The 103,481-nt window shown below is 52.8% G+C and overlaps 7 protein-coding genes across 8 annotated transcripts; 1 reads left to right on the plus strand and 6 right to left on the minus strand.

Annotated features, from left to right (window-relative positions):
* Window positions 1-458: 458 nt before the first annotated feature.
* DMWD (DM1 locus, WD repeat containing) lies at window positions 459-7,371 on the minus strand. 2 transcript variants are annotated; one of them, XM_061139630.1, is made up of 5 exons: window positions 6,915-7,371; window positions 5,492-5,674; window positions 2,217-3,485; window positions 1,371-1,445; window positions 459-1,014 (listed from the first exon to the last, which is right to left on the minus strand). In XM_061139630.1, exons 1-5 carry the CDS (start codon window positions 7,353-7,355, stop codon window positions 967-969), a joined length of 2,016 nt encoding a protein of 671 aa, XP_060995613.1. In that variant the 5' UTR covers window positions 7,356-7,371; the 3' UTR covers window positions 459-966. The 2 variants fall into 2 exon arrangements, with proteins under 2 accessions (XP_060995613.1, XP_060995614.1); XM_061139631.1 differs by lacking the exon at window positions 1,371-1,445.
* Window positions 7,372-9,461: 2,090 nt separating this feature from the next.
* Window positions 9,462-29,443, minus strand: RSPH6A (radial spoke head 6 homolog A). The gene is made up of 6 exons (XM_061140575.1): window positions 28,797-29,443; window positions 21,151-21,385; window positions 15,538-16,302; window positions 13,903-14,047; window positions 13,032-13,149; window positions 9,462-9,699 (listed from the first exon to the last, which is right to left on the minus strand). Exons 1-6 carry the CDS (start codon window positions 29,441-29,443, stop codon window positions 9,462-9,464), a joined length of 2,148 nt encoding a protein of 715 aa, XP_060996558.1.
* Window positions 29,444-29,823: 380 nt separating this feature from the next.
* Window positions 29,824-63,352, minus strand: SYMPK (symplekin scaffold protein). The gene is made up of 27 exons (XM_061139641.1): window positions 63,210-63,352; window positions 59,037-59,160; window positions 58,828-58,893; window positions 57,482-57,535; window positions 57,314-57,387; window positions 55,481-55,607; window positions 54,622-54,871; window positions 53,013-53,183; window positions 51,575-51,814; window positions 49,532-49,686; window positions 47,029-47,179; window positions 45,664-45,868; window positions 44,668-44,818; window positions 43,501-43,736; window positions 42,384-42,465; window positions 42,121-42,234; window positions 40,774-40,921; window positions 39,550-39,710; window positions 37,959-38,067; window positions 37,525-37,625; window positions 36,832-36,922; window positions 35,670-35,771; window positions 32,098-32,285; window positions 31,010-31,186; window positions 30,717-30,812; window positions 30,165-30,497; window positions 29,824-30,009 (listed from the first exon to the last, which is right to left on the minus strand). The coding sequence occupies exons 2-27, from the start codon at window positions 59,139-59,141 to the stop codon at window positions 29,872-29,874; spliced, it is 3,825 nt and encodes a 1,274-aa protein (XP_060995624.1). The 5' UTR covers window positions 59,142-59,160; window positions 63,210-63,352; the 3' UTR covers window positions 29,824-29,871.
* A 159-nt stretch (window positions 63,353-63,511) lies between these two features.
* FOXA3 (forkhead box A3) lies at window positions 63,512-70,792 on the plus strand. Its single transcript, XM_061139642.1, has 2 exons — window positions 63,512-64,328; window positions 69,104-70,792. Exons 1-2 carry the CDS (start codon window positions 64,260-64,262, stop codon window positions 70,094-70,096), a joined length of 1,062 nt encoding a protein of 353 aa, XP_060995625.1. The 5' UTR covers window positions 63,512-64,259; the 3' UTR covers window positions 70,097-70,792.
* Window positions 70,793-78,169: 7,377 nt separating this feature from the next.
* Window positions 78,170-80,631, minus strand: IRF2BP1 (interferon regulatory factor 2 binding protein 1). The gene has a single exon (XM_061139643.1). The coding sequence runs from the start codon at window positions 80,340-80,342 to the stop codon at window positions 78,588-78,590; it is 1,755 nt and encodes a 584-aa protein (XP_060995626.1). The 5' UTR covers window positions 80,343-80,631; the 3' UTR covers window positions 78,170-78,587.
* A 2,075-nt stretch (window positions 80,632-82,706) lies between these two features.
* On the minus strand, window positions 82,707-90,846 carry MYPOP (Myb related transcription factor, partner of profilin). Its single transcript, XM_061139644.1, has 2 exons — window positions 90,309-90,846; window positions 82,707-84,907 (listed from the first exon to the last, which is right to left on the minus strand). The coding sequence occupies exons 1-2, from the start codon at window positions 90,805-90,807 to the stop codon at window positions 84,207-84,209; spliced, it is 1,200 nt and encodes a 399-aa protein (XP_060995627.1). The 5' UTR covers window positions 90,808-90,846; the 3' UTR covers window positions 82,707-84,206.
* Window positions 90,847-98,150: 7,304 nt separating this feature from the next.
* NANOS2 (nanos C2HC-type zinc finger 2) lies at window positions 98,151-98,567 on the minus strand. The gene has a single exon (XM_061135912.1). It carries the CDS (start codon window positions 98,565-98,567, stop codon window positions 98,151-98,153), a length of 417 nt encoding a protein of 138 aa, XP_060991895.1.
* Window positions 98,568-103,481: the final 4,914 nt, after the last annotated feature.

Genomic DNA, 103,481 nt, shown 5'->3' on the forward strand with positions numbered 1-103,481 from the left:
CATGGTCTCTGGTCGGCCCTGGATGCTGGGGCCCTTGGCCGAGCCAGCAAGAGGCCAAGGCTTGTGCTGGCGGCAGGCCACTTAGGGGGAACCTCAGGGGCTCCCTGGGGACCCCTGTCACTTCTGATTTGGACACTTTGAAAAGGAAGCATTAAAAACGCCCACTGAAGACCTTGAAGGGGTCCTGGCGGCTCCCTTCCCTCTGAGAGTTTGGGGGGGCGGTGTGAGGGATCCTCCCCATCTGATGGGCCCTGCCCCCGGCTGGCCAGCAGCTGACTCACCAGCTCTGTGCCCCCAGCACCGCCCTCCTCCAGTCGTCAGTTTTTTCTGCCATCGAAAGGGGGTTTGGGGGAGGCTTGACCTAGCTCTTGCTCTGCATAAAGTGGACTGATTCTAGGACTGTGCTGAAAACACACACACACACTTCCTCCACACCTCCGTGGAAGGGAACAGAGACGTGGTGAAAACAGGGAACTTTAGTATAAATAAGAGGTCCCGGGGGACAGGGAGGGCCCCAAGGGGCTTCCATAATTTAACACTCTTCAAAAGCACAAGGAATAGCAGGGGCAAAGCTGGGGCCAGGGGAGGGGTGGGCCACCCCCTGCCCCGCACACAGGTTGGAGGGGCACACTGCAGAGCTGGGGCTCTTGTGGGGGGCGGTTTCTTCCCCAGGAGTGACCAGTCACATGCTGGGGACAGGGAGGCTAACACTGATGTCTCAGAGGAAGGGGTCATTGTACTTGGCAGTGGGTGGGGACAAGGCGGAGGCCACACAGGCCACTACATCCCCCCAGTGTCTGGGCCAGTCTGAGGGACCATCTACCCCCAAATCTGTGCAGGGCGAAGGACCGGAGCAGTCCATCTGTCATGGTTAGTCTTGTTAATACGTTGATCCGTGAGGTCAGCGGGAAGGGTTACACTAGGAGGCTGGGGGTGTGGTGTGGGGGGACCCCAACATCCACAGCTTCACACCACTGTGCCGCTTGGGGAGTTGCCTGGCTGGGAGGAGATGCCCTGGGGAAGAGGAGAGGGGAGACAGGCAGGGGTTAGAGACCACCTGGGGCTCTCACCAGTCCCATGGGGAGGGAGCCAGCCCGGAGTCCACCAGGCTGCCGCCACCCTGGCCTTGCCCTTGAACCCACCCCAGACGCCCCTAGACAGGCCGCTGCTCTGGGCTCAGGAACTTAAATCTCGGCTAGCTTCCCTGTCCCAGCAAGCGGCACTTTTATACAATAAAGTCCTTGTGTGAGCCTGAGCAGAGAGGATGGGGAAGGGGTAGGTGAGAAGGAGGAGAGGGGGGGAACTGGGGTCCCCTTCTGACTGGGCAGGACCTGATATTCTGGCGGGGAAGGACTTAGGGACAGTCCTACCTCTACCACTGACTTGCTGGGTGACCTGGGCCAACTTCCTTCCCCTGTCTGGGCCTCGGTCTCCTCGTCTGTGAACTAGGGAGATAGAGGGGTCTCTTTCAGGCTCACCAGCTTTCCCAAATCCCAATGCCCCTGCCTCAGAAACTGTGCTTTAAGTTCTAGGGATCCAGGAACCTATGACTCTAAAACTCTTCCAGGGAACCAAGGCACAGCCCTCCCATCTGGCCTCCTGGCCCCTGAACCCAAAGCCCACGGAGACTCCTGAGACCCCAGCTCCCAAGTCATACAGTACCAGGCCTCCACTTCACTTGCTGGGGCCTCTCTGAGCCCCAGGGCCAACCCAGGAAGTGGGCACATCCACCCACCACCCATCTTCATGCGTCCCTGTCCTCATTGATGAGAACAATTAGAAAGAGGCAGTGACTCGCTCAAGGTCACACAGGGAGCTATAGTGCAAGCTGGAACCCGGAGCCTGGATCCCACAGCCCACGCCTCCAGCTGTGGGCTTGCATCCCAGGAGTCTGAGACCCAGGCTGGAAGCCGGCAGCCTTAGAAACATCTCACCATTCCAGTAAGACCTGGCCATGCGGGGCCCACCGGCTGCCCTTCAGACAGCTGGCCCCGGTCTCCACCACTCCCAGAGGCTTCTCCTACCAAACCTGCTCTCTGCTAATGTTACCTGGCAAGCGTTCTAGAAGCCACTGCAAGACCCAGGGAGCCTTTTTCTGGGACAAAATTTCCATGGCTTCCCCGTACTCCAAGGGGCTGGAGGCTGTGTGCTAACAAAGCCCTTTGCCAAGGCCCACCTCTGTCTGGGTCCTGGTGGGCTGGCGAGGGTAAACTCACCGCCTTGCCCGGCCGGGCCCAGGTGCAGATGAGGCCCTCCTGGCAGGCGGTGATGATGCAGTCCTCCAGGAAGAGGAGGACTGTAAGCCGCTCCTGGGCGATCTTCTTGCACACCAGCGGCTCCAGCAGCGGCACCTCATGGATGCGCGGGCAAAGCGCGGTGCCCAGCACCTTGGCGGGGTCCAGTCGGCTTCGAGGGGCGGGACCGCTGGGCTTGTCCCCGCCGCCCCCGCCCCCACTGCCACCCCGGCTGATGTTGCCCAGACTGTGGTAGCGCTTGTGCTCTTTCTCGGCCCCCCGGTCCCGCCGCTCCTGCAGCGTGAGCGTGGCGAAGCGGCCGATGCTGAAGGGCGTGCCGGGCTCTGCCGCCGTGCCCGGGGCGCCCGCCTTGCCGCTGCCTGCGGGGTGCGGGAGGCTGTTGGAGCGGGACAGCGAGCGGGGCAGGGGCCCGGGGCCCGGCTCCCCGCCTCGCGAGCCGCTGGCGGCAGGTGGCGTGGTGCCAGGCGTGCCGGGGAGGGTGCGTGTGCGGGCCAGGGGAGGGTGTGGGTAGAGCACGTCTTCGGTGAGGTCCCACAGGCAGAACTGCGTGTCCTGGCCGGCCGAGCCAAAGCGGTAGGTGATGGAGCCGGCCTTGGGGAGTGGGGAGAGCGGGGCGCCCCCGCCCGAGCCTGTGCTCCCCGCCTCTGGCTCCTCCTCCTCCTCGCCGCTCCGCTCCCCGTCGGCGCCCTCAGCCGCCGCCTCCTCCGCCCTCGTGGTGTAGGGGTCGAAGGCCACAGCGTTGACCCAGGACTTGTGGCCGTGGCCCCGGGCCACCACGCGGCCCTCGGCGAAGGACCACACGGTGACCAGGTCGTCTTCGCCCCCCGTCACGACGTAGCGCCCGTCGGGGCTCCAGCACACGCAGAGCAGGCCCCCAAAGTAGCTCTTCATGAGCCCCCGCAGGAGCATGGAGTCGAAGTGGAAGACGCGCAGGCAGCCATCCTGGCTGACGCAGGCCAGGTGCCGGCCGTCGGGCGAGAAGGCGAACTCGTTGAGGGGCCCCTCGCCCACGGCCCACTTGGCCAGCGGGTTGCGGGGCGCCTTGCTCTTGGCGGCGTAGACGGCGAAGCCCTCGCCCTGTTTCAGGAGGCTGTACTGCGGCGGCGCCGAGGCGCACGGGTGGCCCACGTTGTACAGGTACAGGTGGCCGCTGGCGTGCGACGCCAGGAACAGGCTCTCTGACTCGGGCAGCCACTTCAGATACGTCACCTTGGTCTTGTCGATGAGCCGCTACCAGGGGAGAGAGCGCGGTTGAGAGAAGGCCCACCTCTGCCCCAGCCTGGTTCCCCGCAGGTCATCATCCCCGGCCTGGGTCTCCCGGGAGAGGAGGGACTGGGGCAAAAGGACAGACACCAGATCACGGGAAAGCAGGGGGAGAAGGGCTGTGTGAGGGGTGCTCCGTGGAGTCTCAATGTCCTTTCTTCGGCGGGAGGGCAATCCTGCCTTCCAGAGCACTGTCTTCTGTCTAACCCCTTCTACCATCTTTACCATGTGGTGCTTAAGGCAAGAAATCGATTCACAGACTATTAGCTCCCCTGAGGAAGGGACCTTTGTTTATTTGGTTCATTGTTCTGGCCCCACAGCGCAGAGCTGTGCAGGTAGGAGTCCTAGAAAGTAGTTCCTGGACTCATGAATGACAACCCCATCCTGTCGGCTGAGCATCTCTGCTCCTTTCTGTCCTCGGCACTCTCTTCCACACCTGCAAGAAATCCTGTGGACTGGAGCTTTAAAATTCGCCCAGAAACTGACCTGTTCTCACCTCCCCCCACCGAATCCAACCACCCTGGTCTCAGCCGTCATCAGGCTTGTGATGGCCTAACTGGCCTCCAGGCCATCACCGCCCAGGTCTCTTCTCTACACCATTGCCAGAGAGATGCGATTAAAACCTAAGCCAGCAAACTAGCACTCTCTCCCACCCTGAACACACAGGGCAGCCTTTATCAGGCAGGGCTCCGGAGAAAACCCAGCCTTGAAGTCCTTCGGCATCCACTGTCTGTAACAAATTAACTTCTTTCCCAGGTATCTAAGTAGATTCTCATACTCCATTCTCTGGAGAATTTAGAAATCAATCACATCGTTTCTGTGTTCTATGGCTCAGGTGAACCCCGGTGGCAAGCGTCCATGACCTTCCAGACCCTACATCTTCTGGCCTTTCCGAGTTGTTTCTGAGAACTTCTCCATCACCCTCCCCCTCAGCGCTGCTCTGGCCGCCCAGCCTTTCTGCTCTCCTGCTTTGGGCATCTGTGCTAGCTGTCCCTCTAGGCAGAATGTCCTTCTCCCTAGTAACTTCTCCTGCCTCCTTCAGGTCCTTTATTTCCCTATTACCTTCTAGTGAGACCTTTCCTAACCTCGCCAAGCACTCCCCATTCGCCTTCCCTGCTGGATTTTCGTCCAGGACTTGCTGACAGACAGCACACTTAGGTATTTGATAACTATCTGTCTCTCCCAGAGAGATGAAAGCTCCAAAAAGAGAGGGCCCTCTGTTTTGTTCACTGAGATACAATACTCCTAGTGCTTAGAGCAAAGTCTGGCAATGAACGAGAATGCTCAGTTAATATTTTGTGAATGGATGAGCTAGTCCATTTTAATCCATTCCCTGTTAACTCACTTTCCTCTGCCATTCATGCATTCTGTACATTTGGGACACCCTCTCTGAACACAGGAGAAAGAAACAGAGGACAAGAGTAGTTCTGGACACAGATAAGCTTTTCCGCTGGCATTTCCTCTTATGCCAGGTCCACCCAGGACTGAGCAACCTCCACAGTCCTGTGAGGTAGGGAGAGGAATCCCACTTTTCAGTGGAGGAGAACTGAGGCTAAGGAACAGGCACCTTCCCAAAGCCACAGTGAGTAGATGATGTAGTCCAGAATTTGAAGAGCAAGGGCTCTGGCTTCAAACAAATCCCAACCAGTGACCACCCTCAGTTTTCTAACCTGCAAAATGGGTCTCACAATGCTAACCCATTGGTTGATGAAAACGCCAGGAGTAATGTGTTCAGCATAGAGCTAACACAGCACAGGGCCTGGGCACCAGAGGTGCATCTGTCATCGTTAGCTGTCATCAGAATAACTGCTGTCACCCTCTTCGATGAATCTGTCAGTCCACCCCCCATCTCTCCCTCATCCTGCCCCCACTCAGGCCGACACTGCTCCCCAGGCAGCTGTAGTCTCATGGCAAACAGCGTGAGGGTGGGTGGGACGGGGGAGGAGTTCTAAGCCATGGGGACCCATAATCACCTCCTCATTGAATAGTTTGCTGGTGTCCTTCTTAATGAGATCCAGGTACTGGACTTGACCGGCTGAGAATCCCACCAGCAGGGAGATGGTTTCCGTGGCAGCAGTGAACTGGTTGAAGTCATGGCAGGTGGGCTGCGTGCCCTTATAGATCCGCTTGTCAATTGGCTTGTTGAGGTCAATGGACTTGAGTGGTGGGAGAAAACGAGTTAATGGCTTCTACCACTGAGAGGAAGGAAGAGGGTGTTGAGGTTGGGGGAAAAACCACAAAGAGGAAGCAGGGCTAAAGCCCTGAGGGAAGTGGGTAGGTGGATGGGTAAATGAGGAGTGAAGGGGCAACCACAGACAGGAAGGACGTCTCAAAACACAAACAGAGGAGAACACCAGGCAGGAAGGTTCCCCGACTGCCACCACATGAGACCACTAAGTACCTCCTTCCCCAAGTTGGACCCCCTCCCCGTCCAACTTCAGGGACTCTTGCCTACAGTATCAGTGCAGGGTCCCCATAGTCCCTAAGCTTCTATAGTCCTCCCCCATAATCAGCAACTCCCCTAGGTCTTAGCACCACAATATTCCAAGACCACCAAAACTCAGGATCATCCAATCCCCAGAACACTAAAGCCCAATGTCCCAGGAATCTCTTCACTCTGGAGTTCCTAAATCTCAGAATTCCCATCACACAGTTCAGGAACCCATTAAATCTCACTGTCCTCCCAAACTTTAGGTGCCTTCATCACCTCTGAGCTCTCAGGATCCCCAAAACTTCCGGGGGCCATCACTTACTCCAAGGGTCTCACGTCCTCTGGGACCGACATCACTTTAGAGACACCTGTCATACCTGAGGATATCACCTCCGTATCTCCCATCAGCTCCGAGATTCTCATTTCCTCCAGCACCCTCATTATCTACAGAACCCCATTTTCTCTAGAGTCCCATTCACCTTCGTGATCCCTGTTACCTCTAAGCCCCCATCACTTCTAGAATCCTCCTCACCCCTGGGCTCCCTAAGTCCCCCTGGAAACCCCCAGAATGCAATATCCCTGGGTATCACTTCTGAGCCTGCAATTCCCAACACCTGCAAAATGCCTGCCAGCCAGAACCTTGGAGGACCCCACAACCATCTCGGATTCTCCATCACCTCCAGAAGAGTCACCATCCCAGAAGCCCCACGCATAACCTGGGGATCTCACGTGATCTCAAGGCCTCCCACAACCTCCAGGATGGCCAGCACTCACGGGGCCTCCCATCACCTTTTAGAACCCTGCATCATCTCCAAGAACCCTTTCCCCCTCGGACATCCATCACATCCAGGATGCTTCTCTCCGGGCCCCCTGTCATTCAGGTACCTTTCTGTCACTTGTAAATCACCTCAGGGGTCCCCGTCCTCTCAGCCTGCACCCAGGGCCCCAAGATGCAGGCCGCTCACCCGTTGGCTCCCACGGCGACAGCAGCCCGGGTAGAAATAGAGCTCGCGGCCCAAGTTGAAGCAGACGCGGTCTCCCCCGGCGCCCAGCCCCGCGGGCGTGGCGGGCGGCTCCCCGGCCCCGGCGCCGTCGGGCTCCCCGAGGCGCACGAGGCTCAGGCGCACAGCAGGCAGCGCGGGCCCGGGACCGGGGCCTGCAGGCGGAGGGGACGGAGCGGGGCCCGCGGCGCCGGGGCCCGAGGCAGAGGCAGGGCCGGGCGGGGGCTGCGGCGGCTGGGGCGGCGCCGGGGTCTGGGCGGAAGCCGGACCCGATCTGCGGGCGGCGCCGTCGCCGGGGAGCAGCTTGTAGAAGCCCTCGCGGGTGCGGAACTGCGACTTGATTTCCGCACAATCCCCCATGGCGGCGCCGGGGCCCGAGCCGCCCTCCGCGCCGCCCGCCGCCATCTTGGGCGCCCCCCCACCCCAGCCCCGGACCCCGCCGCTGCCGGACCGCCGCCCGCTGCCAGGCCCCCTGCCGGAAGTCGGGGTCCGCACCGGAAGAGGTGGGGTCGTCGCCCAGGCAATGCCTTTTCGATTGGCAACAGGGTAGGGAGGCGGGACGAGCTCCAGCCGTCGCTCCGGTAACGGTTCTGGGTCTGAAGGCGGAGCTACAAGGTGGGCGAGGCCTTCGTGCCTGCTACCGTCTAGTGGTTGGCTGTGAGGGCGGGGCCCTCAGAGAAAGGGGCGTGGCCATTAAAAGAGCCCTAGTCCTTAGCAACGGCGCCCTGGGAACCGTTTGCCTAGCAACGGGAGTACCCTCAAGTGGAGGCCTCGTCCACAACTTGTCCGTCCCATGACGTAACAGAAATGACTTCAGGTTACCCCAATGTCTCCTGAAGACTCCCAAAATACACCCTCCAGTGTTTTCCACTTATATCTTAAAGTCCCCGACTGACCACAGCATCTCCAACCCTTCCTCCCCACCCTTGATGATCCTGCACATCTCATTGATCTCCAACGTCTCCATAAAACTCCAGTGACTTCATCTGACCCAATAGTGATTAATACTAACAGCAAAAAGACCCTGATGCTGGGAAAGATTGAAGGTAGGAGGAGAAGGGGACGACAGAGGATGAGATGGTTGGATGGCATCACAGACTCAGTGGACATGAGTTTGAGTAAGCCCCGGGAGTTGGTGATGGACAGGGAGACCTGGCCTGCTGCAGTCCATGGAGTCGCAAAGAGTCGGACACGACTGAGCGACTGAACTGAACTGAACAGCTCCACATTTTCCACCAAACTCCTATATATCTCCACAACTCCACTGTCTTCAAGAACCTCACTCACTCCTCCAACGCCCACCAAAATTTGATTGATCCCTGCAATACCCTCGGTATCCCAATAATCCACTAGTAATCCAAAATCTCTTCCTGATCCCAACAGCTCCCTAATAGTCAGTGTCCCTCCCTTCCTGTTCCCATCACAGATCTTGAATGAAACTGACAATCTTACTTCAAATCTCACTCCTCTCCTGTGTCATTTTAGGGGCAGCACTGCCATTCCTTCCAGTCACCAGGGTGCAGATTTCGGTGTTTCCCTAGACTTCTGCCATTTCCCTTCACTCCCTGATTACAGTCCCCAAGTCTTTTGCATACTGTCACCTGAATTCCTCTATTCCAGTCCATTCCTCTTTGCAGACTCGGTCAAAACTCCTCTCCTGCTTGGACTTTCCCTGTATCAGCCCTGTCTCTGCTCTCCCAGATCCATGTCTCACCCCTCTATCTACTCTCCCCTTGGGATATAGAGAGGTCTTTCTAAAGCCCAAATACGATCAGGGCTGGCCCACCCCTGTTCAAATTCCATCCATGGCCTCCCTAGGGCTCTCAGGACAGAGTTCAACCCTGGGTAATCTGTTCCTGCCAACTTCTCTTTCCAGCCTTATCTGTCACCACTGACTCCTCACACCATGTCTCAAAAATGAGGTTTGAGCATCTACCCCAACACATCACACTCTCTCTTGCTCTTGGATCTTTGCACACCCTGTTCCCTCTGCTTGGAGCCTTACCACTCTGTTCTTGACCATTTATGAGCCAGAGCTCAGAAGCTCTGTTAGTCCTCTGGGCTCTCCCATCTGGGTTGTCACTCCCTGAGGAAGGCATCTGTCTCTCCCATAGAGTATCCAGCCCTGGGAGAGTAAATCTGGGGTCACTTGGTCATTGCTGTGTCCCCAGCACAGGGCTGGACTGACCAGGGGTGGCACTTCAAGAGTTGTCTGATGGCCAGATGAATGAATAAATGAACACATGGGAGAGACTATGCCAGGCAATGTCTGGGTTCACAGCAAAGTGCTACAGTCCTGACTCTGAGGTCCTGTCAACAGACATGGTGAACAAATGATTGAGTGACTCACCCAAATGCCCTCGGGAAATTTTATTTAGAGCAGCTGCCTTCCTCTTCTACCCCTGTCCTCCAGGGGCAGAAAGCAAACCTACAGTGAAAAAAAATCAAGCTATAACTCTGTATAAGGGAAAACCTGCTAGCTACCTGCTTGAGGAAGGGGGCTAGGGGGCCTCAGTCATCCTGGTCCTCATCCTCATCTTCCTCTTCGTCTTCTTCCTCTTCTTCTGCAGCCGCCAGGGCCTGCTCCTGGGCAGCCTTCAGGGCCTGCTCCTCCTCCACTGTGGGGTCGCTCATCTCTATCGTGTCCGGGCCGCTGGGGTACTCGTGCTGAATGGGGGCTGGCAGGGATGGGTTGAAGTTCTCAGGACTGTACTTGTGGCCCCAGCCAATGTAGATGTTCTCAAATTTCCTAGAGGGGCGGAGAGATGCTGGCAAGTCCTCCCTAAAAGACCCCAGCCTGGACTTTTGTTAAAGGTGGACCCAGTGTAGGCACAGCATGCCTGCAGAGTTGTGGGCGGTAGAGTGCAATGTGCCCACCAGGTTTCCCTGTTCATTTGTTCTTTCACCGTTTACTGGGCATCTTCCTAACTGCCAGATTGTGTCCAGAGCTGCAATGTCTAACAGCACACATAGCTGGTGAGCACTTGAAATGGGGCTGGTGAGACAGAGGAACTGAATTTCGAATTTTATTTAATTTTCAGATTTTACTTGTGGTTTCTTTGACCTGTTGATTATTCAGGACTATGCTGTTTAGTTCCTACATACTTGTGAATTTCCCAAATTTCCTTTTTTAAAGAGATTTTTTTGTTGCTGTTGTGGACTAATTTTTTTTTTCAAGTCTTGATTTAATTTATTACAATATTGCTGTTTTATGTTTTGTTTTTTTTGTCTTCAAAGCCTGTGGGATCTTAGCTTCCTGAAGGGATCGAACCTGCACCCCCTCCATTGGAAGCTCAGAGTCTTAACCACTGTGCCACCAGGAAACTCCCTCAAATTTCCTTCTTTAACTGATTTCTAATTTTATTCCAGTGTGGTAAGAGAAGATATTTTATATGATTAATCTTTCTAAATTTATCATTTGGTCTATCCTGGGGAATGTTCCGTACGCACTTGAAAAGAATGTGTGTTTTGCTGTTGTTGGATGGTGTGGATTTTATTTAATTTTAATTAATCTAAACTATAAAACCAATACTTCATTTATTGGAAGACATCCAAGTATGTCTGGGACAACCTGGGCACATGAATCTACTTTTTCAATTGTAAATGTTGTGAAATCTGAATACAGGTCAAGTATTTCTGATGAAAATTTAGTACCTAAGGGACTTCCCTGGCAGTCCAGTGGTTAAGACTCTGCATTTCCAATGCAGTGGGGTGTGGGTTCGATCTCTGGTTGGGAAACTAAGATCCCACTGGCCTCGAGGTGTGGGAAAAAAAAATTCAGCACCCGAATTGAGATCTGCAAGTATAATCTTCACTCCAGCTTTTGAAGACTTAGTATGAAAAAATACAAAGTAGCTCATTAACAATTTTTACATTATTGATTTCATGTTGTAATAAGAATATTTAGGATATTTGGAGTTGAATACATTATTAAATGAATTTTGCCTGTCTTTTTATTTCTTGAATGTGGCTACTAGAAAATTTAAATTTTCGACATAAATATGTAGACATAAATATGTGGCTCATATTTTAGATACATTGGCCAGCACTGATCTAGCCGTGGGAGCCTAGCAGTGAACAAATTAGACAAGAATTAGAATTGCTGGCAGAAACCAAAGCAATATTGTAAAGCAATTATCCATCAATTAAAAACAAATCAATGTTTAAAAAAAAGAATTAGAATTGCTGCCGTAGTGCCTACATTCTAGAGGGAGGAGACTAATAATAAACAAGGATGTAATTGGTTGGGTCCCAGCCCCACCAACTCACCTCTCCCCAGACTTTTAATGGGTGAAGCAAAGAGGAATAAGTGGGAGAAAAGGGAAGAGCCTGAGAGACAGGGAGACAGCCAGACAGTTTGCCCTGGTGAGCAGTTTGGATTTGACCTTATTTTCACAGCCTTGCTGTTCCCTCGAGAATCCTTTTCCTCCAGATCTCTTTGTCGGAGGCTTCAAAATCACTGCTTCCTTGGAAACCCCTGACCTCTGCCAGCCCTGGTTCCTGGAGTCCAGGAACCAGCGCCTCACCCAGGAGGCTGCACTTGCTAGGAAGGCAGAGTCCTGGGCTCCAACCCAGACCTAGGGGACCAGAAACTACGCTTTAGCCAGAGCCCCTGGTGAGTCCTATCCACTCCCAGTTTAGGAAGCTCTGGTCTAGAGTGTCCTCCTAGGGAGCTCCCTGGAGGTCCAGTGGTTCGGACACAGTGCTTTCACTGCCAGGACCTGGGTTCAGTCCCTGGTCAGGGAACTAAGATCCTGCAAGTCTCTCAGCCAAAATAAATAAATAAATCTGATTTAAATTGTTAAAAAAATAATAAAAGAAGAAGGGGAATGTCCCCTGGTTACTTCTCTTTCCCTCAAAGATTTCAGATCAAGGCTGCTTCTCCCAGGAATCCTTCCTTGATCCCTAGACATGACAATTGTGAGCTGTCATCTGTCCCTCCACTCTCCCTAGTGGTAGTTCTCTCAGTTTGGAACTGGATATTTGACTGGGGTGGGGACGGGGATGAGGCTCCATGTGCAGTTGGCACCTATGCCTCTCTGCCTGCTCCCAGATTCAGATCTGCTTTTTCAACAAAGTGCTTGGGGCCCAGCATACAGCTGGCAAACAGTGACATTCCAGAGTCTTTTATAAACAGCAAAGTGGGGATAAATGGATGCCTGAATGGGTGGTGGATGGGAGGGTAGATGATGGGTGGTTGGAGTGGAGGATGGGTGGGTGAGAGGAGCTCCTAGTTTGGATCTTATGCTTTGAGAGGAATGTTGGCAAATCAGAGTGTGGCCAGAAGGGCATTGGTAAAAGCAAGCATTTCCCTTCCACGCTTCTGGAAACGAACAAGAAACTGCCAAGAATGTGGATAAATGATGAAGATTACGTGAAATCCCACCTTTCCTTGTGAATCCCAGTAGCGAACCCCGTGCAGGTTCAACATTGAGATGGAAAAGGAAAAGCTATGAAAAGTCGTCGTGCCATCTGGTGGACAGCGCTGGTAAGTGCATGCCCCGTGAGCGGAAAAGCTGCGATGTACCTGGTGAGAGGCGGAGGGACTGTCTGGAGTGTGTAGTGAGGTGGGAGGATATGGAAATGACTTTGGCTTGCAGACCTTTTGGAAACGACCGGTGAAGGGATCCTGGTGGGGAAGATTTCTGCCCATAGAGAGAAGACCCTTCGGATTGGAAGAACTGTCCAGTTAGCTTCCCTAGAGATGAGACTCTGTCCCTCTAAGGGCCACCCCAAAGGGACGTCTGAGTCCTGTCTGGCTCCATGTCTCATAGAGCACGGAACCCTGGGCCAGGGGGGTCAGATATCCAGGTCTGAATCCTGCAGGTGCTGTGTGACCCTGACTCAATTCCTTCCCCTTTCTGAGCCTCCATTCTTTCATCCCAGAGGCTCACACCCTCTTGGTCTGGGATTTTAACCCTAGTGGGACTCCTGGATTCGGAGTGAAGACATCAGGCCATAGGGGCTTCCTGAAGGGAGCCGATCCGATCTTTGCCCACCCTGGTGGGTTGCCCCACCACGCCAGACTCTGATGAAGTTGTAGGAGCGCCCTCTGCTGGGGAAAACTAGGAGAAGACCTACTTGCCACTGGCGTAGGCATAGGCCCCTGGCCAGAGATTGGAGCGCACGACCGCCACTGAATACTGCGGGCTGAGGCTGCAGGACAGGCGGGCGGTCCACGGTGCCATGTGCATGATTTCTGTAGGGGAGCAGAGAGCACCAGGGAGGTCAGAGACTGGGCTGCAGCCCGCCCCTGCAATGCACAGCCCCCCAGAAGGGAAGGCGAGAGAAGGACGGAAGGGAGCAAAGAGGGAGGAATGGCGGAGGGCATGAAGGGAACTGCGGGAACCAACAGCCCTGGCTTCCGTGTTTGAACCCTGGCTCTGACCACTCTTTCTGTGTGGCCTGAGGAAGCCAACCACCTCTCTGAGCCTCAGTCATCACACCCAGGCAATGGAGACACTTATCTCACCTCCTGGGCTGGGTGGCAGTGAGCCCCGAGGGCCCCTGACTCAGGAGCCACTGTGATTCCCCTTCTAGGTTGGCCATCAGTTTGAACCAGGGCTCAGAGGACGGGGTACAGGCTCCAGACTCATCGAAATCTGCGTCACATCCTCACTCTGTCTGCTCACCCACTCTCAGCCTCTCCTCCTTCCTCCCTTCAGGTACCTGAGGTCCCAACCACAAGTCCTCCAACATCCAGCTCAAGTCCTGCCTCCTCTGGGGAGGCCGCCCTAGCTCTTGCTCCCTTTTTCCAAGCCCACGTGGGACTCGAAAGACCATGTGTCACCATCTGGGCTGTTGCCATGTGCCAGACACGGCCCACAAGATGGACATGCTCCTATAACCCCATGGGCTGCCCATTTTAGAGATGAGAGTGTGACAGAGGCTTAGTGAGCCGCTTCCCCTCCCTTTCTCCCAGCCTCCACCGGCCTGTGTGTGGGGCTCTTACCTGCGTCTTCTGAGAGCGGGGTCAGCAGCGGGGGCCCAACCTCCTGCTCCACTTCCTCTATGCCTTCATCTGCCTTCTCTTCCTCCTCCCCCAACTCCTCCTCCTCTTCTGTCTTCTGCAAAGGGTTCACCCAAGTGCAGCGGCCCTGCCGGTGGGGAGGAGGAGATCAGCTGGTAGCCCCAGGGAGCAGGTCAGGCTCTGTTCCCTGGGAGGTGGTGAAGGGCCAGGCAGGACGCTGGGGACCAGTCCTATCCCCAGGGACCCAGGTGTGGGTAAAGGTCAGGGTGAGTTGCACAGGCAGGAGGGCGGGGGAGAATGGGCCGAGAGAGCTGCTGCGATGAGGCGGGAACCCCTCCTCTCTCAGCCTCTGTGGGCTCCATTTAGGCAGCCATCCATCCATTCACTTATTGCATATTTAAGGAGCACCTACTATATACACGCAGTGCTCCTGGTGCTGGAGTTACGTCCTCAAGAAAAAGAGACCCCACATCTCTGCGCTTGTGGAGTTGACATTCAACAGCCCATATGATGCTCTGTTTGCTCATCTGTGAAATGGGGGTGTCATAGGTGCCTCTCTCATTGGATTATTGTTGGGTTGAAGGAAGTACTGAAGACTCAGTAAACGTTTGTTGCATGAATGAATGAATCTAAATGCAGAGCATATAGCAGACCTCGGTTTCAGCAACTGAATGGGAATGGCCATGATAGCAATCTCAAAAGCGGTTATTTGGAGTCCATAATCAATGTTTATCAAATAAATGAATGAATAAAAAAGTTCCTAGCACACAACAGGTGCTTCCTTGAATGGATAAATAACTGTGTGTAAAATTCAGACAAACTAGGCATTCAGTAAATGCAGGTCCACCACCTCTTATCCACACTTTCAAAATCTGAAAAGCTTTGAAAAGCAAAAGTTTTTTTCATGAGTCATTTGGCTGCAATCCTGACCTGACTGATGAGAGGCTGTTCAATGTTGCTGCAGAAATAGTGACACCTTTAAAGATGGGCTGCAAAATAAACAAAAGAAAAAAAAAGAAAAAAAAAAAAAGATGGGCTGCAGCCCCAGCGCCTCCTTGATGTGTCATGTAATATATGGTATGTGTACTGTATCATCTTTTTATTTTTGTGTATTTTTAAAGTACTCTCATTTTTATAAGTACATTTTGCTTTTTTTTGCCATGCCACTCGTCTTGTCAGATCTTAGTTCCCTGACAGAAGACCAAACCCCCGCCCCAAGAAGCCTGGAGTCAGCAAGAATACTGGAATGGGTTGCCATCTCCTCCTCCAGAGGAACTTCCCAACCCAGCTCTCCTGCATTGCAGGCAGATTCTTTACCACTGAGTGACCAGGGAAAGCCCCTCCTAACCACTGGACCACCAGGGAATTCCAATGTCACCATTTTCAAATCTGAAAAATTCGGGATTCCAAGAGGCGTCTGGTCCCAAAGGTTTCTGACTGGGGACTGTCAACCGATATCTGTTGAATGAATGAATGGATGCACGCGTGGAGGACTACTACCGAGCACAGATGCCTCGCTGCCAGCAGGTGCTCGGTATAGCTAGTTCCGGAGCCACACCTGGTTCTACACCCCCCACCCCCGACCCCGGGCCTGGGCCGCTGGAGTCCCGCCCTCACCTGCGGCAGGATGTGCTGCGTGTGGTGCACCCAGTTGGCCATGGAATCCACCAGCTCGAGGACTGGGATGCCCTCAAAATCGGGGTTCTCCTCGTAGGAGTCGCGCCCGGCTCCGCCCTCCTCCTCTTCGTCGCCTTCCTCCTCGCCAAACTGGTAGAAGCCGAGGGGACTGATGTGCGTGGCGGCCGAGATGCGGGCGATCTGGGCCCGCAGGTAGTTGGCCTCGTTGCCCGGGAAGGGCGGGTAGCTGATGACCGGCGCGTCCAGGTAACCCGTGAAGAACTTCCTGATCTTGCGGGCCTGCACGATCTGGATCGGCGTGACGTGGGGCAGCCGCATCCACGGCCGGCCCGGCTCGTTGCAAACGAAATACAGGTACCTGTTGGTGCCGATTCGGCTCTCTTCCTTGGGGATGATGGGCGGCGGCTTCCACGTGGGCTTGGGGATGACGTCCATGACCTTGTCTTCGTCCTCGTCACCCTCCTCCTCGTCGTGCGCCTCCATCACCTCGCCACCCTCTGTCATCTCCTCCAGCTCTTCCTCCTCCGCCTCCTCTTCGCCCTCCCGGAATTCCACCTCGGCCACCAGGTAGCTGCGACTGAGCCCCAGGATCTTGCCCCAGAAGCGGCAGGTGTGGATGGGCTGCTGCTCCACCAGCTGCTTCAGGGCCATGAAGATGCGGAAACTCTCATCGGAGCTCAGGCCCACGCCGGCCTGCTCGAAGTAGAAGGCCTTCTCCATGATGTTGGGCACCGCGGTCTCAGCCTGCAGGGGGGTGGGGTAGGGGGCAGAAGGCAGAGGGAACCAGGTTGAAGCCCTGCTCCCCATGCTGATTCTCCTAGAGTCCAGAGACTTAAACTACTCGGTAACCCAGTTGCTCACGCAACCATTTCTGGCCACTGATGTACGGTTGTGTGTGCCAAGAGACGATGATGCTTAAATAGTACCTGTGTGAGCACTCAGTTGCTTAGTTGTGTCTGACTCTTTTGCAACCCCCATGGACTATAGTCCACCAGGCTCCTCTGTCCATGGGGTTCTCCAGGCAAGAATACTGGAGTGGGGTTAACATTTCCTCCTCCAGGTGATCTTTCCACGCCAGGGATCCAACCTGCATTTCCTGCATTGGCAGGCAGATTCTTTACCACTGAGCCACCTGGGAAGCCCTTAAATTGTATAGTTGATGTCAAAGATTTGGGGACAAACATACTGTGTTTTTTCTTAAACGTGTATAATGCGTTTACATTTTCTTCAAAGCTCCATTTGTGAACTCAGTGTTATTAATAAAAGGAACAAGTACTGCATCTTCTTTCTATGAATGCTAGACTGGTTCCTTATTCACAAATATTAGAAGTCCCTCTCCACAGGGGGATTATTCATTCCCACGCCCACCCCTGCGCATTCAGGATTGGTCATGTCACTTGCTCTGACCACTTGAAATGGGAGTGAAAGGGACACGGGTCACACCCAGGCAGGAGCTGTAAGAACCCATGTGGGGTTTGCTGGCCTTGATTTCCCTGCTCTGCAACTGCGGGGGCCCGAGTCACGGTGGCATCTCCATCACCATTCATCTCAAGTAGCTGATGAGCCGAACCTCCTAGTCCAACCTGGATGGGTAGGTAGCGTGAGTGAGAAATAAACTGTGTGATGTTAAGCCGCTGGGCTTGTTGCACTGTTTGTTATCTCAGCTCGACATGGCACACCCTGACTAATACTCCATAGGAGGAACACCATGATTTTGAAAGTGATTCTGGCAGTTTCCCGCAATCTGAAACACAGGGCAAAAGCTTCTTTGCCTAATTGACATTTATACCAGCAACTCAGTGGGACAGTCAAAACTGAATCCCCAGACTCACTGTGCTGCCGGCAGGGAAGCTAAGTGAATGAGCAAAGGAAACTCTCTTTGGAGTGTGTGCCTGGCCCGTGAGCCAGTGGCCATCACCCTCTTTCTGGGAATGTCTTCCATCTACTTGGCAATGGAGTGGCCTCACCAACCATGATCAAATTATGTCACCCTGCCCTCTGGTCACTGTTGACTGGAGCAAGTGAGGACCAAATGGCAGCTCAGGCTCTCCTTCTCTCCCTCTGCAATTTGTAACTGGGTGGAGAGAAAGTACAGCTGTTGTCCCCCTGCTTAGAAATTACTTCTGTGGGTTGGCTGGGTTTGAACCCAGGTTGGTCTGGCTCCAGAGGCCATATTCTTAGCCTCTACTCTTTAACTCTTCTATTAACTGTGGAAGCTTCCTCTTTCTTTCTCCCAGTTTCCAGGAAGATCCTATCTATGATCTGGGGGAAAAGATTTTCTACTGGCAATTGGATGGAATTTTAAAAAACTAGGAGCACAGGGGAATCTCTGAATGCCAGCTTGGCCTGGGGTCCAGCTACATTCCTGCCCTTGGGTTCGCTGGGTTCAGTCCACTGAATCAGCACCATCCTCAGCCCCCTTCTCCATTGCTTGCTTTCTCCAGGCGGGAGAAGTGGAGAAGCTCCACAGTCACTTTCCCAGCCTCCTTTGCAGCCAGGGATGGCCATGTGACCCAATCTGGCCAATAAGATGCAAGCAGAGATTTTCTGAGGGGCTCCTGATTGACTGATTGATTGACTGGACCATGCTCCCCAGCTTGTGGGATATTAGTTTCCCAACCAGAGACTGAACCAGCACCCTTAACAGTGAAAGGGTCAAGCCCTAACCAATAGACTGCTGGGGAATTCCTTTGCTTCCTGGATTTAAAAAAAAAAGGGAGTCAGTGTGTGGGAGGGAATTTCTTGGTGGTCCAGTGGTTAGGACTCAGCCCTTTCACTGTTGTGGCCTGGGTTCAGTCCCTGGCCAGGGAACGAATATCCCACAAGCCGCATAGCTCAACCAAAAAAAAAAGGGAAGGGGACATACTGAGAAGAGCTCCCCACTCCCCTTTCGGGGCACTGGTGTGGAAATATGATGTCTGAGGCTGTAGTAGTCATTGTTCGAATATAAAGTGATAATCAAGGTACCAAGCGTCAACAAGATGATAGCAGAACAGAAGGGAGGGGGAGCTGGGACTCTCCACGATCTCACAGAAATGCTGCCCCAGCTGTACCCACTCTCAGCACAGTGAAGTAACGAAATGTTTTGCTCGACTGCTTGGGCCAAGTCCCTGCAGCCCAAAGTGACCCTTACTGACTGCCTTGGTCAGAGATAGGGTTTATACGCAGGCTCCTATGATCCTGAAAACTGCTTTCTTGGTTTGGATGGAGTTAAGGGCGAGGGATGAGGGAGAGAGACAGGAGAAGATAGCCCTCAGTATCCCTTTGCTGAGGAGCCACCTTGCCAACTCTAGACTGCTTGCACCTGACTGTTAGGTGTGAGAAAAACTATCTTGCCTAAGCCACTTGTCTTCATTTCTGTGACATCTATTTCCTGTCTTAAAGTGATCTCTGTTGACAAACAAGTACAAGAATAATAACTAAGGTTTCTTTAAAACTATAAACGTAAGACTAGTGAGGAACTTTTCAAAACAGAGGTGTAGCGACGGGGAGCCTTATGCCAACTGTACAGCCAAATCTGCTATGCAGCGATTGTACAGAACAAGCAGGAGAGTCCCAGGACAGAAAACCATCTACAGAGCAAGGCACAAAGCAGGGGCTCCAGAAACAGACTGGAGTCCATACAGGTGTAAATGAATGGCAGGGGTGGCATTTTCAAAGCAGGGGAAAGGACAGTTATTCCATAAATGCTGTTGGGGATCATAAAAGAAACAAATTCTTTCCATTTGAAAGAAATAGAAAAGGAGAGGAATGAGAGCCCCTCACACAGAAAAATAAATACAAAATGCTGAATAACAAATTCGATTTTCTTTCCTAGAACCATGCACAGGCCACAGATACCCGCAATAATTTTGCCCTTTTACAAACCTCATATTAAAAACTCCAGCTCCAAAAGCAAACATCAAAAAAACAGCGACCAAAAAAACCCCGCCTCCAAGTTCTAAGGGGTGGGGCCTCTAGTGACTTGGCTTCGAAGAGGGCGGAGCCTCCCTCAGGATTATATTTCAGGGGTGGGGGCCGGGGTGGAGCCTCCAAAGGCACAGCGTTCTAAGAAGGCGGGGCCATCAGGGACTGGCGATGGATGTGGGTGCGACCTGGAGGAGTCGGGGAGGAAGAGTGCAGGTCTAAGGCGGTGCGGCCTCCTTAGAGACTTCGAGACTGCTGATCTAAAATTTAAAACCATATTCCGTAAAACTGTTCGTGTCTAAGACTTGCCTAAGTCTGAATTCTTTTTTTTTTAAGTTCTACCACGTTATTGCTACCAACCCATCTCCCTCCACCCTCGTGCACACATGCTCAGTCATGTAACCCCACGGACTGCAGCCCGCCAGGCTTCTCTGTCCATGGACTTTTCCAGGCAAGAATACTGGAGTGGGTTGCCATTTCCTTCTCCATAAGTCTGAATTCTTATCTGTCTAATCAGTCTAAGCAGATTCCCATCTGCGCTCTGCTCACCCAAGGGCTCATTCCTTGGTCAGAGTGTCGTTCCCGGTTCTCTCAGCATCTCACCCCATTGTGGCCAGAATCCTAGAATTTCAGAAGCATGAGACGTGAGCACAGACCAACGGCATCTGCAGAGATGACCGAGATGATAGCCCAGGCTTTGGAGGACACAGCCCTGCCTTCTTCGTCCTGTCTTTTCTAGTTTTGAGCCCTCTAAGTCCTTCCTCCATGAATAGGAATAATAAATGGCACTTGCCTTAAGGTTGCTTCAGGGATGAAATGAGCCTACACTCCTAAACCTGGGAGATGTCAGAATTATCGTAAACAGAGAGTTCTCAACAAATGTTTCTTTATCTTTCTTTCTTTTTGGCTGCACCACAGGGCTTGTGGGATCTTAGTTCTCTGACCAGGGAAGGAACTTGTGCCCCCTGCATTGGAAGAGTGGGGTCTTAACCACTGGACCACAAGGGAAGTTCCCCCAAAATGTTTCTTAAACGAGCGAAAGAACATTTCAGCCAAATTTTAAGCCATCATCCAATGCTGTATCCAATGCAGGAAATACCATCCAACGCAGGAGATGCAGGTTCAATCCAAGGGTTGGGAAGATCCCCTGGAGAAGGAAATGGCAACCCACTCCAGTACTCTTGCTGGGAAAATACCATGGACAGAGGGGCCCGGCGGGCTACAGTCCATAGGATCACAAAGAGTCAGAAGTGACTGAGCGACTGAACACAATGCTGGAAAGAAAATCATGGAATTAAATATTCCGAGGATAGTAGAATGTTCATGAGTCGTGGGTGGAGGACTTGCTAGCAGGTCTCAATTTGCAAAAAGGAAAGTGAGTCCAGGGGATAGAAGGCACATTGAGTGTTAAAAAATTCCAGAAGGTAGCGGGTTTCATAGAAAATATACACGAAGCAGTAATTTTGCAGAAAGGAGGAAAGGATGGCAGAAGAAACCAGCCTCTGCCTCCATGTGGTGCTGGAGTCAGGTTTCTACAACTTTTCCTCTGCTTCAAACCCTCTGGTGATGCCCCAGTGGCCTCAGGAGAAAGCCCAAGCCCCTTAGCCTGGCGCTGAAGGCCCTCTGTGACCGGTCCCACCACTATCGCCCTTTCTGCCGCTCGCCCCTCCGCAGCGGCTCACTCACCACCTCCTCCTCCATCTCCTGCTCGCCCTCGCCGCCGCCGCTCCGGCTGAACAGCGCTCTCTGCCTCTCGGCCATCTCGTAGGTGGGCTGCATCTCCGGGTCGTCCCGAAGCGTGTCCAGCTTGGGGTGGAACCATTCCCACTGAGTGGTGCGGTTCAGCGACTCCAGGAGAAACAAGGGGTCCTCCGGCCTCTCGTTCAGGATCTTGGTCAGCAGGTTCACCAGGTGCTCATACCTGCCTCAGGGAGAGGGGAGCAGGAGGTGGGGACGTTGATCCCTCAGCTTGCTGAGCTCGCTGCTGTGTGTCTGGCCCTGTCCCTGGTGCTGGGGACACCGTAGATAAGAGAAAAGGCCCCTGCCCTGATGGACCTGACAGTCTGGTGATAGAGACAGGTAGTAACCAAATGGGCAAAATATACAAACTATACAAAAGTGTGTAGTTATAGGGAGATAAACAAAGCAGGGAATGGGGACTGGAAATGCCAGGGATAGGAGATGGTTTGAGATAGGAGGAGTTTTAAATAGGGAGGCCAGGGAGAGCCTCACCGAGGTGACTTTTAAGCTGAGATCTGACTGATCTTATTCAGTGAGGGGGTGTACTGTGCAAATATTAGAAGGAAGAGTGTTTCAGTTGGAGGCAACAGCATACACATAGGTCCTGAGACATTTCATGAGTCTAACATAATCTTGATACCAGAACTCAGGGAAAGGAGGAGAAAGGGAAAGTCCATGCCAATCTCATTTAGAACTATATGTGCTGAAATCCTAAGCAAATTATTAGCAAGTGGTACCTAGCATTCTTAAAAGGATGTTGTTGTTGCTGTTTAGTTGCTCAGTCCTGTCCAAATCTTTGCAACGCTACGTAAAAACTGTAGGGCTGGAGAAGGAAATGGCAACCCACTCCAGTATTCTTGCCTGGAAAAGTCCATGGACAGAGGCACCTGGCGGGCTGCAGTCCATGGGGTTACATGACTGAGCATGTGTGCAAGCGGGTGGAGGGAGATGGGTTGGTAGCAATAAAGTGGTAGAACTAAAAAAAAAAAGACTGTAGGGCACCAGGTGCCTTTGTCCATGGACTTTTCCAGGCAAGAATACTGTGGGATTATTCAAATAGTTCCAGAAGTCCTAGCTACAGCAATCAGAGAAGAAAAGTAAATAAAAATAATCCACATTGGAAAAGAAGTAAAGCTCTCCCTGTTTGCAGATGACATGATACTGTACATAGAAAACCCTAAAGATAGTATCAGAAAATTACTAGAGCTAATCAGGGACTTCCCTGGTAGTTCAGTGGGTAAGACTCCACGCTCTCAATGCAAGGGGCCCCGGGTTCGATTCCTGGTCAGGGAACTAGATCCCACATGCTAAGACCTGGCCTAGCCTAAACAAATTAAAAGAAAAGAAAAGAAAATTACTAGAGCTAATCAGTGAATTCAGCAAAGTTGCAGGATGCTAAATCAATACACAGAAATCACTTGCATTCCTATATACTAGCAATGAAAAATCAGAAAGAGAAATTAAGGAATCAATCACATTCACCATTGCAACAAAAAGAATTACAGATCTAGGAATAAATTTGCCTAAGGAGACAAAAGAACTGTACACAGAAAATTATAAGACACTTTGGGCTTCCTGGTGACTCAGAGGTTAAAGCGTCTGCCTGCAGTGCGGGAGACCTGGGTTCAATCCCTGGTTTGGGAAGATCCCCTGAAGAAGGAAATGGCAACCCACTCCAGTATTCTTGCCTGGAAAATCCCATGGACAGAGGAGCCTGGTGGGCTACAGTCCAAGGGGTCTCAAAGAGTCAGACATGACTGAGCGACTTCACTTCACTTCACTTCAATAAAGAAAGGCAATGCCAAAGACTGCTCAAACTACCGCACAATTGCACTCTTCTCACATGCTAGTAAAGTAATGCTCAAAATTCTTCAAGCCAGGCTTTAACAATTTGTGAACCGTGAACTTTCAGATGTTCAAGCTGGTTTTAGAAAAGGCAGAGGAACCAGAGATCAAATTGCCAACATCTGTTGGATCATTGAAAAAACAAGAGAGTTCCAGAAAAACATCTATTTTTGCTTTATTGACTATGCCAAAGCCTTTGATTGTATGGATTATCACAAACTGTGGAAAATTCTTCAAGAGATGGGAATACCAGACCACCTGACCTGCCTCTTGAGAAATCTGTATGCAGGTCAGGAAGCAACAGTTAGAACTGGACATGGAACAACAGGCTGGTTCTGAATAGGGAAAGGAGTACATCAAGGCTGTATATTGTCACCCTGCTTATTTAACTTACATGAAGAGTACATCATGAGAAATGCTGGGCTGGATGCAACACAAGCTGGAATCAAGATTGCCGGGAGAAATATCAATAACCTCAGATATGCAGATGATACCACCCTTATGGCAGAAAGCAAAGAAGAACTAAAAAGCCTCTTGATGAAAGTGAAAGAGAAAAATAAAAAAATATTTAAAAAAAAGTGAAAGAGGAGGGTGAAAAAGTTGGCTTAAAACTCAACATTCAGAAAACTAAGATCATGGCATCTTGTCCCATCACTTCATGGCAAATAGATGGAGAAACAGTGGAAACAGTGACAGACTTTATTTTTTTGGGCTCCAAACTCACTGCAGATGGTGACTGCAGCCATGAAATTAAAAGACACTTACTCCTTGGAAGAAAAGTTATGGCCAACCTAGACAGCATATTAAAAAGCAGAGACATTATTTTGCCAACAAAAGTCGGTCTAGTCAAGGCTATGGTTTTTCCAGTAGTCACGTATGGATATGAGAGTTGGACTATAAAGAATGCTGAGCACCGAAGAATTGATGCTTTTAAACTGTGGTGTTGGAGAAGACTCTTGAGAATCCCTTGGACTGCAAGGAGATCCAACCAGTTCATCCTAAAGGAAATCAGTCCTGAATATTAATTGGAAGCACTTATGTTGAAGCTGAAACCCCAATACTTTGGCCACCTGATGCAAAGAACTGACTCATTGGAAAAGACCCTGTTGCTGGGAAAGATTGAAGGTGGGAGGAGAAGGGGAAAACAGAGGATGAGGTGGTTGGATGGCATCACCAATGCAATGGACATGAGTTTGAGTAAACTCTGGGAGTTGGTGATGGACAGGGAGGCCTGTTATGCTGCAGCCCATGGGGTCACAAAGAGTCGGACATGACTGAGCAACTGAACTAAACTGAACTGAATGAAAGAAATCAAAGATATCATAAACAGAGGGACAGATATTCCATGTTCCTGGGTAGGAAGAATCAATATTGTGAAAGTGACTGTACTACCAAATGCAATCTATAGAGTCATTGCAATCCCTATCAAATTACCAAAGGCATTTTTCATAGAACTAGAACAAAAAATTTCACAATTCATATGGAAACACAAAAGATCCTGAATAGCCAAAGCAGTTCTGAGAAAGAAGAATGGAGCTGGAGGAATGAACCTTCCTGACTTCCGATTATACTACAAAGCTACAGTCGTCAAGAGAGTATGGTACTGGCACAAACACAGAAACATAGACCAATCAAATAAGACAGAAAGCCCAGAAATAAACCCATGCACCTACGGGTAACTTATTTTTGACAAAGGAGGCAAGAATATATAATGGGGCAAAGACAGCCTCTTCAATAAATGGTGCTGGGAAAACTGGACAGCTACATGTAAAAGAATGAAATGAGAACACTTCCTAACACCATACACAAAGATAAACTCAAAATGGATTAAAGACCTAAATTTAAGACCAGAAACTATAAAACTCTTAGAGGAAAACATAGGCAGAACACTCGAAGACATAAATCAAAGCAAGATCCTCTAGGACCCACCTCCTAGAGTAATGGAAATAAAAACAAAAGTAAACAAATGGGACCTGATTAAACTTAAAAATTTTTTCACAGCAAAGGAAACTATAAGCAAGGTGAAAAGACAGCCCTCAGAATGGGAGAAAATAATAGCAAATGAAACAACTGACAAGGGATTAATTTCCAAAATATACAAGCAGTTCATACAATTCAATGCCAGAAAAACAAACAACACAATCAAAAAGTGGGGAAAAGACTTAGACATTTCTCCAAAGAAGACATACAGATGGCTAACAAACACATGAAAATATGCTCAACATTGCTCATTATTAGAGAAATGCAAATCAAAACTACAATGAGATATCACCTCATACTGGTCAGAATGGCCATCATCAAAAAGTCTACAAACAATAAATGCTGGAGCAGATGTGGAGAAAAGGGAACACTCTTGCACTGTTGATGTGAAAGTAAATTGATACAGCCACTAAGACGATATGGAGAGTCCTTAAAAAAACTAGGAATAAAACCCCATAAGACCCAGCAATCCCACTCCTATGCATATACCCTTAGGAAACTAAAATTGAAAAAGACACATGTATCCCATTGTTCATTGTTGCACTATTTACAATAGCTAGAACATGGAAGCAACCTAGATTTCTATCAACAGATGAATGGATAAAGAAATTGTGTTACATATACATAATGGAATATTACTCAGCCATTAAAAAGGAATGCATTCGAGTCAGTTCTGATGAGGTGGATGAACCTAGAATCTAGAACCTATAATTCTAGGATGAACCTAGAATTATATAGAGTGAAGTGAGTCAGAAAGAGAATGATAAATATCATATTCTAATGCATATATACAGAATCTAGAAAAATGGTACTGAAGAATTTATTTATAGGACAGCAATGGAGAAACAGACACAGAGAATAGGAGAATAGGCTTATGGACATGGGGGGAGAGGAGGAGAGGGGAGGGTGAGATGTATGGAAAAAGTAACATGGAAAATTACATTACCATATGTAAAATAGATAGCCAACGGGAATTTGCTGTATGGCTCAGAAAACTCAAACAGGTGCTCTGTATCAAACTAAAGGGGTGGGATGGGGCGGGAGACGGGAGGGAGGTTCAAAAGGGAGGGGATATATGTACACCTATGGCTGATTCATCTTGAGGTTTGACAGAAAACAACAAAATTCTGTAAAGCAATTATCTTTCAATAATAAAAAAAAAAAAAGAATACTGTGGATTGCCATTTCCTTCTCCAGGGGATCTTCCCAACCCAGGGATGCAACCTGCATCTCCTACATTGGCAGGCAGATTCTTTACTATTGAGCCATGGAAGCCCCTAAAAGGTGACACACCATGCTTAAATTGGGCTAACAAGAATGCTAGGCTGGACTGATATTAGAAAAATAAGGAAAAAAAATTAATTCATCACATTAACATGTTAAAAGAGATTGTGTGAGATCACCTCAATAGGTGCAGAGAAACTAACATTCAATATCCACTCATGATATTTAAAAACCTAGGATACTAGGAATAGAATATAACATTTATAATCTCATAAAGAGGAGACATGTGTAAGCTGCAGCACACACCAAATGTAATGGTGAAAGACTGAATAATTCCCCCATGAGATTGGAAAGAAGCCTTCTTTTACCACTTCTATAAAATGCACTGGAGAGCCCAGCTAATGAAATATGACATGAAAAAGAAAATGTAAAATTTTAGAAAGGAAGAAGCAAACTATCATGGTTTGCAGATGACATGATTGAGAATGGAGTGTAAAGACCTTGAGCTGAGGGTGTGCCTGGCATGTTGGAGAAATATTGAGGTCATTGTGGCTGGAGCAGAGTGAGGATGAGGGGTTGAGGCAGGAAAGGAGACTGGAGTATTAACAGTATCAGTATGACTTCCATTCAGCTGGATCAGGTACTATGCTGGGCACTTGAGAGCAACTTTGAATTCTCACCACATACACTTGAGAAAAAATTATGATCCTCACTCCCTGGATGAAGAAACTGAAGCTTAGAAAATGTGAGGTCATATTAGCACAGTCAGGATTGAAAACCAAGTTGGCCTAATTTCTGAGCCACCTGGTGGCTCAGACAGTAAAGAGTCTGTCTGCAATGTGGGAGACCGGAGTTCAATCCCTGGGTTGGGAAGATCCCCTGAAGAAGGAAATGGCAACCCACTCCAGTATTCTTGCCTGGAAAATCCCATGGACAGAGGAGCCTGGGGGGCTACAGTCTGTAGAGTCACAAAGAGTCAGACATGATTGAGCAACTCCACTTTTACTTTCACTTGGACTAATTTCAAATCATGTTTGTCTAAGCCTCTTCAGTGTGTAGCCGTTTGGCAGCAGTGCTGGGTGTGGCTGAGAGCCATCATTGACGTGGGAAGGGTACAAAGGAGAGAGAGCTTTTCAATAGGGGACTTGAGGGAGCTCACTGGTAGCCTACTGGTTAGAATTCAGGCTTTCATTGCTATGACCCAGGCTCAGTTCCCAGTCAGGGAACTGATATTCTGCAAGCCATGTGGCATGACCAAAGAAAATAAAAAAGAAAGAGAAAAGACCCATTAAGGGACCTTGAAACTTCCAAGGGCTGGGTGCTATTGGGGAAGAGCTGTGGGTTATTTATTTATTTATTTTGAGGTTAATTTTGACTAGATTCTAGGATCTGAGGTAGGAGCTGACTAGAGATGACATTTGGAGAGGGAGAAGGGGTTGAATTACATAGGACCTTGAAGGCTGTTACGAGAAGCATGAACCTTCTTCTGAAGGCACTGACTGGTGAGCCATGGCAGGCTCTGAGCATGGGAGGAATGGGGGTCAGCTTTGTGCTTGAGCAAGACCTGCTACTTCTCCCAACTCTTTTCTCATTCTCCTGCTTCCTCCCTTGGTTCCAGTTATACCAGCCTCCTTGCTGTTCCTCAAACATAGCAAGCTCCCAAGCCTTTAAGCTCACTGTGTCCTATGTCTGGACAATTTTCCCTCCAGTTTACCCACAAGGTGCTCTCTCTCACCTCTTTCAGGTTCCTGATCAAATGTAACTTCCTCAGAGAGGCCTTCCCTGACCTCATACTATATAACATCCACTCCCATCCCCCTTACTCTGCCCTATTGCTCACCTTAGCTGTTATCATCTTACGTTTATTGTCCATTCTCCCACTAGAGTGTCGGCTTCATGAGGATGTGACGGGGGGCTATGACTGCATATACATGGCCTTGGCAAATCCCTTTCTCAGGCAGGAAATGTTAGTGGATAATAGGGCCTCAGGAGCCAAATCACTTGTGCTGAAATCCTGGATCTACCATACCTAAGCTGTGTTATTTTGGACATGGGACCTAATTTCTCTGTGTCTCAGTTTCCCTCCCTGTGGCTCAGATGGTAAAGAATCCGCCTGAAATGCGGGAGACCTGAGTTCAATCCCTGGGTTGGGAAGATCCCCTGGAGAAGGGAATGGCTAGCTACTCCAATATTCTTGCCTACAGAATTCCATAGACAGAGGAGCCTGGCAGGCTACAATCCATGGGGTCGCAAAGTCTCCGACTGGACTGAGTGACTTTCACTTTTCTTTCAAAATTGGAACAGATGTGCTAAGCTCAGCCATGAGAACCAGCTGTTAACCTGTGAAGTGCTGGCACAGTCTGGTAAGTAAATGCTAACTAATGTGGTTATTTATTCCCTGACTCCCAGTCTGAGTTCCATGCCCCCAGAGTGGTCGCTGGTTCTCAGTGAAGAGCAATCTCTCTAGACGAGGGGGTGGGGCTTGGCTGAGGTGTCTCCCTGCCTGGTCCCTCCCTCGCCCCACTCCCGGGGCCCTCTCTCACAGGCTGAGGTCGCTATTGATGCTGGTCTGCAGCAGGTAGGCCTTGGCATTCTGCACGGCCAGCTCGCGAGGTTCTGGCTCAGGCAACTCCATATTGAAGGACATGAAGCCCAGCTCAGAGGGCGAGAACTGGAGAGTGGGGTCATCCGTCATGTAGGGCCCATGCTCTGTGCCCTGGCTGAAAGGCAGGTCTTCTCTCTGGTACATGGTGAACTGGCCCAGGAGGTCTGCCGGGGGCCCCTGGTAGGCAGACTCCAGTTGCTGAAATAGGTTGCCTTCACCCTGCTGTAGCTGCTGCAGCATTAGGCTGGCGTTTTGGCTGGCCTGGAGGCTGCCCTCGTTCAGGTAAGCTTGGGGCTGCACCTCTGCGGGAAAGCCCGGGTTCACATTAGGGTCCTCGGCTTGGAAAACCAGGTTCTCGTTTGGGGTCAGGCTGGCGCTCTGTGGCCAGCCGCGGAGATTGCTCTGGTTCGACAGCGCCTCCCGACTGCCGCGCAGGATCTGGGGGTCAAGCGGTATCTGCTGCAGCTCCTCGTGGACCAGGGGCGCGACCGAAGGCCTGGTGCGCCGCCGCTCGGAGACCTGCGAGCTCCTACGGCTGGAGGTCGGCTGAGAACGGGGCTCGGGGTCAGGTGGAGGGTCCCCCATAGTTCAAAGGGATCGCAGACTTCCAGGAAGAAGGCTTGCAGATAGGCAGGCCAGACCAGTCGCCCGTGTTGTGTGCACTCAGCAGCCGCTGGGCTAGCGGCGCCGGTTGCTAGGGATGGAGGGGGCGGGCCGTTACCAGGACAGGGCGCGCGGGGATGCACGGCCAAGAAGCTGCTTTCCGCGCAGGCGCAGCCCCGTGCCAGAGGGTCTTGCAGTCTTCCCCGGCGGGTTGGGGGACCTCCTGCGCCCACCAGCTTCTGCACAATCCCATAGCTGACACGGAGGCAGGCACCAGAGACGACACCATACCCCAGACCGGCGATCTTTTTTTCTTTTTTAATTTTTAAAGGCAAAGCACCGTCGGCCAAGCCCCCCCCCCGGCCTCCCTGAGTTCCCACTCCCACTCCCCTGCCCCCCAACAAGCTCCGTCAGCTGTTCCCCTTGGTCTCCGGTTCTCCTGCTTCCTCAGCCGCGGGGCTGGGAGTCTGCACTGTGTCTTCTCCAGCCGCTGTGAGGGGCTGGGGGCTCCGCTCCTCCTTTGAAAGCAATCCACCTGCTGCAGTTTCCTGGTGACAGAAGGGGGGGAGGGGGCAGGTCAAAAACAGCATGGTCGCAACTCCAGTACTTCCCACCCCTCCCTGCCTTGGACATCGGGCACACACACTTAACCCCGGGCCCTGACTTTTCTCATCCTCTGTTGCTCTGGGGCACTCATCCCTACCTTAGGTAGGGGTCCCTCAAGACTAGAGTCCAGCAGTGCAGCCTCAGTCAGCCCCGAGTCATCGTCCATGCTGATGAAGATGGCCGGGGTCTCGCACTCAGGCCCCTCCTCCCGGAAATCAATGGCTTCCTCCGGCTGGACGGGGCCTGGCCGCACGGAGGAAGAGGACGACGACGAGGACGAGGAGGGGGCTCCCAGTCCCCCAGGCTTCAGCTTCTGTTCCTCCTCCAGTTGCCGCTTTAAGGCCTTCTCCTGGGCCAGCCGCAGGCCAATGAGATCTTGAGGGGGTCGGGGGGCCGGAGGTGGTGCCAGGGCCAGAGGCTCTAAGTCATCCTGGGGGTGCGGAGCAACACACAAAACCTCAGGGACAGCTGGGACCCAAGACCCAGGCTGCTCTCAAGGGGATGGTGGGGAAAAGATGGAAACCACCCTGAGGCAGACAGCAGAGAGGGCACAGGGAGTAAGGGGCTGACGTCTCCCCACCCCCAGTTCCAGCCCCTCCCCGCAGAAATGGCTGGTGTGGGTAGGAGGAGGGGCGCGGGGGACCCTCACCTCTTCCAGGGGCCCGGCAGGTGCTTCCTTAGTCTCTGGCTCCTGCTTGCCGCTGGCCTCCAGGATGGCCATGATGGAGTTGGGGATGTGTGCTTGCTGGGGGAAAAGCAGATGGGGGCGCTGTGGAGAGCTCTGACCCGGAGACACCTCCTCCCTTAAGTCCCCCTCAGACCCTTGGTGTCCTTGACTCTCCAGACCCCAGGACCTTCGTGACACTGCCGGGCTGCCCTTGGGCCCACCCCAGTCCCCCAGGGCTGGACCCATGGGGCCACCCACCCCACACCCAGGGGTACCTGGTGGGGGGTGAAGGAGCGAACGTGGGCCAGCAGGGGCTCCCGGAGCTCTGGGCACTTGTCAAAGACGGCCCCCAGCTGCTGGGGTGGGAGCTGCAGGATGACTTGGAAGCTCTGGGGCTTGGTGCGCTGACAGCACTTGATGAAGCCCTCCCACACCTTGGGATACTTCCACACCTGGACCGGGTAGGGAGGGAGCAGTCGTGAGGGGGCCTGCAGGCAGCCGGCCGCAGCAGTTGGGACAAAGACCTCAGGGAAGAAGGCCATGCCTCGCTGCATTCTCACCGCCGCCTCTAGAGGGTGACATTAGCCCTGCTAAACCTACGAGGCCCGGGGAAGTGCGGGACTCGTCCAGGGTCACACAGGTACCAAGGGCAGAACCAACATCTGACCCCCAGATCTGCCTGCATCTGCACTTAACCTCTAAGTCAGATGTTGCAAAGTGTCAACCTGTGGTCTGAATCCAGTCTGAAGGCCTGTGGATAGAGGTTTTTTTAATTTGTTCCATAAAACATTCCTAGCTTCTCTTGAAAAATGAGGTCATTTTTCAGCTCAAGATGCCTCTTGTCCGACTGAGTGCCAAATGATGGGGGGCAAGGGGCAGCCCTGGTGACTCAGATGGTAAAGAACCTGCTTGCAGTGTGGGAGATCCCTGGGTCAGGAAGATCCCTTGGAGAAGGGAATGGCGTCCCGCTTCAGTGTTCTTGCCTGGGAAATCCCATGGACAGAGGGGCCTGGTGGGCTGCAGTCTGTGCAGTTGCAAAGAATTGCACACAACTAAGTGACTACCACCTTGACTCTGGAGGGGCAGCCACACCCCCTGGGATGTGCGCCTCTGTCTGGTCCTACCACCCAACAGCCTCACCTGTCACCTTGCCACCCTACAGCTGTCTGCCGCAGTGACCCCTAGAGGGTTGCACTGTCCCAGCAGTCTGCCAGTCATGGTAAAGCTTGTTCTCTGCACGAGGGCTCCCTTGGGACAGGGGCCAAACCGGCTGGAAAAGCCTGGGGTTCTGCCTCAAGTCTGTTGGCAGCGCGTCCTGCGGCAGCCCCCTGCCTGGGAGACCAGGGTGGCCGGGGCGGGTTACCTGCTTCATGATGAGCCGGGACAGGATGTTCATGACGAAGCCCCCCAGGCGGGGGTACATGGTCAAGGACTGGATGACGGTCCTCATGAGCAACATGGGCAGGGGGCTCTGCTCCATCAGCTGCTGCATCACCACGGCCAGCACCTCCGACGTGTACACGTTCCGCTCCGCAAAGCACAGGTTGGTGGCTGCGAGGAGGCGGAGAGGGGGCCTGTCCCCTTTGCCCACCACCCCTTAAAAAGCCTCAGCCCTGTGATCTGCCCGTGTGAGGGGAGACCCAGCCCCAACTCCCTGAAGCTCCAGGCAAGACAGATTCCCCACCCACCCAGCAGAAGCGGATACTATGATCTGACCCTTGGAAAGCCTGGGAGCTTGGTCTAAGGGAGAGGACACGTCCATCTCCTGGAAGCCCCACTGGGCTGTGGGAAGACGCTGGTCCTCTCTCTTGGAGAATAATGCTCAGAAAGGGTGAGGGGAGAAAGATATGTTGCCTATCCCCAGGGACCCACTGTGGCTTGACTGGGATGGCGTGGCACTTCCACTCCTACTGGAAGGAAGCAGCTGTGACTCCCATAAGTAATCCCTCATGGGACAGGAGCCATGGTCTCCACCAGCAGACTGGTCAAGAGACTACCTGCTCTCAACCCAGTGCACGAGGCTCCCGCTGGTGCTCGGGCGCTACCAGGCCTGGGGGGATGTGGAAGTCACAGTCCACACAGTCACGAGGGAAGGGCAAGAGGAGGAAGTCTGGGCGTACGATGAGCGCCGGGAAGGGCCCGAGGGGGGCTGGTGCAGCACAAGCACCCCGCGAGGGCAGGCCCCTGCGGGACCCCAAATCAGTGAGATCAGTGGTGCTCAGATCCACTGCTACTGGGGAGACTCCGGGAACTGCCTCTGAACCCCTTCTGCCCCAAACACCACTTGCCAGGTGAGTCTGTCAACCAGGAAGTCTTTATTGAGCTAGAAGAGAGGCCCCCCAGTCCTTGAGAGGCTAATGGAGAGCAGAGGTGGGTGCCTATAAAGAATGGGGGCAGGGGTGCTCCTGTAAGGAAGAGAGGGAGGCTGGAGGCATGGCAGGTAGACACGGAGGGAGGAGGCTGGAGGCAGGGTAGGGAGGGCACCTAGGCTGCAGGGAACGCAGAAGGTGAACTGCAAGAGAACCCGCCAGAAAGAGGCTGTTCTTCCTTCTCCTCCTGTCTGGGTAGCTACTGGCTTCTGCCTGCTCTGCCAGAAAGCCTCCAAAATCAGCCTTCTTCCCTCTCCTCCCCTGTAGCTCCACCCCAGCCTCCTCCTGGGCCTCCCACCCACCCTCCATACAGCAGCCTGTGAGGTCTTTCAAAAGCTCAACCTGACCCTAAACCTGCCACAGGCCCTCAAGAGAGCAAGTCTGAACTTGAACTGGGGTCTATAAGAGACCAGCTGTGGGCAGGGCCTACACCATTACAGCCCGACCGCATCCTCCACCACCACCCTCGGCCAGACCCAGATGGGTCCGCTCTGCAGTTCCAGAACCAGGCCATGCTAGCATGGATCATCTCTCCTGCTTCCTCACCCCTGTTCATCCCGCGGTCTCAGCTCAGGTGTCCCCTCCTCCACGGAGCCCTCCCTAACATCCCACCCAAGGGAGAGTCATGGGGCCCCTTTGGGCCCCCTGCCCCAGTCCTGTTCACTCTGGACTGTTAACTGGAGGGGAGGCCTGTGAGCCCTGGGAGGGCAGGGCCAGGACTGTCCCCATCCCTGCTGTGTCCTCAGCAGGGCCCGGCACAGGGCTGAGCAGAGGTGCGCAGTGAGTCTTAATCGCTGGGCCAGCCTGCTGGACAGGTCCAGCTGTAGGAAAGCTCAGCAGAGAGAGAGGGTGGTTTAAGGGGAAGTGAATGCCAGTGGTGAGTGCTTATACTGTCAGCCACTGGGGAGTCCGATGGGGCACAAAACGGGACCTGGAGCTAAGTCAAGCAGGGTCACTGGTGCAGTGGAGAAAAACACAGGGCCTGAGCAGAGAGGCGTGCTCTGGGATGAAGAGCCAGGAGGGAGACCAGCTGAAGGGCTGCCGAGAGCTCAGCAACACAGAGGCTCCGTGTGGGCCTGGGTTTGTATGAAGAAACCACGTGGGGCGTTGCCGACATCTCCAGGGCCTGGTTGCTGGCTGCGCGTGTGACCTGTGGTAAAGCCCCTTTCCCCCCAGGCCCGGTTCCCATGTGTAAGATCAAGGACTAAACCTGTGTCCATGAACGGGTGTCAGTGGCAGGCGGGGCCTGCACGGTTACAGCCTGACCTCCTGTCTTGACCAGACCCCCGCCCCCAAACCACCAGATCTAGCCAGGGTCCACTCTGCAGTTTCAGAGCCAGGCCATGCTGGCACAGTCTGAGTCCCCTCAAACGGTACACGAGGTCATGTGTGGGTACTGTCCTCGGTAATGGGCTTGTAACTTCCAGAGGTCACCTAAGGGGCCAGGGCATGTAAGATGACCACTCCGGAGCCTCAGCTTTGACACACTTCACCGCTTCCACTAGAGGCCTGAGTTCCCGCTCAGCTGTAGCATGTGTTTAGTATTTTCAGAAGCTCCTCTCTTGACCTAAAGATTTCTGAGAGAATCTGCCGAGGAAGACTAGGAAATACGTCACTGAAGCTACTTCAGGTGGGACAAGAAACTAGGTGGCAAGAGAGAAAACCCCCCTCCCGGCTTTTAAAGGAGAGAGGAGGAAGCAAAGGACAGCTGTCTTCTGAGAAGAGCAGGGGACAGTAAGGGCGCCTGCCTCTGGGAAACATGGTTTCTGGGCCAGAAGCCGCGGAGGACATGGAGGGGAGTGCGGAGGGAGGGAAGGGAGCGCCGAGGGAGGGAGTGCTGCCCTGGGACCCAGGAGGCCATCTGCAGGCAGAACCGGGTTTCCAACTCGGGTCCCCCCAACTTTCAATTCTGTTTTGTCCACCACACCACTTAGTTTCTGGGTGGCCCTGAGCAAGTTACTTAACCTCTCTGGAACCTCCACTTCGACTACAAGACGGAAGTCGGCATACTTACCAGGAACAGAGTGGTGTGGCTGGGTGGGCGGGCCTGTGAGGCGCTTAGGAAAGCGCGGCTCAGACCAAGTGCTGGCAAACAGTGACAGCTGCCATTAGGAAACTGCTAACTGTGGTGAGCCGGCCAGGTGGTCACCTACTGCCCGGCCGGGAGGGACGCTCTCCTGGCTCAGCCCTCCCGGTCCAACAACGCCGTCCATGTGCTGCCTGCCCTGCCTCTGACCAGCTTGGCCAAGGGCTCTGTGTTCTTCACTCCTCAGGCCCATGGGGCCGGGGAGGGAGGGTCCCCCACCCTTCCTGGGGACCGCTCTGTGCTGGTGCACAGGGGGTGCATCACTTCTTTAGAATGGGGTGGGGGAGGAAGGAAGGAGAGGACGGATGATGGAAAGGAGTGAGGCTGGGTGTCCGGAGCTCTGAGACGGGGCTGTGGGGGGCACAGTCTCCGTCTTGGCTGATTCCAGAGGGGGCCGACTCCAGCCCAAGGTTCTTCCCCAGGTCTGCAATGGCCAGGCCACTGAAGAGGGGGGTTGGGATGGGGGGCGGTGCGCCTCACCTTTGATGATGGACTTCATGTCACACTTTGCCGAGTCGATGTTGTGTAAGGCGATGAGCAGCTCTCCAGGGTTCAGGGGGGACAGGGCTGAGTTCCCTTCACCTGTAGCAGGGGGAGTGGGGGGAGGAGGAGGAGACAGTATGGAGGCCTGAGAGACAGGTCCACGCCCCCCTAGACTGGGGGAGCAGCAGAGGAAGACAAGGCGCCCTCTGGGATTAGGGGTACAGAGGGCTGGAGCATCGGAAAACATCGGGAGGCACCTGAAGGAGGCGGCAACTGGGAACCATTCCAACCAGAGGCCTGTCAGGCCTTCACTGGGCCCCCCGCCCCCCTGCACTGGGCCCCCACCATCTCTCGTGTGACTCGGCCACTCTCCCCTGTCCTGGCCCAGGCTGTGCACCCACAAGGGCAGGGCGAGGACGAGCTCATCCCAGGTCCCCAGCACAGCAGAGAGGCGCAGGGGCGTCTGCCGGACAGGACAAGAGGGGCCAGGCCACAGACTGGCAAACAGTGCTCGGGCTGAATGCCACCTGGGGCGAGGCTGGGGGAGACGGCACTCTTCTTGTGGGGTGTCGAGGGTCCCAGACGCTCGCGTGTCTGTTTTAAGTCACCAAGTCATGTGCAGAACAGACAGCTTACACCCTCCCTAGCTCCAGCCCCTGGGGTGAAGGCTGAGGAATCTACCCTACACCATCTGGTAGTCTGTCTATGTTGAAAGTTCTTTCTTTTGGACCAAGCCGTGTCCAAACTCGAACAAAATGCCCCTCCCCCACAGCCGGAGGGGTTCAGGCAAGAGCTGAGGAAGGGCAAGGATGTGTTTGACGTCCTGGAAGGGAAGATGCTTACAGAGTCAGCCCTCAGTCCCACAGTTTTGTCCTCAATGTGGATGAAACCATCACCCAAGTACCACGGGAGGGTGGCCCAGAAGCTCTGGGACAGATGTTGAGATGTCGCCAAGTCTGAATGGCAGCCTCAGAGAGCAAGATGAACACCCCCACACCAAAATGTGGTGGCATCCCTCCCCCAGCATTCCACATCTCACCTCCTGGACCCCTTCCTCCTGCCACCTGAGGTGGGGTCTCCTGGGGGATCCGCTGGGGAGGGATAATACAAGGGCCAGGGTTGAGCTGGCCCCTGGTGGGGAGGCGAACACATCACCTACCGTGCTGGGTGCCCAGCAGGCGGTTGAAGACCTCTTTCACCACTATGGGGTTGAGCTTGATGAGCTTTGGCAGGGCCTGGATCACTTCCTTCTACAAGGGTAAGGCAGGGGAGGGCAGGTCAGATACGTCCCCTGCCTGCTCCAGAGAAGCCTCTGCACTGCTTGCCCTGGGGCGGTGAGGGGCAAGCTCTGACCTCACCCAGCCCCCCAGTACCTTCCTCCTCTCCCTCTCTTTGGCCCCTCAAGGTTTAGCTTTCCCAGCTCACTGGGCCTGACCCAGCCCCAGCCTCATCACCCCCCAGGTGAGCCCCTGGGCCAGCTTGATGACTCCTCCTACAAGAGGAGATGGAGGTTCACCTGAGGCCCCACAGCCTGGGAGGAACAAGACCTGGGCAGGGGAAGCACACACTCAAGGGGAGGTGCCCCCTGCCCTGCTCCTGTGGCTCCACTTTGTCCTCAGGATGATCGTGTGTACGGGGTGGGGCGCGCAGTGGTGGATCACTGGGATACTCACTCGACAGGAGGAAGAAACTGAGGCTCAGAGAGGGGTGGGGCTTGCCGAGTAGAGACTGACCCAGACAAGACCCAGCCTGTGCTCACAGCATCTGACGAGGGCGCCCGGGTGCCTCCCTCCTTCCCGCCCCGCCAGGCGTGTCCCCATGGGTGGGGGCATCCAGGCGTGCAGCTCCGTACCTTCTCCAGCCCATTGAGCACTGGGATGAGGAAGCGTACGTCTGGCAGTCGCTTGTGGTAGAGATCCCTGACCCGCTTCACCAGCTCCGGGGATGGGGGCACTGCAGGCGGAGGAATAAGCAGGAGGCTCGGGGGCTGGGGGCGGTGGGGTGAGTGGACACCAAGGGGGAGAAACGAATGGTGGTGGGTGTGTGGCAGGGGTGGGGAGGGGCTGCTCCATTTCAGAGCAGAAATCACTGGTCCCTTGGTTTCTCAAATGCGTTTTAGCAGTGCACTCTTCCGCACAGAGAAATTGAGGCCCAAGGATGGGGAGAGGTTCACAAGAGGGCCAAGCATGAGGACCCAGCAGCTCTGATCCCCAGGTCCTGGGAAGGGAAGTGGGGAGGGCCTGGACAGAGGAGGAGAAGGAAAAAGGATGGGGTCCCGGGAGGCACCTTTGTCCGTGAGGCTGTGCAGACAACGTGTGACCAGCGTCTCTGCCCCCTTGGGACAGTTCTCCACCAGCAGGAGCAGCTCTGGTGAGTTCATGCCCATTCCCCGGATCTACAGGGAGAGAGACGACAGAGACGCGGGGCGGCGTGAGGGGGACGGGGGCCCAGGGGGAGAGCTTGGGGAGGCCCAGGCTCAGCTTGGGGAGGTGTCAGAAACCAGGCAGCTGGGAGGACACTGGGATTCTGGAGGAGGAACTGGCAAGAGAGAGCGGATCTTAAATATTCTCATTGTTAGAAGAAAATTAATAATTCTTTGAGGTGATGGATGTTAATTAAACTTATGGTAATAATCACTTCACAATATACACATGTATCAAATCACTGTTGTAGACCTTAAGCTAAGCTAAGGTTGTATATTGGCTGTATCTCAATAAAGCAGAGGGAGAAAAGAATGGGCGCCAGGCTTCAGAGAAGCGGGGGAAGTCTGGGGAAGGTGGGCAGGGTTGGCAGAAGCGCCCAGGTCTCGCCCGCCCGACCTCACACACACAGGCTCCTGCAGCTCCTTCCTGCCCTCCCGCCAGGCAGGCCAGGCCTGGTCTCTGGGACTCAGCCTGACCTTTGATGCCCAAGCTGTTCTTCAATTCCTTGGTGAAGACATTTCTGGGTTCTGCAGGCACAAGTGACCCCTGCCCACTTCCCCCAGTGACCACCTGGGTGCCAGCTTTGCTGCTGGCTCGGATCAGGGCTCGACCTGTTGCTGCGTCTGCTGCCTCCCCCTAACCCCCCGCGGGCACCGAACACAGGGAGCGGAAGAGGGCCAGGCGTCAAGGGCCCACGCTTTCCTCTGCCCAAATGCAAGCGGAGCCGACAGTCGTTGCCCTCAAGGAGCTCACAGTCCAGTGGGCTCACCGTGACAATGGGGAGAAGAGTCTGCTTCCTCCTCACAACCAGACTATTACCCCCACGTTACAGGTAAGGACCCCCTTGACTCTGGGAGGCAGGTACGTGGGAATTAACCTGCCTCATTTTCTCCTTTGGTTTATGGTCGAAATTCTCAGTAATAAAATGTCAGGGACAGAGATAGAGAAGAGCAGTTTCAAATCTGGTGACAAAAGGGAAGAACAGACATTCTGAATTTCACAGGCCAGCCTGTAACTGAGTTGCTTCTTTTGTGGGTGACCCTGTGGCTCCAGAGAGGAGCAGGAGGGACTCGGGCCACGACAAGTAAAGATTCCTGTCAGCAAGGCAGGGGAGGGACGGCTCATATATGACAACAGGGAGACAGGTATTCATGCGCATGAGGTCACAGAATCGCTCCAACAAGCTTGCTGGTCTGAATTATCTGCTCGGTTTTAACTGAAGGGTGCAAGGTCACGCAGTCAGAAAGGGACAGATGGAATGTGAACCGAGGTCTGTCCGACTGGAAGCTCTTAACTACAGGGCTACCCTGCTGTCTTCTCAGGGGTGGATGGAGGTGGCGGAGTGATGACCCTTAGTCTCAGCACTCAGCAGGGGGAGAACATTCGGGGGCGGGGCTGGAGTCGGGTCAGCCCCGCCCACCGGTGGGCGGAGCCTGGCGGGCCAGGAGCCTCACCGGCTGTTCGATGACCCTCAGCACTGTCCTCTTGATGTCGGCGATGGCCTCCGTGTACACGGCCGCCAGCTCGTGGATCAGCTTGTGGTTCTGAGGTAGGAGAGCCAGGTAGAGGTACAGGCACTGCTTCACCGTCTCCTCGGTCCAGGGTGCGGCCACCTCTAAGGGGGGGGGGGGGGGGGGGGGAGATCAGGCCAGCCCCACTCCCCCCACCCCTGCCCAGCGCCTGGATCCTTTTGGGGGGCTGCAGGCACGGAAGGGAGTGGGAGCTGGGCCTGGAAACAAACTGTCCCAGGGCAGGAAGCCAGTCCTCTGGGAAATGAGGTGCAACCAGACCTGCTCCCCTTCTGGAAGTCTCTGCCCTACATTCCCATCTGGTCTCCTCTGACCACCGACTCAGACAGATCTTCCCAAGAGCACATCTGACCCTGCCCCTCTTCTACTCAGCAGTCTCACCACCATCCGGGGCCCTCAGGGGACGCCTCACCTTGCTCTCCCTGCCAGCTCCTGTTCAGGGCTGCCCGCCTCCGGGGCTGTGTGCTGGGGTCACAGCCTCCTCTGACAGCCCCTCAGGGCCCCCACTTTGGAGCCTGTACATGTGCTGCTCTGTTGCCTAGAACCCTGCACCCAACACTTTTTTTTTTCTTTTTAACCTCGCTGTGTGGCAGGATCTTAGTTCCCCAACCAGGGATCGAACCTGTGCCTCCTGCACTGGGAGCATGGAGTCTTTACTACTAGACCACCAGGGAAGCCCCCAGCTCCTCTTCTGCACCACCTCAGGGTCACAGAGCCAGCACATCTCCTGGGAAGCTGGCCCGGCACCCAGGCTGCGCTGGGGCTCCTGTGCTCCCAGAAGCCCCCTGCTTTCTGCCATGGCTGGAACCTTCCAGGTTAGTGGTCCCTTCCCTGGGGGCCTGGGTCTCCCGGTCTGCAATGCCGGAGGACCCAGAGCTCTGCTAAAGGAATGGTCTGCAAAGAACCTGCCTGGCCCTTCCTGGAGTCCCATCACTGGCTCGCTCTCTTGGTCCTCAGCTTCCAGCCCAGCTGCCCCTGCTTTCAGGATGCTCTGCCTGACCTCTCAGGCTGGGCCAGGAGCCCCTTCTGGGTTCCCGCAGGCTCCTGCTTTCACCGAGGCTTGCTTGTTCCGGTTCTTACTGTCTGGCTGTCTCCCTCAGTGGGCTGTCTCCCCTAGTTCACAACACCTCTGGAGAACCTGAGCCAAACCTGTGTCCTTGTCGGCTCCAAAGAGCACCGACGGCGGGTTGGGGTGGACCAAGAGCTGTAGGTAGTTGAGGGCAAACTTCTCCACATACTCTCGCAGCTGCTCCTTCTCGTACATGCGCTTGATGAACAGCAAGGCCTGGGAACGCACCTGAGGAGCGGGGGTGGAGGGGAGGACGGCTGCCCTGAACTTGGTGGCATCGGTGTGAAAACAAGCTGAGGTCTGAGAAAGGTCCGGCAGGGCTGAGCTACCATGCCCAAGCCTGGTCACCTGCTTGGGAGAGAGGCTTCCTGGCCCAACTCAAGGCCCTGTACCACCCCACCGTCTACCTGCCCCGTCCCATCTCTTATCGTTCATTCATCTTGCTTGCTATACTCCAACTGGAAGGAGCTTTCCTCAGTTCCTCAAAAAAGTGAAGTCGCTCAGTCGTGTCCGACTCTTTGCGACCCTGTGGGCTATAGCCTACCAGGCTTCTCCGTCCATGGGATCTTCCAGGCAAGAGTACTGGAGTGGGTTTCCATTTCCTCCTCCAAGGGATTGTCCCGACCCAGAGATTGAACTCAGGTCTCCCTCATTGCAGGCAGACACTTTACTGTCTGAGCCATCAGGGAAGCCCTCACTTTTTTTCAAGTGACCGCATTCTCCCCAGCTCTGAGACTCGGCACAAAAACTTCCCACTGCTGGCATGCCTGTCACTGGCCAGATCCTGTTTCACTCAGACATCCCCTGCTGGCAGCCACGTGAACAGGGCCAGGTCTTGGGCACTGCTTTGTCCCTAGCGGCACCACAGGGCCAAGCCAGCAGGGAGGGTTTGCTGAGTGAATGGCCCTGAGATGTCAGAAAGGAGCTGGTGGCAGGCGGGAGCAGGGATGGACCGAGGGCCTCTCAATCACATGCTGACCCTCCGTGCAGGGCACACCCGTCCCCTCAGTGCAGCTCTTGGCTCACACGACCCCTCCTCCAGAAGTCTTCCTTAGACCGCTTCCCTTCCCTGGCTGCACACTCGACTCCACTCCAGGCACTGAACAGGCTGTGTGGTCACAATGGCTCCCCTCCTGGTCAGTGCCCCGCCAGGTCCCAGCACAGCACCAGGCCTTAAGAGGGGGTGCACCAACATGGGCGGAGTAAGAGCGAAATGGACTGCTATTCCTGGGGAGGGGGGTGTGTCTATGTGTACATGCTAAGCAGCCTTGTGCCATCAAGAATGGAAAAGCTGCCACCACCAAGTTATCACAAGAAGGGCAGCAGGCCCAGAAACCTTCAGGGGCATGTGGAAAAGAGGGGACTGGTGACTCGGGACAGAGGAAGGGCTGAGAGTAGCCCAGCACAGAGCAGGGGTGGGGGGTCACCTTGTCCTTCTCGTGGGAGCTGAGGTCTAGCAGGACATGCAGGTACTGGAACTGACGGGACGGGCGCTTGAAGATAAGGTCTCGGAGAGTGGACATGCCCAGGTAGGTGCGACTCTGCGGCAGGAAGGAGGGGAGCTGGAGCTCAGGGCACCGAGGTGTGCCTCGGGGGTGTCTCTCTTGCCTAGTCAGATCAGGTCCCTCACAGAGCCCCCCAGCCCACCCCAGGCTGCAACGAGCATGGCCCCGCCCACGCCCATCCTCACCTCGTCCTCACAGTACTTTCGGATCACCTCCAGGGCGCTCTCAGTGATCAGCGGCGCCTCCAGCACAACCTTGGTGAAGATCCTGCCAGAGGGGGAGGGACGGGGTAGAGCTGCAGAGGAGAGGCCCCCGGGCTTCCTCCTCCTGCCGACTGCAGCTTAGAGGTGGCAGGACCGCTCACAGAGCGCTCGCTCAACCCCCTGCGGACAGAGTCACAGAGCTCTGGAAGCAACAGAGTAGGGCTCAAATGCTGCCTGGGGGGGTGGGGGGGAGGTGACATGGGCAGAGACTGCCTCTGTGAAACTCAGTTTTGTCCAATGGGGATTCCTAGCTTGTCTAAAACAGCAGTGGGAGGGAATGATGGGGGGGAGTGGGAAAGGGTGTTGTATTTCAGACATGGTGACCATCAAAGGCTGCTTTGAGATGCTTTAGTCATGCTGGTAGGTAAGAAAGATCTGACCATGCAAGGAATAGGCGGAGAAGACCCCAGGTAGAGAACAGAAAAGTGCCAAGCTTGGCATGTGTGAGCACACAGGACTGAAAGCTGGTGCGTCTAAAGTCGGGGCAGGGGGTGGGGGGTGGGCAGGGAAAAGCATAGAGGCCAAAAAAGAGGCTCGAGAGGTTGGTGGCGACTAGATTATATAAGATCTCCTAGAGGCCTAGTAAGGAAGTCACATTTTGTCTTGAGGACAATGGAAGGTTTTTAGTGGGGACATAGAGGCTTGACATTATCAAATGTCACCTGTGCTGTTGGAGAATGGATATGCTGGAGGTCAAGAACAAGGAGGAAGCTACAGAACCACCTGAGGCAAGAGACGGGGATGGCGAGAAGTTGACGCCCAGAACAGGCTTCTGAAGCCGGCACTGTTTTCACACATCATGGGAGAAAACGGAGGCCGAGGTGAGTGACACAGATGTCAGAGAGCAAGCAGCAGAGCCGGGGGACACAGCGACAGTGCAGAGACCTGGTCTGAGGGCGGGGAGAGGCGGCAGCTCGGGATGGGCGCGTGGAGGGCTGACTCAGGTGCTAATGAAGAGCTGCTTGGAGCCCAGAGAGAAAAGGCAGGACACGGGACAGGGGACCCCTGAGGACAGCGGGGTGCAGGGCCGCCCCCTCACCCATCCTTCTGGTCTGGCTTCTCCTGCAGGCCGGAGAGCAGGCGGATGAGGCAGTCCTCGTATTTGTCCAGGGCGCCCTTGACGCCAGCTGCGAGGTAGGCGTTGTATTCCTGGTAGAGCCAGGCGAAGGCCAGGTCCAGGCGGGCCCGGACGTCCTCCAGGATGAAGGACAGGACCTCGGCCTTCAGGCCCGAGTCAAACTGCGTCACCAGGCTGGCCAGGATCTTTATGCGCACCTGACATAAGAGCGAGGAGCTGTGTTGGCGTGGGGGGCGGGCAGTGCCCGGCAACCCCAACCGTGCCCTGCCGTCTGCTCCCGCCCAGCCTCAGGGAGCCAGCGCAGGCCCAGTGTTAAGTGAGGAAGGAAAGCTGAAGAGCCTTATTTTCAAGAGGTCTCATTTATATGAACAGAAAAAAAACTGAAAAGGGAGAAAAAAATAATCAACACAGAATAAAACTAGGAGTAATAGCCAAAATTTCTAGGAGTAATATCTAAATCATAGATATATAAAATTACAAATAGCTACACTGTATCTAAAGTGCATCTAAAATATATATAGGTAAATTTTTAGGAGTATTATCTTGAGTACACAGAAAATGATCCTGACGGATTCCCTGAATTTGTTTATTGGTCACTTCTGTCAGGGGGATGGCTCCCAGCTGGGGGCCAAAGAAGACATATGGTCCCCCTATGGCCTGGAAGTAATTTGAACAGAAAGCATATACTATTTGTTTAACTAAACTTCAAAAATTGGGGAAAAAGCCACTTGACTGAGGTTACAATCCCAGCAAGTGGCAGAATCAGGATTTAAAGCAGGTGTGGGTGTGTAAGTCTGTGGCAAAAGAACAAGAATGCTGTGAACCACAGCAAGAGCAAGCACCCAGACAGCCCGCGTGCAGGGGGCTCTTCCTTGTAGCCACCCAGTGCTGGGGGACAGAGCACGCGTGTCCACACACATTTTCTTCCACATTGCCTGTGAGGAGCTGCTGCTATCATATCTGCTTTATGGGAGGTGAGAGTGAGGCTGGAAGAAGCGGCCAGGGAGAGGCAGTGCTGGGGTCTGAAGCCAGGGAGAGTTAACCCTGAGGCCCGTCTCTCCGCTGGGCCGTGCGGCAGGCTCTTGGAGAGAGGGACTGGGAGGAGGGGCTGGGAGGACGGGGGCACACCTGGGCGGCCCCGCTGCAGGCCACGGCCTTCTCAGCCCGCAGGATCCGCTTCACAGCGCCCAGCTTCATGGCCTCAACCTGCGCGTCCGTCAGGGGCTTCAGCACGTCACTTAGGCGGAAGATTTTCTTGCGCCCGCCGGCACCCGCCAGTCTATGTGCAAGAGTAGGGACAGGGACATGGTGACTCCAAACATCCTTTCTGGAAGCCAGGCCCCACCCCAGGCTATACAGACAGAGACAACTCCACGCTGTCCCTCCAACTCCCCTGTGACCCCGAGGCACTGCAGGGCAATGGGAAGGCAGAGGATGCTCTTCTGGTTTGGTACACAGTATCTGAGGGGAGGCCGCTATAAGAAGCAGGCAACGGATGACGATGTGAGATCTGAATGAAGTGAGGGAATCAGACCCGCAAGTGTCTGGGGGTGAGCTCTCTAGGCAGAGCGAACAGGGAGTGCAAAGGCCTCCACGTGGGGATGTGCTTGGCCGAGCAAGAGGCTGGTGTGACGGGAGGAGGGAGCAAGGCGAACGGAGAGCTTGAGGGGCAGCAGGTCAGGCAGGGCGCTGCTGGCGAGCCTGGGTTGGGGACAGGGCGGGGAGAGGCTGGATTCTGTGGTCTGTAAGGCAGGTGATGATGGGGACAGTGATGGGAGCAACCAGGAGCACTTCCTACGTGCTAGAAACCACGCCAAGTGCTTTTTACCTCATGATCACTGTCCACCCAAGAGCCATCTGATCTAATCATCTAACCAGCACTGTGAACTCATTTAATTCTCTCTCATCCTCAAAGACAGAGAGATACGATCAGCCCCACTTTAGATATAAGACAGTAGTTTTGTATACAAGAAAACAGCAGATAAGGTCTAGTGGTTATGGCATTGACTCTGGAATCTGAGAACCTGGCCCAGACCAATCTCTGTCTATCTGCCTTCGTCTGTCACACACACACGCCACAACCAGGCCCCAGTTTCCTGCACCAGCACGTGTCAGGGGACTCACCGGGGCTGCGTGACGGGGATAATGGGCTCCGGCCTCCTCTTGGCCTGGGGCGCCTCCTCCTCCAGGGAGGACATGGAGCTCAGGGAGCCCACCACCGAGATGGCCTGGCCCTGGGCTGGCAGGCGCCGCTTGATCAGGACGCTCTCCGGCTTCACCGCCTTCTCCTCCTTGGGCTCCTCCTTGCTCTGTTTGGTCTGCTCCACACCTGAGGGGAAGGCAGCAGACCGGTTCGTGGTGCGTCGGAACCACCTGCTCCCACCCAAGGACCTCCTGTGGGCCAGGCTCCACTCTCAAGCCTTGCGCACCCGAAATTCATTTAAATCTGTAAAGCGTGGGTTGGATCCCTGGTTGGGGAACGAGGATCCTGCAAGCTCTATGGCATGGCCAAAAAGGCAAAAAATTAGGAAAAAAAAAAATCTGCAAAATGCTTTTCTGGAGCTGGAACATTTTTCATCCCCACTTTGCAATAAAACGACTGAGATTCAAACAAGAAACGTCATTATCTTTTGGTCGGAGTAATACCAGGTATCACCACTTTAGAAAGCTGATGAGCAGTTTCAAACAGCACTGAACATGCCCAAAATCACGACCCAACAATTCCACTCCTTCGTATAAACTCAACACAAATGAGGGCACAGCAGCTTTATTCGTAACAGCCAGAAACTGTATAAAGAGCCCACAGGTCCGTCAACAGAGGAGTGTGGACAAACAAATGGGGGCCTCTTCACATAAAGGAAGACTAATGAGCAATAAAAAATAAACGCTTGGTTTACACAGCAACATGGATGAACTTCAAAAACTTATGCTCAGTTTAAAGTAAGCCAGAGGCTATGAGCCCACTGATAGAAGTTCAAAACTAAAACTCACCTATGGAGACAGAAGTGGGGACAGGGGATGCCTTGAGTCTACTGGAAAGGAGCAAGAAGGAACTTTCCAGAGTGCTGGTGACAGTCCTTCTCCACCGAGGCAGTGCTTACACTGGCATGTTCACTTTGTGAAAATCCACTAAGTTGTACACTTCTGAGCTGTGAGTTTCACTGTACCTAATTTAAACCTCAGTAGCACAGTGAGAATGGGAACCACCTGAGGCTCAGAGAGGTTAAGTAACTTGACCAAAGACACACAGTTATTAAGTGGCTGAGGTAGTCTGGGTCCTCTCAGACCTCAAACCCAAGTCTGCAGGACTTCAAAGCCCAGGGCCTGAAAATATTAGGTACTCACTACATCTATGGGACCTGTGACTGTTGACACCTAAGATCTCATATGGTTTTCCATTTGCACTTCGACAAAGAGGTGCTCTTCCAGTAAGGAGAGCCCAGTGGCCAGTGCCAACCCCGGCCCTGGTCAGCTCCCTGTGGCACTCACCTGGCCCCAGTCCTGCGGCCGTCATCTGCGTGGCCATGAGCCGAGCCAGGTGCTTGATCTGGGCTTCGGTGCCTGCTGACTCCACTGGGGTGTAGATTGCTTGGAAGGAGGCAGGCATGGCCTCGGGCAGGTACACCATGCTGATGAGGACCTGCGAGATGCCAGGAACCTTCCTTACTTATTGACCCAACAAACGCTGGTTCCATACCCAGGCCAATGCTAGCACAATGGCAGTGATGAGGACAGACCTGGGCTTCCTCTCATGGATCACAGATTCTTGTGCAAGTGAGAGAGAAAACGAGTACTGATGCAGTGTGGGTGGCATATGAGAGATGGAAAGAGTGCCAGGGGTCACACCAGGAAGGTCAAGGACAGCTTTGGCTCCTCTGGGCAGGGGCATGTAGGCCGAGAACTGAGAGGTGGGCTGGAAGCAGACTGACAGAGTGAGGCCTTGCAGTGGTGCGGGCAGGTGGGTGGGTAAATTCCAGGTATGGGAACGGCATGGGAGAAGCCTAAGAGGCACCAGAGCTGGTACTCTGCCCGGAGAGTGGAAGGAGGTTCAGTGACAGAGTATAATATGAGCTAGAAATTGATTTAAAACAAACAAACAAAAAATCAGTACCCTACTAGAACAACATATTCACGTCTGTCAGGAATCAGTAACAAAAGATAACTTCAGCCCCCCTACAGGCTTGGAAGTTTGAATGCATGCTCTTAAAAAATAACTACAAGAGAAAAATAATGAAATAAAACATGTAAGATGCAGCTACAATGGTACTTAAATGGAAAATAGGACCCTTAAATGCTTACATTGGAAGAAAAATGAAAGTGAAAGTCACTCAGTCGCATCTGACTCTTTTGCTCCAGGCCAGAAAATTGGAGTGGGTAGCCTATCCATTCTCCAGGGGATCTTCCCGACCCAGGAATTGAACCGGGGTCTCCTGCATTGCAGGCGGATTCTTTACCAACTGAGCTATCAGAGACTGAACACTAATAAGCCAAGCATTTAACTTTGGGGAAAAACATTGAAAGAAAGTAACATGAAAGAAAGAAAGACAAAAGAAACAAAGAAAAAAGAAAAAAAGACAGCAGAAATAAAACAGAAAAGGTTATGAAAGATGACCAAAAAACTTAAGAGCCAGTTCTTTGAAATGGCTTAAAACAAGCAAATCTATGGCAAGAATATACAAAATAAAGAGGAAGGACACAGTACTAGGGACAAAAAAATGGCACATTACTACAGAGACAGCAGGTATTATGAGAGTAAAAGAATCCTATGAACAACGACATGCCAATAATTTGAAAAAGACAATTTCCTGGAGTGTGACAGGGATAGATAAGGTACAACAAGTTGATGGAAGCCAAATCAGATGGCCTAAGGCAAGTTGAATTTAAGTTTTATCTGGAAGGAAGCAGAAAGCGCTGGCAGGGATTTGAGCAGGGGAGCCTCAAGACTTGTACTTGACAAAGATGCCTCTGGCTGCCGCAGGGAGAGTAGAAGGCAGAGCCAGGAAGAAGTGGTACTCTGTGGGAAGAGGGCGGGGCCTGGACAGGGCAGGGGTCAGTCAGTGGGACAGGGAAGAGGGGAAGGACTGGGGGTGAGGAGGAAGCAAAGAGTTGAACTTCCAAGTTTCTGGTGTGGGGACAAGAGGCATGTGTGCCAAGAACACAGGCGGGGCCATGGGCCTGTATTGGAGTGGGAGGAGAAATTTCAAAAGTTTAGTTTTGACATGTGAAGTCTGAGGTACCTATAAAACACTCAAGGAGAGAAAGATGCAAGTGGCCAGACACCCAGGCCTGGAGCTCACCAGAGAGATGTGAGCTGGGGAGTAAACTCCTCGCTGCCCCAACTGCCCAGCAACTAACCCCCTTGGAGCCTCTAGGGAGAGAGAAGGGAAAGCTGATGGTGACTGCTGTCGAGCATGGGAAGAGGTATTCGCCACAAGTGTCCAACAAAAAGGTCTCGGTGCTGCTACAGCCAGAAGACTGATGTGAGGACCACCACCCTCCCACCTCCTCGCCCCTCCCCCACTCCAACTGCCTCATCAACTCAAACCAATGATTCTGTTACTTTGGAGCAGGACATCGTTGAAAATCTAAAAATAGCACTGGTCATCCCACTCCACCAATGCCAATCCCACACCACATTAAGGAACAAGTCATGGGGCTGATGCTCCAGTTAACAGACCTAATAGGCCCTCCCTGCAAAGGAAAGGAGAGAGAGTGGGTGGGTCTAGACTGAGACTTAAAAAACCCAAAGGGGAACTATGATGGGGGGGTGGGTGGTGTGACAAGTGAGCTCTTAAAGGAATAAAGATCATCTAAGAAGAGGTCCATCCAAGGTGAGGAAGGCCCAGTGGACCACACCCTCCCAACCCTGAAAACAGAAGTATTTCAGGTCTGATGTTATGTGCAAAAGGTAGGCAGTGTGGAGCAGAAAGGCAGGGAAAGACTGGAGACCGTTCCTCCCTGCCTTGTGGGAAAAGGCCCTACGCGTCCTCACCAGATTGGCCACGTTGTCAGGTGTCAGCAGAGGCTGGAGGAATTCGGCCGTGATGTCTGTGTCTGACTGGCCTGAGATCTGGGCTGAGGCCTTCGAGGTTCCCGAGGGGCCTGGGTCCAAGTCCTTGTCCTCATCGTCTTCCCCCAGGTTGGGCTCTGGGATGGAGGAGATGACAAGATGCTGGCTCTCTGGAGGGAGCACCGGGCCCTTCTCTCTTCCCAGGTACCCCTGGTGGTCCCTGCCCCTCAGCAGCTTCAGCAGACAGGAGCAGTGCGGCCATGTGACCCTGGGGAACTACCCGCCTCTCTCTAGGCCTCAGTTCTCCTCATCTGAGAAATGGAAACACTAGCCTGGCCGATCACACAAAGCTCCATGAAGACAAAAAAGTTAACTAATAAGCTCACAGAGCTTTATTGTTTAAAAATACCTATCTTGGAAATAGTGCTCAGCCTCACTGGGAATCAAGAAAATGTAAAACATCCTAATAAGACAACAAATTTGCCTATATGATGGACCAAAAAAAAAAAGTAGTGACAGTTGTTAGTGGGGGTGTGAACTGTGGAAGTGTAAACTGGTATGGCCTTTGGGAAGGGCAGTTTGATAGCAGGTCAAAATTTTAAACGTGTATACCTCTTCAACACAGCAGTTCCACTTTTAGGATCTACCCTAAAAACTTACAGATATAGGGAGCGGGGAGCGGGATGGGGAACACATGTAAATCCATGGCTGATTCATGTCAATGTATGGCAAAAACCACTACAATATTGTAAAGTAATTAGGCTCCAACTAATAAAAATAAATGGAAAAAAAAAAAAAAACTTACAGATATAGCTAAGGTAAAATGTACAGAAAATTCACAGAAACACTGACGGTACAGAGATATAGCATACAACTTCTATCAACAACAGGCTGGGTGAATACAAGTACAGAGGTTCTAGCTCAAGGGAAGAAACTAATTTAGTATGAACCTTAGAGAAAAAGCTTTGTGTGCAAAGATGTTCCCTGACGCTATAGTTATAAAAGTGGAAAAGCTGGAATGTTCAACAGAATGATGATTTAAGTAGATTAAGGCAAAAATATGACCTGTTACACAATCTCATCAAGTCTGTAACACATGTAACAAAGAGCTAATACCCTGCATTAAGCAAGGGCCCCTCCAATTCAATTACAAAAGGCTGAAAAGCCCAACAGAATGGGTACTTCACATAAATGCAAACAGCTAATAAATGTAAAAGAATGCACAGCCTAGCTCCAAAACAGGCAAGAAAGCAAATTTAGACCAAGGATACCATTTACACCCAGGGTTTACCCAGTGGGGCATCTGGCACTCACACACTGCTGGGGTGGCATGCACTGGTGTGATTTTTTTGGAAAACTGCTATCAGAAATTTACAGAATTCCCTGGAGATCCAGTGGTTAGGACTTCCTGCTTCCACTGCAGGGACTGTGGGTTCAATCCCTGGTCAGGGAGCTAAAATTCCACATGCCACAAGAAGCGGCCAAAATAAAGGAAAAAAAAATTAGGTTGATAGGTGGAAAAAAACAGATCTCCACCTCACTCTTCATACCCAATAAGTTATTTTTCAAAATGAAAAAAATAAAAACAAAATTCCATCCTTTCTTTTTTTGGGGGGTTGGGGGGTGGGAGCATCATGAGATCTGTGTATTGCAGCGCAGCCCCCCCCACCCCGCCCCCAAAATTACTTCACAGGAAGGAGAACTCTACATGTCAAAGGCATTTCTGAAAGAAAACCTAAGTGTTAATACTTGTAGCTTTGTTACTTTTGGGGAGAGGGATGAAAGGGAGACTATTTTCATTTTACTCCTTTCTGTATTAACTTAAGCAATTCATAATTACTTTTGAGTATATTATATTCTTTAATAATTTTACTTTGACATCACTTATTATATGTCATCATATTTACACAATATAATTTATCATGTAAATTAAGCTTACGGTCTCCTGTAAATAATTAGACATTTTGGACATGGTCAGTCCCTGCCACCACCTCCTGCCAGGCCTGACCAGGCTCCTCAGCTCACCCAGCTTCATCTTCTTCAGCGTGGAATCCGAGTCGTCTCGGGGCCGCTTGCGGGCATCCTTGCCGCTGGGCATGTTGCGAGCGATCTCCGCCTGAGGCGTGCCCAGGTCCACCAGCAGGGTGGTGATCTGAGCCTGGAACTCCAAAGACGCTGGGTGCTTCAGCACATTCAACAGGTGCAACTTGAGGTTCTTACGCACGCTGCTCACCTGAGATTTGGCCAGCGTTGGGGGCAGGTTGGCTGCGAGAAAAGTAGCAAGAGCTTTATGCTGTAGACAGAGCTCCTGGGGCCCTGCCCACCTGACTTCCTAAGCCCCAGCTTGAGCAGTGGTGGCAGGCATCTCCTAGCAGAGCTCCTTCACTCTCAGATCTACTGTATGGCCTTCCCCCTGTACAAGGCGATATTCCCTTGAGAGGTCTCCCTCAGTATTAGTCAACCTTAAAACAGAAAACTCAGCCTCCCTTTTATTAAACATTAAGCCTCATCTCCCTCTACCTTGGTCTGGAAATTCCAACACACTTGTCCTAGGGAAAGCGATAATCACCTGCAGGATGTTTCAACTGAGCTGCCACAACAGTTCATTGTTGGTCCCTGACACGAGAATGACCTTCAAACGTCTAACAATCACCTTGAGAGGTGAGTCTCCCCTGTTCCAAAGCAAAAGAGCATGCCTGCAATTGTGCCTGCCCAGCATCCTTCCCCACTTCCTCAGCCAAGAACACTCCCATTTTCCTTTGAGGGAACCACCCTGGCTCCCTTCTCAGTCCAACTGGGCAAGAGTCTCAGGGGCAGTAAGAACACTGCAATCCTTTGGCCATTGTGACTGGTTGGGAGACAGGCTCACAATGTCTTCTTGGCCAATCAGAAACAATGAGCCCTTGGACCTCTGCTGGAATGGCTGGGAAGGAGACATTCTCTTTCCCATGGGGTTGCCAAGTAGATGGAATGGAAGCCTGGAACAACTGGGGCCATCTTTGCTACCCTAGGAAAGAGACACGTAAGAGCCAGGAGAGGTGGAGGGACTCATGATCTTCACACACTCACACCTCAGCCCCACACCTTTCAGTTTCACACATGCACAGAAGTAGAGAAAGCAGGGTAATGAATCACCATGGAGCCATCAACATTTCACTGATCTTGGCACATCTATCCTCCCTGCTTTTTTAGGGGAGAGAGGGGAAGAGTTGAGTATTTTAAAGTACTTAGACACCACGTCACTTCACCCACACATAACTCAATGTTAAAACCAGCTCTGAAGCACATTTCTGTCATGTGCAATCACTGAAAGACATGTATCTAATCTAGAGAATCCTTCCTTATGTCCATAACCTACTAGATTGATGATGATGAATGCTTTAGGGGCTATTTAGCCCACATTTTCTCAGAAAAGAGGAGACTGGTCTGTGGACAGGGGCAGTGAGGGAGGGAACCAACCTACCGTGGAGGGTTTCGTAGGCCTGAATCACCTCAGACATGAACATGGGCCTCTGGCGCGCAATATTGGCCAGGGAGCCCAGGGCTGTGGTCAGGTTGATGGAGGAGATAGCGGGGTGCACCATGAACTTGAGCAGCTGCTCCAAGGCTGCCTTGCCTTCTTCCCATAGCACATCTAATGAGGGAGGGAAGAGAACCAGTTAGTAGGGGGCTTTCTTCCTGGCCTCCAGAGAGAGCAGTCTTTGGGACCAAAAGAAGAAAGATCCTCATACATAGATGGCTGTGACTGGCTGAAAAAACTCAGGAGATTCAGTGCATGATGAGTCTGACTAAAATACTATTAATAATAGTAGATGTCTAATTAATAATTAGACTAATAATAGATGTCTAATTAATAGACTAATTATTAATTAGATGACTAATTATTAATTAGACTAATGTCTAATTAATAATTAGTCTAATTAATAAGAGATGACGCTCAAAGCGTGGGCTTGCAATACTGACAAAGTAGAAGTAATTTAAAATATCCAACTGTAAGGAATCTGAACTACACTGATGTAAAACTTTGAATATGTATACATGTGACAACACACAGATAAAGGACTCAAAATTCTTTAAACCACCATGTTCTTCCTCGATCCAGTCACCAAAAGTTAACTCTTAACAACTGTGGCAAATATCTTTCCTGACATTTCTTTGCAAAAACCTACTGGACGCGACATTATACAAAACAGTGAATAAAATACAGAATGTAATGTAGCCAATTCTAATGGAATATTTTGAACATCTGAACATGATACTGTTTGGAAAAGATATAAATTAATTTTTGTTGAGTTCAAAAGGTGGTCAAACAATATAGAAGAACAGCCAGTATCTGTGGAATGCTTACTATGCCAGCCATATAAACTCACCAAAAGCTCATTCTAACACCCTAAAGTAGATGCCATAGTAACGACTCCGGATTTACCAATGAAGAAACAGGCTCAGAGAGCATAGGTCGGTTGCTCAATGGCAGAGCAGAGATTCAAACACAAGTCACTACATTTTCATGCCTCTCAGCTGGAAGTATTAAGCATGGCCCTGTTTTCTGTAAATAACAAACCCAACAAACATAGAAACTATGAATATACACATATAAATACCTATATTTGCATAGAAAAGGTCCGAAAGGAAACAATACTCTTAGCAGTGTTCATCTCTAAAAAACAGGACTGGGGAAGGAGGTAATTTCCCTTTCTACTCCTCTATATTTATTGCTTGGGACTAAAATGTGCATGCACTATTTTTATAATTTGCAATCAGAAAAACTGTATAACTAGCTGGTATTTACTACTGAGCGCTCACATTCTCATGGAACAGCACTAAAAGCCTGGAAGGGTGCTACTACCACTTTCACTTTACAAAAGGAAGATAAAGTTCAGAAAGAAGTAATTTGCTCAAGCTCACATGAGTAAGAGGTAACGCTGAGATCTGAATGTGGCATCAGGGCTCTTAAGCACTGTATTAAACTGCTTCCAGAAATGAAAAACTAAGAAAGGGGTAAAGGGGGAAGGAGGAGGAGAAGGGCGCCGGTGCAGTGACAGACCAACGGCACCAGCTGACGGGGCACTCACTGTACTGGATGTAGGGGTGGTCACGAGGGATGCGGTCCAGGCTGATGTCGTGCTCCTGACGTCGGGGCACCTCCGAGTCAGCCATGCGAGGCGAAAGGGTGACAATGAGGCCCTCCACAAACTTGATGGCGTGGGTACGGATGCCGTCGTTGTCAGAGTCCAGCAGCAGGATGATGTCCCCAGCCATGGCCGACACCATATCCCAGCAGGCCTCCTGGAGCTCGCTGATCACCCGTGACTTCACCATCCACTGTGTGTGGGTCGGGGAGGGGTAGACAGACAGGACACCAATCACCGACTCCACCACAACTCAGAGATCCATAAACGATGATAAATACATTCACTGGGGAAATGTCCACTGAGTTACAACTCCGTCCCTGGCCCTGGGCTAGGTGATGCGGGGGACAGGACCCATTGGTGACCAAGCCAGGCCTGGTCCTGCCCTCATAAGGTTCAGAGGTACTGACAAGGCCGAGTGTTGAAGGCTCAGACCTTAAAGAAGCCAATGGAACAACAATGCTGACCTCACAAGGTGGTGGCAGAGAGTAAATGGATTTCTTCCTTTCAATAATGTTAATGTACAACACACCACAGTGTGGACCCAGCTGGCCCATTTGGTCACAAGAGCTGGTTCTCGGGGAACATTTGCGGAATGCATAAATGGATGGATGGATGCAGGGAAAGATAGGTTAATGGCAACTCCTGGGCCATTAGAATTTAGAGCCCCTCGTTGTCTGTTCCTAAAGACTGACAGCACATCTTGACCTTGAAAGATGTGATCTGACGCTGGTTTTGAATTCTAACAGATGAATGAGCCCTGTCAGGCTGGGACAGCCCCAGGTGGGCAGGGAGCTCCTACCTGCAGGGCCACCTTGTAGAGCTGGGTCATGGTGAGGATGGCCTTCTTCACCACATTCACATTTTCATCTCTCAAGAGCATGTTGAGGTTCGCGATCAGTTTCAGCAGCAGCTCAATGTCTCGCTTGCTGGGGATGGAAGAAGAAAGGCAAGGTCAAGGTGGCCTTTGCGCAAGTGATGGGAGCCTGCAGCTCACAAGGAAAGGGAAATCAGGGCCAATGTGTCAGAAGACTGGAATGCAGGTGGGCACCTGTCGTGTTTGCCAGCATCTGGTACCTTCAGACATAGGGGCACTTGAACACCGTCTAGGTTGGTCCTGCGACGCCTGCTCTTTCGTACTATTAGGGCCCCACAGTTCACCTAAGAGGTAGCAGTGCCAGACCATGGGTGTGAATCTGAACAAGCACCTTTGTCTCATTTTGAATAGTTCCTCCCTCAAGGCTTCTGTGAAAACTACAACAATATATGTAAAGCTGTTAGAACAGTATAGAAAGCATTCAATAGATATTAGTCATTAATATTTAAAGCACTCTGTCTTAGGTAATCATGAGTTTTGTTTACTAATTTGTTTACATAAGATGAAGGGCTCTGAAAGTTGGGGATTCTTTCCCATTTGAGTACTAGCGGAGTCTCAGTTTTTATTGAAGCAAAGAATGAAGAGGCCTTCAATAAATATTTGTTCAGTGAATGAATAAGGCTACACCTAGAGCTCAGAATGTGAATTTTCACATCATGTTACAATCTCAAATATTAAGCTAATCAGTCAAAAACTATGAAACTCAACTATCACCTACATGAAGGAAGGAACGATATCTTTTTTTATCCACTGTTCTATTTCTACAGCCTGACACAAATGTCTGGCACACAGCAGTCACGTGATACATATCTGGAACAAAAAGTGTTTTGGCAAACTCAGAAAACATACCACAGATTGTCCCAGTAATAATCTATTAAAATTCTGAGTCACTATGTTACTTACCTGAAATTAGTATATTATAAATCAACTATACCTCAAAAAAATATCACTCTTCTTTTTTGGCTTGTTTGGAAAAATAGTTAAAATTTTAAAAATCAAAAGTGCTACATTTGCTAACATGTTAAAAAAAAGACAAAACTAATGCTTATCAGTGAGGAGAGGGAATGGGGGAGGGGCAAGATGGGATAAGGGGTTTAAGAGCTATAAGCTACTACATACAAAATAGATAAACCTCAAGGATATATTGTACAGCTCAGGGAATACAGTCAATATTTTATAATAGTTGAGTGGAATATCTATAAAAAATTTGAATCACTATGTTGTATATCTGAAACTAATATATTATTATAAATCAAGTATACCTCAATTGGAAAAAAAAAACTCTCCCAGTAAAAGATGGGAGACTGAGAATCTGGGCAATGGTGTTATGAACATGGGTTAAAATCCCAGCACTGCCACATAATGGCTGTGTGACCTTAAGAAACTCACTTCACCTCTCTGATTCAGTTTTCTCTTCAGTTAAAGGGGCCAAACAAATAATCCCATGTATGAGGATTGAATAAAAAAGTATTTGGTACAGCAAGGGGAGTGGTTGAAAAATGGTCAGATGTTGTTTACAGTTTGAAGGCAGAGTCGACAGTCCTTACTTATGATGTAGATGTGAAGTGTGGAAGAAGTAGAGGAAGAGTGGATGAGTCCTAGGTTTGGACCATATTAAGTATTTCCTGGGGAATCAGGGAGGGAGAATGGGTGTGGGAAGCAGGGGGCAAGACTCTCAGGGCAGGGCAAGGCCAGGGTCGGCCCAAGAGGCTGACTCCAGGAGGGGTGCTCCCACGGGTGTCCTGCAATGCCCCGTACCAAGCCTCCTCGATGAAGCCGATGACAAATTTGCGCACTTCGATGGACTTGTCTGCCTGGAAAGCGATGATCTCCTGCCAGGGTCAGGAAGAAGGTGGGTCAGAGTTGCACCAGGATCCACTCCCTTATCCCCACACCCACACCCTTTCTCTCCTGTTGGCCACTCACATCCAGGAAGTTGTCCAGTAGTGTGGGATCTTTGTTGATGATCAATTCCTGGACCTGGAAGCAGATCGGGAAAGAGGAGGAGGACACATGTGTAAAACCAGGGACCAGTCAGTACAGACAGGCATGTGTAGCAGAAAACAGCATGGGGGCAGCAGTGGACAAGTTCAGTTCAAATTCAGTTCAACTCTCAGCATGGCCTAGGCAAGGGGCTTCCCCTGAGCCTCAGTCTGCTCTTCTGTAAAATGGGAACCAGAAACAACAGCTCACAGGGCTACTGTGAGGCTTCAGTAAGAAGATGCTACAAGGCACAGGTCCTGGTGGGCCAGTGAGTATATGATATAGATGGAGGCTAAAGAAAAGAGAGAGGTGCGCGGGACTCGTACCTTCCTGAGGCTCATCCAGCAAATCTCTCTACCCTCCTTCTGTTTCTACTCCCCATTCAATTGCCACAATTCAGCAGGCATTTTACCACAGTGAGAGCCCATTTCCTGAGGCCCTTGTGTAATACCTGCCAGGCTGTTTGGAATAAGCCCTTCCCAAACACACTCTCACAGCAGCTCAGTGCCCATGAGCCAAGGCACTATTGGTGAACAGCCCTGACAACCACCCATGAGGAAGGCCCCGTCAGAACCCCACTTGCTGCTGAGGTGGTGTTGGCTACCCAAGGCCATGTGCAGAACAAGTAGAACTGGGGTCCCCTGAACTCCATCTGCCTCCTGTTCTGAACCACACTCAGCAGCCCCTGACTCCCCACCTCTTTTGCTTCTGTACAAGCTACTCTGCCCTCTGCCCAAGACACCCTCCCACTCTCCCTCGGCCTGGTTCTCTCTTTCTCCTCCAGGTCTCAGCTCAGACAGCCCTCTTCCAGGAAGCCCTCCCTGACTGCCCGCCACTAGGCTGGGTCAGAAGCCCCCCTCTGGGTTCCACACCCCGCCGGGCGCCTCCATCTCGGCCCTGCCCACTCTGGGTCCTCACTGCTGGGTCACCTGCATGTCTTCCCCACTGCACAGGGCTCTGGCGGAGAAGAAACCCGAGGATCAAGAGCATGGCACTTGGAGTCTGAATCCAGCATTCGGGTCCTAATTCCGCCAGGTCCTAGCAGAGTGACCTTGGGCTAATTTAAGCTCTGAGACTCTACTTCTTTCTCTGTAAAACAGAGAAGAAATCACCCTGCCTCAGAGAGCTTCTGTGAGAATCAAACAATAGTGTGGCCAAACAGCACTGCGTGCCGTATCCTGAGCGTTTAAACGTGGACATAAGCATTAGTACCAGTGCCCTCTTCTTCCGAGGTTCCCATCCCAGCTCCTCTTGTCCTGCTGAGTCCAGCATCACCCTCTCCCCCTCACCTGCTTGAGCACTGTGATCTTTGAGTCGTTGGTGATCAGTGCTGCCTGGTTCAGGAGATCCACCACCTGGAAGGAAGGTGAAAGGCAGGTCAGGGTGCTCACCTTGCCAGCCCAGCTCCTATGGCACTCCTGAGATCTTCCAGCTAGGTGTGGATCGCCCCAGAGAGGGCCTGGGCCTCCCCACTCCAAACCTCTCTCTCCATACTCACTCTCTCTGATGTGGTCATGCCATCGATGCCCGGCCCCTCCTCTTGAGTGAAGAACTGTGATGCCACGCTCCGGCGTGTGACGCTGTCCCCACTGCTGCCTGCCATGGCTGCTGCCCGGTACTCCCTGGAGAGGAGGATGGAGCAAGTTCTGGGCCTTTACCCCACTCTCTATGAAGGGCTCAACCCTCCTTCCCAGCCTGTTGGGTCCTTTCAAGCCCCTCCCCCTTCTAGAGTCTGGATCTGACTGTATGTATCCGTGGGGTTGTAATCTGGGGGAGACTGGTGTCTCCCGGCTAACAGGCTGTACCCCGTGGAGAACCAAGCCTCACCCCCAGTACTTTACAGAGAGCAGGCTGACCACAAACAACTGCTGCAGGACTGAACAGATGCACACAGAGCAGCCCCCTCTGTCTGGCCTCAGTCCCCCTGGTCTCTCCAGCTGGGCTGTACTCTGGACTGGACGCCAGAGCAAGCTTTCTGAAACACAGCTCTGGGTCCTCCACACAGTAGGTAAGTACTCAATACATCAGAGAAGGCCTAATCAAATAAATTATACTTCTGCCATTTTCTGGAATATTATGACATTGCGTTTTAAAAGAAGTGGGGGATATCTCTGGATATCTCTCCCAAAGTCATACTGGCAAAATCAAGAAATAAGAAGGAAAAAAGAAAAAAAGAAATAAGGATATCAATTACAGCACTATTCCTAGTAGCAAGAGACAACTGTCAAACCAAGTCTTCTCAAATAGGGAGACGGACTGAAAAACTGCAATATATCCACAAAATAAAATACTATGCAACTGTAAAAAGGAATGAAGCAAATCTCTCTGTGTGCTGATAAACAGTGGGCTCCAGTACATATTAAACTAAAAACAAGCACAGTGAAGGCAATGTTTACTGTATGTTCCCTTTTCACAAAAGAAGGGGAAAATATATGTATTTGTTAAAGAAAGAAAAAAAGAGTGGAAGGAAAAACCAAAAAGTAGAAAAGGCAGGAAACAGAAAAAAAAAAAAAGGATGGGTTTCAAAGAACGATCATCATGAAAAGATGACAGTGACAGTCTGCTGCCTCACAGAGGAGTGTATACAATTCAACTGATTTTTGTCAAGTTTGTGTATGTATATACACAGAATGACCTGAGGCAAGAAACAGCTGGATCTCAGCTGTCTCTTCTGTAAATCAGGGATAGTAACAGTGTTGATCTCCCACAACTATTCTGAGGATGAGATGAGTTAACACACATAGTAAACATGAGATAAGTATAGCGGATTTTCACGTGCAGGGAAAGAGATCTGAAGACTGTTGCATAAACGGTTAATAATTTGAGGAGGTGCAAAAGATGCATCTTTTGAAAGAATCATAATATACCGTACACAGCAGTTTATACTTAACAGGTATCTGCTGAAAGAATGACTATCCAACAGCCTCCTTCCTAGTCTCCCTGCTGCCCGTCACCCCCACATCTCGCTCAGAGTCAAAGCCAAGTCCTCACCAAGGCCAGGGAGACCTTACACGATCTGGCTCTTCAGTCTCTGCTCCTCCTCTTGGCTCTTTCTGCTCCAGTCACTCCGGCCTCTTCTTCATCACACCAACACATCCCTTCCTCTAAGCCTTTGTGCTTCTCTTCCTTCCACCTGGATTACCCCTCCCTTCAGATACTGCCACACCTCCCTTCCTCCTTGTCTCCTTCAGGCCTCAACTCAAATATCCCAGCAGTGAGGTCTTCCCTGACCATCTTATTTCAAATTTCCACTTACTCTCCCTCACCATCTGTGTCACTTTGTTTTTCTCCATGGCATTTATCATTATAAACACACTACATATTTATAAGCTCCATGAGGGAGAGGTGTGTGTGTTCACTTTTTCTGTCCCCAGCATGGAACAGTGCTTGGCACCGAGTGAAGAAGAAGTGAAGTCACTCAGTCGTGTCCAACTCTTCGCAACCCCATGGACTGTAGCCTGCCAGGTTCCTCCATCCATGGGATTTTCTGGGCAAGAATACTGGAGTGGGTTGCCATTTCCTTCTCCAAGAGATCTTCCCGACCCAGGGATTGAACCCGGGTCTCCAGCACTGTAGGCAGACGCTTTACCATCTGAGCCACCAGGGAAGTCATCTAGTAAGTATTTAATAAAAATCTGCTGAGTGTGACTTCTCTGGTGATCAGTGGTTAAGACTCTGAACTTCCAATGCGGGGGACACAGGTTTGATCCCTGATGGGAAACTAAGATCCTACATGCCATGCAGTATGACCAAAAGATTAAAAAAAAAAATCTGCTGAGTCAGAGGGCTTCAACAATCACTGGGCTTAGTATCCCTCAGTATCCCTTAGTATGCCCTTTGGCTCTAGGAATGCTTGAAAAATAACAGCTAATATTTATTGAACATTTAATATGCCCTGAGCACAATTCTCACATAGTAACTTATTTAAACCTCACAATACCCTGTAGCCGATCAGGCTCCTCTGTCCAGGGGATTTCCCAGGCAAGAATACTGGAGTGCGTTGCCATTTCTTCATCCTGGGCATTTTCCCAACCCAGGGCTTAAACCTGAGTTTCCTGCACCGCAGGCAGATTCTTTGCCACAGAGCCCCCAGGGAAGCCCCAGTTCCCATGTTACAGATGAGGAAATTTGAAGTCCAAGGAAGTAAAATCACTTGATCAAAGGCTCACAACTTGTAAGATGCAGACCCAGCAGCCTGGCTGCAGAACCTAGCCTTCTCAGTAACATGCTGAACTGCCTCTCTAAAAAAGAACTGCTTCCCCTGCCCCCCAGTTCATGCAAATTAAAGGTCATGGCCACCCAACAATTCAGTATACTGCTGTTTCCCAGAAGAACACAATGAACGCTTTCATGATGAACTTTTCTTCTCTTTTCATGATGAGAATACACGGAGTCACTCAAACTTTTTACCTGGTGTCCTTCCTCTTCCACGTTTTTTTTTTTTTTTTAAATGTATATCCATAATTCCTTTGGGCTTCCCTTTTGGCTCAGCTGGTAGAGTCCACCTGCAACTCGGGAGACCTGGGTTCGATCCCTGGGTTGGGAAGATCCCCTGGAGAAGGGAAAGGCTACCCACTCCAGTATTCTGGCCTACAGAATTCCATGGACTGTATAGTTCATGGGGTTGCAAAGAGTCGGACACGACTGAGCGACTTTCAAGTATTTACTTTTGTCAAAAGGAAGCATATGATAAGCGCTGTTTTTCATTCTGCCTTTTCCCTTAATATATGCTGCAGTCCATTCTTTATCTCTGGTTCCTTTTTTACCCCTTCCCTCATTCCTTTTTACAGTTCCATGATATTTTATTTTCTGACGGCTATCCGTCTTTTTCCTGCCAGTCTCCCTACTAAAGGATATCTGGGAGTGTCTTGTAGTCTTTCGCTATCACCAATAATCATCGTTTCCCCTTCCGTCTCGCTGTGCTCCTTAGAGAGTCCTTCCGCCCCACTCCCACCTGGAGTAGGACGATTTCGCTCACATACAGAGTGGCCCCCTGAGAATCTTTCATTCATTCAACGAATCTTAACTGGGAGTTTCCAGCGCGATTCCGCAGTGTTGGGAACACAGCGGAGACCGACACACCCCCAGTCCCTACCCACCGTGGGGCTCCTGGTCACAGACAGGACTAAGGAGCCACACAAATAAAGGTTCAATAACAAGCGAGACCCCCCAGTGACATGAAGGAAAGGAACAGCGACCTATGAGATCGTCCAACAGGCGGATTTCGGGACGGAGGGCGGGAAAGGAGGGCTTCACAGAGGAAGTGACGTTGGTGCCAAGATCCGAAAGATGAATGGGAGTCAACCAGGCGGAATGAGTAAAAGGATGTTGCAGACAGAGGGGACGGCATGTGCAAAAAGCCTGAGGCGGGAAAGCGTTTGGCGAGTTTGAGGAAATCGAAAGGCCAGTGCAGCTGTGCGAAAAGAGGGACCAGCAGATTGGCAGAGCTGAGGCCGGGGGTGCAGACGCGCCTTGGCGGCCACGTTGGAACTTTGCCCTGAGGGTACTGGGGAGCCACGGAAGGGTCCAAAAGCTGGGAAGAAACTGGGGTCCCGAGTGTCTCTGCTCCCTTCTCCTCTCAGTGTCCTCACTGCCCCCGAAAGCGCCCCTACCCTTTCAGAGTCCTTCCTCCCTTCGTCCCTGGCCCCCACGCTGCTCGCCCCCTGCTCACCGCGGCTCCGGCCTCCGTCCCCCTCGCGCCCCCTCAGCAGCGCCTCTTCACAGACGACGCCGCCATCTTCCGCTCGCCGCCGTGACACTACGCAATCACTGCACTCGGCGGGTCGCTGGGAAATGGAGTCCACTCTGTACTAGCGCCTCGGCCCCTACCGCGCGAGCGACTTTCCGCCCTCCCCCTCTGCGAAGCCCGGGCAGCCCTTCATTTCCGGCTTTCGGGCGCCATGCCTCTTGGGAAATGTAGTCCTGTGACAGGGGGGCGGGACGGAAAGGGGGCTGGAGGCTTCTGGGAAATGGAGTTCACGGAGACTCTGGTTCCCTGGACGGCTGATGTTAGATTGAACAGAGTCGGGTAGGCGAAGCTCCTAGGTCTTGCAGGTTGTCTGCAGTCTCAGCGGGATCTGAGCAGAGGCCCCGATCCCCTCCACTTTTTTTCCTGGCCATTTACACAATCTAGAGCACTTTCAGTTATCAGAAGCTTCAGTCTTCCAGTCCGTCCAAAGGGAAATGTGGTTTCGAGGGGCTACTACCGGTCCTTATAGTAAGTAACACAGCGGAACCTCTGGAGACCACTCGGCTCTGAGCCCCCTTTCCACTCCAACAAGCCTTGCTGGCTGTTCGCCTGCTTCAGTTGAGATGATGAAAACCCTAAGTAGAAGGGACCTAGAATTCTGCCCTCGAGGCTTTTAGAATGAGCAATTGTTTCCCACTTACAGCTCCCTCACTCTTCAACTGTCCCCAGGTCTCCCGTCCCCGAGCTGCGGATCCCGGCGCCTGAGGTCTGTCTCCTCGCAATCCCGCAGGGGGCGCCCCAATCCGGGCGCACCGCCCTCGGGGAGGCGGGAGGGGAGCCCAGGGCGGGCGAGGGCGGGGGTGTCCCGGCTATAAAGCGTGGCCGCCTCCCGCGGCGCCCTGGACGACTGGGACCCTGGGCGGTCGGACGGACGGGCGCGGGTCGGAACTCGGGCAGTGCCGGCCGAGAGATCCGAAACTCTTGGTTCTCCCCGGGCCGGAGCGGGGGTGGGTGGGGGCGCAGGCCCGGGGGATGCTGGGCTCGGTGAAGATGGAGGCCCACGACCTGGCCGAGTGGAGCTACTACCCGGAGGCGGGCGAGGTGTGTCCTCGGGGATGGCGGAGCGGGAATTGGCGGGGGAGGGGGGGCGGGCAGGAATCAGGGTGCGGGGTTAAATGGGGGTAAGGAACTGGGTGTGGACTCAAACGGTGGCCCCAAATAGAACCTGGGAGCGGGGGAACTGGACACTCGGAGACCAGGTGTAAGGAGTCAGAGACGGGGGACAATGCATGGGAGCGCGGTTTAGGCAGGCTTGTCGGAGTGAGGGCTTAAATGGGAGTCTGGAATATTCAGCCAAGGGTCAAGTCATAGCTCATACATGAGGGCTGAGTGTCGGGGACCCAAAGTAAAAGGAATTAAAATGAATAAACCAAAGATAGGAATCAGAGTTCCGGGTTACGGAAAGAGCTGAGGGATTAGGCAACGGGGTTCAAAATTAGGGGGAAATATAGTGACTAAGAGATGGGAGAGGGAGGTCACCATTAAGAGAAGTCTGAGCCGAGAGCTCAGGGTTAGAATTTAGCGTGAAAGATGAGGGTCTGGGGTAGATGTAAGAATTGGGGTTCTGGGATAAGGATTGGGGTTGAGTTCTATTTTAAAGTCAGAAATAGGGGTAGGTGCTAAGGATAAGAGATGAAGATGGTCAGAAATGAAGCTTGGTTTGGGGAGTGTGAAATAACAGGTGATTTAAGAGCTGGGACTCAGATAAGGGGCCAGATGCAGTCAGAGTCGGGATCCTGAGAGCAGGGGGCAGGGGCAACAGCATTGGCAGCAGAAGGGGTCAGTGTCCACCTAGCAGGTCCCTACTCTTGACCCTCACCCCTCCCAGCTGAACTTCGGGGGTCTTATTAGAGACCCTCAGCAGGGATTCTCCTTACTGGAGTCTGGAGGGTTTCAGATTTCACCCACTCCCGACCCACCCCACCGTCCACCAATCTCCACAAATTGCTAATGTCCTTACCAGTCCCATCTCGGACAGGACAAGACTTCCCTGGAATAGGGGGCAGAGAATAATAATTCGCTTGCCCTAGCTGACGGAAAGTTCTTCCCCAGGTCTAACTTGCATTCCTCTTGCTGCAAGTACTCCGTCTTAGCCTGCTTGCTCTCTAGCCAACATTATTAAGTGGAGGTGGGACAGGGTCCTAGCCAGAAGGTTATGGGGGTCTGGATACCTGGGTTTCTAACTTGGATGGGGACTGTGGGCTTGAGGTGGGATGTGGGACTGCAAGGGTTGAGTTCTCCAAAGACACTAAGATCTGGGGTTTACAGGGGCCCCAGCGTGCCTGAGTTCTGGGTCTGGGGTTTGAAGCTGTAGGGTGGGACTCCTGGATACCCAGGCCTGCAAGCCTTGGCAAGGTGCCCAGGAGGGGCCAGTCCTGGGGCTGTGGAGGTGTGAGGTGCACGTGGGGTGGGGCAGGGAAGGGATTGGGAGCGTTGAGAGGTGGAGGCGATGTCGGTTCTAGGGTGGGGAAGGCAGAGACCAGGTTGGTGGTGGAGGCTCCCAGGTGGTAGGAGAATCTCAGTTGAACGCCTTGCATAGTTCAGAGCCTGGGGGTGTGCTTTAAGGGTACCAACTACAAATCAGTGTTTTGGAGGTGTATCTTAAGAAGTAAATTTCAGGGCTCTAGGCTGAAGGAGTCATTATTTGGGGCACAGCCTGAAGCTTAGGGGACAAGGTGTGTGGAAATTGTCTCTGAAATTGAGGGACGGTCTAGAGATAGTCAGCATTTGGGGGCATATTTTGGAAGAGATGACCTATAGGGGGCTGGAAATGGACGTACTGTATGAGGATCTCCTCAACCTTCCCATCAACAAAACCACCTCCTCCACCTGGGTCAGAACAATGAGAGGAGAAACTTCTGCACTCACTCAGCAACTGAGCACTGGGGAGAACCCCACACTGCTTCTTGCCCACCACACCCTTCTGCTGGGGTGATGGCACCGCCCTCCACCAGGCTGGCTCTTTGTCTAGAGGGAATTGGAAAGTTATAGCCCTCAGGCATCCCCCCAGGCCCCTGGTTCTCACCAATCAGCTGGTCCAACTGCTCCCCACCCCTGCCACTTTCTAGATGGAGAACCTAAAGCCTCTCGGAGTGTAGGGGCCACCTGAGGTCCTAGGCTGTGACCAGGATTAGAAACTAGCTTCTGGCTTCACACCGCCTCCCTGTGCTCCCTGTCACACCCTCCTCCAGAGACAATAAGGAAATGAAAGGGGAGAAATTCCAGCCTCCTGGGATGGGGGTGCAGGTCCCCTCAGGGCTTCCCCCCCAGTCTCAGCCCCGCCCTCGCAGGGGAGATCCGGTTCAGACCCGGACACTGGGGGTTCATCCCAGCCCCGGGGCGTGTGAAAGTCGACGGTGGATTAGGGCAGCTGGAGGCTTGAGGTCAGACCTCAAGGAGGACTTCCGTGTGGGTGGGGAGCCAGAAAAGAAGGGCTCTGGGGTCCCAGTCTGTCTTCCCCTGCAATACAAGAGAGTCTGACTGAGCTGGAGAAGTGTCGGGGGTCATCGAGGGATTCAGGAACTCTCTGTGGATCCCCCTGAGTTCTGACACCTTCTCCCCTCTCTCCAAAGGACCCTCTTCCCTTACTTTTGGGGAGGGACCACAGTCAGCCAACCACAGGGGAGACCAGTGCATGGGGGAGGGGAATAGCTGTGGCTCCAATTTCAGTGAGACTTCTAGAGAGACGGTGGTGCCCAGGGAAGGGGCAGAGAGATGCAAAGATGTACTGAAGGAGAAGAAAGAGAGGGGTGGGTGGGAGAGGAGGGGGGTAATCAGAGAGAGAGTTCCAAAGATTGGAGAAAGGTGTGAGAGAGATGGGCAGGGGCAGAGGAAGAGAGAGATGGGGGCTGGGAGTGTCTTTTTGTGTGTGTGGGGGGGGAGGCAAAGAGAGAGATGAGGGAGAGAAAGAGATGGAGGAGAGAGAGACAGAGATAAAGGGAGAGAGTGTGGGGGAGGGGGGAGAGACAGAGGAGGGAGGGAGTGAGGGAAGGAGCATAGAGGAACCGAGACAGGGAAGGAGATGAACAGACACATATAATGCCAACTGGGAGCGTCAAAGAGACAAAAGAAGAAAGAGCTACTTGGACAGACACACACAAAAAAGACAGGAGAGAGTTTCTCTACTGGAATGCAGACCTGGGGTTGGTTACCACCTATCTCTGGCTCCCTGAGTGATCCTGGCAGGTCCTTTTTCTCTCTGGACCTTGGTCTGTGCAGACACTTAAGTGACGGGGTGAGATGGGACACACTGACTCAGTGGAGGTTCCCATCAGAGCTAGAGCAGCACCCCCAGCACCCCCACCCCCCGGGGAGGAAGCAGGACAGATAGATGGACTATTGCCAGAGAATGGATGGAAGACAGGATGAAAGGGATAAATGCTCACAGAATGAGAAGTCCCCATCCACCAAGCTTCGTACTTTCCTTATTTATCTTGTTCACTTCCTGCTAGACTGACAGCTCCCTGAGGGCAGGCGATTCCGTGTCTTGGTCACTGCTCTTATAGCTTGATCCAGAACACCCGTATGGAGCCAGACTGCCTGGATTCAGAATCCCAGCTCTCCTTCCTTGCTGTGTGATTCCTGGACAACCTCTCTGGGGCCTCAGGTTGCTCAGCTGAAAAATGGGTGTCATGATAGCGCCTCCCCCATAGTGTGGTCACAAGGATGAGAGCAGAACTTTCCTGAGAAGTGCCTGGAGTAGTGCCCGGCACACAGTAAGTAGTCAGTTGAATATTTGAGAGACGAGATAGTTACTTACAAAGACATAGCAATGTCTACCTTATTTCACTGAGCTAAGATGCACGTTTCCCCCCCCCCCCCCCCATTTGAACCTTTCTGAAAATGGAATGAGTTTTACAGTCAGTGGTGTCTGCAGATTATAATTGACAATGTTTTTTTCCATTCTTATTGACACTTAAAGTACTACTGAAGCTTAGATTTGATGACATTTAATAAACAGATGACATATATTAGGTGGAAATATGTGATTTCTGATTTTCAGGTGCTTTGACTTATAAAGCTATAATTTTATAACCTAAAAGATGTATAGAAAGTACACACGTAGATTCCATTATTAGATAAATCAGCAGTTCTCAATTTTTTTTCTTTTTGGTCTCAGGACCTCATCACACTCTTAAAATTATTGAGGACCCCAAACGGTTTTTATTGATCAGGGTTATAATGGCTGTTACCACATTCAAAGTGAAAACTGAGACATTTTAAAAATACGCATTCATTCATTTAAAAGTAGCAACAATGTGTTAGTATAAGCAGTGTATTTTTATTAAAATAACTGTATTTCAGAACATTTAAGGAGAGGGGTGGCACAGTGACATTTTTGCCCATCTCTTTAGTGTCTGGTTCAGTAGAAGCCAGCTGGATTTTCCTAGCTACTTCTACGTTTGGTCTGTTGCAATATTCCATGTCATGTGGACTCTGGAAAACTCCACTGTACGCTAGTGAGAGTAACCAAGTGAAAAAGGTTAGTCATATCTTAGCATTATACAAAAATGGTTTGACCTCACTGATCCCCAAAAAGAGTCTCAGACACTCCCCAGGGTGTCCTGGACCACACTTTGATAACTACTTAAAGCATGTGCACTCCAGTACATGGGACGTCGGAGATCGGGTCAGGGAGAGGGGTGCGTGAAGAGGGGAGCAGAAAGAGAGATTTGAAGAGACAGCCATTTACAGAGAAAGGTAAATACGGAAGGGCAAGACGGACAGACAAACGGACACAAAATGGGTCCAGCGACCCTTTGCTTACCAACAGCGTAGAGACTCACCACTTGCCATCTCTCCTTCTCTCCCTGTAGGTCTATTCTCCGGTGACCCCAGTACCCACCATGGCCCCCCTCAACTCCTACATGACCCTGAACCCTCTGAGCTCTCCCTACCCCCCAGGGGGGCTCCCTGCCTCCCCACTGCCCACTGGACCCCTGGCGCCCCCAGCCCCCACAGCGCCCCTGGGGCCCACCTTCCCAGGCCTGGGTGCCAGCACTGGTGGAGGCAGCAGCTCAGGGTATGGGGGCCCGGGCCCGGGGCTGGTCCACGGGAAGGAGATGCCGAAAGGGTACCGGCGGCCCCTGGCCCACGCCAAGCCGCCCTACTCCTACATCTCGCTCATCACCATGGCCATCCAGCAGGCGCCGGGCAAGATGCTGACCCTGAGCGAGATCTATCAGTGGATCATGGACCTCTTCCCCTACTATCGCGAGAACCAGCAGCGCTGGCAGAACTCCATCCGCCACTCGCTGTCTTTCAATGACTGCTTCGTCAAGGTGGCGCGCTCCCCCGACAAGCCGGGCAAGGGTTCCTACTGGGCCCTGCACCCCAGCTCAGGTAACATGTTTGAGAACGGCTGCTACCTACGCCGCCAGAAGCGCTTCAAGCTGGAGGAGAAGGTGAAGAAAGGGGGCGGCGGGAGCTCGGCCTCCAGGAACAGTGCGGGGTCGGCCTCGGCGGCCGCCGCCCCTGCCACCAGTGTGGCCTCCACGCCGCAGCCGCAGGCGCAGCCCCCGCCCCCTGAGCCGGAGGCCCAGTGTGGGGACGAAGTGGGGGCTCTGGACTGTGGCTCGCCCGCTGCTCCCTCCACGCCCTACTTCACCGGCCTGGAGCTCCCAGGGGAGCTAAAGCTGGATGCGCCCTACAACTTCAATCACCCTTTCTCCATCAACAACCTGATGTCGGAACAGTCGCCAGCACCCCCCAAGCTGGACGTGGGATTTGGGGGTTACGGGGCAGAGGGTGGGGAGCCTGGGGTCTACTACCAGGGCCTCTATTCCCGCTCTCTGCTTAACGCATCCTAGCAGGGGTAGGGTGGGAGCGTGGTGGGTGGGATACGGCTGTAGCTCATACCATCTGGCTCTTGGGGCCTGACCTTCCCCGGGGACACCTTGCTCCTCCCGTCTGTCAACATCTTGGTTGGTCTACTGCTCACCGTGGTGACTGCCATCACTGTGGGCATCGTGTTGATCCCCTGAGTACTATGATAGCTGCCACTGACATCACGGTGGGCCCACTGAGTACTGTGAAGACTGCCATACTGATCGATGTGATGAGGTTGACCTGTTGGGTCTTCGGATGGCCACCCTCTGGGATGACTTCTTGGTTGGCCCCTTGGGTGCTGTGATGCCCAGCCTCTTGGCTGAGCCTCTGGATGTGATGGTGGCACTGTTTCGGTTACGTCTTCTTTGGCCCATTGGGTGCTGTGATGGCCACCATATTGACGGTCTTCCATCACCCGTGTACCGCTGTGCAACATAATGGCCACCACAGACAGCCCCAGTGTTGGCCGTGTCTTCCCTGTCTCTGGTGTGAGCTGAGTGAAGGGTAGAGATGAGGATACTCCTTGTTTTTTTTTTTTTTTTTTTCTGGAGCCCATTTCCCCTCTGGTCCAGGAAAAACCAGAAAGGACTGATTAGGGTGTGGGGGATTTCTACTAAAGTCTGGTTCTTGCCGGGGAAGGGGGATACTGGCTGTGTTTGACCATTAAAGGCACCATTTCTGCCTCTTACTGAATGTGTCTTTTCCTTAGCCAGTGGGCCCTTTGAGGCTGAAACAACTGAATTGCTGTGTCCTGTCCCCTCTCCTTCCTGCCCCCAAGAGCCAGTTGCCTCTCTGGGGGAAGGGCTGGGGGAGGCATCGACCTGACCTTTGGCTCTTTGCTGTCCCTGACCCCAAGGACAGTTTGCTCACAGATAGCAGCCCCCGCAGCCGTGGGGCCGGGGCAGCAGGCGGAGGTGGCTCTGAAGTGACCAAGGCCATCTCCCCACCCCCACTCTCTCGACACATGCCTCTAGCACTGAGGTTCAGAGAGCTCTGGGACAGCTCAATTTTTGGTTAAGCTGGAGAGGAGGAGGGACAAACGAGGTGCTAACTAAAGGAGATTGTGTGTATGTGTGTGCGCGCCTGTGCCTCTGTGGGTCATAGGGTATCGCTACAGCCATTGAGGTCCCTATGGTCTGCTGTGGATGTTATCTATGGCTTGTATCCCTTAATTGTGTTAGTTTCTATGTCCATCCTCTGTGTGCTTACTGTAGGTGTCTCAGGATATCAGACTTCTGTGCGTCTGCCTTGTTTTTCGTGTGTGTGATTCTCTTACACACCTATCCCTGGGACCCTCTGGGTCTCACACTGTTGGATATGCCTCCCTGTATGTCCCTTTGTCTACTTGCCTGCTGCCTCAAAGAGTCTACCAATGCCTATATCGGTGTTGTGGATCATTGTGTGTTTCATGTGTATTTCTGTGAGTCAGCATGCCTGTATGTCTTCTAAAAAGTATGTCTCTGTGACTTATGTCTGTCTTTGCCGCGTCCCTGTCACTGTTGTGGCTGTGTGTGAGCGTGTATTGGCTGGCTCTAGTGGTCTTTGTCTCTTTCACGTGCAGGTGTGGGGGAAAGGAGCTGACTCTTCCTTTGGGTGCTGGGGGCTTCTGGGGGCCTCTGGGTTTGGGGTCTAGGGGCTTCTATTTGTCCAGGTCTCTACCTAGGCTCTGAGTCTGGTATCTGTGGCTCGGATGTTCCCGAGGGCATGGCTCTCTGGGAAACACAGGTGTGTTCTTCACGGCCCTTATTTCACAGGGTGGAAACTGAGGACCAGAATGGGAAAGGCTGGGGCCAAGGTCATGCCATCAGGCTGGCTGGAGCAGGTGTCTTTTCCTTAGTTTGTATTTGCCTTTCATGGCTGTTGGCTCTGTAGCCACTCATTCATTTAGTCAGTCCATTCAAAGACCAAAAGCTGTCTCTTTGTGTGTGTGTGCGTGTGTGTATGAGAAAGTGACAGAGAGACAGAGGGAGGACAGAAGGGAGAGAGATGTTTCTCCCACTTCCTGTGTGTCCATCTGTCTGTCCCCTAGGGTCATCTGTGTCCCTACTTGTCTCTGTGTCTTAATCTCTGTCCTATGGTTTGTGGGCAGCTCGCACATCCTCTGTGCATCTGTCTCTCGAATGTTCTGCCTTGCTGTCTCTCTCTCATCCTCTCCATTCCTCTGAGTCTGTCCCTCCCTCTCTCTCTGAATGCTCCCTCCTTCCCTTGGGGCTCTAAGTCTTCCTCTCTTGGGGTCTGCCTCCCCCCATTCCCTTGGTTCTCTGGTCTCTCTCCTCATCCTTCTTTGGCCTCCGTCTCCCGGTTCCCTGAGTTTCCGCCTCTACCTGCCACCTCGCAGGCCAGGCCCTCTATTTCTGTCACCGTGCCCGCCCCGCCGGCTGCGTGTCACCCCCCGCCCCCTGCCGCGCTGGCTCCCCGTCAGCCGTCCCACCAGCCTCGCTGTCCTGGGCAGGCTGGGGAATTCCTCCCGGTTCCTGGAAAAAACAACTGGTGCCGAGAGAAAGGCCCTCAGTCTCCCCGGGTGCCCGCCCCCCTCCCTCGGGCCTGGGGGTCTCTCCCGGAGTCGGCCGGCCCGAGGCAGGAAGCCCTGCGGTTTCTGGCTTCTCCCAGGCGGCCTCCGGATCTGGCCCCCGCCCCCCGGCCAACAGCCCAAATATTATTCCGCAGGAGGAGTCGGTGGCGGCCGGAGGAGGCCCAGGCTGAAAGAGGCTTTCAGGGCGGCCAGGCCTGGGGCTTCCTGTCCCCAGGCTCAGGCCTCAGGCCGCCCCAGTGGGGACCTCAGGTGGCCGGAGGGGCGGGTGTTGTTGTAGGGTCCTGGGGGGGAGGGTGGGGCCATCCGTCAGGGTGTCTGGTGGCCACTGGCTCGGCCGGCGTGGGCAGGTGTGACCCCCACCCCAGGGACAGCCGGCGGGTGGCCAGCATGGAAAAGTACCACAGTCACACATGGGACGCATGGACAGACATAAGGACGCTGGGGGTCAGGGATGGAGGGACAGCCACCAGGACATGGAGAAGCCTGGGCTGGGACAGATGGACCTGGGCATGGCTTGTGGCTTTGGGTGACGTGGTCCAAGGGAGGAGCCCGTGGGTGGGGAAACAGAGGGCAAGGCAGGGTCCCTGCTCTGAGCAGAGAGCCACCTGCCTCAGAAGACGTGAGACGATGATGGCGAAGCAGAAAAGAAACGTAACGATAACAACAGTTACTAAGGCGTACCACGTGTCTTGGCATCGTGGAAGCACCTGACAATTAATGGAGCCAGTCCTTCCCACCACCCATTTTATCACTGGGGAAACTGAGGCATGAAGAAGTGACTTGTCCAAGGTCACACAGGTGGTGAGTGGGGAGCTAGAACTTGAACCCAGGCCCAGAGCTGGGGCCCTTAATCAGGGCGCTATTCTACAGGGGTAAGAGCAGCACAGCGGGGCCCTGGGGTCCCAAGCCCTGCCCCGCGGTCAGCCCCGCTCACACCCCGAAACCGGAGGCCGAGGGGGCACCCCAGCAGCCAGCAGTCCAGGAGTCGATGTCAGTGTGTACCTTGGCGTCAGCGTGTCGTTGTCATGGTGTCTGCGGGCTTCCGTGTTCCTGCGTGATCTGTGTGGCCAGCGTGTGAGCCTGTGTGTGTGCGCCTGTGTGTCCCCGTGTCAGTGTCTCATTGCTGGGTTTCCGTGGCTGTCTGCGGGGCTTGTGTCACGGTGTGTGCATGCATGTCGCAGTGCTGCCGTGGTCTGCGGTGTGTCTGACTGTCCTCAGCCTCTGCGTTTTGTTGCCGTGTCTCTAAGCGCAACCCTGTGTCTGCCACCGTGTCTATCACAGTGTGTCTCTGTCCCTGGCTTCTCCGGGTCTGTTTATGTCTCAGACACTCTGGGTCTGCCTATATCTGTCCCTGTGTGTCACTGTGTCTGTCCCCTTATGTGTCACCATCTACCCAGGTGTCGCCGTGTGTTTTACTCACCACCCAGGCCACAGGTGGGCGTGTCGGGCCCACTGGTGCCCAGAGCTGCGGCCCAGCCCATCCCACCCTCGCCCTGCCGTGGGCCAGGCTGGGCGCCTGTTTGCAATGCCTGCCCCAGGTAAACACCAAGATCCGGAACGCAAGGGCCACCTCCCTCACCTCCGCTCCCTGCCCCTTAGCCTGCCCTGGACTGGGCTGGCCCAGAGCCCCATAGGCGGTGCCCCTAAACTGGAGATGTGCCCTGACCCTTCCCCCACCCACGGCCCCCCGGCCTTCCCAAGCCCCCAGCCTTGGCCCTGCCTGCCTGCCTGCTTCTCTTTGTCGCTCCCTGGCTATCTGCTGGCCTCTCCGCTTCTTTCTGCCCCTCCTTCCTCTCACCCGTGTTTCTCTGTGGTTCATTCTCTGGAATGACCCTTGTCTTCATTTCTGTCCCATCTGCCTCGGACTTCTGTCTTTTCTCAGGGAAATCGGATTTCTCTCCCTTCCTGATCTGTCTTCGTTTGAGCCCACCGACTCTCTCTGCCACCTGGTTTCTAACTCGGGGCCGTGATCTGCCAGTCTCTTCCTGTTTCTCTCGAACCTTCTAAGTCCCTCTCACCCGGAACCGCTCAGGCTTGGTCACTGTCTCTGAGGCCCCAGCCCCAACAGGAGCAGACCTCTGCTCTGCCAGGGTCCTTAAGGGGGGGAGTGTGTGGCCCCAGCCTCCCACCCCAGCCCACTGGTAGATATATATATATATATATAAAGGTATATGTACATATTATTTATATCTGTACCCAGGGGCAGAGGGGCAGACACTGGGGCCTTTGTGTAGCCGCTGCCCGCTGCCTGCCCGCCTGCCACTCCTCTCTCTTCGTCCCTGCCGCCCGCCCGCCCTCACTCCCCCCGCACAGAAAGGTTCCTGTGGGGCCTGCCAGCTTCCTCTGCCTGAGGTGTGAGTGGGCACGCCACAGGGCAAGGCGGGCAGGGGGGACTGGGGGATTTTTCCAGCTCCCGGGAAGGTTTCCGGGTGGGGAGGCCTCTGGAAGGAATGGGACTTCTCAGCTGGGCTGCCGTCTGTCTGTGTCTGTCTGTCTGTCTGCTGTCCCTGGGTGTCCTGGGTCCTTAACCTGACTTCTCCCTGGGAGTTTGTCCACCCAGCTAATGTCATTCTGACTCTTTTCTCTGTCAATCTGCCTCTTATTCACTCCTGCACACACTGTCACTGGGCGTATATACTAGGCCCTCTGTTGAGCCCTGGACACAGAGCTGAACAGGATGCTGTCCATCTCAGCTGATTCCTTGCTTTTTCTGTCTCATTTGCTTCATCTCTTCTCTCAGGGCTTGAAACCCTCTACTGGTTCCCATTAAAAGAAAATCCAAAGTCCTTCCTATGGACCACAGGACCCTCAGTGTGCCCCTGCGATCCTGCTGACCTCAGTTGTATGTCTCTCCCTGTTGCCAGAGCTGCACTGCCTGACTGCTTCTGGAGGGAACCACGCAGGCACCCACCTCAGGGCCTTTGCACATGCTATTCTCCCAGAGTGTTCCTGGCTTGCTCCCTCACTTCCTTTAGTTTTTAGTGTCATCTCAGAAAGTCCTGCCTCCCTTTTTAAAATACCAATCTCTGGGACTTCCCTGGAGGTCCAGTGGTTAGGACTCTGCACCTCCACCACAGGGGGCATGAGTTCGATCCCTGGTCGGGAGCTGAGATCCACATTTTATGGGCCTGTATCTCCCACCTGAATGTCAGCTGCATGAGACTGGGATGGCATTCTGTTCCCTGCTGTATCCCCAGCACCTACAGCAGGGCTGGTCACACAGCGGGTGCCAAATAAACATTTCTTGAAGGAAAGAAATCCATTAATCTATCCATCCTTTAAACAGCCAGTGCTGGGCAAGACTGGGGACTCGGTGGGACTGAGACAGCCTTGATTCTGCCCTTATGGGGCTCGCAGTGCAGTTCTATCAATATTTAGAATGCTCAGGGCTGGGATAGGGGAGCAGGAACCCAGAAATGGCACCTAACACAGACTGAGGGTCAAGGAGGGTTTCCTGGAGGACATGTCAGCAGAGTTGAGACCTGGAAGGTGAGGACTGAGCCAGGTCTTATCATGGGGACCAAGTGACTGACAGATCCAGCCCTGCCCTTTTTATGTCTTAACTCTTTAGTTCAAACCTGTACCTTTTCCTGATTTCACAGCCTCCCCCCTCCCTCTCTCCTCTTTTTCATCCTCTTTTTGACTCTCAGTTTCTCCTCTCTCCTTTCTCTATTGTTGGCATGTCCTCAGTGTATCTCAGCCTCTCTTAACACGTTGGGATATTTCTCTTTTCTGAGTGTTTGTCTCTTTCTGCATCTCCCCCATCTCCGAGGGGCTCTCATTGGTCTCTCTTTTTTTCTCTCTGGGTCTCTGTCCTCTCTCAATGAGCCAGTCTCTTTACAGCTCCTTCATCACCTCTGTGGCTTCCATCTTTCCCTGAGTCTCTCTCTGTGTCTGTCTCTCCTTTCATGAAGCCTCTTCATCAACTCACTGATCCCCAAATCACTCCAGAGCCTCTTGGCTCTGGTCCCACCCTGGCCCTGAATGAAGAGGGGCTGATCCAGCCCCCCACACCCACGCAGTTCAGGCTGTCTGCTCTGTTAATAGTTAACCCAACCCCTATCTAGAATACACACCGGCCAGGCTGGGGGTGACTCCCCTGCCCCCCAGCCACCCACCAGCTGTTCTTAAAGGACCAGGTGTCCTCCACAGGTCTTTAGCCCCCCAGTGGGGCATAGTGCCCTGGCGTCTGGAGTCCTCTTAACTCTGAGGATGGGGGCAGGGAGAGCTACTCAATACTTGGGTCTGCAGAGCTGGGTCAGGGGAGGCCACAAGATTGCCCAGGAGGGGTGCTCAGGCTTGGCGCTCCATCCAGCATCTCCCTTGCCCCACGCTTATCACCTTGGTGTATTTAATCAGGGGTGGTTTTCCCAGCCCTGCCCAGAGCCCAGGCTGGCAGTGCCAGGGGTGACAGAGCACCTGAGACCTGGTGGCTGGGGGGAGGGAGGGGACCCCTCAGATCAAGAATTGAGGGTGCTCCAGCTACGGAGGACCAGGCCCCAGCGTCCTTAATATTTGGGAGCTGGGACTTGTGGGTGGGACACCTGGGTAACCAACATGGGTCGGGACGTTAAGGCCTTCCAGAGTTGGGTGCTATAACAGCTGGGTTCCTGACACCTAGGGCAACCTAGGGCCTCAGAGCCGTCTGACAGGGCTGGGGGGTGGGGGGCGGACACAGTCACTCCCCATCTCTCCGGCCATCTGCTGGCCTTTGCACCCCGCTTTCCCCCCTTCCCGGAATCTCCACGTCAGGGTCCGCGAGGGGCGGGGGTAAGGCCGCTGGGGTGGGGGCTGGGTTCTTGGGGCCGCCCCCTCCCCTTAACCCCTGCTTTGCCACTGCCCGCTCAGGCCCCGCCCCCTGACGCCAGCGAGCAGGAAGTCCTGGTTAATAATCAGCCGGCCGGGACAGGTGCGGGACAAGGCCGCACACATCAGAGGCGACCGCGGGGGGAGTGCCTTCCACCCGGCCAGTTACGGTGTCTCAGGGCGGCCGCCCTTGAGGCTGATCTCGAGATGGGCGCGCAGTTCAGGGCACCAGCAGAGGCGAGCAAGCAGTCACCGTCTTCCCAGGGACCCTGTTTAGGGCACTTCAGGAGGTAAATGTCCTCGCGCAGTCCGGCCTAGCAATCTGGCCTAATTTTCTCCCTACCCAGCAAGAACTCACAGCTCGTCCCTTCTGGGAAGCCTCTTTCCACTCCCCCTCGGGGGCACTGTGTCCTCTACCTTCTGGGGATGATGTAGGGGATGGGCCAGACGGGAAACCTAATTCCCGAGCTTGGTTGTGGCTATCCTGCAAGAGCCATCCCCTTCCCCCGCCCCGCCCCCCGGGTGAGCCTTAGTTCTGGCATCTGGAAAACGGGCTGATGGCTAGAAGGCTCGGCCAGCCTTTGTAAAAACAGCTGGTGAGCCCACCTGAGTGAAGGGCGCCACCTGGAGGCTACAACGCGACGTCCTCTCCCTTGCAGGATCAGTTTAGTCCCAAAGGGGGCGCAGCATCGCACGCAACTAAGGGACCAAGAAGGAAAAAACCCATCTTTCGGTTTATTGAAGGACGAAAAGGGAGTAAGATGGGGGGGAGGGGGCAATAAAATGCTTTTGCTTCATTTATAAAGAGCGAGATTTCAGGAGGCCCCTTCTCAAGGAGGAGGGGGCCACCTCTCCCTCAACTACAAGCAGCAGCAAAGCCAAGCCAAGGAGGGGAGAGGGAAACCAGAGGGGTCAGGGGACCCCAAACACCCCCTCGGACAGAAGCTTTCTCCCCCCACCCTCAATGCATCTACCCCAGGGGACCCATCTGGGATAAGGAAGTGGGTATGTACACAGGTGGGGGAGGCACAGGCGTGGGTGGGGGAGGGAATAATTTATCCGCAGCAGCGGTGGGTGGCAAGGGGTGGAGGGGGGCGGGGGCAGATGGGCAGTAGACTGGTGGCAGTGGTGGCCTAGGGGTCCCGTTCTTTCTTAACCTTGATGTCTCCAGCAAGGATGGTGGCGATCTCTCCCTGCATGAAGGCCCAGGGGACAGAGGAGCCCACTAGCGGGCACTTGTCTCCGCTGGGGCAGTACACCTCTCCAGCAGGGCCCTGAGCCTTGATGAACTCGCGGGAGCAGGGAAAACAAAACTTATGTCCGGGCACTGAGGGGCACTGGACGAAGTGGGTGTCTTCCAGACGCTCCCGGCAGAGGGTGCAGCACAGGGGGGCCCCAGGAGTCGCCCCGGTGCCACCACCACCCCCGCTAACAGCTTCCGCCCCTGCTGTGGGGCTCACTTCTGCCTCACCGTTGCGGGCCACTAGACGATGCTGGGCTGGAGGCGGGGCCGTGGAGGAGGCGGCGGGGCTGGCACCCCCGGCGCGCACAGGGCCCCCACTCCCGGCAGGGTCCTTGGGGGAGTGGCCCAGGGCCTCGGCCACGTTCTTCAGGGCGGCGATGGGGGAGGGCACACCAGGGGTATCAGCGGAGAATGGGCCGCCGGGTGCCACCCAGTGCCGCTGCTGCTGCTCCTCTGTGGTCATCTTCCCAGCTGCCTCGCCCTCGGGCTCAGGGGAGGCCTTGCGACGGCGTGGAGTGGGAGCCAGATTCCGGGATGGGGCTCGTGGGGGAGGGCCGCAGAGGGCCGCAGGGGCCGGTTCTGGATACTGCTGGGGCAGGGCCTCGGCGGGGGCTGGCTCTCGGAAGCTGCGGACCCCATCCGTTAGCAGCTCCCCCAGCTGGCGCCATTCCCCAGAGCCATGCCGGCGTTCATATTCGAGGTACTTGAAGCCTGATGAGGCCAGCGCCTTGCCCGGCTCGCGCAGAGCATCATGAAACATCTGGCGAGCGACGGCCAGGACTCCTGCGTACACGTTGCCAGAACCACAGGGGTATTCGGTGAAGAGCTTCAGCTCGAACTCGTAGCCTGGCGGGCGGGCAGTAGCATCGAAGGCGAACACACGTCCCACCAGCCCGTGATCCTTCTTGAAACGGACATTGAAAGGGGCGCAGGCGGACAGCGCCAGCAGTTGTTCCCGCACGGCTTTGGGGCGTCCGTGCCATTCCTCTGCCCGGCCCCTCATGGCCTCGTTCAGTTCTGCCAGACAGTCCGCATTCCTCTGTTGCTTCTCCTTCTCGAAATCGGAGCCGAAAGCTGGACGGGCAGGACTCAAGCCGGGTGCCAGCGTCAGGCCTCGGCTTCCCAGGCCAGACACCGCAGCTGCTAGCAGCCCGGGGGGCACCAAGCCGGGCATGGAGCCAAGCAGGGCCCTTCGCGCCCCCTCCGCCACAGCCTCTTCGCGGCCCAGCCCATTGGCCAGGCGGGACCCCAGGGTGTACTCCAGGGCGGGCGAGGGCAGGGGGAGGCGGCCCGACGATGTGGCCCTGTCATAGCGGTCCTGGCCGGAGACAGCGCCGCCTGTCCCCGACGGCTGGGGCTGGGCCTGTGGAGGCGGCAACTGAGGGCCCTGTGCGGCAGCGGCAGCCAGATCTTTAGTGGCCGGGTGCTTGAGGGCCGGCGGCCCCGGCGAACGGCCCTCAGGAAGCACGTGGCTGCGCTTGAGCTGGCGGGCGGCATCAATGAGCAGCTCGATGCGATCCGCGCCCTCGAAGTTCACGCATCCGCGGCACACGGCTTCACTGAAGTCCCACACCATGGCCCACGGCATCTTGGGCAGGTCGCACAGGTAGCACCACTGGCGGCGGGACGCCTGCACGGACGCCATAGCCCCCGCACGCGCCCGTTCGGGCTCTAGCCTTCCACCCGCCGCCGCCGCCGTTCGATCCGCGCCGCCGCCGTTTGATTCGCGTCCCAGCGAGCCACGGCCAGGCCTTTCGCTCGGCCTCCCCGCGAATCCAGGCCCGGCCCCCCTTCCCCGCCCCCTGGGCCCTGAGCCTTTTTCCTCACTCCCGCCTCCTCGAAAAGACTGGCAGAGGCACGTCGGCGCCCCCGCCGGGTCCAGGCTCCGGGCCGCGGCGCACAGCTCGGGCCCCGCGATGGGCCGCGGGCGCCGCCGCCTCGGGCTCCCGCCTCTCCCGCCGCCGCCGCCGCCGCCTCTTTCTGCCCCAGAGGCCGCTTCGCAGGGAAAGTTACATAACGCGCCGGCAAAGCCTTCTGGGAAACGTAGTCCCGCCGGGGCCTGTTCTTAAAGGGGACCGCAGGCTGCAGGAGGGTTGGGGCTCGCCGCCTCTCCGCTGCGCAGCCGTGACTACTCCTCCCCGCGGGGCAGGGAGTTTGGCTGCTCCAAGCAGCTGGAGCACAAAGGTTGGGGGCGGGGATGTGATACGGATGGTGAGAGCCACCGGGGATTCAGAAATTGCAGGAAGTGGACAGGCATCTGGTTTCTACTCCGACATGCTGTGCAACTTTAGGCAAGTCTTGCCTTCTCTGAGATTCAGTTCCCAGCCCTTCAAAAGGTGGGCCGGCTACCGGTTACTGAAGGCAGCAGCTCGTGGGGCGGGGGCGGAGGGGCCTTAACTGGAAGGTTTCAGGGTAGGGGGAGGACAGGAAGCTGGCGATCCAAGTGTTGGGTAGGACTGTCCACCTGGCATTTCGTCTTGCCCAGAATCTTGGATATCAGACTATTGACTGGGGCCAGCGAAAACCGATGAAAGGAGAGGACTGAAGGTCTCCGCGTCAGTTGCTTTATCTGCCAAAGGGAGTGGTCGAACGCCCCTAACTGTTCCAGTTCCGCCGGCGCGCTCTGGTCTCCAAAGGGTTACACTGTCAGTTTCTGCGCACTCCGCCGAACTTCACTACAGTTCCCGAAATGCTCCGCGGGGCAGACGAACCGACGCACTTCCGCCGCCTGGGAGGTTGGTCGAGGCCTTCACGATTCCCGTTGTCCGTCCACAACCCAGCCCCCCACCTCAATTTCTGGGGTTTCTGAGCGCCGGGTTGAGAGGAGCTCTCGACCTCTACGGCTCACTAATTTGGAAGGAGAAAATGAGGCCAGAGATAGCAAGAGTTGGAGGTGGGGCATAGTGTCTGGGGAGAGCGAGAACCAGACCTCGTTTTTTTCCAACCTTGAGTGCTTACTACCTGATAGGCAAAAGCAGGCTTTTGGGACCCTCGTGCTTCCCGGCGATGGAACGCTGCAGGGCATGCTTGGAGAAGGGGCGTGTGTAGGAGAGACGGGTTTCCAGATTCTAACCTACATCAGCCTCTCTTCTCTAGGCCTGGGTCTGTTGTTCAGTCGCTAAGCCTTGTTTGACTCTTCGGCTACCCCATGGACTGTAGGCCGCCGGGCTACTCGAAGAAGTAGACACGAAGACTGGAGTGGGTTGCCATTTCCTTCTCCAGGGAACATTCCTGACCCAGGCAGGCATAGAACCTGCATCTCCTTGATTGGCGGGCAGATTTCTTTACCACTGAGCCACCAGGGAAGCCTGGGTCTCTGTTGTGCTCTCAAAGTATTTTAATGACTTGCCAGGGTTGCAATTGTTAGTTTTCAAACTAGTCAGGGAGCGCCTGCTTCCCCTCTCCTTCATCCCGTTGCAGCCATAGCAGGGCTGTTTCTGTTATCCAAACTTCAGTCTCAGCTGCACAATTTTGTTTACCACTGTTATTAACATTTTTCTTGAAGTAACTTATATGAAAAAAGGCTATTTACTTCTGCCTTATCCTAAGCGGTATTATGTGCCTAATTACAGGTTTTAAGTACTAGGTTCATTTTTACAAAATAAAACTATGTACATATAGAGCCATTAAAAAGGCCATCTATGTATCAAGTAAAATCGTCTTTAGTTATTCTTTAGTAAATATTAAAGAGAGTGGGAGTCAAGAATTCCAGCCAGACCGGTGAACTGCATTGGCCCCTGACCAATTTAGAGCAAGTCTCTAAACCTCAGGAGAAAATGGAGACTCCTCCTTTTCATTGGGTACCTTCACCTTAAAATGCATATTGATATTAATGCTGAACGTGGTGCCTGGCATAGAAAAGGAGCACCATAAATGAAAGTTGTTTTTTTCTTTTTTTTTTAAGATTCTCTTAGCATTTTATATATGCTTAAGAGTGAACATTTTATAAAGACACACTTGATACACAAATGTGTTGGCAGGAAAATACAAGAATGACAGACAATGGAGATTTTTACAGCAAAATAAAATGACTCTTTACTCAGAACCCTTGCTTATGGGCAAGACCCAAGATGATATGAGCATCTTCTGAGATACGTTAAGATGATTTTTTTTTTTGAGAGTCATTTTCTTTGCCGGGTTGAAAGTTGTTTTTAAAGCTCCCATTACTTCAAAGACTCAACCTCTCTTCTGTGATGGGCAATGCTGAGGACGCTGCAGCGACTAAGATGGCTTAGGCTGTGCCCTGACAAGGCTCACCTGGAGGCAGACATTCAATTTAAATGTACTCAAATGATTATTTAACTCCATTTCTTTTATAACTGCTGGGGGAGAAAGGAGGTGTCAGGAAAGGCTTTCCTTGAGGGGGTGATAATTGAGCTGTGACCTGAAGGATGAATAGGATGTAGTTGTAGCTAAATCTTTATGCCCATATTACAGATGAGGACAATAAAGGGCAGCACCAGGGGTTGAACCAGGTCTGAGTCCAGGGTGATGGCTATTACCTACTTAGCTACAAGGTTCTGCATCCAGTTTGGGAGTAGAAAAGAGAACCAGCTTCCCGACTTCATTAAACTAGAGGGGAAGCAGGCTTTAAGTAAAGGCATGTGTTCATTTAGGGACGACAGGATGCTGAGGGAAAATCTAAGCAGCAGACCCATCCGAGCCCAGAAAAAGGAATCCAAGGTGTCCTCCTAGAGGTCACATTTAGCAGGGGGTGTCTGAAGGATGAAAAAGTAGGGTAAGATTTGAACACAGGACTTGATGGCTTTAAGAAAAGAAAAAAAAAGTCTAGAAAACTACCAGCTTCCAACTTCAAGGGGGTGTCACCTGACCACGGACAGATGGGGCTGGTATAGGTGGTACAATTCCAGGCCTGTCTCAGGCAGAGCCCTAAGTAATTGTATTAAAAAATAAGTTTATTGATATCTGGTCACCACTGGGGAGGACAGAGGGGGTTAAGCTCTGGAGGTCAGAGACCTGCAGTGGGAGGCAGAAGGCTCAACCTCCATCTCCCCAGTGAGAACTCCACCCCCTCCCTCCCTAGGGTACAAACTGCAGTCTCCTCTTCATCCTGATTTGTCTTGCAGCCCCCACCCCCTCCAAAGTCTGGGTTGGGGAGGTGGGTCAGTTCTCTTCAAGTCAAGGCCAGGAGTTGTTAGGGGTGGGGGTGGGGGTGGGGGGGTAGTGCAGGTTTCCCTCCGCAACCCACCATATTATTATGTTATATAATAAATAACATAAAATCCATGGCTTAGAAGTCGGGGTTGGGGGAAGCAGCCAGGCAGACAGCGCTGTACTGGAGAAAGGGCTGGGGGGGCCCATCCAGGAGGCCTCCCCGCCCCAGAATCAGGCACTAACTAGTACAGGGGGTGGGGTGCTCGTGCCCCTGCAGCAGGGAGCCGGGGTGCAGCTGGGAAGGGAAGGTGCATTGCCCTCCTCCACAGGGCTAAGGTTGGGGAGGAGGTGCAGGCAAAAGGTGCGTAGACAAGCTCAAATCCCATGGCAGATTTCAGGGAGATTTCCATCGCCCCCGCCTCTTCCGTGTAGGGAAACTTTTCCTCCTTTTGTGGGGGGGGGAGTCATGGGGTGGAAGAGGGGCAGGGGGTGGCCGGAGGGCCCCCTCCTCGCTCCTCGGGGCAATGATCACCCCCCGGGCTGCCACCACGGCCCCATCCACCACGGCCGCCACCACGGACACCGGCTCTGGGGTGACCTCCACCTTGGGGGAGGGGGGCAAGATGGGCCTGGGGGGCGGGGGTGGGGGCGGGGGTGGGGGCAGTGGGTCAGCGGGGGTTCCCGGCAGAAGGGGCAGCAGGGCACTGAGGGCCTCGCTCAGTTTGGCCAGTCCCTGGCGCAGGGTGCCCGCCAGCTCCCGGATGGCATTGGCAGTCTCCTGCTGAGCCCGCAGGAAGTCCAGGGAGGGGTCTGGGGCCGGGGGTGGAGGCAGCGGAGGGGGTGGGGGGCTGGGGGGCGAGGGTGCAGCTTGGGCTTGCTGCGGTGGCTGGGGGGGTGGGGGTGGTGGCGGCAGTGATGGAGGGGCTGGGGGCGGTGGAGACAAGGCCAGGCGGGGTAGCTGGACCGTCTGCAGGGCTGGAGGGGACGAGGACTCACGCTCCTTGGGTGGCTGGCAGCCCCCTTCCTGGGGATTGCAGGAGGCTCTGGCCCAAGGCTCTGGGCTGCTGGAGCCCCCTTTGCTGTGGGCTGGTGTGTCTGTGGAGAGAGAGATGTAGGTAAGACGGGCGGGACCTGTAACGCTATCATGATTTCCCCTTTCCACCTCCCACCCAGCCTAGCCCCAAAGTCAGCCTTTGAAAACCTAAGTCAGATCATGCCTTGGTGCAGAAGCCCCATGACCCAGGGCGGAGAAACAATATATTTAACAATAAGCTGGTGGCCGGTGCCAGCCTTAATGGAAACTGGGTCTTGGAGGTCTCCTGTTGAGCCAGGTAGCTCTGCTCTCATTCAGAGTAAGAACCAACATTCTAGAAGGCTCTGAACTATCCAGACAGAACCATCTCTGGCCACAGCCCTGGATCCTGGGGAGAAGAAGGGCGGGGGCAGGAGGGCCTGGGAGACAGGAGAGGTGGCTGGAGCAGGAGAGGGGGACTTCTGGAGGAATAGGGGGTCTCTCCAACCAGGATGGCAGGATGGCAGTCTCAACTCTGGCCTGTGCCAGGTCAAGTGCAAGCCTGTGGGGCTTCCTCCGCCTCTTCTCACCTGGGATATCATTCACAGGCGTGGACATGAAGAGTCTGCATGCACAGGCTCCTAGATTGCCCGAACCTCTCCCTCTGGCTGTGTACTCGCCTATCCCCTCCAATAATATCATCCAATAATGCCTCCAGCTCACTTGCCTGATCTGTGCTCCTGGTTCTCCCCTCTACCTGCTCCTCCCTCAGCCACCCCCATCTCAGATGATGGCAGCTCCATCCTTCTAGCTACTTGGGACAAAGTCAAAAAGTCACTCTCTTTACCAAGACACCACTTGTGTACAAATAACCATTTGTCCAACATCTGTCCGGCTCCATGACCCTCAATCTGGTCCAACCACCATCATCTCCCCACCTGGGACTACTCACTGGGTTCCCAGCCTCACCTCGACCCCTGAAGAGTCTGTTCTCCACCAGCAGCCCTCAGGAGTCCAACTAAAATACACGACAGTTATGCTACAGCAAAGTAGCTGCTCACAAAGGACCTCATTATCATTCATTTACATGGAATGTCCAAAATGGACAATCTTATAGAGACAGAAAGTGGATTAGCGGTTGCCCAGGGCTGGGCAGAGATGTAGGGACATGGCAGGGTTGATGGCTAAGAGGTATAGGGTTCCTTTTTGGAGTGATGAAAATTTCTAAAATTGACTGTAGGGATGGTTGTGCAAGTCTATGAATATACTAAAAGTCCCTGAACTGTACACTTATTAAATCAGTGGGTTGTATGGTCTGAGAATTCTCCCTCAATAAAGGTACAAGTGAGATATTTTATCTGCTCAAAACCCTCTTGTGGCTATTATCTCATAGTAAAAGCAAAGTTCTCAGGTCCCCACGATCTGCCTCCATTGCCTCCCTAACCTCACGCCTCACTCCTACTCTCTGTTGTTCATTTGGTTCCAGCCACATTGACCTCCGTGTAGGTCCTCATATTCTTTTTGTTTGTTTAAATTCTGGCCACACTGGGTGGCATGTGGGATCTTAGTTTCCCAACCAGGGGTCAAACCCGTGCTCCCTGCATTGGAAGTGTGGAGTCCCAACTACTGGACCACCAGGTAAGTCCCAGATTCTCATACACTGTAGGCTCACTCCTGCCCCAGGGCCTTTGCACTTGCTTCTCAGTCAGCCTGGAAAAGATCTTTCCCTAGTCACCTGCCGGGCTCCCTCCCTCACCTCCTTAGGCTTCTGCTCAAACTCAGTCTCCTTGGGAAGAACATCCGCGACCCTCTGTCTGAAGCAGCTCTGTCCTCTTCTCTCTCCTAACCCTCCCTGATTGGTTTTATGGCACTTATCTCCACCTGGCATGGGATCGCTCTGTGTGTGTGGTCTGTCTCCTCCTCCTTATGTCAGCTCCATCAGGCAGGGCTTTGTTTTGTTCACTGCTGTTTACCCAGCGCCTAGAACAATGTCCAGCACAAAATTTTGTGTTTAATGAGAAAAGAACCAGGGCTTCCTAGGAGTCAGTACTGATTGGGCAGCAGGCCCCAAGTCCTGGTAGCAACCCTCCCACAGCTCCCAGCACCCAAGGGGGACAGTCCAAGACTTTCTTTAGGGCTATAAGGTCTCAGCTTTTGCCCTTTTCTATTCCTCTTCTTTGCCTCAAGGCCAGTATACACACCATTCCCTCTACCAGGATCACCACCCCCTCCATCTTCTTAGGCCAGGCAGCCTGGACAGATGGGAGAGGCTGGCAGAGTGCCAATAACCAGAGCTAAAGGTGGTTGGACATCTTCCTGGCCAGCCCTGAGTGAAGTGGCTAAGTTCTCCTCTTACGTTATTCCACCGAGTCCTCCCAGCCAGTCACTGGGGTAAGTGTTATTATTAGCCCATTTTACAGATGAGCTGACTTGAGGCCCAGAGAGGTGTCACAGAGCTGGTGAATGGGCAAAGAGAGCTTTGAACCTAGGTAGGTTTCAGAGCCTGTGCTTTTAACCATTCCTTGGGCCGGGGCTACGGGATCCATGGTGGCAAGTCTTCCTCATAAAGCACATGGGAATTGCAGCCACTTGGAAATAATACATGACTTTTCTAGTCTAGTGAAGGAAGAGCTTCCCAGAGTCTTCTAGTCTAGAAAGATCCCCTGGAGGAGGGCATGGCAACCCACTCTACTATTCTTGGCTGGAGAAGCCCATGGACAGAGGAGCCTGGTGGGCTACAATCCATAGGGTCACACAGTCAGACACGACTAAAGTGACTTAGCACAAGCACAAAAAGAACAGAAAGGGGCCCAGCCTTCATGCTCACAGGGGTTATGGAAGGACCACTAGGAGAGTTAAAAATCAGAGTTATTTGCAACCTTTGGGCCTCAGTTTCCCCATCTGTAAATGGATGCCTATGAACACAGGACCAAGTAATCCTGTAATAGAACATCTGCCCGAGGGTGGTTACAGATGTTAAGTGAATCGCCATGGTTATATGGCGTAGGCCAGTGCCCGGCACACAGTTAAGGTCCCCATGTTGTTATTGTTACTGTTCTTTCATTCAAATATTAGGTCACAAGATAAATGGTCCCTATCTGTCCTTCCAGTGTAAGCAAAGATTCCTCAGGCTGCCCCAGGCCCTGCTCAGGTCCTTCAGTCAGAGCAATTCCTCTTTTAAGAGTTTTACACAGTGGGTAATCTCTGTGTGAGATTCTAATCAAGGATACTTTAAGCACATGCCTGCCTCAGGGCCCTTGCACCTGCTGTTCCCTCCAGTTGGAGTACTCTTCCTCCAGATAGCCACTTGGCCCAGTCTCTATTCACGTCTCTGCTCAAATTTCACCTCCAGAGAAGCCCTCCCCGACTCCCCTGTCTACAGCGGCCGCCCCCCTCCCGTTACTCACTATACTCTTAACATGCTTTGTTTTACCTCTTTTACCACCTCTTCGTATAATCTGCTTTGAGGGTTACTTATTTGTGGTTTGTCTACCATAGTTAGAATGTCAGTTTCATACGAAAAGGAAAATTGTCTTTTTCTCCATAGTATTTGCAGCGCCTACCATGATGCCTGTTGAATGAATGAATGGAGGGGTTGCACAGCTTTTGAAGTAATAAGTTTGCCATCTCTGTGCTGGTTCAATGGGGCCATTTCACAGAAACACTGACATCTGCTTCATACTTAAGACGAGGGTCCCAAGTGATTGTGTCTTTCTCCTGCTTAAGACATTGTCATGCCTCCCAGATGCCCTCAAGATAAAATCCAAAGTCCTGACCTTTATTTACAAACCATGTGTGATCCAGTTCTGGCACGCTCATTAACTCTCAGTCAATATTAATTGTCTTTGTTGTGGGCTTCCCAGGTGGCTCAGCAGTAAAAAATCTGCCTGCAATGCAGGAGCCATGGGTTCGATCCCTGGGTCAGGAAGATTACCTGGAGAAGGAAATGGCAACCCACTCCAGTGTTCTCGCCTGGGAAATCCCATTGACAGAGGAGCCTGGCAGGCTACAGTCCATGGGGTTGCAAAAGAGTTGGACTTGACTTAGCAACAAACAAAAACAACAATATACATATACAACATGTGTATATATATATATATACATACACACACACACACACACACACACACACACACACACACATATACACACACACACACATGGTACATATATCAGGCCGTCTACTCCAGTGCATAAGTTAAGTTCACAGACTATGAGTTGGACACAACCTGTATTCAAGTTCTTACTGCTTACTTGCTGTGTGATTTTGGGTGAGTGAATGCACCTCTCAAAATTATAATACATGATCCTGAGAAGCCTTGTTGGATCACATGTCCCCTCTTTCTCTAAACCCTTCGGTGGCTCCGCACAGTACTTAAAAGATAAAACTGAACTCCTTATCTCAGCCTAAAGGACCTGCATGGTTTGACCTTTGCTGACCTCTCTGGCCTCATCTCAAAACTATGTTCTTTCTTCCTTCCTCTCCTCTCAGAAGGCAACATCTCTCAGTTTCCTAAAGTGGCCAAGCTCTCTTACCTCCAAGCCACTGTACATGCTCTTCCTTCTTCTGGAACACTTTTCCAGCTCTTCTTCATCCTCACTCTGTATCTCAACTCTGATGCCTCCTACTCCAGGAAGCCCTCCTTGACTGCCCAGGCTGGATCAGGTGCTCTCCTCAGAACTCCCACCACCCAGCCCTGCCTGCTCTGAGTCATCACAGTCTATGCATGGATCTGTCTCCCCCACTGAACTGTGAGTCCCAGAAGGGCAGACCTGAGGATGTTTCAGTCACACCTCTGTCCCCAACACTCGGGGGCAGCTGCCTGGGGTATAGCTGTAGAAGAAATAATCATCCAGAGTCAAGGTTGCATGGCAAGTTTTGTACCCCAGTCTCCTGGGTTTCTCTACTCTGGGCATGACCTTGAGAAAATTACCAAACCTCCCAAGTCTTTGATTTACAAAATGGTGAAACAGTTCCTACTTAACAGTGTAGGTAATTGTATCAGGAACTAACAAGGAGGCAATGTGCTAAGCAATTTACACATATAAGCCCATTTAATTTGCCCAGCAGCCCTGTGAGGTGGGGACAATCTTTTATTCCCATTTCACAGATGCAGAAACTGATGAGCAGTTACTTGTCCCAAATGACACAGCTGAGTGGCAAAGTAGTAACTGGAGCCCAAACTGTCTGCCTCCGGAGTCACTCCCTACACTACAATTACAGTGAAAATCGTGGGCGAGCTGATGAACCCAGCTATGGATTTCTGGAGCCAGATCTCCTAGGTCTGGGTTCCATTCTTGTCTTTGACAGTCACTACACTTTTCTGAGCCTCAGTCTCTACAGGTGTAAAATGGGGATTATAGCAGCATGCCCTTCACAGGGTTGTAGTGAGGATCTGAAGCGTCACAGAAAGGGCTCGGAACAGCGCCAGGCACAAAGTAGAATTTGGTTGCTTTTGCTAAGGTGATGCTGAAGGAACTCACCCGCGCGTCGATCCTCCCTGCGATCCTCAGACAGCACAAAGCGTTGGGCGCAGGCACTCGGGGCTGGCGGCTGTGAAGAAGCAGCCGCGGGGGTCTGCTCGGCCCCTGCACTAGCTCCTGACCCCGCCACACCCGGTCCCAGGATGGCAAAAATGGTCTCCTCCTCAGCGGAGAAAGCGTCCTCGGCGGCAGGCCCGGCGCCCTGCGTGGAGTGCGGCACGCGGGCCAGCTTCTCTTTGGTGCGGCGCTTGAAGTCGTTCCAGCGCTTCTGCACCTCCTGGCCCGTGCGCTTCCAGCTGGTGATGCCGTTGATCTTGGCGGCGATGCCGTCCCACACTCGCCGCCGCTCCGCCACGCTCACCCGACGGCTCTGAGCGCCGTAGAGCTGCGGGTAGTGGGCACGCACCTCACGGATCAGGATCTGGTTCTCTTCGAAAGAGAAGCGCGGCTTGCGCAGCCGGGTGGTCTCTTCCGCTTCGCCCGCCGCCGCCGAGGCCATGGCGCCCCCCGACGCCGCCGTCCGGCCGCCTGGCGCATGGGGGGCGCCGGCGCTGCGGGCACAGGGCGCAGGGCGCTGGCAAGGGGTTCAGCGGCCCCGCGCCTCCCGCCCCACCCCGGCCGCCCCGACACCGGCTCCCGGGTCCTCGGGGACAGGGGTGGGGGCGGAGGGCAGACCGAGGAGACGGGCCGCTGGGGGCCCTCAGAGTGCCTAAGAATAGATGACACCGACTGAGCGCTCGTCTCGTGCCAGGCGCGGCGCAAAGTGCCAGGCCAGGGAGTTGATGAAAATGGGGGGAGGGTCTGGAATAGTGGAGGGAAATGAGGAAGAGCCGAAGAAGAGGGGGTGTCTGCGGCAGTTAGAGGAGAACTGGGCGCATAGGAGAGTGGGAAATGCAAGTAGAATGGGGGTGTCTCGGGGGTCGATGAAACACGAGGGTGATGGGGATAAAAAGATCCTCAAAAGGAGATGCAGCAAGAAGGGGGAGAACTGGATCAGTGGAGAGCTCTGGGGGTTCGGGGGCAATCGGACGTCTGCAAGACCAGTAAGAGAAGTGGTCCTTAGAAGGGCAGTCCAGAAATAATGGTGAGTTGGGGGCTCCTAGGACAGTGGAGGAGCCGGGAATATAAACTCCTAGGGATTAGGGTCTGCGGGGATTGTGGGGGCTCTGGGGATTGCCACGAATCAAGGGGAGCCCTGAGGGTTATGGGGGAGCGGGATTGGCTCGCGGGGCAACGGGGGCTAGGGGAGACTCCAGGAAGAGTGAGGGTCACGGAGGGTGGGGACCGAGTCGGGCCGCGGATCACTCACCGGCGCCGCCGCAGCCCCCGCCTGCCCGTCGGTCAAGGCTCGGGCTCCTGCGGCCTCTTCCCTCCCCCTGCCGGCTCTCTCCCTCCCCTTCTCGGCCCCGCCCCCAGCCGCCCCGCTAGCCAAGGCGCAGGCGCACCTAGCGCCGGCCGGTCCCCCAACGCCCTTACCGCTTCGGTTTCACTCCCCCCGCCCTAGCGCAAGCGCAGAATTGCCCTCCACCGGCCTCCGTCAGCGGGCTGCAGTTGCGCAGGCGCAAGGTTAGCGCGGCGCTTGTTCCCCTAGCTCCCAGATACCACCAGAGCGCACGCGCAAAACCCTCGTACGCATGCGTGCCTGAGTGCCCGCTAGTCTTGGTACCCAGACTCTGTCTCCTGCGCAGGCGTAGCAATTCTTGGAGGATCAAGGAGGGACAGTGGAGAGCGATGGGACTGCATAGCTTCTCAGCGTTTCGGACAATCTTCCAGCCCACTCAACCCTCTAGCTTTGTCTGTGTGTCTCTTAGAGAAAGGGGAGGGAGACGGTGCTGGTAGCGCATCGGTTCCATGACAACTGCGTGGGTGGGGTGGGGAGCGTCAGAAAACTAGGTTTGCAGCCCCATATACCGGTCCGTGCGCGGGGCTGCTAAGAATCTGCAAACCATCTATTACACGTAGGGGCTGGGCACCCAGGAGATAGTCTGCCCCAAGCGGGTGCAGTAACCATAGTAACTCATCTACCTTCAAGCCCTGCCTGAGGGGACGCGGTCCACTTTCGTCACGATTGACACGCGGGGAGGGAGATCAGAGTGAGAGCTTCTTGGAGGGTAAGGGGTGATCCCGGCACAGACATGAGTTTAAGCAAATGCATGGAGGCAGAAATGAAGCTAGAACACGGGTTCTAGCTGGAAGGATGATGGAGTTAAGTCTACGCCGAGAAATTTGTAGCTTACATCCTGCTGGAGTCCTCAAGGTCATTCAACAAATAGTGCTTCATTGATCATTCAAACATATTTATTGAGCGCGTGCACAATTCTAGGTGCAGTGAATACAAAAGACAAAATTTTATACCTTCATGAAGTTCACTTTTTCCTGGGGAGAGTGAGACAATTAGCAAAATAAGATATATAAGTGAAAAAGTGGTAAGTACTATGAAATAAATAGAAGTGGGCAAAGGGATTGGGCAGTGTGGTGCGCGTGAGTGTGTCTGTAATTTTAAAATAAGGTGGTTGGGGGAGGCCTCTCTGAGAAGGTGGCATTTGAGTCAACACATGAAGGAGGTGAGGGGTCAAGTGCAGTCAGAGGTAAGACTATAGCAGGAGGCTAGTGGACTGGAGAGGAGGGAGTCAGCAGGCAGGGAGGGTGGGGAGACAGGTTTTCAGGGCCTGTGGGTCACTGAGGATTTTGGACTTTACAAGAGGTGAGAGCCATCAGCAGAGGAAGGACATGATCTGACTCTGGTTTAATAGTAGAAACTGACTTTAGGGAGCAAGAGTGGAAGCTGAGGCCCCATGAAGAGGTAGTGGTTCCAACCAAGGCAGTAGCTGCTGAGGTGAGCTGAAGTGGAAATGGGTAGAGGAAGTGAGAGAAAGAGGAGTTGAGGATGACTCCAGTGTCTTTGGCCTGGATGGAAGGATGGAGCTACCAGAAGCAAAGACTGGCAAAGGGCTACAAGAGGATTAAGAGTTCAAGTTTATCCAAGTACAGATATCAGGTTGGCAGTTGAATATTTGAGTCTGGACTTCAGGGGAGAGATTCAGTCTTGAGATAGGAATTTAGGAGTTGTCAATGAATAATGACATTTAAGACCCGGAGAGGCTGGTGAGGGAACGAGTGTAGATAGAAAAGAAGTCCATGGCATTAAGGCTGGGCACTCAGATGTAGAGGGCTGGGATCAGCCAAGAAGACTGAGGATGAGCAATCAGGGAGTGAAAGGAGATCCAGGGTGGTCTGCTGTCCTGGACGCCGAGTGAGAAGTAGATTGAGGGTTTTATGGTTCAGTCGCTAAGTCTTGTCCAATTCTTTGCAACCTGATGGGACTGTAGCCCATCTTGTGTCCATGGAATTTCCCGGGCAAGAATACTGGAGTGGGTTGCCATTTCCTTCTCCATGGTATCTTCCTGACCCAGGGATTGAATCTGTGTCTCCTGCACTGGCAGGCAGGCAGATTCTTTACCACTGAGCCACTTAGGAAGTCCAAGCGAGGAGGGAAGGGTTAACGAGGCCAAATGCTGCCTAGAAGCCAAGTTCAATGAAGTCTGAGAACCGATCGCTGCGGCTGGTGACACAGAATTCATCAGTAATCCTGGAAAAGGCAATTTTGGTGGGGGGGGGGGGCAGGAGCTTAATTGGGTGAGTTCAAAGAGGGTAGAGAGAGCCAGTGTAGATGATCCTTTCTAGAGAGGAAATGGAGTGGTATCTGGAAAGAGGCTCAGGATCTCAAGAGGTTTATTTAAGATGGAAGATGTCGCAGTATGTTTGTGTGCCTATGGGGTGATCCAGAGAAGGGGAGATTGATGCTCTGGAGGAGAGAGGAGAGAATCACAGCCTCATTTCCTTGAGTGGGCACGGTGGGTGGGGCTCAGGACACAAGTAGGGGTTGGTCTAAGGGGCCTGGGCTGTTCGGCCACAATAAACGTGGAGGGGCTATATGGGCCCATATATGGCCCATATATGGGTGTTGATGTAGTGTCAACAGTGTCAGGAACGTGTTCCCTCCTGGTTCCTTCTGCTGGCTCAGTAGCGTAGGAAGGAAGGTCAGGGGTGAAAAGGAGGTGCAGAAGTTAGTGGAGAGAGAGGAGAAAGCATGAAATAGTGAATGGCCAGGGAAATGTAGACAGAACCAGTTACTTGTCCTTGGATGTAAAAGTGTTGAATCCCCATGATTGTGTGTTCTTCTCCGTTCATATTTTTTTCTGAGGGGGTGCAGGCGCAGAGTGGGGTGGCAAGCTGACTTTCACCAGGGCTGGGTTTAGATGAGGTCCCACCGTGTGCCCCATGAAGGATCCAGGAATCAGAGGCAGCCCATGCAAGGACCTTATGAACAACGTTAAGGAGCTTGAATGAGTGAGGATGGGCAAGGTGTGATGTGTGCGTTGGAAAGAACCCTGCCATTTTGTGGAAGGTGGGTGGGAAGGGCCGAGATTATTGGCCAGAGTCAAGGGAGAAGTCTGGGGGGGCGGAGGGCAAGGAGAGGGTGGGAGAGCCTGGGCCAGGGCAGGGACAGTGGGAAATGAATTGGGAGACATTTGAGAGGCAGGATACGCAGAGTGTGGTGACTGTCAGGTTGGGGACAGAAAGGGAGGTGTCTAAGTGACACCCAGGTCTCCAACTCAGGTCCCAGTTGGGGAGATGAGGTCAGTTAGGACCTGGTGAGTATAAGGTGATCCGTGGGTTGAGCTGTGCCCCCAACTGCCCCCTCCCAAGTAATATTGAAGTCCTAACCCTTTCTTCAGAATGTGACCTTATTTGGAAAAGGGGTCCCTGCAGATGTAATTACTTAAGGTGAGGTCATACTGGAGTAGGGTGGGTCCTTAAGCCAACATCACTGTCCTTCTAAGAAGAGGAGAAAGACAAGGAAGGAAGAAGACAGCCCTGTGAAGACAGAGGCAGAGATGGGAGTGAAGCTGTCAGAAACAAGGACGGCCTGGGGCTACCAGAAGCTGGAAGAGGCAAGGATCCTGCCCTAGAGCCTTGGAAGAGAATGCAGCAATGCCAACAGCTTAATTTCAGATTCCTAGCCTCCAGAACTGTGTTTCAAGTCCCCCCAGTTTATGGTCCTTTGTTATGGCAGCCCTTGGAAATGAATACACTGTGCATCCAGGGCAGGCACCCAGGATGCTGGGGCTCCATGAGTGTGTGGGCTGAGCAGCGAGTTGGGTCTAAATGTGGTCTGGAGCTTGTGCAGAGGCTGCTGGTAGAGAGAGCCGTACGGAGCTCTTCAACAGTGAGGTGCTGGGGGAGATCAAGGTCAGGGGACATTATTCCTCCGGCTCCTTGTGTCCTTAGCTCTTGTCAGAGCTCCCCTGCCATTTAATTATCTGCTGAATAAATGAAAATTCATTAAAAAAAAAAAACAAAACCAAACCTTGGTCACTAATTGTCTGTCTCCATCCTCTCCTCGGAGCCCCAGATCAGGTCTCCTGGACGCTTTCATCTTGGATGTCCCCAGGCACTTTGTATCTATCCCCATCCCAGACTGACCTGAACATCTTCCTTCTCTCACTTCTCTGGTCTAAACTGTGCCCCCTCCACCTGTCTTCATCGCCCTGAGTACTATCACCCCCTTGTTGCTTTCCATAACTCTTGCCCACCCTTTGTCAGAGTGCCCCACTTGCTCCACGGCTCAACCTGCCCGCGCGGGCACACCACAGCTCTGGGGTTAGGGCATCCCTTCTGGCTGTTTGAGGGATTTGGGGATCTCTGTTGTGGGCAGATCTGCATTTTTGGAAAAGGACTTGTGAGGAGAGGTCTCTGGTTTTTTCTCTGTAACTACAGTATGTGAGAGCGGAGCCCAAGGTAAATTTCAGAGTGCAAACGCACAATGAAGGTCAGAGTCTCACCAAGGTCTGCAAGATTCTGAACTCTTTGCCTACCCCTTATGCCTGTCTGATCTTACTCAGCTGGGCTCCTGTTCTTCTGCAAAGATTCAGTTCGACCTTAGGGCCTTTGCACTCACTGTCACCGATGCATGGAATGCCCTTCTGGTTTCCTCAACTTATCTGGACTCTGCTGAAGTGTCACTTCCACAGAAAGACCTCCCCTGACCACCTCCCGTACAAAACAGCCCCTCCTTCACTCTTTACCCCTTTGCCCTGCCTCTTATCCTTCACTGCGCTTATCACCCACCTGATATTATGTTGGCCAAAAAGTTCATTCCGGTTTTCGGAAGATCTTTAAAATCCGAACGAACTTTTGATTGTCACCTCACCCTCTTCTCCACTAGAATGTCACCTCCATGAGGGCAGGAGCCTTGTCTGCTTTGCTCATTGCTGTAACCAGCAATGTCCAAAACAGTGCCTGGCACAAAGTAGGAGCTCAATAAACATGTGTGGAATGATGGGAAGAAAAGAAACGCTGGTATCATATGCAACGTTTTGTGGTTATGTGCGTTTCCCCCAGAGCAGGGACCAGTCCTTTTGGTCACCTCTCCAATGGGCTCTGGGAGCCGAGTTTCAGAACCACCACAAAATAGGTCCTGGGTGATCTGGGTTCTAGCAGGGGTGGGAGGGGACCCTGGACAGAGCCCAGAAAAAAAGGACAAAGAAAGGGATTCTAGGGTCGACGTGGAGCCTGGGATTTAGGGAACAGTCCACAGGTGACCTGTGTAGGACGTTGTATGGGGAGGCACGTTCGTGGGAGGGACCCGGGTCTCCTTCCTGCTCCGCCTCCTGCTTCCCACATTTTAGGACAAACTCGGGTCTCCCCACCCGCCCCCCACCCCCAGCCTCGGAGGAAACAGACAAAGCGATTTCAAAGACAACCAGAAACGCGTTTTATTTATTCACTAGAGCTCAACACTCGGGCCCAGCCCTGAGCTAAAAACCGAACAACTTAAAAATCTGACTGGGGCTTTTCTTTGCCCCTAAAATAAAATCTAGGCTGTTGCCATCCCCCTCCGGGCATTAAAACCCCTTTCCTGTGGGAGCTTCGTTTACTAAACTGTTGGAGGTTGAAAAAAACACGGGAGGATAGAAAGGACCATTTTACAAACTGTGGGCATTTGTGGGGGCGGGTGGGAGGTGGCGGAGAGACGCCCTCTCGCTACGGAAAGGACCCATTGGTGATTCGCCATCACCGTGGGGACAGGAGCACAGTAAAACGGAATGAACACAGGGAAGAACAACCGGGGAGGGGGGGGGGGTGTTCAAGGGTATTAGCTCACCCCAAGGCTCTCCAACCCCAGATAAGCTTGCGAAGACGTGGTGCCCCTCTGACGTGACCCCTCCTTCCCCCAGCTCTTGATGGATAGGATGCTGAGGGCGGGACCCATCCGGTGCCGTCCACGATGAAACGGTGGGTCTGCCGGTCGCCCGAAGGAGGCAGAGAAGGCTGGTTTAAGTCAGAATCCCATGTTGAAGTTCTTGGGCTGGAAGGTCCACGCCAGCCTGTTCACTCTCTCCAGATTCTCAGGGGTGTCAGTGGGAGAGCACAGTGGAGTCCTGCAAGCCCAATGGTCCAAGAATTCCCCAAGGAATGGAACCCTGAGGGCTGAGAAGTCAAAGAGGCAGGGCAAATGTCCCAGAAGAACTAAAGATCCGTGGACTGTGGCCCAGGAGGAGCCACAGGGCTGTGTGGTCCAACGAGTAGGGTGTCCCGCTGCACCGGAGAATCCACAGACACTCCCAGACAGAGCCCCGAGAGCTGAGAGTTCTAAGGGGCGGCAGAGCTGGCCTGGCTTCCCACTGCCTCCGTTGTTCCAGGATCCAGCAGGGATCGAGTACTGAGAGTCAGACATTCCAAAGGGCCAGACGAGTCCAGGGATGGGGAGAGTCCAGGGGCTTGGGAGGGCTGAACCAGGGAGGGTTGGGGCTGCAGCGGGTGGGTACCTCACGGTCTTCAGCGCTTGACCTTACGGCCGGCTGAGTTGCGCCCACTGCGGCGGTAGAGAGACTGCTGCCCTCCGTTGAGCGGGCAGTACTTGAGCGTGTGGGCCTGGTCCCCGGTGGCCCCGCACAGGGGGCACACGTAATGCCGCAGGATGGGGCACACCACCACGCCCTCCGGGGTCTTCAGCTGGTGTGAGGAGTACACGTGGCGAGACTCTCCATTGTGTTTGCAAAAGTTGCACAGGGTGGCCAGGCCCCCGCTGGTCCCCTGTCCTCCCTGCCCCTGATCCTGCTCCATGTGGGGCCCAGGTCTTGGCTCCCCAGTCCCTTGGGTCTCCGACCCTTGCCCCCGACTCTGGATCAGTGCCAGCACCACCTGGCTCAGGTTGAAGTAGTCCTTCCACATGTCAAAGGGTGGCAGCTGCATGGCACCCAGGGGAGTGTTGGTGGGGGGTGGCTGGAGAGAAGTGGGCTGGGGGCCCACAAACAGGAGCAGCTGATGGTTTTCAGGGGCAGAGAGGAACTGCACCCCCTTTTATATCCCCAAAGACCCTTCTAAGCAAAGGTGGAGCTTACGATTTAAAGGGCCCACTCCTTACCTTTGATCCCTTCTGACTTTAATCCCCCATGGAGATCTGGAAGGGGGTCTTTCCTGTTGTCTCTGGTCCTTGCTGGGCCTGCAAGGTACTCTGTGACCTCTGGAAAGACCCGTCTCCCTGGGCCTCAGTTTTTCTGTCCTTTCAACAAAACTTCATGTCTGCAAATGCCCCCACCCCCATCCTCCCTTATTCCAGGGCTGGGGGCCTGCTCCCTCCATACACCCCAGAGCCATTCCTAATCATAACAACATAACCCCTTCCTAGGAGCCAGACACTGTGCTACACAGTCACATTCACAATCTGATCTCATTTTCACAGCAATGCCAGGCGGGTAACACACTTATGATCCCATTTTATTGACAAGTCACTAAAGCTCAGAGAGGAAAACTCAGTGGCCCAGAGTCACATAACAGGTATATGGCAGAGCTGGGGCTCTAACTCAAGGCCATGTGACTCCAAAGCTAGATGCTCCTCCTACCTATTCGGGATTAAAACTTAATTTTTCATCACATCTGGAACTAGGAGCCATGTACTCACCAAATATGTACTAAGTGCACACTAGAGTGTTCAATGTTTTACAAAAATGATCTCTTTGAGCCTCATAACCACTCAAGGAGGTGGATACCATCATTTCTATTTTATAGAGAAGGATATGACGCTCAAAGAGGTTAAGGAGAGTACTAAAGGTCACACAGCGGGAAAATTGCAGAGTAGGGATTTGAACCCAGGTCTGCCCGCAGAGAATGACACTGGGAATTGATCTGAGAAGCAGCAGAGAAGCTTGGTGTGGCACAGCCTCCCTTAGAATGCCTTTCCCCCTTGGGCTGGTATATTGTTCCAGATCCCTCCTGACCTTCATGTCTCCTGCCCATGTCACCTCTAGGAAGTTTTCCTCCATCTCTGGTTCCCAGTTGGTCCTCTTGATCACTCAACACATAAATCATTGAGGCCCCTTATACTGGGCTCTAGAAACTCAGCGGTGACCACAGCTACTTTGTGCCTGTGTCATGAACAAGCAGTCCAATGGGGGAACAGCCAGCAAATGAGAAAACAATAGACCAACTATTAATACATAGGCTGGGCTGGGAGAGGGGACCCAGAAGCTAAGACTACATGGAACAATCTTCCAGGAAAAGGAACACAAGCTCTGGAGACATGAAATTTGGGGACAGCAAGGGGGCAGGGGTGGCTAGAATGGAGTGAGGGTCCCAGATGGGGCCAGCCTAGTGTGCATGGACTGGTTGCTATCAGATTGTGATCTCCCCCAGATGTTTTGGAATTGATGGGGGTGTTTGAGGGTTTGTCACAGTGATTGGAGGTGTGATTAGATGTAAGGCCCAGGGACCAGGAATGCTGAATGTCTCAACCATTCATTCAACCAAGATCTGTCTCAGATCCCATTTAACTTTCCACTGTCCCACTGGCTCAGGGGTAAAGAACACGCCTGCCAATGCAGGAGATGAGGGTTCGATCCTGGGTCAAGAAGATCCCCTGGACAAGGAATTGGCAACCCATTTCAGTATTCTTGCCTGGGGAATCCCATGGACAAAGGAGCCTGATGGGCTGCAAAGAGTTGGACACGACTGAGTAACTAAAGAACAATTACATTCCACTGGACACCCATGTATGTAGGAAAACCCATTTATGATGAACTGAGTCTAGAGCTTAGCTATGTTTTACATGTGAACACTAAGTGCTTCTGCGATATTTTAAGGTACACTGACCTTTCCTGGAATGCAACGGCTGTGTCCATCATGGCCTGCCTGTTCTTGATTTGCTGAGAAATTGATCTAGAGTTGTTCACTCTTTCTAGAAGCCACATCACCCCAGGTGGTGCTAACTGTGGTGACTGTCCAAACAACACACAGATTATTCTTATCTCATTCGTGGTGAGTCTACATAGAGATGCTAATATCTGCCTGAAGAGATGATTTTTACAGTGGCAATGCCTGAGCATCTCTAGACTAAAGCAGACAATTATTTGATTAATTGTTCCCTTTTTATTAATAGTTAGGACTATTTTGGAAAATATTAATTTTGGTATTAATTTAGATATTAATTTTGGAAAATAAAATTTGTGTTGGTGGGCTATATTATCTACGAGTTTAATTTCAGGATACCAAAGGGACATCTTAGAATGTTAGATACAGCGGATGTCAGATCTCACCCGGTTAAGAACCTGTGGAACTTCCCTGAAGGCACGGTGGATATACCCCTGAAGAAAGGGTATAGCAGGGGGAAGGACATAAGAGAAATACGTTTTAAGATGTTCCTCTGGTTGTTGTCAATTGAATAAAGGCAGTGGGGTTGTTCCCATTAGCTCGTATCATCTCAGTCTAGTCAGAGAGCCAAGTCTGAATAAAGTCTGTTGAGGACTCCCTTTTGGCAGACACTATATCTTACCTTTAGCAAGAGCTTATGACTCCCCCGGTGGTCCAGTGGACAAGAATCTGCCTCCCAATGCAGGGGACATGGGTTCAATCCCTGGTCTGGGAAGATTACACATGCCCCAGAGCAACTAAGTCTGTGAGCCACAACTACTGAGCCCATGTCTTCAGCTACTGAAGTCCGTGCGCCTAGAGTGTGTGCTCTGCAACAAGAAAAGCCCCGAGGGCAAAGATTGCAATGCTTCTCAACAGCAATGAGAAGCCCGTGCACTGCAACGAAGAGTAGCCCCCATTCGCTGCAACTAGAGAAGGACTGCGAGAAGCAGCAAAGACCCAGTGCAATCAAAAATAAATAAAATAATATTTTTTGAAAAAGGAAAGAGTTAATATATGCTTATGGAGTGAATATATTGTCCCTATGGATGGGCTGAAGGTTGGGAGGTAACAAAGGGAGGAATTTGTGAATGTCAGACCAAAGGTCTTCTGCCAGTTTTCTGTAATTTCCTTTTGAACCAATGATTTGGATAATGACTTGTTTGATGTCTGTGCTCACTGGTAAACTGTGAGCCCCAGGAATTCAGGGCCCGGGCTATACCAGTCACTGATATGTCCCCAGCATCACCCAGCACAGAGCTAGGCAGCCAAAGAGCAGAACAGGGGATGGTAGCAGGATGAATGTCCACAGACTATTAATACATCATTCACAAGAGTGATTCCTTAAAAGAAAAAAAAAAAAAGGGTGATTCCTGTGTCTTGAGTGCTTACAATGTCGTTTACTGCTTAACTGTAATATCTCCTCCTCCAGGAAGCCCTCCTGACCTTCAGGTGGGTCAGCCTTCTCTCGGTGACCCCATGCCAACCTTGCCCTTTCTGGGCCATCACTGACTGGAGGTGGATCTGTCTTTCCCTCTGGACGATGAGCCTGTGAGGGTGGGACTAAGTCTGTTCCTATGTTTATGTGCCTTCTGTCATTTAACCCACATCACTTTTATTTATTTGTTCATTTATTTTGGCCTGCAATGCCTGGCTTGTGGGATCTTAGTTCCCTGACCAGAGATTGAACCCAGGCCTCTACAATGAAACTACCGAGTCCTAACCACTGCACAACCAGGGAATTCCCCCTCATTGCTTTCTTGAGTTAAGTACTATTATTATTCCTGATTTTCAAAGGCAGCCACTAATGTTCAGAGAGGTTAGGTAACTTGTCTACAGTCAAACAGCACAATTGGGATTCCAACCTGAGTCCACCTGAATTCAGTCTTTGCCCTACACTGTTTGATAAATACTCATCAATAGAATGAACTAATACATGTGCCTACATAGCGTTTTCTAGATTAACATGTACACGAGATCCCACCCATGACAAGGTCATGAGGGAGAAAACCTGACAGGCAAGGTGGATCAGATTTTCAGGGATTCCGAAAAGCTGCCCCCAGCGCTCACCTTAAAGATTATATCTGTCTTTCTGATGCTTGCTTCAATAGACTACTCCCTAATTTCTGTGACACAGGCAGAAGGCCTTCCCCGATCTCTTTCCAAATAAGAATCAATTTAGAACTTTAATCAATAAGTTTCCCGGGTGGTGCTATTTTATGAGATTATCCAGGGTGAAAGGAGTGTTTTAATTTAAACTCCTTTGCTTGTATTTTAGTTTGGCAAATGCGTTTATGCCCTTGGTACTAATATGCATGATTGCTTATAATACCCTAATCATAAAATAATATAAAGAACCTGATTATATAAAAGCCCTAATAGACATAGAGCCTTTTTGAGGGGTGAAGGAGTCATATTAGAAAACATAAGAAAAATTATTCTAAAGGTGGTTATTGGCTTGATGTTTGCTTGCTGTGTTTCGCTTGTTGTGTTTTTGCTCTTAATGTGCTAAGGTTGTGTTATAGAAACCATTGTTAATATAGTTACAGATCTAAAAAATAAGAGCTTAGCCCTAGTGTGGTAACAATGAGTGGCTGTGGGCTTATTATTTAACCTTTCCAAGCCTCACTTTCTTTGTCAAGAGAAGATGGCATTAATACCTGCCCCAGGGCACAGACTACGACTGTGTTTGTAAATAGCACAGTTTGTCTCTCGGGCATGCATATTCAGTGTTGCTGCTGCTGTTTACTCGCTTACGTTCTGTCCAACTCTTTTGTGACCCCATGGCCTGTAGCCTGCCAGGCTCCTCTGTCCTCGAGGTTTCCCGGGCAAGAATACTGGAGTGGGTTGCCATTTCCTTCTCCAGGAGAGCCTCTAGACAGAGATCAAACCTGTATCTCTTGCATTGGTAGGCGGATTCTTTATCACTGAGCCATGTGGGAAGTCCTATTCAATGTTATCCATGATAATTAAGACACAATT

The sequence above is a fragment of the Dama dama genome, chromosome 4 (assembly GCF_033118175.1).
Source record: "Dama dama isolate Ldn47 chromosome 4, ASM3311817v1, whole genome shotgun sequence".
Taxonomy (NCBI): Eukaryota; Metazoa; Chordata; class Mammalia; order Artiodactyla; family Cervidae; genus Dama; species Dama dama.

Excerpts from the sequence above, each read along its gene's own strand:
- DMWD (XM_061139630.1), bottom strand. The coding sequence starts at position 7,355 with ATGGCGGCGGGCGGCGCGGAGGGCGGCTCGGGCCCCGGCGCCGCCATG. Across the intron at positions 5,675-6,914 it reads GTCGCCGTGGGAGCCAACGG|TCCATTGACCTCAACAAGCC; the intron begins GTGAGCGGCCTG and ends CCACCACTCAAG. Across the intron at positions 1,015-1,370 it reads CCAGCAAGTCAGTGGTAGAG|GGCATCTCCTCCCAGCCAGG; the intron begins GTAGGACTGTCC and ends CCTCTTCCCCAG.
- RSPH6A (XM_061140575.1), bottom strand. The coding sequence starts at position 29,443 with ATGGGGGACCCTCCACCTGACCCCGAGCCCCGTTCTCAGCCGACCTCC. Across the intron at positions 14,048-15,537 it reads CGCAGCACATCCTGCCGCAG|GGCCGCTGCACTTGGGTGAA; the intron begins GTGAGGGCGGGA and ends CCCCACCGGCAG. Across the intron at positions 9,700-13,031 it reads TATGCCTACGCCAGTGGCAA|GAAATTTGAGAACATCTACA; the intron begins GTAGGTCTTCTC and ends CCGCCCCTCTAG.
- SYMPK (XM_061139641.1), bottom strand. The coding sequence starts at position 59,141 with ATGGCAGGCAGCAGTGGGGACAGCGTCACACGCCGGAGCGTGGCATCA. Across the intron at positions 57,388-57,481 it reads TACTGGACAACTTCCTGGAT|GAGATCATCGCTTTCCAGGC; the intron begins GTGAGTGGCCAA and ends TGACCCTGGCAG. Across the intron at positions 38,068-39,549 it reads TGAGGGTCATCGAACAGCCG|ATCCGGGGAATGGGCATGAA; the intron begins GTGAGGCTCCTG and ends CTCTCCCTGTAG.
- FOXA3 (XM_061139642.1), top strand. The coding sequence starts at position 64,260 with ATGCTGGGCTCGGTGAAGATGGAGGCCCACGACCTGGCCGAGTGGAGC. Across the intron at positions 64,329-69,103 it reads ACTACCCGGAGGCGGGCGAG|GTCTATTCTCCGGTGACCCC; the intron begins GTGTGTCCTCGG and ends CTCTCCCTGTAG.
- IRF2BP1 (XM_061139643.1), bottom strand. The coding sequence starts at position 80,342 with ATGGCGTCCGTGCAGGCGTCCCGCCGCCAGTGGTGCTACCTGTGCGAC.
- MYPOP (XM_061139644.1), bottom strand. The coding sequence starts at position 90,807 with ATGGCCTCGGCGGCGGCGGGCGAAGCGGAAGAGACCACCCGGCTGCGC. Across the intron at positions 84,908-90,308 it reads CAGGGAGGATCGACGCGCGG|ACACACCAGCCCACAGCAAA; the intron begins GTGAGTTCCTTC and ends CTCTCTCCACAG.
- NANOS2 (XM_061135912.1), bottom strand. The coding sequence starts at position 98,567 with ATGCAGCTGCCACCCTTTGACATGTGGAAGGACTACTTCAACCTGAGC.